The sequence below is a fragment of the Lepisma saccharinum genome, chromosome 1 (genome assembly GCF_977018435.1).
Source record: "Lepisma saccharinum chromosome 1, izLepSacc3.1, whole genome shotgun sequence".
NCBI classification, from domain to species: domain Eukaryota; kingdom Metazoa; phylum Arthropoda; class Insecta; order Zygentoma; family Lepismatidae; genus Lepisma; species Lepisma saccharinum.
The window spans coordinates 101,374,555-101,518,733 of NC_139229.1; the positions used below are offsets into that span (position 1 = coordinate 101,374,555).

Below are 144,179 nucleotides of genomic sequence, written 5' to 3' on the forward strand. Positions count from 1 at the left end.
AGCAGCCTCTGTGATGATTTTCACAAGTCGCTCCACTCCTTGTGTGTGGCAGGGAAAGTCTTGAATTTCCGACATTTTTTGTTTTTAATGTAGTCATCTACTTCATTTCTAATATTGTTGGTCAACGGAGGCTCGTGGAGGGAGCATGAAGCCCAATCAACCATGTCATAGTATTGGTCTGCATTAAAATTGATGGTTGGTAAAACAAAAGTGCGAATTCTTTTGCCTGTTTTCAATCCTCTTTCTTTCTTAATTCTTTGCCAACCAAGACTTCTTATTTCTGGGTTTTGGCCCGTTATTAAAGCCAGCAGGAGATTTTCAGGATGGGCGAAGAATGCGTTTTGTTGAATGACCCTATCAATCAGATCTCTCAAGTGGTGTGGGAGAAATCTGGACAAATGGATCAAATTCCAGAGGTGTCGGGCTCCGTCAGTTATCGATGGTTCTTTCTTGATCCCAAACCACACCGGTGCGTACACCTTCATTATGTAGTATGTGTCCTGCCCCTTAGTAAAATTATGTTTGCCAACATAATTTAGGTGGGTGGGTGGGTGGGTGGAACTCGTAGTCCGGCCACCTCCTCGTGGTGAGCTCTGGGGCCCGACCCTGTGGCCGAGTGGTTAGCACATCGCGCTGCGACGCCAAGGGTCCCGGGTTCAAATCCCGGTCGGGCTTGGTTGTTTGTGAATGTCCATTCATCAATTTCATCACTCATCCCCATCTTTGCAAATTAGCCAAGAGGCACAAAACGCGAAGTAAAATAAACTAAATCAATCAATCAATCGTGGGGAGCTCTGGGTTATTTTCAAAGCATAATAAGCTATGAAAATAAGCGAAGCGCTGGACAGTAATTGAGGAACTATTAGCAATTAGAAAGCCAAAATATTTTATTTAGTCTTTTATATCGGAAAACTGTCGAATAAAACACAAAGTCGAAACCAATTGGAAACCATCAATAGAAAAAATTGAATTTTTAGCTTCAAAGTGACAATTTTTGACCAAAAGCATACGTAAACAGCATAGGAAACTACCCCTGAGGCATGAATGTAGGATATTTGCCATAAACAAAACAATAAACGACCATAATGCAGAAAAAAATACATGAAATAGCCAAATAATGACATTTTTGTGAAATTGTTGTGCGTGTTGCATAACCAAATCACTATCAAAATTTCAAGGTCGATTCGCGCCACCTAAACGACCTCCAAAAAATCTGAAAAAATCAGACGTCTTTTTGGTCACAAATGGCCACTTTTCCGCACTAGCCATCTTAACATTTCGAAAAAAAAGTTTTTTTCGAAACACCCTAATCCAGAACCAAGATGATGAAGAATTAGAAGAAAGGTAGAATATTCTAAAAAGAGTATTGATTAATGCAGCTACAGAAGTTTGTGGTTTAACAACTGTAAGAGATCAAAAGAAAATATCAAGATGGTTGAATAATGTGGTTAAAGAAATAGTTAAAAGGAAGAAACAAGCATGGATGAATTATTTCTTTTGAAGCCTACGGTTATTACAAGCATAAAAACACAGTTTTTCATTGTGACGTTTCAGGGGAACACACACTCCCCTCATCAGCCATTTATTTTTAGTTTGATTAGTTATACAATGGATGTTGTCAATGTTACATTGTTGTAATATAGCAACTTAACTGTGAAACAAGCAGTCTGTTTTATTTTCATTTCAATTAAAAATTTTGATCACATTCTTTTTTTAAAAAATATGAATCCCAAATATCATCAGGCAATTCAAAATCATCATTGCTTTCACAGAGTTTCTTGATGTTTTCTGTTACATTAAATTTTAAAGATTGTGGCTTACTCCACTTGTGAAAAAGAAAACCATAACAAAATGACAAACGAACAATAACGGGGATCACCTTCCTGGAAATGTTACAAGGGTATGCAGTGCCCCAAATACCGGAGAATTCCGTTTTCCAGTTAGATGGTGATCCTCCATATTTTTCCACAATCATGCGAGATTTTCTTAACGAAACATTTCCTCAGCGATGGTTCGGACGAGGAGGGTGGATTGCCTGGCCCCCACGGTCTCCAGACCTTACACACCTGGATTTCTATTTGTGGTGTTATGTCAAAACACAAGTGTTTTCCGTCAAGTTCGAAATCTGGACCATTTAAAAGCAAGGATCACACCGGATGTTCTCTGCCGTGTATGGGAAGAGACCGAGTATCGTCTTGACGTCTGCAGGGCAACTAAGGGATCACACATCGAAGTCTACTGAACAGGTAAGAAACTTGGAGTTTTTCTCTTTGCTTTGACATATCGTTCATATATCTACCATGCTTTGTTCCAAATCTATGACTGTTTAAAACCCCACCATTATTTTATGGGCACACTGTACAATCACTTCTGTATGCTGATGACATAGCATAATAACATCAACTAAACAGGAACTACAACATACAGTAGTAGAATGGGCCAGCTCAATACAGGATTGAGAAATAATAGTAAACCCAAAGAAGAGTAAGGTAATGCCTATATCAAAGCATGGAAATGAAGAGATATTGGAAATAAAATGGCAAGGAGAACAGCTAGAACAAGTGAATAGATATGAATATTTGAGAACAACAACAGGCGATGGAAAAGTAGAAGAAATAAATAACAGAGTTCTAAAAGAAAAGAAAATATATTATCAAATAAGTAATACAATAGTAGGAAAAAAAAGATGTATAAGAAAATACTAAATTAAGGCTTTATAAAACCATAATTATACCAACAATGCTCTATGTCATAGAAAGCTTAACACTCCAAAATAAGCATAAAAGTAGATTAACAGCAACAGAGATGAAATACCTCAGATGAGTTGTAGGAAAAACCAGATGAGATAAAATCCGGGAACAGCTACAAGTAGAATCAATTGAAGAGATAATAGAGAGAAGAACACTGGGCTGGTATGGCCATGTCATGAGAATGGGAGAAGAACGAAAACCGAAACAAGTAATGGAAGCGAGACCAGAAGGAAGGAGAGGAAGAGGAAGACCTCGGATAGAATGGGAACAATACCTGTCAGAGATGGTTACTAAAAGAGGGAAGACACCATTGGAAGTTAAGAGAATGGCACAAGATAGGAAGAGTTTTAGCAGATGGCTGAAGGTTCCAGATGCCTAACAACACAAAGGGGAAGAAGAAGCAAGTAAGTAATGATTTGTCCTTTACCTTTTTTGGTAACAGTATATTCACTTACACTGAAAATTTTGTTGGTTTTCAACAGGATAATCAGAGACTACCATGAATTTGTACTGCATGCCTGCATTCACCCAGGATATAAATTGCAGTTTCTTTTAAACAGCATAAACACAAGGCCTTAACGAGCAAACGTTACTGAGTAATGTTGTTCAGCTTTACATACTTGATGAGCAGTGAAAATTTGTCACCATTTTACAGTGGCATAGAGAGTAGTAGCTCATTAACACATGCAAGGCAAATACACCGGCAAGATTACAGTTTTCAAGAAGAGACCTCTTGCACACATGCCTAGAGGGAAGACTCTTTGCAACCAAACCACATCACTTCTTTTTTAAAAATGTTAAATATTATAGAAATAAGTTTTTAAATTATTAAGTGTTCCAAACCAACACTGGAAATTTTCTCACGTGAAGGTGAACATGAGAATTTTTTTTTTAAAAAAAATTGTGTATCTCAGAGAGTGCTGCAATGACTGTTTCGCTCAAGCGGCAAATAGTTCACACAGACGATGCTAGGTAGCGTATAGAATTGGTAGCTTCTTTGCTTGAGTGAATAATGCTCCAAAATGCAAAACGATCGGTGTACACTAAAAGCAAGTAGTAAAATGTCTGTGGTAGTTAGCCTCAAATATGAATCGTGAAGTGAAAGAGAGAGTGAAATTGAAACTTAAGTGAACATAATCATTATCTCCATGTTAAAATGTAGTTTAGTCTATCTTACCAATACATAGTAATATATGGAAATGAATAGATGATTATGGGCTGAAACTGCCAGGACAGATTTTTACACAAATATTCATACAATTATTGTCACATTGAAATTTATTTCATTCTATACATTCGAACATGGGAGACTCGAATGAGTATGATTGAGCAAAAGTAGTCTCATGCAGTACTCTGTGACACATACAATTTCAGTTAACACATTAAAAATTGCTCTTACCTGTATAGTGTTCTTTGAGAAGTAGGTCAGTCAGTGTAGCCATCCAACATGCTTGATTTTGTTGATCCCAATTCAGAACCTGTAAAGCATTGAATACATAATAAATTTTTATATGTGTAACACTTTTTTTAGTAAAACAATTGAACAAGCTTCACAACGGCTACAAATCCAAGCTTCCCTAAGCACACAGTTCTGTTTAAAGTACTTCAAATTACACAAAACATTTCTTACATTAATGTGTGTTAGTATGGCACAGAGTAGCTCTCACTACTTCAGCAATCTGGAGTTACCTCAGCCAGGCACTATTTATTGAAAATTGCAAACTCTTACGTCAATATGTTTTGCACTAACCTGGATGTATTTTCTGCAGAGAATATATATAATGTTTAGAAGAAAGTGAACCTTCTTCTAGTAATACATTAGTTCTTGTTTGGTTATGAATTTAGACTTTTTTTTTCAAATATAATCTAGTTTCGTGTCGTTATATGGGAGTGCCATATCTTTATTGAAAACTTTGTTAATGAACTATTGCAATCACTGCATAATTTATTCAGAGTTATGAGGTAGCAGTGTGCAAATTAATGGGAGGGGATGCCAGGGATTCCCCCCAAAAAATTATCCCCAGCAAAAGATTTTTTTTCCCTGCCAGGGATGTTTTTATCCCCCCCCCCCCCCCCAGCTTATTTTACTGGCTGCCCTCAAAAATCTACACCCAAAATTAAATCACAAGTACGCTACTGAGTGGCATCCCCCCACCCCCAAAGCAAAAGGCTTAATTCGCACAGTGTGAAGTAGGCAGAGTCAGGGGAACATTGCTGTTGTTCGGGGTTTATTCAAAAGCATGCTGCAATTCCTGCAGCTTATACCCTACTATAAAAACAACCATGCATACTGATTCTTAGCATTACATGTGTCTGGAGTGCCTGCCAAAAGGGATATAATTATAGGAGTAGCAGTGTGTATCTCAAGAAAAAGTCAAGAAATTATGCTTGTGGTCAACAAATTTTGCTACTTTTTACAGTATAGTGAATTTACATCTAAAATTGTATTAAGTTGGTTAAGATTTGTTTACTTTGTTTCTTAAGAATTACATTCTTGTGTGCGTGAAGTTTTGTAAAACTATTAAATAAAGTAATGTGGTCATTCCCCATCCAGAATGAAGTGTGTAGCATTAATTGTTACGTGCATTAATAATAATTAAAGCAAGTCTAAATCTCTTGTTAAAGTACAGCTTCAGTTTTCATCTTAACCGGCCTTGCGATAACGTCTGACAGCACAAAATGTCCCATGATTGTCCGTGATATATTAAGTTGTTGCGATGTGTGATAGGGCTTTTCATTGCATAAAAATGACTATTTTCTTAATTTCCAACTATAGGGGGGTGGTGAGTAAATTAATGTTAAGAAAAAGGGAGGAAGTCAAGAATTCTGGATTTGTTATTCTAGTAGAGACCCTAAATATTTGTGTTTAAATGATTCAACAACAATGGCAATTTCTCCTGACTGTACATATTCAATAAGCAGTGTTGACAACCATGAAGAAGTCTCGAAGAATGTGAAACAGTTTATGAATGTCCTCAGTTTTGATCCAAATCTTAATTCGATCGATAATGAAGCTCAAACAAGTACTTGTTTCTTTTGCAGCAACGTTACAGAGCTTCCCACAGCATTTTGCACTAGCTTAAGTGAGTTCCAAGAATCTGATATTCACTTTATTTTCTCAGTTATCATACACTGTACATGGGTGCAAAACAAAACCACATTACAATCACCTCTATCATGGCAAACTCGACAAAACAAATTCAACATTTGCCATAAAATACAACTTTAGCAAAAACATTTGCTTTATTTCAATAACTATAACACAATGATACGTAGATGAAATACAAAATTCACGCATCATAATATAAAAACTGTAAATACCACATAATGATTAAATTTACCAAGAATCCTATTAAAAAGGAGACATTGCCTCGTGAAAGCACCACAAGAAATTCTGTAATGTTGCCACAAAAGAAAATCAAAGGCTTTTCTCAGTACAATGCAAGTACTTTTACTAGTTTAATATGGAAAACAAGCAGCATACATAATTAAGAAGAAAATTTAACCTTTTTCCCCTTGTGATTCTAACTCATACACGGTCATCCAGAAAAATGTTTGCGAAGGCAACAGGGCCACTTGTTGTTGATGCTCTGTTCTACTTATTAACATTGTGAAATGCATCTTTGTATATGTAAACATTTCATGTAAATTTTCCAGAAAATTATGCATATCGCTGATCTTGCATTCTCTTTCATTATGCTGTGCCACTTGACAGACAAGTGTTTTTTGAACTTGCTACTCAAATAACCCTGCTACTGCTTAAAATACTATTTGTTCAATTTCCCAAGTAATTCTTCTTGATGGTGAGCGTTGTTTGTGCTTCAACAAAAACAAAACAAGCAAAAAAAAGTAGCAAACTTTCAACCTTATTTACGAACTTAATAATGCAGAAAATTATTTACTGTGATGAAAGCTTCACAATTCGATTTTTTTTGCTTGATAATTGTAATGTATTGGTTTTCCTAGCAAGTCAGTGTGTGTAGTATTTATATCTCAGGAAATCAGAGACTTTTTACTTTGATGTGTTTCCTTTTACTCTTGATAGGGCATGCCAAGCCAAAGGGCAGGTGTGTTGGAATTATCATCTTCCCTTACCCTTTCATTGAGCTTGCCAATATAAAGATGTATGAAATACGTGAAATGATGGTAAAATATAGCACAGACTAAAGAAAGTTTGATGCAAAGTCCTGCTTCCCCTGCACACACACTGGGCAAAAGAAATTAGTCATTTTTAATTTAATCTGAATATTTATATAAATGGCCTTATCTCTGCTGAAGTATCTGATAGTGAAAACCAAAAAATTGCATTTTAGAAGTCATATCACCATAAAATATCAAATATGACAATTTTTTTGTGTTTGTCAGTACTTGCTTATCGAATTAGCAAAATCCAGTTGATGAGAAATATACACCAACACACCCAAATAATATAGTTCTTTAAAAGAAACAATGGGGAGGATGCATAGGTAAAGTTAAAGTTCCCGTGCCATGGAGGCAGGGGATGTTGGGATTCTCGATCTCTTAACATTTTCAAGGTGATGTGATCAGCACCACGCTCTGGCTGCCTTTACCCCCTAGGTTGGCCCTCTGGTACCCATTGATATGGTGAGCCCCAGAGTCACTTTATATAAGGACAAGTCCAGAAAAATTCCTACCTTAGATCACTCATCCCGGGAACTGAACTCTGATCTCTCGTGTGGCAGTCAGACAACCTTCTGACTAGACCACCACAGCTCTGTAGGAAGAACAATACAAAGTAACTTAAGCAAAAAAAATATTTGCCTACGGATTTTGATGACTCTTGCTTTACTATTTACAGAATAATGTTATTTTTGGGTCTTGGCCCTAGGTGAACGGTAACTGCAGGGCACTGCAATTGACAAGTGAATAAACTAATTATATTTTTTGGAGCTCTGTACGTATTATTGTATATTTGTGTTTCTTTACATTTGTGTAAGAAGTTGATTTTATCCATACATGGTAAAATAACAAAAGAACAATGCTTTTCTCTTCAATGTTTTGAAAAGCAAACATGAAAACAACTTTTCTCCAAAATGCTAGTAAGAGTAAAACGCAGGGACTCTGAGCATGTTGTAAGTGCTCTGTTATGAATTTACTAATATAATCTCAAGATCAGTACTACCAGATAAGTGGTTTATTGTAGGCTTTTATGGCACTTTGTAGTAAAAATGTAGCATTTTTGCTGTATATTATGGATGGACCAACAAGATTTTTACCAGTGAAATATTAATAAAAAAAATAATAAATAAATAATAAAATAATTAATTTATCATGCATAGCATGGATTCTTTACTATTTTATACAGGTAATTAAATTTAACCATATTTGTGTCATGAATACAAATATAGATACAGTAGAGCGTCGATTATCCGAAGTAATTGGGGGACATGGGTGTTCGGAAAACTGGTTTGTTCGGATAATCGAACTGTACATGTTTATTTGCCAAAAAGAAGTACTGTACAGTAAATTTATTCATAAAAACAGGCATCTCTTTAAGTATGTATTACAAAGTAACGTACAAAGCCAACTTTAGTAGGAATATATAGTATGTGGAACAGTTTATTACACAAAAATATGTACATATTACATACGCATTTTGCATGAACAATACACACAGTACACAAAATTAACGTTTAAAAAAATCCTTTATTTTGGTCTGTCTAAGCAAGCCTACACGCTTACGAGCAGCTAAGTCACGTACTTTTTTCATTACAGATGTCTGAAAGTGAGCGAGTACACAGTTCGGTTAAGCGGTCGTTCGGTTGACCGACGTTCGGATAATCGACGCTCTACTGTATTTAGAAGAATGTTGTTGTTGTTTCAGAGATAACTTATTTCCCCTCTTTCTTTATATATGTTAAAGTTCATTTCATATTTTCCTCTTGAGAATATTAAGATAATGTAAAAACTTTGCTTGGAAGTTGAATAATTGGTTTGTTGGTCTTCATATACTGATATTATTTTGTGTAAATGATTATAAATTAATTATTTAATTAAGAAGAGTTTTTGAATTCATATTAGCACTATAGTTAACAAATGTATTACAGCAACCATACTCCTGATGTTAAGGTGTTAGTCTGGTAAGCCCACGGTTGACTTTTGTAGATGGCTTCTCCATTGACATCCAACCATCATCCAAGTTGTCTAAGACGTTCTTCAAAAATGGGATTGATTTTTCCATACTTTGAAAGCAGGTTTCCTTAAACATAAAGCAAGATTTGATGGCCTGTTGTTGGAAATGAATGAAACAAGAATTGTGAAGCCAGCACTACAAAACAACACTGAAAGCTCTTCAAATAAAATAAAACAATCATTTTACTAGAATGTGTTAAGACGAATTGGTCGCGAACACTTCAATGCCCACAGGTAGCATGTGCTACTCCCCTGTCAAGAAGGTGGTGGGTGATCAGCTGGTGTTAACATTTTGGTAACATAATTAGTTGCAAAAGAGGTGTCATGACATGAATGAAAGACTTAAACCTTTCATTATACCTGCCGCAAAATTAGTTTGGTATTGAGAGCTGAAGGAACACGCGTCATGGTGTTGCCATATCATGCGGTATGGTACGCAGGGCAGCTGTCTGACGCTGTGTCGAGGAAAACGTGTTATGAAAAGGAACAACAATGATGAAATGTGTTATTGTTTTTCGAGGAAAACGGAATAACAATGATGAATGTGTTATTGTTTTCTCTCTTCATTTCCATCTCCCTTACAACATGAACGAATTAACGAAACAGTCACCGTTAAAATCTGCCCATCTTTCAATTATACCGCAACTGAATTGCACAAAGTCCAGTTGGTGAGGCATCTGACTTTTACGCGGGAGACCCATGGTGGTTTGGGGAACTCTTTCAAATATCCTTAGCAGGCCTCCCTGATGGCGTGGTAACGTCATCGCCTTGTAATTAAGGGGTCCTTGGTTCGATACCCGGTGGAGGCACATGGCACAGTAGTTCGGATCCCACTTTAAACTGTAGGTCCAGTCCCGATTAGCCTTCCCGTGCATAAAGTGGACTTAAAACAACAAATGAATCAATCAATCAATTAATCAAATATTCCTAGTGGCTCCGGAGTCGACTCAGCCCAAATGAGTACCTAGGGCAAACCTAGGGTAAAGGTGGTTGGTGAACCACATCACCGCATCACCTCCATAATATGGCCTAGTTCGAGGTCGAGAATGTGTGGAGCCCTACCTCCACATCCCCATATGCCTCCATACTTTACTTTATTTTGCGTCCATTAATTTTTTTGTATGAGAATCCCAGATATTTTATGACTGTCCTTAAAGATGTTTTCCCACCTTGAAAAAGTCCCGAATCTTTCAACGAAATGCGCAGTTTCCCTACAGTGGGATGAACTTTCCTCCTATAATAAGAGTAAATATGGCGACGAATAGCATCTTGCTGAAAGGTTATCTAAATTTGTCACACGTTCACTGATATTCCTCTTCTTTCCTGGGGTTTCCAGTTTTGAAGCCTCGCATAGATTTATTTCTACCACATTATATTCTTCTTTCCCTATGGTAACAATAGCGTTCTTAGACACGCCAACAGCAGCAGCAGTCCTGTCCAGAACTTTATTTACAGAAATGATTGGACCCCCATTGTTTCTCTCTTGGTCAAAATATTTGCGCACAGAACAAATGTTTTCCCACGTTTGGACTTTGAGAGGAAATCCTCGAGTATTGCCTCCTGTGCTTGACATTCTTCACACAAGCACACGACATACTCAAGCAGAACACAGAAAATTATGTACAAAAAAATAACACACTAAAACAACACACTATATACAACAAAGAATACTCTAAATCAAGTAAACACTAAACAAACGGACCGGTTAAAATATCACAGCAACGCAACGCAACAAAGAAACAACATGTCCTCTCCCAACAACATGGAAACTGATCGCAGGAAGTATCGCCCGATAAGCGGCAACACCGAGATAAATGTTTTCTGTTGCTAGGTAACCAGGGCTTGAGTGAAGCACTGGGACGATTTTGATTGGCTTGCATGCCAGCAACCCACCCTCCCGCAGTAACGTAGACCCGCTTTCTCCACGTGCTTTCCAAGCGTCAATACCAAACTAATTTTGCGGCACGTATAGATGCAATTAACATACTTAAAATGATGCCCTATTCTTATCTCTGGGTATCTCATTGAATGGTATAAACAAACTCAGCATTATCCATCTTGAGTAAGAATTCCTCAGATGAAAGGTTGTATGAGGGAGAGTCAAATGAAAACCTTAAAAGCACAACAAAATATATGATAGATTGTATATAGTTCAAATTTATATAAGGTATCAACTATTATTTACAAACAACCTCGATGCTGCAATGCTGATCACGTGAACTTCAAAACGCCATTTTTAGATTTAGTCTCCTCCACACAGTTGCACTATTAAAGAGCAGTGGTTTCTTGTCCTCTTAAAGCCTCAAACTTGTCAAAATCCTCCCATAAATGAAAATTCATTATATCTATTCATGCTTACATTAGCAAGTTCACAAACAAAGGAGGAAGTTAAGCAATGGCCTCAATTTGCAGACAGATGGGTGAAAACTCCTTCACAGTGGCTCAAAAGTGACTGACTACATGTACATCCCAAAAATTATTGTTCTTGAAGTATAAAGGCATTAACTCAAACTTGAAATTATATTATTCATGCAAAATAGTTAACACAGTTATTGTTAGTAGTTTATATTTGATCTTATCTGCGACGCATCATTCTGGTTTCCAAGAACTTTTCAAGCTACACATACAACAACACAACCTCACATGTCTAGTCACTCTACACTTCTAAGGAATGAGTGACTAGCCATGTGAGGTTGTTGGTTGATTTGGTGTTTTAAGTCCACTTTATACACAGTAAGGCTAATTGGGACTAGACCTACAGTTTAAAGTGGGATCCGAACCACTATGAGCCTGCACTGGGTATCGAACCCGGGACCCTGTGAGGTTGTGTTGTTGTATGTGTAGCTTGAAAAAGTTCTTGGAAACCAGAACGAAACGTCGCAGATAAAAATCAAATAAAAACCACTAAAAATAACTGTTAGATTATTTCGCATGTACAAAAGGTGGTTATGCGAACCTTCAAGAAGAACATTATATTATTCTTTGTAGCTGAGCAGTGGTGATTCATTCATCTTGAGTTTTTGGACTTTTAACCACTGTATTAAATACTTAAGTACCTACGTTTTGGAGGCTGATTCTGCCTTCATCCTCAGAGTAGTTTGTATATCTAATGAATCATTGTTCAGTCCCTGGACACACGTGTTGGGGGACAGTGTCTAATATTGGGTGTAAAATCTGCTGCCTTGGAGGATTATTTTCAGTGACCAAGGCTCCACCTCATCTGATGGTCATAGAGACCTGTTGTAAGTGAGGGTGCTGGGGTGGATTATCAGTGGCCCAGGCTCCACATTCATCTGAGAATGTCACTTAATTTTGCAGTTCATCTGTAGCACCAGCTGGATTTGTGCATCGTCATAGCATTCTCCCACTTATGAAGTTGCAAGACATCTGTAAGCAAATTAAAGTTAAAATAAGTGTAATTTTGGTAGTCTAACCAAAATTATATAAAAAAATTAGGATATATCAAACTTACAATAATTGAATTAATACAAAGATTATCATGACATAACTTAATTTTAGTCCTTCCATATTATCTATTTGATCCAAATTTAATTGCAAGGATAAAAATTCAAAAATATCGAAATTGGAAGGGTGTTCCACATTAGAACACCACACAGCTTTTAATTTTTTAAATAAAATTTGCATGACCTTGTACTGCCAGTATTCACAAAATAACTTTGAACTTTTTAAAAAATATTGATATTTTCAAGAAGTTCTTAACAGGTTTTTAAACACACAAGAACATATAAAGCTCTAGACCTCATTTCATCATTTTTCACTCATTTTAAACACTTTTTACTGCCTTATAAAGTTTTTCCAAGAGCACAGATCAAGTGAGATAACTGGTAGCATAATGCATTTACTTGGTGGTTTGAATTCTTTTTTATCCCTTTGTGGGTTGTGCAGGAAAAGTTACATCAATGGTCTAAAATGCCAAATCCTCAATTATTACGATTAGATAATTTCTTTCAACAATTGAGATTCTATAAAACTATAAAATTTGAAATTCTATAAAAATATAAAAAGGTACTCTTTATTAGTCAGGCACAGAATGGCAGACCAGATTTTCAGTAAAAACTAGGTACGCCTACAGTCACGCACGGACTCAGACAGCAAGGGGCTTTAACGAACCCTCCCTAGCTGCTTCAATATCTGAAAACAAAATCGCAGTTGTAAAGAGGAAGGTCAGAAACTCAACTAGACAGAGGGAGGGTGTTGACAAGACACTCATTGATAAATAATGATGTTAAAACCACACACCCAGAGTTAGAGAGGGTGCACGGCCAATTCAGAGTTAAAAGGAAGATAATGTAGATATATTAAACATTCTGGATTTAGTGTTTAAAAACGCGATTCTTTGAATGGCAGTGTCAACCTCCATGGTGGAGTGGTTAGCACAGCATGCTCCAATGCCAGGAGTCCCTACTTAGAATCCCAGCCTGGGTATGGATGTTCTTTGTGTCTCTTCATCAATTGAAATCATATCATCCCTCATCCTCATCGCGATTAGCCAAAAGTGGCAAAAAAGTGAAGTAAAATATAGCAAATCAATCAATCAACTGTCAATAAAAATGTAGATCCTGCAATAATCCCTTCCCTACATGGTGTTATGCATGTTGCCTAACTCTACGGCAGTGAGCAAACTTCAACAGCAAAACTTCGAATGGGCAAGTTCAGCAATGTTACTTCCATCCAGAAAATATGAATGTTTGGTTAAGTTTGGCATGCTGGAACCTCAATTTCCCTTTTGAATCATTGCAACTATTTATTGTACAAATATATACTGTTTTTCTATCAATGTTATTGATAGACCTAAGAAGTTGGTAAGTCATCTATTGAGAGGATGCTAAACATACAGCGACACTGGGGCTTATCCATCCCCTAATCAGTGGGTGCTTGGTGGTACATACCCTGAGAAAAGGGCATGTAAAGGAAGCTGAAGCATAATGCTGACCACATCATCTCCACTATGGCAGAGATTGTACCCACAGTATAATTCCCAAGTGTACATTTTAAAAAATATAAAAATCAGAAACTTGCCTCTCCAGTAAGCCCAAAACCGTTCTCCTCCTCCTAACCTTAGAACAGAGCAAAGACCCCAATGCAGAAATATTCCAATCTTTGCCTCATCGCACCACTGGGGCAATGGATGCAAATCCAGGCTTTCCCGTGTTTGTATTTGGCTTTGGCGAATGCAAAAAGACATGGTGCAGCTTGCAGAATGAACAACCCTCTGAAATGTCCTCCCCTACATGCGAATAGGCATATAACAGACTTTTTCATTGTTGCAGGTAAGATAAACAAGATCACCACCTCTTATCAGTTGTACACAGTACTGAGATTTCAGATTCAAAACATTTATTTTCAACTGATAAGTATGAAAATCTTCAAGATAATTGCCGGTTGGTTCCAAGTGGAGTGCTTGAGAGTAACAAAAACTCTTGGAAATGTTGCTTATTCACTGTTTTCAGATACATGTCCCAAAACGAAAGCATCGTTGATAATTGAACCCACAACATCTTACTGATATAAATCTTCAAGTGTTGAGTAGAAGAGTCATTGATTGAATACTACCTCCTCCCAGAAAGTTGAAAGGTTGTCTCTCTGACGAGAGTAATCTGTTACCTCCATCTACATACAGGGGACACTGACATCAATTTGACTCCATTTCAATTTTTTTTGTCACTAAATTCGCTCATTCTAAATTTCATCCATCATCGTTACAAGCAATAATGTAGGGGTTACATTCATTCAGATACAATGAAGTAAATCTGCTCTCAACAGCTACATTTGGATATTTAGGACATAAAATTTTAATCTCTTCATGTTTGATCTTTTATTTAACAGCGATCTGGGATGACAAGAGTAAGAGTTGTGCTCTGAAAGAAGAGTATATTGAAAACAAGAAAGGGAAGTCTTCAATGGAAAAAACAATACCATCATCAAATTATTTGGACAATAAATCAAACATGTTATTTCCAATTTGGCAATGTTCAGCGTTACAGTATCTAGCTACAAAGCTGTAGCTGTTAGCGGCACTAGATTTTTAAAATTTAGCTGTAGCTTCACTCAAAATCCCTGTAGCTTAGGGGGAGGGGGAATTTGCTCTAGAGCTACTTTTGTTTAGGAGCATGGTTCAATTGAGGTCTTGTCTCCATGCTTCAAACAAGTTTGCTGAAATCTTTCATGTCAATCATGGACTTATTTAGGCTGATATGTGTGGGGCTATTGAATACATAAAACTTAATATGGCATACAAAATATATATTTTTCTATAAATAAATGATATATATACATAAATTAAATTGGGCTGAAATGACACCACTTTGAACCGATACTGATGTCTATACTCTCTCCGATTCCCACTGATACAAATGCTTGAAAATTGTAATAATTAAAAGTTGTTCAAAATATACATTAATATTAGTGTACAAGTATTCCACTCTAATTATATGAATTTGCCAAGATATTTTGGCCACGGAGGCTCAGTCGGTAATGCGTCTGACTACCATGCTAAAGATCCCGGGTTCGATCCCCGGCCGGTTCAAATCCGGGAACTTTTCTAACGTTGGAAGTGGCCCGGGCACCCACCCAGCATCGAATAACATGGGTACCTGGGGGAAACCCTGGGGGGTAAAGGTGGTCAGGGGCGTGATGCTGATCACATCACTTACCCACTCACGACCGGATCAAGAAAAGTGTGGGGCGTTACCCTCACACCCCCTACATGCCTTCATGGCATGGTGCTAAGCACAGGGGAGTGCTTTACCTTTTTTTTTACCAAGATATTTGCTTAAAATATTTGAGAACTACATCAGAATATGAAATTCGTGTTACATTGTCTCATAATTCAGTTTTTTTCACACAAAACTGGTTCAAATGAAAAGAAACTTTGCATTTTGCATAATTCCAAGGATAATTAGACTGAGAAAGTGTCCCGTGGCATTTTTGCAGAGTCTGTGAAAGTATCAGTAGGTATCAGTAAATAAAGTCCAATCAATACATCGGTATCTGCTCCGCCCTAATATTCAATTATCATCATTATTATTTCATTTATATTTAACTTAGTCTATATCCAAACAGGTATAAAAAGTAAAACAATTTATCCGATTGTGATTTACATGCAAAGTTTTCTTTAAAAATAATTTGAGTTAAAGAAAACTTTAACCCCCAATGTTTAACTTGGCAAGGGTTCTCTTTTCTGTTGACACAAGGTTATCTTAGCGGAAGCAAACAGCAGGTAAAGACAGGTGATCTATCTTCTCCACTTCACATGCAAGCTGGGGTGCCTCAGGGCTCAATCCTTTTGGCTGCTGATTTAGTCACATCAGTGATAATATGCAACGTTCACTGTTATACCGATGACAAGCAATTGTATATATATCTACACATACACTATGTTGCCATTTGTCACCAGACACCCCATACCAGTACGTTAATCCGGTCGCAGCACCACATCAGTATCGTGTAGGGCCACCTTTCGCCGCAATGACGTCCACAACCTTTCGAGGAAGACTTTCCACCAATTTGCGATACATGTCGATGGGAATTTTGCCCCATTCCTCCTGCAAAGCGGCAAACAGTTCAGTGGTGTTTTTTGGTCGGCATGGCCTGGCTCTCAAGCGGCGCTCCAACAAGTCCCGAAGGTGATCAATGGGGTTGATATCTGGACTTTGGGCTGGCCAATTAAGTTTTTGCACACCCATGTCCTCGAACCACGTGTTGATAATGCCTGCCATATGAGATGGAGCATTGTCGTGCCGAAACCAGTATGGCCCAATACCAAATTGTTCCCACAATGTCGGTAGCGCAGGATTGTCCAGAACTTTTTGGTATTCATGTTTCCCCAAACTAAAACAAGAGGACCAAGACCATACCAAGAAAAGCAGGACCACACAATGATGCCACCTCCGCCGAATTTCACTGTGGGTACGATACAGTCCTGTAAACAGCATTCACCGGCATACGCCACACCCACACACATCCATCAGACCGCCACATCTGGTAGCACGATTCATCACACCATAGGATGGATTTCCATTGTTCAAGAGTCCAATGGCGGCGTTCGTTGCACCACTGTAACAGACTGGTCGCATTGCGGGCTGTGATATGCAGCTTGTGAACTGCTGCGTGACCATGAAAACCAAGTGCGACAATCTCCCGGTGGACAGTAGGATCACTTGCAGCGCTACTGGAAGCTGGTCGAAACTCCTGTGTCACCATCTGTAATGACGCCTTCCGGTTTTGACTTCACCACACGTTTCAAGCATCGATGGTCACGATCTGTTAATATTTTCGGTTTACTGGGTCTGGGTCGGTATGTCATGACCCACTCTCACTTCCACTTCAGGATAATATCACTCACTGTCGACCGGGGTATCTGAAATTTGTTGGAAATCTCATGGATCGAATGCCCAAACCTGTGGGCTCCAATGATCATCCCTCGTTCCGCCTCACTCAGTTCGTGTCGTCTGTCCATATTGACTGCTGTAGCTGGTATGAGTCAAGGAATATAGAAGTATTTTAGGAAGAGCATTCCGAGACACGGAGCTCTCCCATTGGCTAGAAGCCGCAACGAGCTCTGACGTGACCAAGGGGATCTGTCAAGTGGCAAGGCTCGCGTAGCAATGGAAGCTTACGGGAAATATTTTCATTTTTCATTGTCCATATCTTGGTTCTATTAACCATTTGCAGCAGAATAATAAGCAAAACGCAAGGAATAAGACCTAGGCAATAATATGAAGAAGTTTACAGCACGCAATTACAATAAATGGCGTTATACAAATCAAACAAAAAGTAATCACGACTATCCTCTTATATCGGCCCTACATTGAAATCTGAAGTTGCATATGGGTAAATAAATACAATTTTACGTATTAAATATTTCGCTACCACACCAATACTTATTATCCTTCACACCTCCAAATTTTCACAGATGTTTGTTATTAATAATTTGTTCATTATAATTTATATATCTAGTATACATAGGATGTCGCTGTCGCTGTTGTTATATGACATCGCTTTTCTACGTATTTAGGGTAACCGCAACAATAAAAATGAATGATGAAATGATAAATTTGATGGGAGCGTAGGCTAGATGAGTGTGGCAAGCACTGGTGTACTCAGGGGCGGGCTTAAGGGGCTGCAGCCCGCCGAAATTCTTAGAAAATAAAAAAAAATCATATGAAGACAGTAATGAAGTAAAAAAAAAAAACTTTAAAATAACCCCCGATAACTATTTTTGAGTTTGAATAACTTTTAAAACAAAGGATTAAAATGGTAATTGGAGCTCGTATCTAATGAAAATAGAACAGCGACAACGGGATATCAGCGAAATTGATTTCCGGCGATACATTCTATGAACCAATCTCATTTTGTTCAGTAAAGGTTAGATTCATGGCACTGAACCCGTGTACAATTTGAATTGAATTAACATAATCCTTGAGTGAGGTGGAAATGGGTTTTCGATATTTTCTTTTTGTAGATGTGAAAATCTTTAACTAGTGATGCACACATGCTTTCGCTTACATTAAAGTTTACACTATGGTAAAATTGCAGAAATATTCTACCTAAACTGATTTGTGTTTAAAATACCGTAACATCAAAATATGTTTTTTAGAAATTAATAAATAAATAATGGATAAAATGCAGTGTCGTGGGAAAGCGTAATCCCTTAATAAATTCAAAGAATCTCGTGCCAGCTCGATGGCGAATCTGGTCAACCGCGTGTTCGACTTTGAATCCCATCACTGAAGTTCCCGACTTGGAGTCACGTCGTGGGCATTGATGTTCTTTGTGCCTGCCCTTTCATCAATTTTATGTGATCAACACTCATCGCCGCGATTAACCAAAAGTGGTAAAAAAGCGACGTCAAATAACAAATACATAAACAATAGGCCTGGCCTCTGTCTTGGTTTAGCAATGTGATTTGTTAATCACTATACGGTGGAGGCCGAGGCGGAAATAAATATCAGTAAGAATAAAAATTCATTACAACTTACCCTTCCTGGAGACTTATGATTTTGAAGACGATGCTACCCACTGTCGTCTTTTTCTCGCTGCACTTGCTTCCATGGACTTGAGTTTCATTAGTTTATTCAAATGTCGAATTCTAATAAAAGTTCTTGTTTTGACATACAGGGAAATCATCTTTTCGTTAACTTCAGGAAATTTTGACTGAAGTACTGTCTTTAGAGTGTCCATAACTTTATGTTGCTTGGAAACAGTTGACCCATTGAAGGATGCAAACACAATCTCAAATTGAATAACTTTTTCCATATCCGAACCACTACGTGCCTCCACCGGGTACCGAACCCAGAATCCCTCGACTATAAGGCGATGACGCCACCACTACGCCATCGGGGAGGCCCTCAAAATAGAAATAGATGTGGTGCCAGATTCCTTAAAGCCCCAATTGGTAAACTCTGCAACAGCACAAGAATGTTTACCTTTGGCACGCTTATTCATGGTACACGTAATACGACCTAAAATTACTCGCTTTAATATTCAAGACAGACAGCACAAGCACTTCTGCAAACGAATATCTGATCGCTACTACTGGACCTGCAGATTTTTCTGACATCTGGGAGAAATCTGTGCCTCGAAGTTGGCTTATACCGAACAATGAAAGCCATGTCGCTTTCGGAAACTGGAAGCAATTACTTTCCATTTGAATGTTCCCAACTGCAGGTATGAACCCCCTCGGTGTACGTCAAATCGTCTATCGTATATCCCTTACCTGGAGGAATCGCTAGCGTAACGCTCTATGGACTCAGAAGCGAACTTTGGTTGAGGCATGGGTGTGTATCATTGTGTGTCTTATCTATTTCATCTTTCATTTTATTTCATTGCCCTAGTTTGCTCTATATGTCAAAAAGCGACGTGAAATAATAAGACAGATTGATTGAATTGGCGTTTCAAGTCCAGTTTATGCACATTGAGGCTAATTGGGACTGGACCTACAGTTTAAAGTGGGATCCGAGCCACTATGTGCCTCCACCGGGTATCGAACCCGGGATCCCTTGATTATAAGGCGATGACGCCACCACTACGCCATCGGGAGGCCCTCAAAATAGAAATAGATGAGAACGTTAATTGGTTCAGTAACGATCTCGCTACCCAGCGAAGGTTTAAGGCTCGAGTCCCGCCTGGACATTGTGTCCCTTTGCGGGTGTCCATCTATTTCATCTATTCATTACTCATCCTCGCCTTTCAATTAGGTAAAAGTTACAGGAAAGCAACCCAAAAATAAGAAAAAAATATTTGCCTCGTAATAACGCAATTTGACAAGGACACCCGCAAGATTTTTTCACAGGAGAGGCAGCAGTGCTCAAAGAGGGAAAGGTTTTGGAATGTTATCTCTCTAGTTAAGAAAATCCTCTTTAAAAAATTCCCCCACTAGGATAAATTGCATAGACATCCTCCCACTGCATTTTCTCTATGATTTTGCAATATACTCGTACTTATTATGTTATGCAGCAGTAACTTCAATTAATTCTTCTCAACAATAAGTCGCCCCTGCAAAGAAGTTGCTGAAATTCTACTGCTGGAAATTTTTAAAATACAACACTACCTGAATATATGTACAATATATTGACATAATTTGATGCATGTTTCTTCCGTATCAAAAAAAAAACACTACGTGTTAAATAAAAATTAAATAAGAAGGATACTGTTATAGACATTCGTATTATTGAAACTGATGGCAATATTTGCATTCATACGGCTTAGACGTTTATTATTGCGTAACTGTAACTTCATAATAATAATAGTTTTATTCACACGCACACAACACCGAAATTTTGGAGCTTCCCGTGGATGCAACTCGACAGGACTCATACCACTGCAATTTACATACTAGTGACTAGCGAGGCTCTGGCGTCTGGACTCTTGGCCATTATAATCTTCGGTGGGGCTCGTATTGTGTTGTCCTTACATGTATATGATTGTCCCTTCATCCGCCAAATCTTATCACGATTCATCCTCATCTTCGCGATTAGCCAGAAGTAGCAGAAAAACGAAATAATAATAAATCAATATGTATGTATGTGTCGTTCATTTAAATACGAATTTCTACTGGGTTGATCGCTACTATAAGGATGAATGTTGAACTAATGAGTGGAGAATGAGACAAACATTGCTATATGCCTTACTATGGTTCAAACTGGGGCCTCTGGCTTCCTAAAGCGTTATGCTGGCATGGAGACCGGTTATATACATGTAGAGGGACTTACTTAATCCTTTCCGTTCAATCTTACTCTCTCCATCCTGTTGAAGTTATGTCCATCGTATAATTAATTAAGTTAGTAAATGAAAAACTAAATATGCTGACCAAGGCAGTAATTTATTTTATTATAAAACATAAACTAACGTAACGTTTCAACCTTCTAGCAAGGTCTTCTTCAGACTCTGTATCAAGTACAAAAGTAACCAGATACAACGAGAAGGGTAATATATATACACAAACATTACTCCCTCCAGACTATTTAGAAAGTTGTTAGGAACTTTCTAGCAGATGACTTTCACTTTCCAACTTTACTTTCACCTAAAAGTCTAAACACAATTACTTCCATATAGAATGTGGTTGGACTTTTTAATCTCACGCTCTTTTCCCTTCAAAAATGAAGGGAAAAGAGCATGAGAGCACTTTACGATTTTTCGGGTGTTCTATCTATTGTGCTCGTCTCAAGGTAAGACTCTCATTGTAATCATTTAACTTCATTGCTGTGTCTCGTAATCAAGGGGTCCCGTGGTCGATACCCGGTGAAGGCACAAGGTGGTTCGGATTACACTTTAACATGTAGGCCCAGTCCCGATTAGCCTTACTGTGCATAAAGTGGACTTAAAACACCAAATCAACCAATCAACCAACCAACCAACTTTATTGCTGCGTGTAGAAGTGTAGACAAATAGTGTTAAAGAACCAAAGACCTTGATTCCTTTTTGCTGAATTCAGCATGAACTTGTTATTTTTCCATCCTCAGTTAACTTGAGAAGGTACGGGAAAGCAGTGAAGAAGAACTACATGTTATAAACATTGCTTCCCAAGAGTTATAATCGCCTCTATGAGGCGATAAACTTGTATGATTTTACATGTTTATTATTAAAACCTTCTGTTTTTCACTAATTTAAAAGCTGGAATAGACTTGAGATCTGAAAATTGGAACCATACTTCTGTGGTAACGTATCCTCTCTTGTCTACCCTAATGTGGTATATCTCGTGTATTGTAAATGCGAAGTGGCACTGTTACATGTTGCAAATAATTTATCATACCATTGTTAGTTCCTGATTTGGCCACAGCCAGCAAGCATTTACTTCCTGGACATATAGTACATATTGGGAATGAAAGTACTAGCAGAATTTTTCTTTTCGCTTGTTGTAATATAGCATTATAATTTTGAGCCATTACCTAGGTGCTTTTTTAATGTAATCTTGTGAAGAAGTAGTAATAACCTGTGGCTAAACAGCCAGCGAGGGCCAGTCCATCCAGTTACAGGGTGGCATGTGGTCAGCATGACAAACGCAGCTGTTGTAGGTTTCCATGACCAGGTCATGCTACTCGTTCATCTCTCCCCAATTCCCTCATGATGGTGGGTGGCCACCAGTCCTATATACAATCTGAAATTTCAGACTTTATTTTTAGGCTTTATAGTGTAACATTAAAATATTTCATAGTTCGAAGCCCCCCCCTTGGGTACCGGACTTCCTGATCAAGACAAGTTGTTCTTGTTTTCTTACTCTGAATTTTTCAAATTAACTTCAATGGATATGTGAATATTCAAGAAAGTTAAGAATAAGTATGAAGGTAGTTTACACATTTATTTCATTCATTGAACTAAATACATATATTCTTTTCTATTTTGCAATAAAAACAGTTTACACATGATTTTGAGCAGGTTGCAAGTTGGTTAATTTAAGCACCCAGGCCCAGCTTGACTTCACAGCACTTCTTTGAGGAAAGGTCACTGTAATGCCTGCCTCAGCTTGCTGGTACTGAAAATTATGAAATATCATTAATTAAAGCTGTGTTCATATTTTCGGAAATGAGAGGCACGATAGTAAATAATTACAGAGAAACTTACCCTCCATGTAGTGCTGTAAAGCAGAAATCCAGGTCAGACAATCCACACAACCAACTCTCAACAAGAATAAATGGTTTGCCTTCCCCTACCATCCTACCACATCCAACTGCCTTTCCAAAGCCCTTCTTTCCTCCAACATCCAAGTAGCACACAAACCAACTGCCAAAATAGCTGATAAACTAAATGCAAATTATGCTTCCTCTCCCCTCTGACAACCCAGGTGTCTTATTATGCACAGTGTAAATGCAAGGTGCATTACATTGGCAGATCAATCAATGACAGAATTGAACAGAACCTAACAGATTCAAAAAAGCCCAACCTACCACTGGAATTACAAAACATATCAATACAAGGGCCATAAAATCGAAAAAGTACATGTCAAACACAAAGCTCACACTCTCATAGACACTAAAATAAAGGAAACTAGTGGCATCATGCACTTTGAACCTGAACTGAACATCGATAGTGGACAAGCTCACCATGCATGGATTCCCCTACTGCAGTAATGAACACCAGTGAATGGCAGATGACATGGATGCAGACAGATAGGCAACAACAGTGCACCTGGTTGCAATCGAGGAACAAAAAACATGTGCCAAGCAACACCGAAATTAATAGAACAAACTAAAAACAGCTTTGCAGAAAACGTGAGTATTAAGTTTCTTGGTAATTCAAGTTGTGGATGAATAACCTGAAAGTTACTTTTCTATTAAGGGCATAAGGTACAGTTTGCATAATACGTATTTCAATTCTATTGTTAAATTCGCTTGAGTATTGAAAAAGGTTCCTCATATTCTAAAGTATGTATTTCTCCTCATGTGGCCAATATGAGTTGCTCTTATGTTAATTATCAATTTTACTGATATACCACATACAAATTTTTAACAGAATTTAAATAGCAAAACCCCAATTTTACGTTCATGGATTTTACATTTTCCTGCATTATACATTCCATCCCCATGGACCCAATACAACATAATTTTCCCACAGATTATATTTTCTGGCATATTATGTTTTATTTTTTTCACAGCTGAGCCAATACCAATGTATGGAAAGCATCGATTGGAATTTATTTACCAATACTTTCCCAACATTTTGGTATTTCATGGGCTCCGCAAGAATGCCGTGCAACACAATTATCCTGGAAATTATGCAAAATTCAAAGCTTCTTTTTATATTGCACCAGTTTTGTGTTGAAAACTGAATATTTTTTAAAAAAAACTTTTAGTATTACAATCTTCAGCAATGGTATTGGTGAGAATCTGCGAGATCATTCACATCAGTTCAAAGTGTTTTTTTCATCTTGATCCCTTGAAAAAACATACAAATGAGGTTCCACTTGCAAAATTCCCTAACTCACAACATTACAAGCAACTTACATTTAGTGCTCCCTCATTTCCCAGCATTGTAATCTCTGTCTCATCCGTTGCAGTTGGTGAGGCAAGGAGCAGGGTTCCTCCTGCTGGCCAGTCGAGAACTATAGCATACACTGCTTCACTGCCATCCTCAAGTGCACCTTTCGTGTACCTATGGGAAGAATTAATTTTCAAATTCGAAAATATACTGAAAGTAGCATTGAAGCATTGGAAAAGGAGTACAGCCATATAGGTTTGATTCCCACTACCAGCAAAAGGAAATTTGTTCACCTGCAGGCAAGACAAAAGTTACTCTGTTTGGCTTTACAATAAGTATAGTTAAAAGTATTACTCAATAGATAACGTCCAATTAACATTGTGTGCTAATTTTTTATGGGATACCTTTCTACTTACAATTACTTTTTCATGAATACCATGCATTCTTTACTATTCTATACAGATAATGTTTGTGTCATGAATACAAATATATAATAGATATTAAGAAGTTTATTGTTGTTTCAGAGATAACTTATTTCCTTCTCCTTTAAATATGTATATTCATTTCATATTTTGCTCTTGAAAATATTGAGTTAATGTAAAAGCTTTGCATGGAAGTTGAATAATTGGTTTGTTGGTCTTCATGTACTGATATTATTTTGTGTAAATGACAAATTATTTAATTAAGAAGAGTTTTGTATTCATATTGGCACTCTGATTAACAAATATATTACAGCAACAATGGATCTTACCATACTCCTGATGTTACAGTGTCGTTCTGGTAAGCCCACGGTTGACTCTTGTAGACAGCTTCTCCATTGACATCCAACCAGCATCCAAGTTGTCTAAGACGTTCTTCAAAAATGGGAATGATTTTTCCATCCTTTGTGGGGCCAACATTGACAAGCAGATTTCCTTAAAAATAAAGCAAAATATGATAGCCTACTGTTGGAAGTGAAGGAAGTAGGAATTGTGAAGCCGGCACTACAAAACAACACTGAAAGCATTTCCAATAAAATAGCATACATTTAATTCTAGATATACAGGGTGAGTCAAACTTCATAACAAACTAACAGTTTCAAAATGAATAATAAACTTTACAAACTATCAAAGTCATTTTACTGAAATCCATTAGACAATTCGGTGGCAAACACTCCATGTGCCCACAGGTAGAGGTTGAACGTTTTGGTCAACATAGTGGGTTGCATGTCGTGACATGAGCGAAAGTCATAAATCTTTCATCAGATTGCAACTAACTTACTTGAAATAAGTTAACTCAAGCCCATGGCCAGAATTTTATTTCAGATGGGGAAGGGTCTCATCCCTTAGCAGCTGTACTGCAGCTACGTAACAATTATAATATGTAGCAGGCTTATGAACTAACAAAACATTTGTAGTATTTCAAGGGTGCGGTTTTCAGTCCCCCGAGCTCTATGTGCCTGTTCATACGCACCTATGGGTGAATTGCTGAATGGTAAGAGTGAAACTTTCAGCATTAACCTTCTTGGGTTAGAAATCTTGAGATGAACAGCTATAGTTCAATACACCTATGGCCCAGTGGCATCACACAGAATTTTGATCAGACAGATAAAATATGTTTTGGTGTTCATGACAAGAAATTTTAAGTTATCTTCTCCATGGTGGAGTGGTGCTATGATTTCAGGGATTCTGGGTTGAAATCCAGGCCTGGGCATGAGTGTTCTTTGAGAGTGTCTTCATCAATTTCATCATATCATCACTCATCCTCATCTTTGCAATTAGTCAAGAGTGGCAGGAAAGCAAAGGAAAATAAACTAAATCAATCTATCTATATATAAGCTACATTAAATCTATATTAAAATGTATATTTCTGTTGTCTGCAAGTTTATCACAAAGGTATTTGGCTGTAGATACTGTACATTTTCAAAGCAGGCAGTCACCCTGGATGCACAGGCAAGAGGGATACCGAACAAGAAAATGTTGTAAATGTTGAGAACCATAAAAGCCTTGGCACAGTATTAAATTAACAATATGGATATTTTGAAAAGAAAAATAGATATAAATTTTCTTGACCCCTTTGCTTGCAACATGCCAGACAAAGTCCGTGCTTATTATTACCTAAAAACTGTTATTGAATATGATTTGTTCATAGTTTTTCTTGTATGTACGCATTGCTTGCATGATAGAATTATTTTCCTGTAGTTTAGGTTATTATAAACGTCACAAAGAAAAAACTGTTTTCTTATGCTTGTAATAACTGTAAACTACAGGAAAATGATTTGTTCATGATGATGTAATATTCTAGTTGACAAATAATGACTATTAATTGGTCTGAGCTGTTCACCACCTGCATTACAAAACTTTAAAAAAAAATGTTCTCAATACTGTTTAATAATATCAGTTATAATATTGGAATTCCATTATCTTTATAGAAGATGAATCACTTTTACAATGTTCTCTCTATGTTGAAATAATTGTATTCAATATACTGATTCACTCCATTTTCTGCAAAGTGAGTGTCAGGACTGGAATTAGTCTATGCATGGTGCTATTCATTTGGGTCTTGTTTATCAAGTTATGTTTTATGACTATACACAGAGTTTAAGTTCTAAAATATAGCTTAACGACTAGACACTATTAATCTCTCCAAGGATGAAAACATTCTTATTTTTTAATAGCATATTGACATGTACTGGATATCCGTGATTGGATATCCCATGGATGATGTCCACGATTGGATATCCCATGGATGATGTCCACGATTGGATATCCCATGGATGATGTCCACGATTGGATATCCCATGGATGATGTCCACGATTGGATATCCCATGGATGATGTCCACGATTGGATATCCCATGGATGATGTCCACGATTGGATATCCCATGGATGATGTCCACGATTGGATATCTCATGGATGATGTCCACGATTGGATATCCCATGGATGATGTCCATGATTGGATATCCCATAGATGCTCAAATCCAGAAATGGATAGTGAAAACCAGACATTAATTATATCCATGGATCTGAACTGGATATTCCTTGGAGACTTTTGCTTTATGGGTTAATGAAACTGCAGCATGTTCTTTCATGTGAAATATTCTAGGCTGTTCGAGGAAAAAGCACTTAGGTCAAAATATGCAATTTTGCAGCAGGTAGTTATGTATATGTTTATTCTTTTAATATAAAAAAAACTACAAACATAATATACATATTGGATCATCACTGTTTGGAATCTTTATATATGCCCAATATAAAATTATACTGATAATATTTTATTTAATTGATTCAGTGTTTTGTAGATAAAAACAACAGAAAATTACAGTTTGTGACTTATGTGCCTTTTCCCCAACACCCTAAATTGTCATAAAGCAGAGATTATGAAAGAATTTACATTTACTACAAGGAATATATCAATTGAAAAGGACTTGTCAATTGTGTTATATTACCTCCACAGCTGATAGTCATTGCAAGTGTCTTTATCAATTCATCTATGCTGAGAATGTCACTTAATTTTGCAGTTCTTCTGTAGCCCCAGCTGGATTTGTCCATCGTCATAGCATTCTCCCACTTGTGAGGTTGCAAAACACCTGTAGGTTAATTAAAATGAGAGTTAAGTGTAAGTTTGGTAGTCTAATCACAATTCTATAACAATATTAGGCCAAAATAATATTTACATTAATTGAATTCATACAAAGTTTGCTAGAGCATTGAATTACATGTAATGGAATTTCAGACCTTCCATATGGGATGGGATAAAAATGGAACATTTTCAATGTTTCATCTCCTTTGAGAATTATGTTTGAGCCACAGTGTTTCTTTATAACAACACAGGTAACGAGAGTTAAACTAATTCTAGCATTTTATTGGTTCATGAACAGTGGAGGAAGATAGGGGTGTGTGTGCATATTTTACACTATAGAACAGTCCACACAGCTTTCAATTTTTAAAGTAAAATTTGTATCCCCTTGTACTTCAGGACAGAATAGATCAGGCACAGATGAGATGATTTGGACAGATGAAGAGGATGGGTGCAGAAAAACTACCAGTAAGAGCTTACAATGCACAAGGAGTGAGAATAAGGCCAAAGGGGATACCAAGATGTCGGTGGAAAGAGCAGATAGTGGAGTGTGTTAGGAGAAGAGGACAAGATTGGAACACTGTGGAAAGAGGGGAGCGGTGGAAGACCAGAAGAAAATGGCAACATTTAACTTCTATGCCGACCCTGCCAGAGGCAGGAAGCTGCACAGAATGATGATGATGTGCCAATAAAACAGTCAATATTCACATCATTTGATTTTTTAAAAAACATTATTTTGTTGTATTGCCATTTTCGGGAAGTTCTTAACAGGTTTTTAAAAACATGGACAATTCAGGAACATATGAAATCTCTGAGCCGCATTTCATCATCCTTCATTCATTTTAAACAGTTTCACGAGAGCACAGATCATATGAGGTAACTGGTACCACAATGGTTTGAATTATTTTTTAAGAGGGAGTAAATGTGAAAAAAAAAACACTTTTTTTTACGTTTAACGAATAGAAACTAGATTATTTGAATGGCAGCATCGTGCATCTGTTAATTATTTGATGGAGGTACAAAGGGTATATTTCATATTTATACTTCCGCCCAAAAAATGTATCTGTACCCTCCCACTCCCATGCTCCTTACATGCTCTTATGAATTATATCCAAAATCACAGCACAAATGAAAACATTAAAATTCAGACATTTCACAGCTTTCTATATTATTCTACATGTATAAAGGAAATATACCTGGATTGTATCTATCCTGGCATGTCCAGTAACCTCCATGATTGCAAGGAATACCTATTCCCCATCGATCATTCACAGCTATGGTATCCTTCACAGGGCTCTCATTATACAACCAAGCAAGAAAATCACGTGATTTAAAATATGTATCCTGAGCTTCCCAGTCTCCATCTACCCACAGAACTTCAGGTAAATAAGTCTCCACCTGCAAACATGTAAATGTTAATAAATAAACCCATTATATAATGTAAAAAGTTGAAACATGTAAAGCATCTAGGATATACATTGTAGCCATATATGAGTTTCATTGTCAGTTTATCAAACAAGTAACAAGAACTGAAGTGATAAATGTGAATTAACTTACGCCATGTTCGACAGGTTTGTAAACAACTGTAATTGACATAAATAGCTTCCATGTGACTGTCAAGCGTTTGTATACTGTAAGATAACAGTGTTTGAAAAGTAACTTTGTAATATAACTGGAGTATTTTCCTTAAAAAGTAACTAATTTAAAGTTTCACTTCTTCCAGAAAGTAACTTAGTTCAGAGGCACCCATTCCCCAAACAATGCACCTCACGTAGCAGGAATAAAATATTATGTACAGGGTGGTTCAATAAGTCACTTAACACCCCCGGTACAAGGCCACTGCGGCATGGAATTTGAAATTGGCGATGACCAATCATTGCCTGGCCAAGGGGGAACCACATTGACGCCACCCACACGGTCGGCGGCCATCTTGATGTCCGCCATCTTGAATTCAACTTCAGAATTTTAAATGGGAAGGGGGTCGTGCGACATATCAAAATGGGCTAGAATTTTACGAGAAAGGCAATGGTGAAGGTTTTTTCGACGTATCTTTAACCAGTAAAAAGTTATGACTGAATTCTTGTACCAATTAGCTCCTTTTCGAGGTGTTAGAAAAATGCCTTAAAATTTGTTTAGCGCATCGGTAATGCATCGACATCAAAGTGACGTCTAGGGAGAGACGTTCGCATGCCATTGCACATTATTTTAATCGGATACATCCATGAAGAGCTGCTCATTATGAATGGTTGTCGCGAACAATTACCAGTGTGACGCTTCCATTGAATTAAAAGTCCTTCACAGTGACAAGGCTAATGTTTATGTTCAGAAGGAAGTTTACAAACAGAATATTCTATGCTTTTTATCTGATAACCCATTTTTGACAGATGAAAGCTGAATGGTTAGTGTTGGTAAGTTAATGGTGTGACGTTCTGTGTGCAACACGATTGGTTAGTCAATTTTCCATCAACGGAACCTTAAATGCTTAGGGCTACTTGGATTTGTTAAACAAACAGTTTTTTTCATCCTTGCTTATGGAAGAAGGTACTTTTTACAGAGTTTTTTCAATAGGGAAGAACACCAGAACACTTATGGGAACGTTATGAACCAGTTTTTGTCCAAAGTTAGTTATCAGATGACAAGGGTCACATATTCTGTTTATGAACTTCCTTCTGAACATAAACATTAGCCTTGTCACTGTGAAGGACTTTTAATTCAATGGAAGCGTCACACTGGTAATTGTTCGCGACAACCATTCATAATGAGCAGCTCTTCATGGATGTATCCGATTAAAATAATGTGCAATGGCATGCAAACGTCTCTCCCTAGACGTCACTTTGATGTCGATGCATTACCGATGCGCTAAACAAATTTTAAGGCATTTTTCTAATACCTCGAAAAGGAGCTAATTGGTACAAGAATTCAGTCATAACTTTTTACTGGTTAAAGATACATTGAAAAAACCTTCACCATTGCATTTCTCGTGAAATTCTAGCCCATTTTGATGTATCACGACCCCCTTCCCATTTAAAATTCTGAAGTTGAATTCAAGATGGCCGCCGACCGTGTGGGTGGCGTCAATGTGGTTCCCCCTTGGCCAGGCAATGATTGGTCATCGCCAATTTCAAATTCCATGCCGCAGTGGCCTTGTACTGAGGGTTTTAAGTGACTTATTGAGCCACCCTGTATATAAACTCCACACACACATCAAACAAATTACTGATACATACAAGAGACTGGAAGCAATAAAACAGTACTTAATAGACACAGCACTCTATAATGAATTCAAGTACTGGATTATTGATTTGCTGCATTTTAATATTGTAATTTACCATTGCGATCTGGTATTGTATAAATAATGTAACAGTACTTAACAGACATACAACTATGTAACCCTAATGATTATTTGTATTTTTGTGTTGCATTTTTTTTAATTGTAATTTTTCATTTTTCATTTTTCAATTTTAGCACTGTATGGCGTTTTCCATATCCATTTATTATTATTATTATTGTTATTACTATTACCCCATAGGCTTGCCAAACTTTCCAGAATGGCCGGGAGTCTCCCAGAATCACTCCCTTGGTCTCCTGGACAAACTTTGTTTTCCTCTAAACACGAGATTTAGTGTTGTTATATTTTTTTTATTATTGTTGTCATTTTATTTTATTTTGGTGTGTATTTGCTGAGCGAAGAAATTTGTTATTCCAAACCAAGCAAATTAAAAAAAAAGATAAAGTGCTCCCCTGTGCTTAGCACCATGCCATGAATACTGAAGATCATGAAAAATTAGTCAAGTGCTTCAGTAAGTGAGAGAAAGAAAAATGGAAAGTTTAAACAAATTGTTGCCCCAAAGAATCTACACAAGAACTGCAGAAAAAACAAAAACATAGGCATTGTTGCGTGTGTCAAGACTTCTTTATTTCCCACAACCTAATTTTGCTTCATTATATAGATTTAGTGTGTAGTAAGTAAGTATGCAAGTTGTTGTTTGTGCAGTGAAGTAATATTTTCAAACATTTAAGATTGATTCTTCTTAATGATATGCACTTGCTTGTTGTATTTATACTTACTTCATTCATATAAATCGTCAAGAATAAAAGTTTATTTACACAACATATGACTTTCAATTGGGTTCAGTACAAAACCCAGAGGTGTCTGCGACTCTACAACTTACCAATTTCTTGATTCTAACTTACCAGCTCTCTCATTTCTGGAATCATTTTGTTGTCAATAAAATCACTTGTTGTGAAATTTGCTTTTTTGTCTGCAAGGTAAATTGGGTTGTACCATTCATACAATGAGTAATATGCACCAAATTTCATCCCCTGCCTGCGTGTTGCTTCAGCTAACTCTCCTAGAATAAAAAAAAGAAGAAATAGTTCTTGAAATTTTGCAAAGTGTGATTTACCTTTAGAGAATAAATATTAATTTATTTTCTTAATTAGAGGGTAATTAATATATGAGAAAATTTAACTACAATTTTGTACTTGGTTTAATTTCTTACAGAATTTGAAAAAATAAATTTTCTCATGATTGATGAACATTTTTGAATCACAAAAATTTTTCAAGATACAAGAAAAAAATTCAAATGTGTAATGTTCAGCATGTATGATCTACTACATGTATACTGACTATCATTTTTATTTATTGATTTGGTTTATTTTAGTTTGCTTTTCCATTTTTGGCTAATCGCAAAGATGAGGATGAGCGATGATATGATGAAATTAATGAAGGCACACTCACAAAAAACACCGATGCCTAGGCTGGGATTCAAACCCGGGACCCCTGGCATCATAGCATGCTCTGCTAACCACTCCACCATGGAGGTCAGCATGTATGTTGTATAGAATAAAATGCAAAGAAGATTTGCTTCATTAATTAATAATCATGTTATTTAAGAATGACAATTATTTCAGTATTAATATGGTATATAAATAACATAGTAAAAAACAAGATTTTTAAAAAAATTAGGGAACATTGGCGACATTTTCATTGACTCAAATTGAAATGACAATTGCAACAAACATCTTCGAACTAATTTTACAAGTAACATAGTGAATATTTAATTACATACTTTACTGTAACAATTATGTGCTTATTATCTGGAAGACTCAAACCAGGAAGTTTATTGCTGTAAAAACATGATCCTTCACTCTGTACCTGATTGTCCTGGAAAAATTCCCCAGGCGCATCTGTATTGTAGCAACTATACAGACACAAAAATAATGATGTGTATGCATATTGAACAGTTGTAATTTAAACTTTACCCAGCAAATCCCTATTTGGTCCATTGTCCACAGCATTCCAGCTGAAGGAATGCTTGGATCCCCACATGGTGAAGCCCTCATGATGCTTACTAGTCAAGACAACATATCTGAAAATGAAAAAAAAAGTGAAAAATTAGTAACATTTGCATTAAAAAATTAAATCACCCACTGCAGGATCTCCTGCATGGCAGTCAGATGTTCTACCAACTGGACAACTATGGTTCTCTAACATGACTTCTATTAAATGTAATTTTCTATACTATATTTTATATATATATATTTATTTATGTACTGAAGTTTTTTCTACATTTAGCCATACATTACAGTATTCACCATATCTTTTTTCCAGATTCAAAATAGCTCAAGAGCTTTTCTTTTGCTTTCATCCTGGTCTTTTGGGGCAACAATGGCTTTGTTGTTAAATATATACTCTGTCTAGGCTATCTCTGGAGTAAGAAAATAAAAACAAGTCTCTGCGCAAGTAGTGATGCGAGACTGCTCCATCAATGAACACGTGAAATGGAGTGGAATTTCATGGGGGGGGAGTGACTGCAGTTACCAACCTACTGCTTCGCTTTGTCCACTCAACCCCCACCTTCTCTGCCTCTATGCAATGTCTTGCTCCAGAGATATCTGGTACAGAGTATAGAGGAGAGCTCTGTTTTGTTTCCAGAGTGTAATGTCCTGCAGCAACTTCTCTGTTAATGTTCCTCTATAAGCCACTCTGGCAGTGACGTGCACTGAGGAGTAGCTAGTCTAGCAGAGATAGATCAATCAATCTCAAATCTCTAATTATTTTCAAATCACAATATTTATTGTTTTGTTGAAGCCACAGTTCATATGCAACACTTTTTTCACGCGCTTCTCGTCCCTCTGTGCGTTCAGCGGCCTAGCTCGCTCTTTCTCCGCCTCACAGTTCCAGGTAGAAACGGGTTTTTGAAGGGAAAGGGAAGATTTCTGCCTCTACCTCCCTTGCCCCCTCGCCCCCGCTCCAATGGTTGAAAGCTCTTGCTTTCAGGACCTCCAGTCTATCTCCTATAGGACAGATAGGGGATTGGATTCCCTTCGCTTCCTCTGTAAATCCTCTAAAGAACTAAGGGGAAATTTTTCTGCAGTACTTCTGTCCTCTGTCCTCTGTATTTACAATTACTTTTTACACGTTGTACAATATGTATGTATAATATGGGATGTGCTTTTATCATTTATGCAATTGGAACGTCTTATGTGCAGACAAAATTTTATGCTTTTTATTAAAATATGGGATATATAATGATTAAATAACAAATATTTTCTCATGCTCTCTCTTGCTCTCGTTTTAGTAGTGTTTTATTTAAATATACTAATCTGTTGGGCTCCAATAAAAAAATGGATAAGATAAACAATCATAAATACAGATGTATTTATTTGGGCAAGTGAACGTGCGTTCTAATTCTTGTTGTTCGTTTGGATTATTTTACTTCACTTTTCTGCCACATTTGGTTATCGCGAAAATGAGGATGAGTGATGATATAATGAAATTGATGAAGGGATCTCGCAAGGAACAATTCAGGTCGGGATTCGTGACGAGCGTGCATTCTTGTTCTTATGTGTTGTACTCTGCCTGCAGTGAATAATGAGAAAATTAGAAATGAAAAATGTATCCCAGAACTCAAAAAGCCAAATGAATATCATTGAAGAAAGTAGAGATCATTTGGCCAAATTTCTATTGCCAAATTCTAACCTACTTGCAAGTTTCTTGTGAACACTTAAATATATGTAAAATATGAACACTACACCATGCAAATGTAAGTGGAAAACAAGCTTGCTGTTGGCTCGGTGAGGTTGACCAATTGCAGAATGTTGTCCTCCTTTTATTCAGAAGGCTGCATACTTTCCGGCAGGGAAATCTTTGAGGACTGGGCCATTAATGGACACGAGTGATTTATAAGTTGTCTTTGCTACATAGTTGAGAAATGGTATACTTTCAATTCAATTTTCTTTGAGGGTGGATAGAAACATTCCTTGCAGAGATAAAAATAATTTTCTTTTGGCAGGGAAAAAAATTCTTGTTGGGGGCAGGGAATCCCCAGTATCCTCCCCATAATCACGTGCACTTTTTTTTCAAGATTTGAAATATTGTGTTCAATAAACATGTTCATAGCACTTTCATTCGTCAAGGACGAGGAAGGCAGCCAGTTTCAGCACCTTCTTTCATAAATTTTTAAGTAAATAAATCACTATTTAAACAAGTTACAGAAACTTGCACGCTTGATTCATGGAGAGTGCCGAGTCTGCCAACATACGGCCGTGAGCACCTTGCTTGCCAATAGCGCAAACAGCGACATGGAGGTCTACACTTCAATAGATCACTCTGTAGCACAGGTTGTAAGGGAAAAATTCAGCAGCAGATAATAGGGCCTCCCCTATGGTGCAGTGGTAGTGCCGTAGCCTTGTAATCAAGGAGTCCCAGGTTTGATTCCCGGTGGAGGCACACAGTGATTCGGATTCCACTTTAAACTGTAGGCCCAGTCCTGATTAGCCTTATTGTGCATAAAGTGGACTTAAAACACCAAATTAATCAATCAAACCAGCAACAGATAAATAATTTCACTGAAACATGCATTTTATTAGTCCAAATTATGTGACATTCAAAATTTAGGACATTTATGATATGTTTCCAATTCCTCCCAGACGCCGGATATACGGCTAAAATGTAGGCCATGTCCGGGAAAAACCGGACGTCTGGTAACCCTACACAAACTTCAATGGTTATCCACAATGTCTAGATGGATACTACAGGATACCCAGTCCTGGACGTCCATGGGATATCTCCAACCCTGGACATCCATAGGATATCAATTGGACGTCCGTTAGATGGACATTTGTGTACTGTTATGTGATGGTATGTGTTATTTACCTATGGCGAACCTCCGTGGTGGAATATTTATGACAGCATGCTATGACATTAAGGGTTCAAATCTTAGTCTGGGCCTTTGTGTTATATGTGAGTGTCCCTTCATCAGTTTCATCATATCACCACTCATCCTTGTTGTGGCAATTAGCCAAAGTGATGCTAAATAACAAATAAAAAAATAAAAAAAACTTTCCACAACAACAGATGAAGAAAAAGTGAACTTCCAACCTCCAGAACTGTCATTAGGAAATGTGAGGCACTGTGTGAACTGTAACCGTGAGGCCCTTATATTTTGAAAAGTGAAAATAAAGACATATTCCATGGGTTTTGCAGAAACTGACATTGCATAGAAACAATTTTTCTTGACAACTTTTTTACTAGTTGAGGTCTTGTTTCGGCCTCAATAAGCACACAAAAATCAGGTTCGTATGCAGCCATGTTCCATAGATTCATTGTTGTCACTGATATTAATTTTTTTCTTTTAACATATAGCGTGAAGTTAGTAATCTCCAGAAACAGGATCTCGATAGCAAAGAAGTCAACAGTGTTAAATCCTAACATAACCCATTTTCTAAAGACATGCGTGAATAGTAAAGGTTAAAATTAGTAAAAATATTTTAAATTCATCCTTTTGTCCCTTTTTTTTTTTAATCTTTTAGAATCTTGATTCAAATCTTAGTTCCATAGACAAGCCCCTTCAGCTTGTTAACTTCTGTGCAGTGAAATGCTTGGTATGCCCCTAATGGAGCCACACAATTGTTCATATCCGATAGAGTGAATATTATTTTATCAAGATTTCATAACTTTACCTTGCTCCAGCACTTTTGAAGATTTCAGCCCACTCATCAGGATCATAGAATTCTGTGGTAAATTCTGGACTAAAATCAGCATATGTGAAGTTTGGTTTGTACATCTTTTCCATGTATGCTGTTTCAGTGCTGCCTCCACCTATGTTAATGAAATATGAAAGACATTATTTACATTAATAAACTTGCTATCAACAGAAATTAACTGTCTGAATGTACAATACATTTTTATGGATGTAGAAAAAGTAGTTATAACAGATCTCATTATCAGAATTTAGGGAATGTGTTAGAAGTAGGACCTTATGTAAAATCTACTTGAATACTAAAATTATTATTATTTGCAGTGGCAAAGTATGGCCCAAATGTAAAAAGCAACAGGGAAATTTTCCTTCTTGATAGAGGTCTATGTACAGTCACCAGCAATAAAAAATGGACACACAGAACTTGTAATACTCGCTTCCATACATGGTGTTGTGTGTGTTGCCTAACTCGACGATGATGAGCGAACTTCAATAGCAAAACTTCAAATGGCAAGTTCGGCCATGTTACCACCATTTTAAAAAATCCTGAAAATATGAATGTTGTGATTTTTTTTGATTCATGTAAATTTTCATTGATAGGATAAAGGTACCCCTGTGCATGTGCACACACGCCATGAAAGTATATGGCGGTGATGTGGAGGTAGAACTCCACATATTCTTGATCTCGGCCATAGTTGGGATGATGTGATCAGCATCATGCCCGGCCACCTTTACCCTTCAGGGTTATCCCCAGGTACCCATTGATATGAGACTGGGTGGGCCTCAGAGCCGCACAAACAGGGAAATGACTTTTACTAAATAGTATGTTTTCTCATTGCGGACAAACACAAACATCCATGACCTAACAGGGATTCGAACCTGGGATCCCTGGCATCATAGCACGGTGTGCTGACCACTCCGCCACAGAGGCAGACACCAACCGAGCTACCGCGGCTCATTATCATTGGAGCCAAATACGTATATATTGTGTTTTTTTTAACAATGTTATTGTCAGGACTCAGAAGTTGATAATTTTGAAGACGATGCTAAACACTGGGGCATATCCATCCTCTGGCTGCCTGATGGTATCCACGAGGGAGGCATGTAAAGGAAGCTGGAGCGAGATGCTGATTCCATCACCTCCATCTCCTACCTCCACACTCCCAATGTGCCTTGATGCCACTGTACAATTCACATGATTAACTTTACGCTTAGTTTTACAAATATGACTAATCATAAAAATATAAAAATCAGAAACTTGCCTCTCCAGTAAGCCCAAAACCATTCTCCCCCTCCTACACTGGGAACAGCATACAGACCCCAATGCAGAAATATTCCAATCTTTGCCTCATCGTACCACTGAGGCAATGGACGCGAATCCAAACTTTCCCATGTTGGTTCGTATTGAGCTTTGGCGAATGCGAACAGGCAACAGAAGAGAAGCCCAGCTCTCATGGTGCAGCTTGCAGAATGAACAACCTTCTGAAATGACCTCCCCTACATACGAACAGGCATATAACAGACTTTTTGTTGTTGCAGATAAGATAAACAACTTTGCGACCTCTATCAGTTGTACACAGATTTCAGATTCAAAACATTTATTTTCAGCTGATACGTGTGAAAATCTTTTAAGATAATTGCCGGTTGGCTGTGAGTGGAGTGCTTGAGAGTAACAAAAAAAACTCTGAATGCTGCTTATTCATTGTTTTCACACATTTTCCAAAACTAATGCTTCGTCGATATCGAGCCCACAAGATCTGATTGGTGTAAATCTTCAAGTTTGAGTAGAGTCATTGATTGAATACTACCTCCTCACAGAAAGCTGAAAGGTTGAGTTTCTGACAACTGTAATCTCTTACCTCCATCTACATACAGGGGACACTGACGTCAATTTGACTTCATCTGCTTTTTTGTCACTAAATTTTATCATTCTAAATTTCATCGATCATCGTTACATGCAATAATCCAGTGGTTACTCAAATATTATACGATCCCGGGGAAATAACCCTTCCTATTTGTTATTTTACTTAACATCGATTTGGTTTGAGGCGAGTGTGAGTGTTGTGCTCTGTAATTAGACTAGGTATACCTAATAAAAGAACTCTCTTTATTCGAAAGACACCAAATTATTTGGGCAATGAATGAAACACGTATGTTGTTTCCAACTTGGCAGTGTTCGGCGCTACTGTTTCTAAACGCACGGCCATGAAATTAAGCGGGTGATAGAAGTTTGCGCTGTTGCCACGTCGAAGGACAACCTCGTGTTCGGAGATTTAAGACCAGTCGGACGTGTAATTATGGGACTCCATTTCTGGAGTCTGTAACGAACTTTCAATTCACACGATCACCAGTTCTGTATCGAATGGGACTCGAAAGAGCCACGGAGAGAGGTCGGTCTGACCCAGCCAGGTTGACGTTCCCACACAGTGCGCGGGAACCAGCGACTTTCGACACGCTCTCACTTTGCTTTTTCCATATGTGACACCCAATGGCGAAGCGTGACATTTTTACGTAGTCATCGCAAGACTTAACAAACGTCAGGGTCAATCTTTCAACCCGAGAAGGGGGAGGGGGCATTCCTACATTGATAATGATGATAACAGTGTTCGTACATGACGTGTGAAGTAGAGATAGCTAAATCTATTCCTTAAAATAAATTTTTAAAAAATAAAAAATGGAAAAATTGTTAAACTTCTCTCTCCGAAATTCGGATTGCTTCCGAAATCCGTAGTAGAATTTTTGAATCGAGATTTTTAGATTTTCCGGAATCCTGATGTTTTTGGCCATCCCTGGTGTGAAAGTAAGATATGTTAGGGAAAATGTTCTGTTTGAGTATGTACGTCTATCACCTCGAGAACAAAAATCTTGATCAATCTTGTAATTTGTAAGCATAGTAAACACAAAACAGCAGGAAGTACTTTGTGTTTTGTAAACCAAGAACATTTTTTGCCCCAAAAAATCGAGATTTCAACCGCAGGATCCAAAAAAAATTAAAATAAGAAATACTATGAAGAAAATAGAATGTATCCAAAACTGCTTTTTTTTTCAGTTCTTTCTAGCACTAACCGTGGGGAAATTTATGCTTTTGCTTACTTATATTTTTTTCTATGCACCATTACTTTCATCATGTATTCTGCGTAAGTTGCGTTGCTCTTCAATATGTTTTTTTCTTTTAAAAAACAAGAGCGTTGCATGATTTGCAGTGCTGGACATTCTGAGAAGTTTCATCTTGATGTCACAGAAACCCTGTCTTGTTTGTACACAAGGAGGCTGAAAAAAAAAAAAAAGGTCTCATGACCAGACCTTCAAAAGCGGGGGAAAAGCGGTCGATGGACCTTGGATTCGCAGACCTGCTGCGATGAGCTGGCCCGCCTGACACCATTGCACTCAACGGAAACGCAGCGGGACGGTTGGGCACGGGGGGAGGGGGTGTAGAACTGGGCTCTCCTTTCGATGCGCTAAACTTAGCGAATCTCTTGCGTATTTCTAGATGTTTAATGGTGTTACTTGACTAATTTCGCTCAAATATGCGAATATTCTGATTTATTTTTAAATCTTCCCTAAAATATTTATAATGCAATATTTTTATTATTTTGCTTTGTCATCGCCGCTTCTCCCGATGACCTGACGCCTCGCTTCTGGTGACACCAGCGCAATTCTCCCCAGCCGCCTATTTTCATAACATTGCGTTTAGCTACAACGTTTGTAGTTGCTAGCGACGCTAGATTATTAACGTTGTAGCTGTAGCTTCGCTCAAAATTCCTGTAGCTTATAAAAAAATAAAATTAAAAAACAACAACTCGAAAGTCGCTTTGGTTTTACATATATAACGGTCACTTTTTTTTTAGTAACTGGAACTGCAACTAGTTATTTTCTAAACATGGGCGTTGCCAAAAATGTTTGTAAGGGGGGGGGGGGGTCAGAGCATTGATAAAACTTGATTAGTAGAAATCATAATTATTACCACAGTTTGTTATTTTAAAATTACTATTATAAACTGATAAAAATAAATTACATTAAATCCAATTTATTATTATTATTATTATTAAGTAAATGGGGAGACTTTGCTACGCCATCTACCACACGAGTGAATATCCAGCACAACTGATTTCCATTATTTTTTTAACATTCCATACAGTTAGTGGATTGAAATTCATAGTTACTGTATTTTATTTTGTTATTAACTTTGACAGACGACGTTCAAGAAAAGGCGTTAAAAGTTATGGAGAAATTTTACTCAAAGTTTAAGTTGTGTGATCTCTTTGGGTTAAATGGTAGAAAATGAAAATATACTGTGATTTTTTAATTTTACATTTAATTGTTTTCCGTGTAATGCAGTTTCTACTTTGGTTACTTTGTTCGAATGCCAACTAAATGAAGTTTATATATGTTATGAACAATAAAAACAACAAGTTTTCTGCTTTTCTTTTGTAACCTGAAATCAATGACAAATTTCAAGAGGGGTGGGTCGAAGGACCCGTTTGACGCCCCTCCCGACGCCCATGTTTTTAAATATTAGTAACAGTAACTCCATTACATCGTTTATTTAATGAATAATTGAATTAACCGGTACTTTTCTTTATGTTTTCTCATGGAAGGACATTTTCTTTAGTCAGATTTTTGCAAGATATTGAACCAAACGATCATCTGGAAAATGGAAGGATTCATTATCAAAATTCTGACAAAAAAGACACACCAAAGAATATAATTATTTCCCCAACACTCTGAATGGCATTCAAAATGCTTGTGCAGCAGCGGCTGAACCCTCTTCCTTAATTACTTCCCGAGTAAGCCTGTACATGGAACTATGTATAAAAACGAACAATTCTCCATCGAGTCAATGAAAGCGTGTTGAAAATACTCAGGGGGTGTTTGATTTTCAATATCATCAAGTAAATATTTGCCTCTCCGCTCAGAATATTATGCCACCAAGATATCTATAGTCCTGGGAAAAATGTGAATTCAAGGAATCCTCCCCTTTCTTTAACCCTCATGTGTTTACCTCTGTGATATTAGGATCAATGACCTTGCCTCTATTGTTGACACAATGCTTCTAATTTAACTGTCTTCGTGGTACGAAGACAGTTCTACTTCTATGATAGTTGAATCACCACGAACAGTAGTTTCATAAACTGAAAGTAAATTGAAATGCAATAATTACAATTCCCCTAACTTTACTTACATAAAAAGTAGCTAACGTCATCGCCTTGTAATCAAGCGGTCCTGGGTCCGATACTCTGTTGAGGCACTTATTGGTTCGGGTACCACTTTAAACTGTAGGTCAAGTCTCGATTAGTCTATTTGTGCATAAAGTAGACATAATACTAAGAAAAAAGTTTTACTTTTCTTTATTATTAATGTTAAACAGTTTCCCCCGTTTCATTTCACCGTCGCGATTAACCTAAAGTGGCAAAAAGCGACGTAAAATAAGAAAAATACAAAAAGATAAAGATGCCATTGCAGTAAATTCTTATCTTGGTATTTACAGCCGTTTCTTAAGTAGCCCAATTGAGATTTATAGCGTTCCAGCCAATTGTTGGCCTATTGATATTTCGCTCGACAAAATAAGCACATTTTCATTAAGACGTTCCTTGTAGCCCTTGCTTTCTCGTCTGTAAGCAATCAATATTCGAAAGAGCTCCCCTGAATCATCTCAGTATTTGAGTTTATACTGTATTTTTGTTATGTTGCGTCGCTTTCGTGCCTTTTTTGGCTAGTCGTGACGATGAAAATTGATGATTATATAAAATTGAACACCCATGTCCAGCTGGGAGATTTAACACGGGACCTTCGGTGGTGACCCCGTGAGTCCGCAACTCAACGTGTTCAGCCACTGAGGCGGCCCTGTATAGGTTTTCTTATACAGGGTGAGTCAAAAGTCAGGTTACATAGGGATTTATATTATTTCTTCAATGTGTGCACCTTGAACATCAATGTATTTGTGCACGCGACGTTTCCAGTTCTCCAGAACCTTTTGCAGAACGTCCGACATAATCATGTCTGCAAATTGCACAATGAGCTCCTTCAGATGCTGGATGTTCTGAATCTTGACTGAGTAGACAAGCGCCTTTAAATGACCCCAATTGAGAAAAAAATCCATCGGTGGCAGGTCTGGAGACCGCGGTGGCCATTCAACGGGACCACGGCGACCGATCCATGCACCAGGAAACTGGACAAAACAAACGTACGAGGAAAACTTCCTGTGTAACCTGACTTTTGACTCGCCCTGTACTATAAGCTTGTAATTAAGGGGGTCCGGGTTTTTTTCTTTTGGGTCCATATAAATTATACAACAGCTTGTATCTTAGGAGACTTAAAAAAAACAAATAATAATATAAAAGCTCGACTTGGAAGAGGAGTTAGTTAAAGGTTGAGTAATAGTCGTCGAACGACTACTTCGACCAATATTCGTCAAAAAAGTAGTCCACTAAATTTTTCGACTAACAACTAGTTAGTCGATGGTGCCCGTCACAAATAACACCCATTCGCTCCGAACAAAACATTAAAGGAAAAAAAAAGAAAGAGGGTGAATATATTCTGTTTCAGATTCAGTCCCATTTGATAAAGAAATAAGATACTGAAACAACAGTCTTTCGAAATTAAAGGGGAAAAATATGAATATTATAAGTCTACTTACTCATCCAATGTGACCAGAACCACTCGCCCTGGCCAGGAACCGAAAACAATCCCCAGTGAACAAACACTCCAACCTTAGATTTATCGTACCAGGGCGGTAGAGGACGGGAATCCAAACTTTTCCAAGTCGGTGAAAAGCAGAGAGTTGACAGTATTTGAAATGCTACAAGAATGAGCAGCGTTTGCATGTCTCAGTCAAACAATGGATCGAATATTATAGTAAGTACCAATATTAAGTAAGTACGGCGAGATTTTACAATTTTGACGCTTCTAAGTGTTGGGTAAGGTAAGTTTCGGGTATATGGATCACAGATTTTCTTGACTAATAGGTCCAAGGTGTACTTAATAAGGATCAATCATATGATTATGAAATATGATTATTGGACTTTACAAAGACGTCATTCTCTACTTTATGTAACTTAGCAATAGATCCCGGATTTCAGGGCAATATAATTATTAAGTGTAAATTCTATAGTACCAATAATTACCTAAATATGCTGTTAGTGCTCCGTGACCCTCTCGTTCTTCACGTCGTACGCGAAGGACTTCTCGGCGATCAGGATGACACTGCATAGAGTATCGGCAGGCAGCGCGTCGTGGAACTCGCACACGACCTTGATGTTGGTGCGATCGTTGACCACCACCTGCTTCCGCTTGGTCGTGTTGATGACGGTCATGGGTCTCCGTGCTTTGAATTCGCTGGGCGTGTAGTACATGTCCACGCTTCCCTCGGTCACGCGCTTGTAAGCCGAGAACGCTTCGTAAAGTTTGAGGTAATCGTCTTTGGTCATGTCGAGGTTGTAATTCTCGCGCGGGAACACTTCGTTCCTGCCATTCTTCAGATAAACGTTCTTGATCTTGCAGTCGTCGAACTTGCTGGAATCTTTTTCCTGATTCTTGTCCCTCCCGGTCTGAAAAAGTACAATGACGAAATCTGGCATGTCGAACTGTATGTTGTTGAACTGCGTCGTCACGTCGAATTCCATGTGACTTCCGGACGCTAACTTCTGCACGCACTGGTAACCGTGAAAGTGAATCGGCACCTGCGGACTTTTCAAGATCTCCGCTTTGTACTTGAGGGCGTAGTTCGTTTCGTATTCCACCACCGGCATTCTCAACTCCATGCTCCGGATGACGCACTTGGCAGCTTCGGGTAATGTGTTGGGCAGCGGCGTGGTGCCGTCCGGACCCAAAGTAGCGTATCGCATCAATGCGTCGTTGTCGTTGGCCGCTCTTCGAAAGGTGATTCTCAGTCCTCCCTTCCACATGATCTCCTTGTAGTCCGAGAAGAATCCCGGAAGCAGACGCATGGGAAAGAGCACCGTGTGACTTCTCGTCGATATTTTCGTCCCCGCTTCGAACCCTCCCGCCTGATAGTATGCCGCGTCCGTTTTGGATAATTTCAATGTTCCCACTGCCATCGACGTGATGCCTGGATAATCGATTCTGTCGATGACGGTGTTGTGTTTCCTCACCTCCACCTGCGAGAACAGGTGAGGCACGAAGTTGTCCACGAGTATCAAATTTGCTGCTGCGGGAAACGCGTCTCCGCTTTCCTTCTTCACCACGTCGAATTGAAGGTAAAGGTCCGCTCTGTGAGGATGAACGAACCCGTCGCCTACGTCCACGTCGTATTCGATCTCCCGGTTCGCTTCGTTGAGATTGGCGAACGTGCGACGGTTCGGAGGGAAAGATTGCAATTCGTAACTTTCGATCTGCTCCATTTTTCTTTCACTATGTGTTATTTATTATACGTTGATCTCCACGATGGCCGTCGTAGTGGCACCTGCGAAATCCACCACGTCTCCTTTCTCGTTCGTCACCACCAACTCTATGTTGTCTATGCGGTTGCGACATACTGGAAAATAGATCGGCGAAGAGGGTGTGTAGATGATCGGTTCCATGAATTCGGAACTGGGTTTGAACGTGGCGATGATTCCCGTCTGCTTGTGACTTCCCAGCAACCCCCCGTCGGATTTCGTGATCATGCCTTCCGCTACGTTGCAGTGGACGTTCAAAGTCTCTATGGCTAAGAATTTAGGAATATTGGCTGCTACGTGTTTGATGCCAGCTTCGAGTTTCGGGTGATCGTTCTCGAAACCTAAAAGTTCTCCCATGGTGCCCAGGTCCACGGTCTCCGTCGCCGACACGATTTCCACTCTGTGCGTGACCGAATTTTGAGAAAGGTACGTGCCTTTGGGTAATTGAGCTTGCAAAGTGGAAAGATTGTATTGGCCTGGCGTGACGACGATATGTTCGCTTCCGACGCTAATTTTGTTGTTGTGCTGCGTGACGTTAGGTATGAGGTACATGCTGTAGAATGCACGCAGAGCTACGGATTTAGGATAGACGATGTCGTCGTGCAGCGTGAGTTTCAAGATCGAAGATTCGCTCGTGAGATGGAACACGCCCATCGTGTTTAAGGTTCCACAATGCTTTCTGGAAATCTTCCACCGATGGCTTATTTATTTTAGAGAGAAACGCGAGCATGGAGAGGCAGAGATGACCGCAGTTCACGTCTCCGAAATTTTGAATGCGTTCGTCGTTGTAGTATATAGAGGTTTTGTTCGTTTTCAGATAATGAACTAAATTTGTAGGTGGAACACCTCCGAAAGAATCGAAAACGAATGCTTTATTGTCATTTTTGTGGTAACATATCCAATGCGTGCCTGGATTTTCTTGACCGTCCAAGTTGACTACTCCGCATTCTCTTTTTTTAACGGTTGAAGGTAACGAGTCTGACATGAAAACTCCTCTGAAGTGTTTGATTTGTAATGGTTTGATCAGAGATTCAATGTCTCGGTTGGTGAGTGCTGCTGTTTCTTTTTTTAAACTTTTTCATTACGCCCTTCCCCCCTTTCTTCTCCATGGACAGGTTGTGACGTTTCTGTTCTTCCAATTCCGCCTTCTTGTTCTTCGAGTCGATGACGGTTTTCGCGATGGCGGCACTTCCGTCGGCCAAACTTCCAACGGCCCCCAATGCTGCCAGGATGGCCGGGATGCTGAATATGAAACCTCCTATCTTTTGCTGTTTCCGCGAACGCTGCAACCGTCTCAATTGTGGAGTGCTGAGGAGCAATTTCATTCCGTGTCCTTTCGTCAAGCAAGAACGTTTCTTCTCGCGTTGTTTCTTGTTGAGTAAGCCATCGAGGGCACCTAGATTTTTTAGATTGGAGTATGGTATCTGGTACAAGACACCTTTGGGCTTCATTTTTTTTTTGATGCTATATGTTATCTGGGAAAGAGAACAACTTTCTTTTCCGTTAGGTTTACGATGTGTGTTATTTATATCGTCTCACTCAAAACAACTGTGGCGGTGTGTTATTTATATATATATGTATTCTGGGAAAGAAAAAAAGTTTTTGCTTCGCCTAATGCTATCATGTGGTTTACAAGATCGACAGTTTCAATGTTCGACGCGTACCAGTCTTCGGTAAATCTTCTTCTCCCCTGCCTCCACTCGTGCAGCTCGTCTAACCTATCGTCAATTTTTTTGTTTGCGGCTCGAAAGAGTCTCTGGGGATCGGAATATTTTTTTTCATTCCGCTTATTTCTCGGAGGTGATCCATGAAAATCATCTTGCACGGTGAACGAAATTCTGGCGTTACTTTACACAAGTCTATGAGCTTAGTTACATCCCCGTCGAACGTGAACGTAAATATTTTCTGCAACACTTCGGGAGGAAGTTGAGTTATACAAGTTGTCATTTTTTTTCATGGTATGTTATTTTATATATATATTCCGGGGGTTGGGGTGTCCGTGATTAAACAAATTCTATTACGTGCTTTGTTTTCTTACCAAGAAGTTCCTTTGTCCCCTTGTACACGATTCGAGTTTTGTTCTCGATTAAAATAGATAGCTTCTCGTCGGATAACATGTTAGCGTATCGATCTGGTAAAAATAGACTGTATTGTCCGTTGAGCAACAGACGCACCTTGGGACCATACTGGGTAGAAACAATTGAACCGGAAGTTATCGTGTAAGGTTTGTCGACTTCCAATTCCTGAATTTTTACATACTCGACCGACAAATTTAGCATTTGTTTTAATGCTTGGAGGTCACTTATTTTTTTTTCACTCATATCGAAGAGAAATTCAGAGTGTTAGAGAATTTTTTTTTTTTCACGATGTGTGTTATTTATATATACTTTTTTTCACGAGATTTGTATCGAAGAATTTTTTTGTGTGTATTAGAGGAAGAAAGTTCGTGCTTCGGAAAACGCGATGATGTGCGTGATGATTTCTTCGGTCTCCTGTTTAGACTTGCGCCAATCATCCGTGTATCGTCTTCTCCCCTGCCTCGCCTCGTGCAATTCATCCAACCTATCGTTTAATTTTTCCCCTGCGGCCGAAAGAAGAGTGTCGAGATCACCGCACCTCATTCCACTGATCTCCCGAAGATGGTCCTTGACAGCCATTTCACAAGGGATATGAAATTCCGGCGTTGATCTCGCTATGATTAAAAGTTTATTAACATCTCCGTTTACTACGTGTTTGAATATTTTACATAGCAGTTCGTGCGGCAAATCAGTTATACGAGACATGTTTTTTTTTTTTTTTGCTGTATGTTATTTATATACCCCACCCAAATTTTTGTTTCGTGCTCATGGATATGGTGGTGCCCAGTGCTGCAACTCTTTCACCCAAAGAAGCGTCTCTGCTGACGAATCTTTCAAAAGCTGCGTGCTCTAACTTTCTGTCTGCTTCGTGACGTGCATCCAGATCCGTGCGAGTGGTGTTGTAAGCGATGTCGTGATCTTTGCATGCTGCGTCCAACGGATTCACACCCTTGTCTCCTCTCTCCAATCTTTTCTCGAGTTTGGTACCCGGTCCGCAGTACTGGTAGCCAGGTAAATGCATCTCGAAAGGTAACTTGTTGATGATGTCGTTCACGAGTCCCTTTCCTTCGGCCACGTTCCAGAATCTCGGAGGCAGCGTGTTGATGATTTTGATGAGGTAACCTATGCCCTTGTCGTCGTTCACGATGAAGTTGGAAAGTTTCGTGCTGATCATGTCCACGATGCCAACCTTCTCGTTGTAGAAATTACGATTGCCTGCATTCTCTTCGCCGGCTATCACCAACAATCGGTCCACGAGCTTCCTCACGTCGTCCACCCAAACGAATTCTTTGGGTAACGTGTTGTAGCGTTTGACGCCGCTTCCACTCTTCACCTCGTTCCAAATCGGTTTGATGAGATTCCTGTACTTCTCGCCGCTGCTCGATTTCACCCTATTCTGCGAGGCGTCGTTGTTCTGGTACATGGCATCCGTCATGATTAAAATTTCCCTGTAACTCTGGTAATCTTCGTCGGTGTAATCCTTCGGCTGCTTTTTGGCAACGAGTTCCCACAGTCCCACTGTACCCGGATACCTGGTCCAACTATTCTTATCGCCTAAATTAACTTTAATGTGGCTTTAAGGTGACTTTCGATTTCCCAATCTTCCACACGACACCGCCTTCGTTGGTTTCCATGCTCGGATACAATCCGAACACTTCATCCTTGTCGAACTTCCCCGTGCTCAGGTAGTCTCGTGCCAAAGGTCCCAACTCGATCTTATCCGAAGACGTGCTGCTTATGGCTCGACGTCGTGGTACGTCCTTCAGTTCGAACGGCGTCGAAGGAATGCTCGAAATGGGCGTGGGTACAGCGTAATTTTTAGCTGCGAGTGGAACGAGTTCGTTGATCAAATTTTTATTTTGTTCCGTGACACTTTTGATTTCTTTACCTAGACCGCTGATGGCGTCGATCACAGGTTGATCCTGACGTTTCTTCTCTTCGTAGGATCCGCGATTCTCGGATTTCCAACCTTTGAATCGCTTCACTAGATATTCCCGCAACTTGAGATTGTCCTCTTCTTGAAATTGACGTTTTGACATTTTTCTATATACGTTGAAACGTTTCTGAAACGTCGAATTCTCAGCCTATACGTTCGGTTCTCGTAGTTTTCTTGCCGTCACCGCTTGAGACTATCCACTTTTTATAACACTCACTTTTGTTTGTAATGGTTATTTATATATGCCTGTCAGACGTTTGAAAAAAAAAGAACGTTTTTTAAAATTTTATTTTTTTAGATTCTCACGACCTTTTGATTTTTTTTTTTTTTTTGGATTTTCTACTTGTTGCAAATCTGAAATTTTCCTCTTGTTAGCCTCTGAGACGTCTAGATAAACGTTTATTTTATTTCTATACTTTCCATGGTTTGCTTTTCGAGTCATGTCAATGGTCACGAATCCGAAATCGTCACTGTTCCAACACTGGGAGCAGAATTTAGAAAATAGATTGTAATTCATGTCAGCCCCTACGTAATCATCATGCGCGTGTTTTAAATTGGTGTGGTCTTGTCGAAACAAGCAAATAAAATTAGCGTTGTCGCGTAGCAGTTGTTTCGGAACCTTGGAAAAAGTTTGTGCCAGGTAGAAACAATCCAATCCTTTGTGACGACCTCGAGTGAAAAAATTACGAATCTCGTTTTGATTTTCCAAGATCATGTCGTCGAACACCACAACGGAATTCTCGAGACAATCGTCCACTGGAATGATTTCAGATGCGAAAGTTGCAATGCCCAGTCCCTCGTACAGTTTCATAAGTTGCTGGTATTTCGCTTGTTCGAGACTTTTCGAAAATACGTAGAGGTGTCTGTTTTCCCAGTCTAACCAATTGGGTGCGAGGATAAAATTATCAATGAGCAGTGTCGTTTTTCCGCACCCCGAAGGTCCTACGATCAGACATCGTATGCTGTCGGGGAGCAATTCGCAGTTTCTTTTCTTCGTTTCATTTTCCGAATCAGGTAAACGTTTCACAACATTCCACGTACTCATAGAATCACTTCGATCGAATCGATCCAACTTGTTCCCGGAAGTCCCAGCCATTTCACCAAAAGTTTGTCACCTCTCTTACGCAAAACTTTTTCGATAAGGTACGTGTCGGGGTATTTAGTTTTAGAGAGTTCCTCCTCGTAGAAGCGTCCCAATAAAATTTCACCGCCACTGTCCTTTATTATATACGTATGACGGTTCCCGGGTAGAACTCGAACCACCGTAAAAAGTTCCGTGCTCCAGTTTCGTGTGAAACCCCTGTCGAACGTTCGCTTCAATTTACTGATCCTCACCTGGTCTCCAATTTTGTATTTAGCTTTTTTTGTCGTGGGTGTGTACTTTGGACAGTAAACGCTAGAAATTAATCGCTGCTCGTCGGACTTGGTAACGTCAGCTGGCTTCATGCCTATCGTTCTGTGCCGTGTGTGATTATAGTCGTTAACGAGTTCCGGAAGAATGGTGACCCACTTGTAGCTTCCCTGAAGCGTGAAGCGTGACCACATGCGCGATTTCAGAGTGCGATTAAATCTTTCCACGATGCTGGCTTTGATGTGACTGAAGGTCGAGTAATGTTGAACGTCGTGTTTCCGAATAAACTTTTGGAATACGGCATTGTAGAATTCCTTCCCCTTGTCCGTGTGCAAAAACCGAGGTCGTCTGCCGCCGCTTTCGCGAAAAATTAATTTGAGTGCTTCCGTGACGCATGTTCCTGTTTTCGCCTTCAAAGGTAGAGCCCACGCGAATTTCGAAAACGTGTCTATGACGGTGAGGAGGTACTTGTTGCCCTTGTTCAATTTATGTACATTTTTTAACTTGCCGCTGCTCATCTCCACGAGGTCACTTTCCCAGAGGTCGTCGATGCCCTTGGTTACCACCGCCAAACGTTCGTAGTTGCGGCGTGCAGGTTTATGCAATTCTTGGACGATGGCTTGCCTTGACATTTTTTTAGAGATTACGTTTGAAGAGAAGCACCAGCGTGATGGGATTCAAAGAGGGTGGCACCTCGCTCGTGTTTTGAACGATCAGCTTATCGCCGGCACTCACGTCGAAAACGGTAAGATCTTCGTCTTCGTGTATTTCATATATGTTGTGCGTTTCGTTCCAAAGTGCCAGAGGAATGTTTCCTGCTTTCTGGACACCACGATTCGATATCAAGGTCATGGTGGGGACGCTAGCTTTTCTGCCGTGAGACCAGTACGAAAATTCGTTTATCTGAATCGTGCCATCGAGGAGAAACTTGTAGTACGGATGATAAGGATGCAACATGTACAGTTTGTTACCTTCGACGAACGTGGAGATTCTCTGCTGATTGGGTACGCTGTTGATTTCGATGGCTTGCAAGGTGAACAATTTGGCGAATTTAGTGTCGACGCCGAGCAGATTACTGTGAACGTGTCCGAGTTTATTTTCGATGGGCAGCAAATGCTCGACTATGGTATCCGTTACGGCAGAAAATGACGGTTTGATTTTCACTTCCACGTTCAACTGCTTGTAGTTTTCGTTCAGTTCTTGCAACTTGGCACCGAAAGAGGCCAGCGTCGATTCCTGCGTGGATTCCAGCACTCCAACTTGATCTCTGATGTTGACGACAATGTTCTGAAGGTTCTCGACTTGATTCAATTTCGAACTTTTCTCGGTAAGATCGTTCACGATGCTTCGCATCTCGGTAAACTGCGTGTGAAGATCCGTGACGCTCTGCGAAGTGGGCAGCGTCGACACCAGCGAAGCAAGTTCGTCTCGAATCAGTTCCACGTTCGCCGTTTCCGTTTCCAGTCGTTTCAGCATTCGAGATATGTTCCTTTTCAAAGCGTGTAATTCTTTGGAGGTGGGGAGATTGGCCACCGTACTTTCGAGATCGCTCAATGAACTTTTGATGTCGCTCGATTCGGATAGTGCCGTCACCGCCGTTTTCAATTTTTCCAAATCTTCGCTCGAAGGCACGCTCGTCCGTAACGATTCCAAGTCACCCTGTATGTTGTCGAGTACGTGATGAAAATGAGCGAGGTTGGATTCGACGTTCAAATTTTCCAGGTAGTCGATCTTCTGCTGAACCGTGCTTAACGTGTCTTGTATGCTCGTCAACGCACTCGCTTGAACTCTAATATTTTTAATTTCTTCGTTGATCAACTCCAGAGACGCCTGAAGCGTAGCGATGGTGGTTTGAATGTGTTCGAAATCTTGATAAGCCTCCAATTGAATTTTTATGTTCGCGACGCTTTTACCGATGACCTGCAGTTCGTCTGACGAAGGTAGGTTCGTCATGGTATCTTCCAAAGTCTGTAACTTGGATTTAATTTCTTCCAACGTGCCGGTGAATTCTTCTTGTAATTTGGAAACGACGACATGCAAGCGTTCTACATCGATATCGTTCACGACGGTTTGAAGTTCAGAGAAATTCTTTTCGATTGCGGAAGTTCGTTCTTCGATTTCGAGTTTCAATTTTTCCAAATCTTCATTTTTCGATTGAAATTGCTGTAATTTGGGCAAATCATTTTGAAGCGAATCCACGCTCAACTGTATATTTTGAACGTTGTCGTAAGAAGGTACGTCGACATAATTTTTTATGAGCGTTTTCAGTTCGGAATCGATTTTCAGAATGGGGTCGAGACATTGCGTTTGGAGCGTAGCGATCTCCGACTCTAAACTTTTGTTTAAGGTCTCCTGCAAAGCGATCAAATCGCTCCTCAACTTTTTAACTCGAATATCCAACATGAGAATTTCTTCTGCGTGGTCCACACGCTTAGTGTTGCCGAAAATGTCGTTAGGCATTTTTGTTAACGGTTATTTATAATAGGATAGACGATTCGTAATTCTACGAAGAGAGGAACGAGTTTGTCGTAATCTCGTAGGAGTTCCACGTATAGACAATCTCCTGCAGAAACATCGTACGCCATGTTAGAAAGCACCTTGTCGTGCTTCATTCGAAAAATGTTCTTGCCGCTAGAAATTTTGATTTTTCGCCCTTCGTTCTCCGGATTCACGGTGATTCGAAGTTTCCCGTCGATCGGAATTTCGTAGAAATGTAAATTGTTATTGAAGACGTAAAAGGTTTTACCCACATCGTCATCCAATTTCGTCCAAATGCTGTTGAGGTGAACGATCAATAGACCGTTGAGTTTAGTTAACACGGAAGGTAGATCTGTCATCGTGCGGTGTACAGTTTCCATGTTGGTTTGCTTTCGGAAACCAAAAAGATTCATTGTCCTTGCTAGTTACTTATTGTGTATGTGAGACAGTTAAAGTTTTTTTTTTCATTTGCATTGCCTACAATTTTTACTAATTTCTAAACGATAGTGCCCCCAAGGCAACGTGTGGATTCCACAAGACAAAATACATCTTTTATCGTCATGCGGATCTAATGCTACTTTCCTAACTTCGTTTGTTGTAATCACATGGTCTACACTTTGGATTCTTTGTTCTATACTTAGTATCGTCGATTGTGAGTAAAGGCAATCGATGTAATCGTGGAAGGTGAGTTTGTTCTCCACCGTATTCTTGCACACACCTTTTGCTTTCTTCGTGACGCTACTTTCTGTTCTCATGGCATACATTTTCGAACGCAAACCCGCGAACTCGACAATAATATCACCGTTACATTCATCTTTCAGTTTACCTAGGACTTTTTTGTTGAGGGAAGGAATCCCAAATCTGTTGGGTTGAAGATATGCAGAAGTATCGAAATACTCAAGCATGGAAGGATTTTTTATGTCTTCATAGAGGTTAGGTGTTTGTATGCTGTAAATGAAGCTGTCGGTGTCCGTGTACAAAAGTGATATCTTATCATTGAAGAAGGGTTTCATCACGTCGTAATGAAATTCGAACATGTAAAGTTTCGACAAGTCGAGAACCGTTGCGCCAACGTAAATTGGTTTTCTGAATTTCATCAATTTTATATCTAGATTGAAAAGTGCCAAATTCTCATTGTAAATTTTTCTCGACTTGAATCTAGGATCGGCCACCCACTTCATGCATTTATTTTTATCCGAAACCAATTTTACGTCTACATGATTCCGCACGTTTTCCATCGTTTTGCCATACACCGCGTTATTCATCAATTTAAAAAAATCTTTGTCTAAATCGGAAGTGGCAACCGTCCTATGTTGCGTGTTTGTTTCAATATACGGTTTGAGCTACTCGGAATGTTTAAACCTGAGGACTCTTCTAATATTCGCTACCTTAGCACCCTTCCCGATCAAGAATCGGAGATTCGAGTAATGAACAACGTATCTCTTTTTCCCCTCTAGAGTCAATAAAAGCTTGCATTGATTAGAATGAGGCGAAGATTTGAACTCGGATGCCGGTGGTAAATCGCTGAACAGATCGTGTAAATGGTCGGGGAATTCGATATCCACCTCTGCGAAGAAGCCATACTCACTATCATCGAAATTTTCTACGTCTATTGATGCCCATTCGAATCGCCCGTAAGGAAGTTTCTGTACCATGGCATGTCCGTAGAGATTATTAACGTCGGCGTAGAAGATGTAATTCGATGCTCGATTTGAATCATAATCTTCTTTCATGTGCACGTTGTTGGCTTTTGCATATCTCTGTACACATTGTACCATCCCGCCCCGAATCCCCCTCTCGATGAAAAGTAACATGTCCACGTCCGATATCAGTTCCAGCTTGACCTTTGTCTGGAATAACATTGCCGACCACGCTAATCCCGGTAGGCTGTAGAAATACGCTGGATCTAATTTATAAATATTCGTTGCCGTTTTCCTGAACGCTTGAAAAACATCCGCGAGTATCGTCACGTCTAATTTTAAGTGGGCATCGTGGTAGTCTCCGAGGGTCCTACATTCTAATTTCTCCCACATGAGTTGCGCGTGTTGGTATTCTTCGTCCGTGATTCCTTTCTCTCTGAGTCTGCTGTAAAATTCTCTTGGAAGTGGGAGAGCTTCGTCATTAAATTTAGAATTATCACTAACATATTCGTAAGGATAAATCCCTTTACGTCTAACGAGTTCTATGTCTACGTTGGGAAAACTAGCTTTTGTAATTTTGAATTGTTCGTCTAAAAGTTTGCTGGCAAGAGCGTCCAGGCTGGCAGAGAGAAATCTGTACGAATCTAGAAACCTCATCTCGATGGTATTTTTAGTCTCGGGAATCATAACTTTCTTACTTATGGAGATGTATCGTTCTTCGTTTTGAGCAAGAATATCTATTTTTTGAGCGTCGTATCCGAGTTTCCTGATTAAGGGATGAAAGTCGTAATTAGAACCATTGTGAAAGAATATGGGGACGAATTTTGGTTTTTGGATTTTGAGGTTGCATGCATTACAGATTCCGCTTATGAAGCGACCGTCCGTATGCGAATGGTGAAACACTTTACGATTGTCGTCTGTGAAGTGGTTATCACACACGGGACACTTGACAGTGTCATAGTAATTTTGAAGTTCGATAGCAGATAACGGAAGCATCGGTTTCGATGTTTGCAGCATGCATCCAATTTTCCCAACCTCCTCCATCATCTTTTCGAAGAAGCGTTCGATTGCATCGGGTCCTCGGTATACGTACGGTTCGTCTATTTTATCCTGTCGCACGACAACGTAACCGAAACTGTTTGGTTCGTGAAGCTGGTAAGGTGTGGTGGAAGAAACTTCGGGATCCGGATCGCAGTATGAGAGTGGTTTGAGGAACGCCTCGAAATCAGCAACGATGATGGCCGGATGTTCCAACAATGCCTTGTGCATCCTGAATTCTTCCACTTCGTTCTTTTCGGGCATCAACATTCGAACCGGTCTGTTGTTGCCGCAATAAATTTTATGTTCGGCAAGTTTCTCGATAGCAATCTGACGTCCGGTGTATTTTCGATAATCGACTTGTTTTATATCGTTGAAAGTGGTTAGGCATCTCGGGCAAACTTCGATGTTGTTTGCATACTTGGTTGATTGACTTCTGACCAAGCGTGATAGTGAACGAATGAGACAGTAATGGTGAACACTGTCGTTTGAAATTAGAAGAAGGTTAATCACACGAGCATCATCATCGTCGACATCGCTTATCCTGACGGGATGCACGACATGTTTATCCAACGTATAGGAATACACGTTGATGATTAAGCGTTTTCCTTCTGCATCTCGTGCTCGTGTTTCGAATTTTGATATATCAGAAATGGTCATCGGGTATTCGATGCCAGATTGCATTTTCCAGTTCAGGTTCATGCTGCTTGTAATGATAAACTGTTCTGGATTATTTGACCAATGAATCGTGTGAAGTTCCGCCAACACACACCAAAGGAAACACTTGTTATCGCTGTTCTGTATATTTAACACAGCCCTCTTGTGTTGAATGTTCGGTGGAAGAGGAACGTAGCTGGAAGCGCGAAGAGGCGAGAATTGGTTCACGTAAACGGTTAACGTGTGAGGACTTCCACACAGAGACCATCCCGACCCTGTAGCCTCGAAATCGTCGTGTTTCTTAACCAGTCCATTTGAAAGATCAGAATAAAATTCGTCCAAATTATCGACGTCCGCCAAATGAAGAGCCTGGTTTTTTGTTCGATGATAAAAGACTCTTGTTGTACCATCGACTTTTTCGTATTCGGAAAATAGATCAACGTATACTTTTATGGAATTATTTTCCAATTTATTTTTTAGAATATTTATCACGAATGTTTTCGTTTCACGCAAGAAACTAAGAATATCGTAGCCTGGTTCCGAAGTAAAAGAGAAATCCTGAATATGACGGTTGAATGCAGATCTAATTGGTTTTCGTTCATCGGATAATTTAACTTGTTTGGAAGTGGAAGCTTCCGTTTCTGAATTATCGATTTTCCTTTTCGATGCTTGTCCGGTCGATGGTTTGCAAATTTTAAGGTGTTTACTTAAATGTGTAATGCTGATCATCTTTCCGCATCGAGCACAAGACTTAGAAGGTAACGAACGATTAATTCTCGAACCTGTTTCGCTACATAAATTGTTCCTTGAGATTAGCTTCCCACAAGTAACACATTCAGTTTTATCATTTTTTCGATTGAAACTGGTGGTGGATGCCATTATGATTTCTCCAAAATCACAGAAATAAAAAAAAAGTCTAGTATATATAGCGATACAATTTTCAGGTATGTTATTTTATATAGAATTTCTTGGGTGTGAATACAAAACTCAAGAATTCAATCTATACTGTGAATAGAATTTTCAGGTATGTTATTTTATATAGAATTTCTTGGGTGTGAATACAAAAAAAACTCAAGAATTCAATCTATACTGTGAATACAATTTTCAGGTATGTTATTTTATATAAAATTTCTTGGGGGTGATTACAAAGCTCAAAAAATTCAATCTATACTGTGAATATAATTTCAGGTATGTTATTTTATATAGAATTTCTCGGGGGTGATTACAAAAATCAAAATTCAATCTATACTGTGAATATAATTTCCAGGTATGTTATTTTATATAGAATTTTCTCGGGGTTCACATACGTCCCCTCTACCCGAGCGTCATGGTCGCAGCAGGGCTCTCGCCACTCCAAGTTCACGTTGAAGAGCGTGAATTCCACACCGGAACGCCCGTTCCACCAGGCACGGAAGTCGATGTTTATCGCGGCAGTACGAATCCCCAACCGGCTGCACGGAAGCGGATCTCCACGTGTATTTCTCGCCCGGCACGCTCAACGCCACGTGCATTCGCAAGATCATGGTCTTGCGTAAAAAAATCAAGGAATTCAAGAACTGCGAGAAGACCTTGCCGCCGGGCAAACTGATCGAAATGGACGCGAAACAGAACACGGCGAAGTTGATGATGAACAGCATGTACGGTCAGATGTACGAGCTGAAAGACATCCCCGAAGAAATTCGATCTCACGTGAATCAACCTTACGTTCGAAGGCCTTACGGGAAAACGTTGGGGGCACGTTCGTTTCTAAGAACCCCCAGCTTGTGCTTCTCTGGTCACTTTTCTGTCGCGAACCATCTTATTAAAATCACGCGACGTGGTCGAAAATTTCCCCTCGAACTCCAGCGTCCGCACATGATGTACATGGACACGGATTCGCTTTTCATCCTCATGGATAAACGCGATCAGGCTAGCTTGATCGATTACCTGCACGAGCGGTTGGTTCCCGAACTTGCGGGTGAAGGTCGAATTCGTACTGAACGATCGCACCAACATCAAGGTCGTGTGCGAGTTCCACGACGCGCTGCCTGCCGATACTCTATGCAGTGTCATCCTGATCGCCGAGAAGTCCTTCGCGTACGACGTGAAGAACGAGAGGGTCACGGAGCAGTTTTAAATATATCGCCTTCGTCGAGCAAGAATGGCTTTTTCTACATCCTCCATTACAAAATTGTTAATCTAAAAAAAAAAAAAGGAGAGAGGTCCCGTTAGGTCGTAGCATGGGGGGGGGGCACACATTGTAGAAGATCACACATGAGAGTTTTAAAAAACATCGTGGCAGATTACGCTGAGAGCAAGATCGTAGTAGATTACACTGAGGGGACCTTACAGTAAGAGGAGACAGCAGACTTATAGGAAAATGTCGTAAGTCATTTCAAAAGAAGGCCAAAGGACGAGTTAGCATAAGAGCAAAAATTTGCAGGAGGTAAAAAAAAAATAGCTTAAAAAGGGATGCCAGAGCTTCTCTTCTGTCCACTTTTCTCTCATTGTAGGTTAGTTTAGTCCGTAAAACGTCGTAAAATAAAAAAGTAGTAGGTCAAAGGGCGAGTTAGCATAAGAGCAAAATTTGCAGGAGGTAAAAAATAGCTTAAAAAGTGATGCCAGAACTTTTTCTGTCCATTTTTTCTCTCATTGTAGGTTAGTTTAGTCCGTAAAACGTCGTAAAATAAAAAGTAGGTCAAAGGGCCCAGCCAGAACGAAGCATTCCACCTACTACCTCTAAGTAGGTCAAAGCGCGTAGAGGCTCTCGTGTAGTTTAGCACGAAAAAAATGAATAGGTTAAGTTATATCACGTAAGATCGTGATATACCTACCAAGTGCGAGGTGGGGAAAAAAGTGGTGCATTGAAAATTGTACTAAAACATCGCTAAGCGCTAAAACGTTGACAAAAAATTGTCAAAATATGTCAAAAAGTTATATTCAATTGATAAAAAAAAGGATACCTACAAAGTGCTGCGTTGAAACAATAAGTTTACACTACTCGTGTTCATTGGTGGAGACGTCTCGCATCACTACTTGCGCAGAGATTTGTTTTCGTTCGCTTGCTCCAGATATCGCTGGAACAGGGTATATACGATTGATCCATTTTTTCCATCCACTAAAACATACATAATGCAATAGAGACAATGTGACATCCCCCTTATTAAAGCTAAACAAAAAACTACATTACTATTGTTTTCTTATTGGGCAGGATGGGGTGTAAGTAACGTCCCGTGGGACTCTGCTTTTCTTTTGAAGGGTGGTGCTAGGTATTAGAGGTAAACTGAGTTTTTAGGTTAGTTGGGATGTGTTGAAAAGGGTTGATTTGCCTCCTTAGAGGCTGAGCGTGATGGTAGTTCGTTGCAGGTGTTTTTGCTCCCTCGGCTGGTGTGAAGGCTTTTGGCTTTGTTTTGGGTGACAAAGGATGCAGTTCGTAGTTCTTCGAATCGAAGACTCCATCGAATCTAAGGCGCACATGAATTTTCGCCTCATTAAAAAAAAATATTGGAATTTAAGGCGCGCGTCCGTCAACGAAACCTGACTACCGGTATGTACTGGGAAACATGAAGATTCTGTCTCCCGCGCTTACCCGATTACGAAACTGATAACAATTGAATGACTATTTGTTGTAAAATGTTCATTGTTGTCCTAACACAGCAAATTTAAAGGGGAAAAATTTCGTTGAGCATTTTCTTATCAGGAAAATGAAATGTTGATTGTTGTATTGCAGCTACCGTTAATTTTAAGGAAAGTTAAGAAAAAATATTTACTGTTTGTAACTACCGGTAAGTCTGCGCCTTAGATTCGAAGAACTACGGTTGACATTGTGTGCATGAGGTAGGTACAAGGTAAATTCAATTAAATTTAACCCTGGAATAGTACCTAAAAAAATCTATGTTTAATGGTACCTATACGTCCCATAGACGAACACATAAAAAAAAGTTACTATACCCTCTATAAATGATTTAATTTTTTTCCATACTCTTCTCGCTGCATTTTAGATACTTTTTATTGTTAATGAATATAATTAAAATAACATTTTTCCGTAAACTCATACATTTTAAACATTTATAAACTAGGTTGCATAGAAAGAGTCATAATATATATGCAAATACGAGTAGGTAACTCGAACAGCAAGAAAATAATAAACAAATAAAGATTATACTTAGGTATAAGACAATCCCTTTAACTAGGAAATGGATGTAAAAGTATTAATGAAGAATACATGAACTAAAATTTACTCTCTATCACTAAAAAACAGTCATTTAGACTAGCCACAATAACTAGAAAAACTTCATGAATAAAAATGTTCACTCCTCCTTCCACATCCAGAACAGTAAATAGTTACAAACAAATCAGTCTTTAAATTATCATTTTTTACAAATGTGGCAAACGATGAAAGAATGCTCGCCACAGATAGGCTTTTTGCAGTTACAGCTGATCATTTTACTCATCCTTCTCTTTTTATACGAGCAGTAAGTACAGTACTGCCTCTTTCCAGATTTCGCTGCAGGTTGAACCACAACAGGTGGATCCACAACGCCAAGGCAATTTTGTATGCTGCTTCTTAGAGTGTGAGGCATATGTGGCTGTTTCATTCGTTCCTTCATCCATGGAAACGTTAGTTGATTTGCCAATTTGATGAGGAACTGAAATCTCGACAAAGGCTTTGCGTCGTCATCTTTTTTCTTTTTCTTGTAAAAGTTGAGCACATATATTATGTAAGAGTTGTAGCATGCAATATTGAGCATGTTGTAGAACTGGTTCATTGGCCACCTTCTTGTTTTTCGTATGCAAGAAGTATTCGTGACACACTGGTCAAAGGCATCAACTGCTCCCTTTGTTTGATTATAACACAGAATTACCTCAGGCTTCATACTGTTTTCATTTATTGCATCGTCGTCATGCATTGTGGAAATAAGAGTGACCAGTTTGTTAACACGTGGAGTAAATGAAACTGCTGTCAGATCCTCATGAAAAAGAAAGAGCGATGACTGAGGAGGTCGTGAAAGATAACTGGGGTCCACAAACTCCTTAGGAAACTCAGGTTTATTTTTCTTCGTCGTCCCAATCATTGTGAGGTCTCTTTCTGCCATTTTCTTAGCTAACTGGATGCTGGAAAACCAATTATCCATTGTAACATTACGACTTGAATTTTGGATGATGTCTGTTAGCTTTTCAACAAAGTAATCTGCTGCAGGCGTGCCTGAAGGTGTAGTTCCTTTACCAAGGTACGGGATCGCATTTACCATGTAATTCGTTCCTTGGTCGCAAAGCATCACAATTTTTATCCCATACTTTGCTGGTTTGTTTGGGATGTACATTTTGAACCCGACTCGTCCTCGGAATGGCACTAGTTGCTCATCAATTGTCATGTAGGCACTTGGTTCATAATTTGATATGCATTGCTCAATCAGCATGTTCCATATATCCCGTACGGGTGCAAACTTATCAGTTATCTTCCTTTCCTCACGAGTTTCTCGAGAATCAAAGCGAAGAGTGTTGAGCAAGAAGTGATGTCTCTGCACAGAAAATTATGCATGATATTTTTCGCCGCATTCCTTTGTGTCATGTAATGTTTGTAACTTCATATGGTTGTCTTTCTTGGCCCCTGCGAGAATTGTCACACCGAGGAGTGCTCTGTGTTCAGCCAATGAAACGTCCTTCAAAGCAGAAGCATTCTTGTTTTTATAAGACTCCCTTTGTCTTGCAATTTCCTCATTTGTGTTGTACAGGATCATGTCCAACATTGTTGAGGTAAAGAAGACGTTAAAACATTCAACAGGGTCAGAAACATCTACAGCTTCGTTTTTTGTTTCTCGTTTGACATGTACAATGTTTTTAGCTGCGGCTTTTCCAGATGTGTTAGAAATGGGAACAGTTTTCCAAGCAAACCCGTTACGCCCGAACATATCGTCACATTCAGGTTTTAATCTTTTGTTTGTTGAATGGTCATCATTTCCTTCGGCTGACCTCTTCCTCTTTTCACCTGACTTTGGAGGTTGTTTTGCAGGTCCTGACTTTTGCTTACCTTCAGCTCTTGACGAACTTGATTTAGAAACAGCTGAAGGCCGAGATGATTGTGCTGCTGATTGAATGATGGATGGCCTCCTAGATATCTTCTTCTTCTGACGAAGGTTCATAGTCTGGGTCCAAGTCGGTATCGTCAGGATCCTCAGGAAAGGCATCTTGATCCACTTCAATTTCGTCTTCAACCTCGCTGCAATCGGATTCATCTAACTGAAGTTGCAGTTCTTGTAAAATCTAATCTTCAGTAGTGAATGTTTTGTTTGTGTTTGTGCCGGACATCTGGAACAATAAGGTAGGTACCTATGTAATCATAAACTCATCAACGGTACCAACACGCCTGGCAAACGTAGGAACACTACCTCATGAATGGTACCAACACGTCTGGCAAACGTAGAAACACTACCTCGTGAATGGCACTAATACGTCTGGCAAACGTAGGAACACTACCACATGAATGGTACCAATACGCCTGACAGGCGTAGGAAAATTTACGTTAAATGGTATCAATACGTCTCACAGGCGTACTAGGCTTTGGAAAAAACAAAACACTGATCTTGACGTGAACTGCTCGGCAATCTGAGGAACACTGACTTGCCAAGAGAGTTTCCGTTGAAGCATACCTGGGAGGCGGGAATAAGGTTCCCCCCCGAAACAAGATGGCCGCTGTTCTTCCACTGAACTACGTCTCTTAGACGCATAGGTACCATTCCAGGGTTAAATGGTACATACAAGGAAAATGAAAAGTACAAGAAAGTATATGAATCAGATGACACAAGGCACAAAATCGTTCTGAGGTTCTTGACATTTATGATAGAATCTTTTTTGTTATCTATTTCTTTCTTTATATTCTTGCCCACTTTTGTTTGTTTCGAGTCTGACACTTTTCATAAGAGTTTATATTTTAAGTTATTTCATCTTCCACGTTGCTTTTCTACCTGAAGCGTCAGAAATTTCTGTTCTTTTTCTTTCTTCTTTGCTTGGCGCCATCTAGTATTATCGTTAGCAACTACGCGTACATTGTTATTATGCACTAACCAAAGGGGATGGGTTTGGACTTGTTAAATCTTCCCCTTAAATACGGTCATGGGCTAATTGGTGAATATGGCGTCATTAGTGAAACTGGCGAAGCGTTAAAGTATTAATTAAGTCTCGAAGAAGCTTTAAAATGCTCTCGGATGAATATTAATAGTTTTACCTTAACTAATTGCATTCATTACAGCGAGAAACAACCATTTGCATATTGTGACGATACATTAATCTGTGCGAGTTTGGTCTCGTGGTTTGGGGGCGTCGGAGTTTCGTTCACTTACTTAATCTTTACAATGCCTTTTTCTAAACGTCACCACTTATCCGTGTGCTTCTTCACATGGATTTCCCCAAGGCAAGCAGCATGTGTAATACGTCTGTCCTTACCGCACTGTTCTGCCATGTGCGAACTAGCGACGCAACCTGGGTTTGGTAGCACTCTACTCTCCTAACTATACAACAATGGTTAATAAAATGAAGGGAATATTTGACGCGTGTAAAAGCAGAAGTAGTCTGTCACAAGCAGAAGCGTGCAGTAAGGAAAAGGCGGAGCAAGCGCCGCTTGCGTTGTTTTTAAAACACTTTTGATATCTTAAGTTCGTGTTTTTCAATGCCTTTATATACATTAGAATGGAATTTATTTACTATAAGATATTTACATTGCAGAATTTTCATTTTCTGTTCTTTTGGCTTGAAACATAAACCGGCTAAACCCTTGACGACGCTGGGCGATGAGGCACGACTGACCGCGTTAGAAGAAGGTGACTGCTCGCCTTTCGCCCCGCTTTTCGAGTGACTTATGCAGTTCTTGCATGGACACTGTCCATCCCCGTTTACGAAGAAAAAGGCCGAGGGCAAGCAAGACCAAGACCGCATCTGTCTTTGGCAAGGGTGTTGGAAAGAATTCGTCCACACTTGCCACAAGTGTTGCTAACTTCCAGAATTTTCTGTGCATCCGTAGCACAACCTAACGCGGTACGATTTTCATGTTTGAAACTCTATAGTAATCAACAAATTACATAATGAAGTTAGCCAGTGATCACCAGTCGTATGCTATTTATAAGAAATGAAATCACAGCCGGTACTTGAACATATTCGTCATGTGGTCAGTTACTCGGAAATATGGAGGGTATGTAACACTGCAGGTAGGGTGAAAAGGAAGGTTAATTTAGAAGCGTGGGTGCTGCGGATGCTTATTGTTTTTTACTTTGATATTGTACTGTTTTTTTTCTGTTCTTTGTGTCGTGTTTTTGTACCTGGTGTACAAGTATGCTTCTATATTGAAAATTTCCACCATGGTTGACATACCAGAAGAGCCATCGATTTGCAGTGCCGCAGGTAAGGACTTAATTAGGGACCTTCTTTCAAAACCATTCAGTTCGAGAACATATGGTTTAAAGTTGGAGTTTGTGATTGTGAACCATGAGCGACCGTGTCCTTAACTGTGCATAACCAAACCAACTAAGAAAGATAGGAAAGTTTTCATTAGGCAGTTTAAAACATCTCAGTACAACAATATTATGTGGTTGTGGCAGCAATGATCTTAATAAATTATTTTGTTGGCCATGTGTTTTGTTCAATACAAATTTAGGACCATGGAACTATACAGGCTACAGTGACTTGAGCAATTTTTATAATGCAGTGCAAATACATGAATGTTCCCAGAATCACATCTGCGCTTCCATCCAACTGAAGACAAGTCATGATTCATAATTCTAGCCAAGTAAGAAACCGAAACCCGTCCGTTTATTTAAGATCGAAACTGTATGTTAATAGGATGTTTATTATTTTCAGGGTTAAAAAAGAACGTAATTTAATTTACAGTTGCCCTCAAATATCAAGTAAATCATTATTTTCTTCATGGTTGAAATTCGCAAGTTTATATCGAGAGGCTGTTTTGCTTCTTTAAAAACCGTGCAGCGAAGATTTGATTTTACGGTATGTATGCACTTCATACACTCAAGCCCGATACTTCACCATTATGCACATTATTTTAAGTAGGGATGTGTGTAGGCCTATATTATATTTGAAATTGTTATAATTAACCGAAACGAAACATTAACCCATCGCTTGCCTATCACGAAAGGTCACGGCACGCCCCTGGCTCACAAGTTGTGACGATTTGATGACACTTTCGAACAGGTGTTCTCGAGTTACCAGCCAGGTTAAGTCCTCATTTGTTTCCAACTTTTAAAGCGCATACGTACAGTGGGATCCATTAGTATTGCTCGGCAAATTGTCCATGACTATTTTCATTAATTTTTTTCTTACATCCTATGTGTTTTTAAGCGATGGATTTTTATGTATGCTGTTGTCAACAGCTTGCTTTGAGTTTTCTTGTAATTCTTGAAGCTTTTATTGGGTGAAATGAAGTGCACGAACATGGTGATGGACAATTTGCACGGTAACACTCATGGATCCCACTGTACATTCCTCTCATCAGGCAAGATTGCCAGGCGTCCCGTATTTTAAGGGACACTCCATTATCTAAGCATAATGTCCTGAGTTCCGTGACTATAGTGATCATCAATTTATCCCGTATTTGAAAATTACATTTTCCACGACTGTAGGCTTATCCATGTTTCTAAACTCCTAGATCAAGAACTTTCCCCACCGTCGGTGGGCATTTCGAGACAAATATTAATTTCAGTTCCACTTCTGTTTGAATCACGAACCCAGGAAAGATACATTTATAATGTAATTTGTTTGTTGTCATATAAAGCATCGGTTATTAACCTGTGGCCCGCGGACCGAAAGTAGGTTCGCGAAAGTTTGCAGATTTATTGTGAGCTAAGTTCAAGGGCTTTCAATGGTTAAAATACCATTTTCAAAATTTAAATCTGTTCCACGATTTGCTAGTGGTAAAAACGTGATTTTTTTATCGTTTTATTAATATTATAGATTCTTTACAAAATTTCATAATACACGGTCTTAACGAGAAAAACACGTTCATAAGTAATACAACAATCAACGATCGAATATCCTGTGAAATACATTCGAACACTAAAGTATTTTAATATTTTTTATTTGAACGGTCCCAGTAATTCTAAATTCTGCTGCCAGGTGGCAGGCTGACCAGTTGTAAAATGGCTGCCAGTTGTGAGAAAGCATTTTGCGAGAGTACGTCAGGCGTGAGCGTGCAACGTCAGTTTCGTACACAATTTCAAAAGATTCACCCGCAAAGAACTATTAGATCAGCCGCGGTGCAAATTATTGATGAGAACATTCTGAAACATGGTGAAACGTGTCTGGATGGAGCTAGATTACCGTATTGAAGTGTGCAGAATAACGAGGGGTGCTCACATTGAGCATTTGTGAGTTAACTTCGCGATAACAATTGGCCCTTAAACTTGGACAGTTACATTACATATGTGTGAAGTTTTTATCTTATTTTGGCAATTTATGAATAAAATATAACTGGTCGAAATTTATTCACATCATTTTGAAACATTGTGTATAATATTAAATTCATAATTATCTGTTCTGTATTATTGCAATAAAATATTAGTTTTATTTGATTTTGTGTTTTAAGTTCACTTTATGCACAAATAGGCTAATCGGGACTGGACCTACAGTTTAAAGTGGGATCCGAACAGGGACGTCGTTAGGGGGGCATGCGGGGGCACTGGCCCCGGCAAACGTCCACGTGGCCCCGGGAAACTGTTCTGTATTTGCTGGAAATTTTACTTTGATGACAAATATTGCAAAATAATTCTTCAGTAAATTTTACTTGCAATTTGAAACACTTCTTCAATTTTTAGTAGCATGAACCCAAGCAAGGCATTTCTTTCTTATTTCCCTGTTTCTTGCTTGTTGAACACAAACAGATGTATTGGGAGGGGATGAAGTTAATGATTTTGTGGTCCCTTCCGGTCAGGGAAGTCTGAAACCTATTGAAAATGCACTTTTCCTCCCTGCTGCACACCAGATCCAGGATCCCCCAAAACCCGCACTTTCTCTTCATCTGGCCCTGCACTGGCTCCATGGGCACCGAAAGGACGACACAAACATGAAGATTTAGCTACGGGTGGCTAGAACTTTCTGCGTTAATTATTTTATGGTTCAGAAAAGATATCCCCATGCGTTTCAAATTCCAAGAACAGAATTCTATTGCTTGTCCCTTTTTCGGCGCGAGAATTAATGACATAGCGGTTCTTCTCATATGCACTCAACCCTCCTGCTAATGACCTGCCCTGCAAGGAGGGAAAGGCCACTTTCTGAAAATTCGGAGAAACATCGAAGAGGTCGGTTCATCTGTTGATTTGGTGGACAGTTGATATCTGTCAGTTTGAAGTAGGATTTGTTGTCCGAGGAGTGGTAAATTTCTGTAAACGCGAGAAGATAGCATCACGAAGTGCTTGTGATCTCGTTTTCCTACATCGCGAGTAAAATGTCGAATGAGAAGCTGCCAGATTGTCTTCCTCTGGAAACATGGATCACGAGCGACTGATCGACCAAATATCCAACATATTGGCATTCTAAAGGAGAGTGACTACCACACAAGATCCTGGGTTCAACTCCCAGGGTGGTTGATTTCATGTATAATGAAGAATAAACCACGTTTCAATTAAGGAAGGAAACTAGGTATGTAGCAATTGTTTTTACAGCCGTTTGCATACTCTATAAGTATTATGTTACAAAATTTGTATATATTTCTGACTTTCTGTGATTTTTCTTCATTTAGCCTCCACCTGCAAATGCGGAAGCTGCTGCTGCTGCTTAGGTGGCTAGGTTGGCTAGACATACAAATATAATTAATCCCTAGTCATGCAGCGAATAATACTTGTAATATAATCATGAGTTATGGAGAAGCAAATAACTTATCAAGCATTTTCTGTTTCTATTTGGACGGGTTAAAGTTACAGTGGTATAAGTCACATTGTTAAAAATAAAAAACAGTCTGACTCACAGCACATTGCTGATCAACACAACACCTGTTTCCTTTATTACAAGACGTTAAACTCTCATCTGTTGACAGTTGAATGAATCTCTGATTTAGTTCACGTTCTCTGTTAACAGATTAACTTATCGCGATCTGGTTTCTATGTCTAAGTGTTTGTTTCTTTGTTTTTTTTTTTTTTTAAAGTTACTTACACCACTGTAACATTAACCCGTCCATTTGTTGTGCAGTGGTTAACAAGGTGCATTATGATGCCAGGGGTCCTGGGTTCGAATCCCGGGCTGGGCGTGTGTGTTTTTATGATGGTCCTCTCATCAATTTCACATCACTCATTGTCATCTTCATCTTCACGATTAGCCAAAAAGTGTCAGAAAAGCGAAGTAAAATAAACCAAATCAATCATTTATATATTTCTATATTACGCCGCTTTTCTACCTCTTGGGTTAAATGCGACGATGAGGATGAATGATGAGCCGAAGGAATGGCGATGGGAGACATGATACAACCATACCTATCCAAGGTCCGAACCTTGGACCTCTGGTTTCAGTGGAATTCTTAGGATGAAAAACTGTAAAAGTAGGGTGAAAAGAAGCAAAGTTGTACGATGCATGAAAAGCTATGTTTAGTTCTTCTAAACCTTCCAATTATCGAGTTCGTGTTTCAAGTACGTGTATGCACAGTAAGGCTAATCGGAGATCCGAACCACTATGTGCCTCCACCGGGTATCGAACCCGGGACCCCTTGATTGCAAGGTGCGGCGACGCTACCACTGCGTCATCGAGGAGGAAGAGAAAAACTTACAATTAGTCAGTAAAATTAATATTGAGGCACAAGGCCTGCAAAGAGTACTTTCATTCGGTTGCGCGTTTTCATCACATCGAGTCCCATAGTTTCGAGAGCAGAATTTGCTTCCATATCGCTTTCAAGTACTTCCCAAATTGTCCTCACGATGTTGGAACAGCACAGAAATTTTGGAACTAATACAAGCAGGTACATTCCCAGGGAAGGGGCTCGGGAGCTGCAGTCCTTTCCCGAAATCCTACAAATATCTGATTTTAATAATGTGTAGTAGTAATTAAATTTACTTCATTAACAGGATTAAACATCTTGTATATGGTAAGTTGCAATATACCAAGAAATTCATCTTCAGCGCATTTACTCCTCCCCCCAACCTTTTCGTCTTTAGATGGCGGTTGCTGATAAGGGATATCCTAAGCCCCTTTCGAACCCGGAACCCCTTGATTACAAGGCTACCATGCGCCACCGAAGAGGTCCTTGATCCTTTTCTTTCCAAGACAAATATATATATATATATATATATATATATATATATATATATATATATATATATATATATATATATATAGTATGTATACAGCATAGGCCTATATGGTGTATAAATAGTTTGTTCATTTATAATAGTTTGATAGAAAAAATCTTACGTTTGGGCCCCCCCAAACTGATCAACCTAGCTACATACCTGGATCCGAACCACTATGTGCCTCAACCGGGAATCGAGCCAGGGACCCCTTGATTACAAGGCGACGACGCTACCACTGCGCCATCGGGGAGGCCACAAAATATTAGTAATTCATTAAATGTTACTGTCTTTCAAAAAATATTTGATGCAGTAGAACTTAAGTAACATCTGTAATATATATTTTTAACGCATCCATGCTAAATCAAAAGTAAACAATCACTGTATTAATACAGGCCTTCGTATATCCCACCAACAGTTTTTACAGTTCAATCACATGATTAGCACAAGGTTCTTTGTATAAAAAAGGCACTACCCCCTCCCACAAAAAATCCTCCAGCAGAGCATATACATATTACATATTTTTGGTGAATCTTACCACTTTACAAAAATGTGAAATCTGCCATTATTTGAACAATACATGAGGCTAATTTACCTGTAACTAGAGCCACGTATTTATGGTGAATAAAAGATCAAGTTTTCGGTACAACAACTGGCCATATTTCGGGTTCAAAACAGTATATAAAATTGAATTTCGGGGTTAAACTGGTGATTAGAAACCTAATTTGGATGTAAAAACTATAATTATTACACAAAAATAACATTTCAGTTCTAACAGCACATTTATATAGTTATCAGAGTATTAAGTTTATTCCTGTGTGAAGGTGTCCATTTTTGCTTCTCAAATACTTACAGCAGGATTGATCAATTTTCCGAGATTTGCATAACTCGCAGGATAATTTAGACCTCAAAGTTGTCACGTTGGTAAATAAACTCTAAATTTCGTGTTTAAGAGCTTATTTCGCATTTTGCAGTTCATTTCGTGACAAAACATGGTATCAAAGTGCTCCTCACACCTTTCAAAAACATGAAACATTAAGATTACAATGTGTCATTTCATGTTTTCGTCAAAAACTAAATATGCATGCTCCTACTTATAACATTCAACGACGAATACCACAAAATTTTGCAAGAAAATCCCTCTTCGAGACGTGGTTCAAAAAGCGGAAAATTCCGATCAGTGAGCATGCTAACCAATCAAATGCTAACGTATCATGCATGCATAATAATATTGACGACCCGGGTACGCCTCCGTGTAGGTTAGGCAATCCACTGTCTATTTGAAAGGAAGATAAAAAGTATATTGATCAACTAATTGAGTTATTTCGCTTCACAGATTATGAACACCATCAGGAAGTTAACTTGCGATTTCGAGCGAAACAAGGGTTGGGGAGGAAATTTAACGGGGTTGAAAATTGCCTTCAAACACGCTCGGTAAACAAATGCATATGCATGTTCCAGCCAGGCACGTAGCTGAAATTCTTTCCGCATGTGTAATGTGTAACATATGAAAAAGATAAGGTGGATTTAGAGATGAGGAAAACTTCATGGTCGCCATAAAAGTGGGTAGAAGCAGAAAAGACCAAACTTTTTTTTTGTAGAAGGTTAGTTGCGTTCTATGTCGAGAATCTGTGGAGCAAAGTCCCGCATAACGGTAGAGAAGGGGGGAAATCGAGCTGGCGGAGCAAAGCAGTGCACGCTGCTGCAGCCGCATTTGCCCCTCCATGCGCTTAATTCCCCTCTTACGCGTTCACCTCTTTAGACGGTGAGGCCTTAGTGGATATTGACGGAGGGGTGTCAACACACTTACACAATCTGTGAAGAGTTATTCAGTGGCGTAGGAACTAAAGGGTTCATAGGTACATTACACCTCATTTTTTAAATTTTTAATTTTTTTTTATGCACATTCCTGCATCTCTCTTGATGATGCAAGACGGTGCATCAAAACGCATCAACTGATGCATTGGAGTGCATCTCGACTGAAAGAAATCCTCACTTGAATCAAATGATGCACTTTGATGTTTCTTTCACGACATACAAAAATGCACCCAAATGCGAATCTGATTGGCTCATCAATCGATGCATTCTGGTGGTGCATCAATCGATATGATGCATTTAGTTCTCCTAGTGTAGGTCCAGTAACGATTACCCTATCTGTGTATAAAGTGAACTTAAAAACTCAACTACCATCGGTATCCTTAGCTGTGCCCGGCTAGGAAGGAGGCGACGTGATTGGCCCACATGGAGTGCGTTTCCCACACGAATTTTGCTACATTTTTAAAGCGTAACGCACTTTTGTTGATGCTTTTCACATTCAGCCTATGCCATCACACTCACTTTTTTCACTTGTTAGCCGACACCACAAAGTACTTCATAATTCTATGAAATCAGTTAATTGCGAATGTTTTAATCAAGAACCTTAAATTGTTTATGTAAAATGTCACATACGTAACGCTGGAATGGCTCCATTAGGCACCCGAAATAACTCGGCTGTGATGTAAATTCAGATTTATGTCCAGACAAATATCAAATTCTGAAGTTCCAACGGCTGCAATCCAACATTTGAGGGTGACCTCAAATTCCTCAACGTTACCATGAGAACACATTCTCTCAATCGAAGAGCTTTTCGTGTCGTCAGCTGTCAATTCTTTCCACAGAAAAGATGAAAGGTCTTCTAAGAATCGGTGTTATAATGGTGTCGCACAAAGTTGAATCGCATCAAATTCCTTTATGTATACACAAATACTTCCCAACAAAGTCAAGGATAACAAATATACCAGATATATACGTAGATAGCTCTCACAAGATTTCATTAAAAGAAGTTCTGCTTTCTTGGTGCCAGCAAGTCCACAATATGATGTATGATTTTGGATACCCAAACTATTCTCTTACATATTACGTCATCAGAAGTAGGCCGTTGATGGAACACATATGTGCTGACGCGGCAACGGATTGCAAAATTCATATGGTTTATTTCCATGACCTGTTGGAAAGTATAATTAAACGAACGCCGTATTATGTTAATTGTCTCACATAAATTGTTAAAGCAAATCGTATCTTTACAGAAGAGAATACAAATTCTGAAGCCTAGCACAAGAGATGTCATGACGTCACACACGCAACCTTCTGCCAGGCTTGTAACTTTTTTCAGGTTTTTAGTGTTACATCTGGAATATGTTTTTCAGTTTATTAACTTATAAACACCAGTGTGTGTGACAGGGAAAGGGGGAGGAGGAAAAAAAAGAGTTGATTGATTTAGTTTAAGTCGCTTTTTCTGCCACTTCTGGTTAATCGCGACGATCTGGATTATATAATGAGATGAAGGGAGAAACGCACATGGACAAGTCTCACAGAGGATTATGCTGAGTGAGAGTCCAGGAACCAGAGCATCGTTAGTCAGCAAGAATGCAGTTCAGGGTGAAGTGAGGTGAATGCATGGAGAGAAAAAAACGCGACTGCAGCTAACAGCCGTTTGCAGCAGCATTAACTGCTTTGCTCCACTCGCTTTCTCCCCTTCTCTACCGTTATGCGCGGCCTTGCTCCTCAGATTCCCGAAACAGAGTGTACGCGGAAGAGAGGTTGGTATAATCCAGTAAAAATATTAATTTTTTAATCTTGCCTCTCTGCTTCCAGACTTTTTCCCAAGGAAAATATTCTAGCAAATGAAAACACTATTTCTGACTAACTCTTCCCTTCCACTCTGTCAGACTTGTGGGGGAGTATACGCGAGCTTGTGTAATACAGACATGCGACATTAGCTTCACAACCAAGTATCTTGCATATTAAACCATGTATTCTTGTAGCCGTACCCTCGTATCGACATATGCAGCAAATAAACAATTCTCATGAGTTATCTGAGGGAAATGCACTTTACCAGAGAAAGACAACATTCTTGGTTTTGTTGTGGGCGTTTGTTGCATGTTTTTAGCCTTCGTAGAGCGTGTATCTTATTGACTGTATACAATAAAGACAAATTCCACTGTTGATTCCTTTCCAAAGTGCTTGCCATGTAGAAGACACGTTCACAAGGAACGTTTGGGTTTGAGGCTATGCAATGTTAACCAGGTTGCTTTGGTTTTTACGTAGGTGAGGATTTCTGGAGGGCGCAATATGGAACAGATAAGTCAACGAGAAATAAGCACGAAAATTAGTCTTTTCGCCGAATCTTGGTGACACGGTAAATGAACAAATTCGCAATATAGCAGAGATAGGGTGTGTATCTGATATCGTTTGTGACTTTGTAGAACAGGAAACTCAAAATATAAATTTATATTTTTAGAGTTATTGTGCGATATGTTCTTCAGAACAGGAATGAAATGCACGCTTTAGTGATGTGAGATCTGTTGGAAATTTTCATTTCATTTGCATATTTTTTTATAGTAGAAAAATTTATCTTCCACTCACGCAGTCTCCCCATTTTTCTCTCATTCACACCTCCTCCTTTCCTTGTCTTTCTCCTTTTCTCTTCATTTCTGTTTCCCTTCATTTTTCTTTCTCCTTTTACTCTTTATTTCCCTTCTCTATTTTTCTCCTTTCCACCTTCATTCTCCTTTTCCTCATCATTTCCCTTTCTACTTTCCATCTTCATTCTCCTTTTCCTCTATTTCCCTGTCTCTTTATTCTTTCTCCTTTTCATCTTCATTCTTCTTTTCTTCATTTCCCTGTCTCTTAATTTATGTTTCTCCCTTTCCTTTCTCTTCCACATTCTCTTTGCCCATTCCTTTCTTCCTCTCCTCTCTCTCAGTCATTTATCTTTTCTCTTTCTCCCTCTTTTCGCTTCCCTCCGCGGAGCTGCCTCTCTCTTTATCCACATCTTACTCCTTCACTCTTCTCTCTCTCCCTTCTTTCTAGTTTTCCCTCTTTCCCTTTTCCCTCTTCATCCTCTTGTAACTCCTTTATCATTCATTTTCTCTCAATATAACTTTGGGTGGTATATTTTAAAGTGACCACCTCAGTACTACGCAAAACATTGTAACAAGTAACATTCTGATTTGATTAATATTCCGTATGGCAATTCAAGAAACGTATCAGTTCTACCCCCTCCCATACACACACATTAGCAGTCGAAGATACTAGCAGATGCTCTCAAACAGCAGAGAATAAAATCTCCTGAGATTCGTAGGATAGCACTGAAACAAATTGGAACTGACCACCATTACTTCCGCTGAAACTGTTCGCTCCCAGATCAAAACATCAGAAATACTCTCCTTTGAGGACACACGAGGAAACTTTGTAATATTTTCGAACCTAAAGCAGGAAACAGCAGTCACTTGGGAAGTTTCTTGATTCCTAAAACATCAAAAGCTGCGTGTATTTTCTTGTCTTGCATTCGTCCCTGTAGGAAAGAGTCCGGTAAAATTTCATGCTTCAAGTTGCGAGTCAAATCTATTCCAGCAGCATTCCCACAAAGCCAGCTTGTATTTGTATATGCCCACATAACGACTCTAATCTCTTCTGTCGTTCTAAATTGATTGATTGATTTGGTGTTTTAAGTCCACTTTATGCACAGTAAGGCTAATCGGGACCGGACCTACAGTTTAAAGTGGGATCCGAACCACCATGTGCCTCCACCGGGCATCGAACCCGGGACCCCTTGATTACAAGGCGACCACGCTACCACTGCGCAATCGGGGAAGCACCTGTCGCTCTAAATAAATCTCGAAATTTCGTCGATAACTCGAAAACGTGACTTATCGATTTTCCTTTCGCACTTATGCAAGCTCATGTTTACCATGTATTTGGTCAGTTATAAAATAAAATCATCTCATGTAGCAACATGACGGTAACATTCTTCCATTTTGGGAAAGCAAGGAATTTTCTGCCCTTTTCCCAAAATACTTTAAAGGCAACCCTTCATAATTTTTGATCGGCTAATAAATTTTAATTAAAATAAATATTCGGAAATACAATCAACTTCGCTTCTAATGAACACGTACGGATTCATAATATTGATTTACTATATCCAAAGTTCACTAAAAACCTAAATGCATTTTCTTAACCCGAATTTATTTATTTATTTATTTGAGAAAATTTCAGATACAGCACAGGTGGCCATTTTACACTGAAATTGTCAACAATGAGAAAACAATAATTATAATAAGCATAAAGATAAAAAAATAAAATAAAATAAATAAAAATAAATAAGAAATAATTAAGAGTAACAAAACAACATAAAAGTGAATAGCAAATGAATAAAAAAAATAAGTAAGAGATGGCACTATCTGATATTAATTACAAGTATTTCTTCTGATAGAAGACCGAAAGGCAAACTCGGAGGAAAATATATCAGTATTTGAGGGGAGATCATTGTATTGCGTGGCAAGTCTATAAAAGAGAGATCTTTTTTGAATTTCCAGTCTAGGTTTTTTTGTATAAAATAACCTTGTATTGCGAGTTGTGCGCATAGGTACTCTAAAGTGGAATTCCTCAAGGAGTGTGTTGCAGCGGATTTTGCCATTCACAATTTTGTATAAGTAACTGAAATCATTCTGCAAACGTCGCTGATAAGCAGTTTGTAAGTTTAGAAAAGACAAGAGATGCGGAGATGAAAAATTGCGTAATGAGGGAACCCTGTGACGGACTATAGCTAGGAAGAAGTTAAAGACTGAATCGATTCTGGAGAGGGTTATTTAACGACAAAAATAAATCAAAAACTTAAGGCAGAAGTAGTTTGCTGACAATCTATTAACTAAAACCAAATATTATATATGAAAATAAAAATAGACAGAAACCAGTTTATTTTAAGTCGAAGATAATATAAGGTGCTTTGTTTCAAAGTACTCTACTTAAAAGTACTTATGATACTAACAGTGACAATTTTTTATGTATATTTCATGTTTTAGGTTCAACAAAACCGAAGTCGAGAGTTTACTTTAAACGAAATATATGTTCTTTGCGTCGAGGTTAGTGATTCAGGTTCACTATAGCCGTGTTTCAATATCACCAAGATTACTACATCCATATTTTACTGTGAACTATATCAAATGAAGGGCTCGAGTGTAAAACATAGTTCATTAAAAAAAGGTTATTAGAAGCTATACTGTAGATAAATTGTTCTCGTGTTGTGTTTACCAATTTCACAAGGCTTCACTGAGTCCAATGCAAGTTGTATGACATGGCAATTTCACTCGAAAGTTGAAGGATGGCACATTTTCATTTGTAACTTAAAAATAACCAAAATGCCACTTACACCCGAGCCCCACAATCCAGCAGTTGTGTTTCTCGCATCCGAATCCAACATGTAGTCCAATAAATGTAAACGTTTCTTTTAGGTTAAAGCATATTTTCTTCTTCTCTGTTGGGGATAGCAGCCAAATTCTTTACATGCACATTTTGTAACAAATAGTTACAAAATATTGAAAGGGCAACGGTCCTCGAAAGTAAAGTTAAAACAAAATACTGTTGGAATAATTTCATAAAATAAATTTAGATTGTATACCTAAATATATTTTTTATATATAATACTAGTGCACTATAGAATAAGAACCTAAAGATAAAATTATGTTTGTATGCTTTTACATTAGTTTATATCATTGTAATAGAACTATAAAAAACATAATAGCCAATTTTTACACATATTACGTGTACTGTCAACATATATTACAGGCACAAATGCTGCTCAGGATTAATTTCGTTGTCAAAATGAGTTGAGTTGTTTTAAGTCCACTATATGCACAGTAAGGCTAACCGGGACTGGATCTACAGTTTAAAGTGGGATCCGAACCACTATGTACCTCCACTGGGTATCGAACCCGGGACCCCTTGATTACATGATTACAAGGCGACGACGGGGAGGCCCTGTTATAAACTAGATTAGAATTTACAAACAAAATACAAAATATTTATAAAACCTTACTGACATCTCAAAAAGAAAATAATTAGAATGTAATCTTTCTTGCTTTCAGTGAAGCAAAATCGTGAAAAAGGGTAGAGTAACACCTTGTGCCTCTGCCAAGTGCAAATTTCTCCGTCGCATTTGACTTTGTCGTCTTAAAGACACTTTGAATAGCGCCCTAGGCTTCAGCCCGCGTAGCCTACCCCATTTACCTTATAAAACCTTTTTCGAGCAGGCCTCATCTCCAGGAAGCTATCAACTCGGGCAAGCCCGGCACCTAACGACCTGTTCGGTTAGATGAGTCAAGGCAAGAGCTTATAAAACCATTCATGCTCTCCCAAAACAGGCAATGGTTAGGCTGGAGATTGATTGAATTGTCGTCTTAAGTCCACTTTATGCACAGTAAGGCTAATCGGGACTGAACCTACAGTTTAAAGTGGAACCCGAACCACTATGTGCCTCCACCGGGTATCGAACCCGGGACCCCTTGATTACAAGGCGACGACGCTACCACTGCGCCATCCGGGAGGCTAGTTAGGCTGGAGAGTTCAATGAACTAACCGATCTCTAATTACACACTGGTAGTGCAAGATATGCGATCTTCTTATGTAGCCTACCCCTCGCTATGGGACTGACATCTTATACGAAACTGTACCTTGCGCCTTAATTTGTTTTGAAAGTAATGTAAAACGTAAATTACGACAAACTAAGTGCAAATCGGTTTTTCAGATGTCTTAGTATTGTGATTTAAAAAATAAGTTTGACTCACTCATAATCTAGACAATGAAACACGTTCAGACATAATGGAATTAGCAAATGGACAATTCTGTTTCATATCCTACAATTCTCACTAATATACCTAGTTCTACAAGATAAGTATTTCAAGGCGTAAAATAATCGTATAAATCACATCAGCAGAATACAAAATCGTCCTATTCTCGCATATGGAGAACCCTTGTCGAATCTCTTTGATCTGTGCTTTCCTCGCAAAGCGAATACTCCCGAACAGGCTTCGAAAGCTCACGTAAGGATAATCGTAAACAGCGGGGGGGGGGGGGGATGAAGTTTGAACGGTCCAACAAGCATTGTCCCGCGGCGCCTCCCTCCCTCCGACGAGAACGCGTGGGTCGGGAGCTCCATTGAGGATGCTGGGATCTTCACAAGAAGGCGGAGATGAGGGGGATATGATATATAAAGGCGGATGGAATATCCAAATCCTCAGACGAATCAGGAAACTACACGAGGAACCTTCAGGTCATCAAACAGAACACACTACAATGTTGGTCAGGTGAGTATCTTACTCTGTCCGTGAACATTGTTCTGTACACTTTGAGGGATTTATATGACAGGGGTTTCGTGACAGTTTCGCACATGTTCATTGTTTCAAATATTACAATAGTTTAGCCATGGCGAAGTGGTTAGAGCATCGAGCTTCGACGTCAGGGATCCCGTGTTCGATTCCTTTATATTGCTCCATTTTTCTGCCACTTTTGGCTACTCGCGATGAATGGATGAAGGTACAATCATAAACATATAGGGACAGCATAAAGGATTAGGTCCTCCCGATAGCGTGGTGGTAACGTCTTCGCCTTGTAATGAAGAGGTCCCGGGTCCCGGTCAAGGAACATAATTCTTCGAATCCCACTTTAAACTGTAGGCCAGTCCCGATTAACTTTTCTGTGCATAAAATGCACTGAAAATCATACAAAAACTTAGAGGCTGCGAGTCCAGACGCCATACCCTGGCTAGTCTGCAAAATGCAGTCCAGGGTGTGCTACGTGGAAGGGAGGTTGACATTCTGGTGTCTTCAATAAGGGTTACCCCTTGCATCCCAAGTTCAAATCCCTGCCTGAGCATGGATGATGTTTGTGAGTCCATTAATATCATCATAACGGGTAACCCACTCGAAGGTAGCCCCGGAAAATGTTGGTTTAAACGAAAAGGTAAAAGAGGAAACAAAACAATTGCATGGCATACCTGTATGTGTATCAGAAATGAGTGTCACATGAGGTGCTGGAAATGCCCTCCCTGAGCTTCCAAACACAACTGAACACGACGTTGCATGTTTCGACGACTAACAACGTGAAAGCACGATTGCCCAACCGTGTCTGTTCGTGTTGCCAACTTCCTTCCTCCACGGCTTCGGAGCTCAGTGTTGCCGCCTCTACTTTCTTTCTCATGGACGAACTCGCATTCTGTACAAATGTCAACAAAATCCTTGCCAATATTTACAACAGGAAATGGATATTACCGGGTCTACCTTCGAGTGAGATGCCCGGAACTCATCCTCATCGTCGTGGTTTGCCAAACATGGTACAAAAGCGACGCTAAATATAAAAAAAAATAATCAAGACAATAGTTTATGTCAGCACTTCCCTAACGGCAGTGCGTGGCATTTTCGGGCGAATTTTAACTAAAAAAGCACAAGAGTATAAATAATATTCAGCACAAGGCAAGGAGAGTGTATGTTGCACATCAATCACTTCAGATAGTATACACACACAAGCCGCAATGCAGAAAAGATGTTGAGACGATACAGAGTGCGGTCATCAGACAGATAAATCGTTGAAAGCAACACCATTTTAACCACAAGGGAGGTTAAACATTGAACACAATCTTGTGTGGACTAGGGATGGCCAGATCCGGATCCAAAAAAATTTCGGATCCGGATTCAGCAAATTATTTTAGGAACAACACTTCAAAAGAAATCTTGTAGGACTAACAAATGATAAATTTCTTTGTAATCGAAGATCATAATGCCTTTTAAGGTGTGGTAATATTATAATTGTATTGAGATACGAAACTATCGGATCCGGATCCGGATTTTCGGATCCGGTTCCAGAACTATCGGATCCGGTATTTCGGACCCGGATCCGAACGGATCCGGATCCGTTTGGCCATCTCTAGTGTGGACTTCCCATGGGAGAATTGCTGTAATGCAGCATTAACACAAGTCGTTTTTTTCCTCTCATTGTGCACAGAGATATGATGTAGAGAATGGTGTCAAACCGTAAAAAGAAACACATTTTCTTAAGATAAGGTGACCAAATTTGTAAAACAACAAAACTAGGAGTTTTTCATTATTTTCGTGAGGGAAAAACGGGATAAAACTGACGGTAAAATGTACACATTTTAATTTAAAAAAATTGTTTTGTCATAAATGCTTAAGTTTGAAATCTAATTAAAGTCATTGTAACAAAAAAGTAACATTTCGGCGTCCTGTTCTACGTTAAAAAAATCTGGACAAAGGCTCAAAAGAAGGGTCTGTCCCTGCTAATACGAGACCTTACTTTCGGAATCTAATCAAATAACCAAATTGATTAATGTAAGGAAATGGTAAACTAAATTCGGATAGTCTTGTGTCCTTAAAGTTATTCATAACTAGGACTCGGAAGTTGAGAACCTAAAAAATCTAAAAAAAGGATCTAAAAATAATATCCACCCTTAAAATGAAAGCTTGATTTTTTAAAAAAAATTAAAAGAGACTAGTTGAATAATTTGATAAAATCTGTTTGGTGGTTTAAACCAGGGTTGTTAAAGGTCCAGGAATTTTAAATAAATTCAATTCCGGTCCAGGAGAGAAAATCAGGAAGCGTAAATGGGTTTTGGACCTTTTTATCTGTAAAGTAACACAATAGTTGTTTCAATACAATGAATACATTCTGTAAGTCTTCCTTCAGAATGGCGACAATATCTTCATCCAAAACATATGTTCTAGATGACCGATTGAGCTACCTCTTTGTTGCCACAAAACGGATGATCTTCTGATTTCTAGGGAAAAGATTGGTGCAAACAAGTGATACCATGTGTAATGTTGTATTGGACATAGATAAGAATACAGCTCTATAATAAAGTTAGAACAGATACCTAACATCTACCCTTCATGTCAACCAACAATACCAGGTATTTGGAACAAACGCAGGCAGCTCGAAGGAGTTACCTCCTTCTTGCACCAAACGAAAACGACAGTCGGCTCCATCTCGTGAATAATGCGAGAAATACCGCTTCGAGCTACACGTTTCTTGCACCAACTGAAAGCGGCGGGTTTATTGCACACCATAAGGTACACAACACTAAAACCTCCAAAAGTGGAGCTACCTCCTTTTTGCAGCAAACCCTTCAATTTTCGAAACACGTAAAATATCTTCATTTGATTTGATTAAGTACCGACTGCAGAGCCTACTCCCTCGTGTTTGTGTCCAATCTTTTCGCTTTACTGCCTAAATCCACTGACTTTTCCGTATCGGGCTGTCTGAAAACGATGCATAGATACCTGAGAACAACTTTATGTTGTTGAAACCAGAAGCCATCAGAGATTGTCGCCTTTTCTTAGACACTGCCTTTATATCTTTGAAATCAATGTTATTCTTTTCAAAACCGGAAGTGCCGCCCGCGCCAAGGAAGCACAGAAATGTAAACATCCGGTGAATAGCCCCCATACACGACTGTTCAAAGAATGCAATTACAAGAGTCACTTGGTATCCTTCCTCTTCACCTCTTCTCTTTGTGTGTTCGTCTTTTCCTGTACACTGGTTTTACTAGGGCTGAGGGCATAATGCATGAGTAAGGGCCTTAACCTGTTACATTCATAGTAACACCACCGCCGACCATAGTAACGAAGTGGTTAGCATAGCGCGCCCCGACGCCAGGGGTCTCGGGCAGGGTTGTTAAAGGTCCAGGAATTTAAATTCAATTCCGGTCCAGGAGAGAAAATCAGCAAGTGTAACTGGGTTCTGGACCGTAATGAACCTTTTTATCTGTAAAGTATTTCAATTCGGTCCAGGAACCTTTTTTCCGGATGAATTTTAATGCGGTCCAGGAACCTTTTTCAATGAAACGATACGCCACTTGGACCGAATTTAAATTGTGCGAGAAAAAAGATTCCGGTCCCGCAACATAAATTAATAATATATTACTACACGAATAGATAAAAAGACTGTATAAGAATAGACATATAAGAGCGCATATTCATTACGTAGCTTACCTGTAGTTAAGATCGGAATAATTTGCATAAAACAAGTGCCCTGGCAATGAAATTGTCAAATAGATGAATAATTGAATATTTATCGAATAACAAAAATAATGTTAACATGTAGTTGGAGAAAAGTAAGTTTCTGATTAATATTTTATGCATATTATTTTGAGTAGTAGTGTACATAAATCTTCTTTGTAATGTCATTCAAAGCCGTATAATGCCAATATAATCCTTGTCTTCCAATAAGTTCAGAGAAAATTATTCAACAAAGGCTAAAATAATATATTTTTCATTATTTAATTTTAGTACTTGATAAATCTTTCGGGGGGGTCCGGACCCCCCGACCCCCCCCCTAAATACGTCCTCGAACCCGTAACTGCTCGTACCAAAGTCTCATTCGAATCAATGGGTCCCGACATATGTGTGTGCAAGATAATGTAAAATAATTATTTGTCAATAAGGTTGCATCATTTGCATACATACCTGTAAAAGTAACTCCCCTAATTTTACAGAGTAACTTCAATTTTACTGCGTCTTTCACTTCACAATCCATATTTGAGGGTCCACTTCCACAGGCAAATTACGGTTATACGTGTACAACTTGGCTTCGAGTGCATACCGCTCGTTTTGCCTGTTCGAGAGTTATTCCCTCGAGCGAAGAAGCTGTTCTTGTAGATTTCTTAATAGGTAATATATGGTAATGGCGCCCTAGTCTCGGAAAGTGCATTATTTCCTAACTGAACTATCCGAATTCGTTCTCTAGCAAATTTCATGTTACTAACAATCCCACACACTTTATCGTTGCTTGTGTTACCTCTCTGTGTGTTTGCAGAATAACTTACCCATTCATTGGAAATCAGTAGCGGCGATTGGCTGACAAGTGGGGGGGGGGGGCAAGTACAGTTTACTTTGTCTTTGTAGACGTAGTGCGGGTGCAAAAAGTGGGGGGGGGGCAACTGCCCCCACGCTCTTCTGGTAGCCGTCACTGTTGAAAGGAATAAATTATGTGTAGTTGTTTTGAGTCTATTGTACGAACATGTTTATGTGTAAATTAGTCTCTGTACCACAGAGGGGGGAAATATAGAAAGGGGCAAAGAACATTAGTGCCACGGAAGTTTGAATTCTTCTAATACAGTGATTTTCGACGGGTTCATCCACACACTATATACGCACCTGTTCCGTACCCATCAATTAAATAAAACAGTGAGATGAAATGAGCTTTTCTTTCTCCAATTGAACTTTCATCAATGTTTTTGCCCCCCCCCCCCCATTCAAATGTTCTGCTCACGCCTATGGTACAAGTTTTTAAGTTCTTATAAGAAGCTGTTGAACTTATAACTGCGCCTACTTTCCAGTTACCTACGAATCGGTGTAAACAACATGACTTAACGTGGGATGTAAAGTCCAAGTTCTCTAAAAGAATAATTGTGTATATTATTGCGTTCAAAGGGGAACGACGCAGAACCAGCTAACGAAGCAATTATCAGCGACTGCAAATTAAAACACCACACCTCTGATTACTTTTCAAACAGGAAATGAGCCTTTACCGCGAGATGACGTCGAACAAAGAGGAAATTAGACCCTATAGCAGCAGTTCTGTCATCTACCGAGATGGATCTCAATTTCCTTATTAGGAACTGGCCACACTGCGCTTTAACTGACCTGTACATAATCTGCTCCCTTGTAAGCCAACGAGTTGTCTCAAGTTGCTCGTTGACTTTAGTGGTGACGCAACCGAAATTTTATTATAGGAATAACTATCATACAAGTTCAGTTATTATACTTCACTCAGTTCGGGGATTCTCTGGAGCAAGCTGACTTGACAACACACTGCTAATGAACTTGTGAGAGGAAATGAGAGCATGGAGGGGAAAACGCGACTGCAGCTACAGGCAGTTTGCAGCAGCGCGCACTGCTTTGCTCCTCCCATTCGCCACCTTTATGTGCGGCCTTGCTCCACAGTGAAATGGTAGTTTCATGAATGGTAAGGAAAGCTTACAATTTTAATTTTATATTTCGTCTACATAAACGTAGCTCTTGAACCAGGATAAAAAAAGGTGTTCTCTAACGTTTATTTTTCTTCCGTTTACTTCCCCCCCTCTCTCGTTTCTTTTCTATTTCCTCACCTTTCTTTCTTTGCCCTTCTCTTTATTTCTCCGTTCCTCCCTTTCTCTGTGTATTTTCTCTCAATTTCTCTTCTTTCTTTCAGTCTCTTTCTCCCCTTTCTTCCTTGTTCTCATCTTCTCTTTCCCTCTCCTTTCCTTTCTTTATTCTCTTTTGCCTTCTCTCTTCCTATCTCTCTCGTTCTTCCACGTTTTCCTATTTCTCTTCCTCTTTCTTCCTTTCTCACTATTTTCATTCATCACTCATTTAAAACATTTATTTCTTCTGACACGTAACCATGACGTCAACACATCACGCTGACAACTTGTAAAAAGTTCCCCATGTCTTCAATAATAAGATGCATCCCTACTTATAGGAAGAGAAGGCATTAAGAAAATAATTCAGTAACGCCACCTCATTTCTCTTTTCAGGCTCGTTGTCAATCCGTTCGTGTTCATCTCTCTGCTGTTCGTCGCAGCGTCAAGTATATTTGGACCAGCCGACGCTCAGGTAACGTTACTTTTCACTATTCTGAGCGTACACTCACCAGCAATAAAAATGCCATATATATCCTGAAATATTCGCTTCCCTGCACTGCATTATGTGTGTTGCCTAACTCTACGGCGATGACCGAACTTACTATTTAAGATATGCTGTTCACTCATCGCCGCAGAGTTAGGCAACACTCATAACAAAATGTGGAGACCCCTAGTACCTAGTACCGTGCGTCCAATTATATTTGTTATATATTATGTTATTAAATATTATTGTAATTGTCAAATTTTTATTTCCAGATTTATGTAAAATGCAAATTTCAAATAAAGTAATGGAGCGTAACAATAACGGGGGAACCGTAAAACGAGCAACTGCCGTCCCAGTTTTTTTCACAGAGGCACTGGGACATGCGCATACCCTCGAATGTATGCGGGTGGAGGTTAGGATACATTCGGGGGTTCCCCCCTTATGAAGTACCGTGCGTCCATTTCGATCTGCAGCCGAGAGATCGGGAGAAACGTGGCGGGCGGCGCTGACGGAGGTGCCGACATTTGCGGCCTGTAATGCCCGCATATTTTTATGGACATATGCAGACATTTATATAAATATTGCAAAACTAGCACTAACCTGTGTTATAAGAGTTGTTCAAAGTGATGTCCACCTACATTTACACATTCCTGGCATCGTTTGATGAAATTTTGATTCACACGCAAAAGTTCTTCTTCCGTAATTCTTCCTAGTTCTGCCCTTATATTGTCTTTTAGTGGCTGTATGTGCTGATGATTTTGACACGCCCATCTCCTGTGAAACACGGCGTAGAGGTTTGTTTGGAGAAGGTTCTAACGCTGCACCAATTTCATCGAGTTTTGCTTCGGTTAGAATCCGTCGTTTTTGCTTAGGTGTTTTAAAATGTAACGATCCAGTTTCTCGTAATTTAAGGACAAGACGTCTAACCGTATCTCTATGTGGAGGTGAAACGCCTGGGAATTTCTGTACAAATTGCCTACACACGTCTCGACACGAGTCTGTTTTCACGTAAGTGTCATACATAAAAAATCTTTGTTCTAACGTGAACCTTGCGGCTGGCATTCCAATCGTCTGACTGACACAACACACATACACACTGCAATAACACAAACAAGTAACGGCAAGTAACCAAGAATAACACTCTTACGCACAGTACGAAATTAACACGCTCTTGGTTTACATCTGCCTGCCACTATATTCACAGCTCTGTAGTCGCGAAGGAACAAAAAACTTGAGCTAGGAGATTTCGGATTGCAAGGAAGCTCACGAACACCATTAGCTTTTAACGGTTCGTCTGCAGCGTAATCTTGATACAGTGTTGCACATTCGAAACCTCCAAACGATCCCCATCGACACAAAACTCTTTCAAGGATATAAACTTAAGCAGGACGTTACTGGTGAAAACTATGATTAAAATGTTTTACAGAGTATTATCTGTGGCTCTTAATATAATTTCTAAAGCGTATTTATTTGTGTATATAAGGGTGGAACTTGGAAGAATTACAGAAGAACTTTTGCGTGTTATAACACAGGTTAGTGCTAGTTTTGCAAGATGTCCACAAAAATAAGCGGGCATTACAGGCCTCAAATGTCGGCATCTCCGTCAGCGCCGCCCGCCACGTTTCTCCCGATCTCTCGGCTGCAGATCGAAATGGACGCACTGTATTTCAGGATCTAGGTAATATTTTTGCCGGTGATTGTATATACATAAATTCGTGACCTGCCTTTGTTGCCGCCTGATGTGTGTTTGTATATTCTTATTTTAGTCGCTTTTCTTTGTTGCGACGACGGGGGGGCGGTGATTAGATGAATATGACGTAGTGACATGGGCGTCCGGAATGGGGGAAAGGGGGCCGTGCCTCCCCCCCCCTGGAAAATGAAAGTCAACCAAAAATTATGTATTTCTTACACATAATTTCATTTTAGCCACAATAATGTGTGTTAATTATTGCATGAACATGATAAATTCAAATTTAAGCAATTTTTTTTAGGGAACGACACTATTTTTGGAGAAAATGTGCCTTCTTTGCACCTCCCTGGAAAAAATCCTGCGGACGTCCATGCGTAGGGACACACAAAGCAACAACCGTACCCAGGCAGAAAATACAAAAAAAAAAAAAAAAAAGAATCCTCAAAGAATCATGCTTCATCATTATTTCACACAAGTAGAAAGTTACAGGGTGACCCACGAACAGTGAACGCATTTGTATCCTCAACTAGAATTTCATTTAACAAAGAAAAGTAGTTTGTGTAAATACACCCGCGGTGATCCAGCCGGTGGGACGTCTGACTGTCAAGCAGCAGGTTCGGGTTTGATTCCCGAGGTGAATGGTCTAAGGTCGGAGTTTTTTGGTCTTGTCTCTGCACAAGTAGCGATTCTAGGATTCATTCAGCCTCAAATAAATGGGAACTTTTGGAGAGGGGGTAAAAATGGCCGTGCTGCTGATCACATCACCTCCAAAAATGGCCGAGATCGAAAATGTGTGGAGCCGTACCTCCATATCCCTCTATGTGTCTTCATGACACGATGCAATTTGCAGAGGGAACTTCTATCTCTTCATAGATTTCTCTGAACACCTCTTCCTGAAACTTCGTGTGTTCCTTATTACAGCCTACAGATTCCGAAATTTCCCTCGCAACGCAGTTACTTTCGAATTCAGCAGAAATAATATTATTTTAACGCTACTCGACAGAAACGTCCGCACTCTGCCATGGCTTCTCACGGAATCGCAACAATCATGAGGTCAAGTCCCCCGTGCATGTAGCACCACGCTCCTTTACCCCCAAGTCCCCACTGATATGAGGCTGGGTGAGCCTCAGAGCCGGTTTATGCCTGAACAAGCCGGAAAAATTCCGACCTTAGACTACCAACCCTGGAATCAAACCCGGGTTTCCTGCGTGGCAGTCAGACGCCATACAGACTATTCGCGATTAAAATTACCACCTGAGCGCTAGTGTCGCTTCCAATATGGCCGATCTAAGTAGGATAAATCTTTGTTTACATTCAGCAGTAGTACAAACTGGCAGCGTGTTGTCATGACTGGTATGGTAGAAAACGTTTAAATTACGCATTATTTTTAAATATTGCGAATGCGTTGTGAATTCCAGGTACTCTAACAAAAGTGAAGCTGTACTGAGAACGAAGCATTTAATTATGATAGGCAAAAATAACACGGAAAATGCAGACGAAACTATACGCACTGGTTGTCCAAAGCAGTGCTGTATCATCTGCACGTTATGTTGTAACTGGGGTTCTCGGAAATTATTTGAAAATAAAGGAATTGAAATTAACCTGTACTTGAAAAGCTGGCACAGGAGAAAATTGCAAACATATCGTTGGAGTTCCTTCTCGAAAGAGAAAGGCTGGTTTAATAATAATATTCACGATTTCATGACCAGGCTTACTCACTGAAAAAGGACATCGTACCGAATGAAACGGCAAGATTAGCATGTCCACTTTTTTTCTGGTTACATTTGACATTAATTCATTCTCAAACTATTTTCATCTTCTCTCTTAATCGACTTGCACCTGTTCCAAATTTCACACACACGTAATACCGGTAATACATGGACGCATTGCAGTAGCGTACGCAGGATTTCATCAAGGGGGGTGTTATTTCGAAAACTTTCTACAAATTCACATTACCATTGTTTTATTATACTTTAATTAATTAATAATAATAATTAATTAATTTAATTACTACTAATAATTACTACTAATGCAGCTGCTATTTATGAAAGATATAAAAAATATTACATTTCTTTTGTTTCTTTGTTACAAAATAATTGTCTAGTCAACGGTTATTTGTATATGATAAGTGAGACATTTTAAGTGTGAAGAAAATCCATAAAACAAGCAAATATATTAAATTTATTGAAATAATCGAAATATGAAACTCATTCAGGGAGTCGCGCAAATCTTTAACTGTGATAAATTAGCCACTTTTAATTTTTTTCTACAGCATTTTCCATAATATTTCAAAAGCTCAAGGGGGGGGGGGTTAAACCCGGTAACGCCCCCTTGCGTACGCCACTGACGCATTGGGTAAGACGCTTCATGATTTTTCGGGGGAAAAAAAAGCTATTTAAAACTTTACTTTCATGGTAATATATATTTATCTCTCGAAAAATAAAGTAAGCAGACTCGTACATTCTTCGTAATTTCCTTGCCGAATTACAGTGTGTTATATCCCTCATACCAATCTTCTGTCAATTACGTTTTCCCTGATTTATTAACAAATTTCATTTTGTTGATTCCACGGGGTGGAAACACATGAAAACTTTTAATTTGTTCTGACCCATAAAACGATTTAGAGAAAAAAAAAAAAAAAAAAAAAAAAAACTGAACAGTAGACCTTACTCTCTCGCATATTCCCCATACTTTAAACGACTTCAACACAACGTATCCTACTTAGAGTATACTTCCTGAAAATCTCATCAGATGGCATATCGGTCAATTTTAATCACGAATAGACCACTGCGACCATCATGGCAATTGATATGAACAACACAAAAGATACGACGAGGTTGACCTCTACAGGCATTTCCATTAAACAAGGGAAACATGTACGAAATTTGAATATCATGTGACACGAACTTTTAACTATTCCTAAATCTGTCAATCTGTCCAAGCCACCAGATGTGCTGGAATATCGGTATTTCTCACGTTCTACAGATCTATCTATGCTTCACATTCATGTTTTTCATTGCAGGTTACATTCTCTCGTGATTGGACAGCTGGGAAGAGGTCGTTACATGAAAGAAATGACTGTTTCGCGATGGCAAAAGCGGTTTTGCACAGAGTGGAGAAAGTGTTGACGGTAAGATCGAAATTTAATTATAATAATGTGATCAAATTGATTTTGATTTTTTTCTTCCAAGTGTTGTCAAAAGTCGGCGATTGTCAGAAATTGGGGAAGAAGTGGATTTATTTCAACTGTAACTTCAACACACTTCATGCTTCACACACGCAAAATTGTTGATCTATGCGAGTGGTTTGAAAACAATGAAAACACATAGAAACTAAAGGCATTGCAAGTTACACACAATAAATTTCAATGTTACATTCAGGTTACTGTGATAATCTTTGTAAAGATTATCACAGTAAATATTTACAAAGATTATCACAATACATGAGCAAATAACGTTTCATTACATCTATTCATAGAATGTAATTCCATATCTTTGGGCTATGGCGTCGCAACGTTAAGTGAAAGTATGATGAGCGTGCGTGAGCACGTTGCACACATTCCATCACCCTAGAGTTTTGAAGCCATCACTCCATAAATGTTCAATGGAACTGACGCTCAAGCCACTCAATTGTGTACAAGCCTTACTTCATGAATAGAGTATCACAATACTTTGGAGCTGATCTATTCTTATAGCCTAACCCAATGCCCAAAAGTAAACTCTGACAACTCAAAGGATAACCCTTCAAAATCTCGAGCAGTGCATTAAACCTTATTTACTAAACCTAACTATGGTCGTTTTTATCACATTGCTGCTGAAGTTAAACTCATAAAGCTGCTTGACTCATTACTAGACCTCTGATTTTAAGTTTTTAACCTATTTTTTCCCTTTGCAGGTAAATAACAAAGAACAGTATATGTCTACGATTCATTAAAAAACAAAACAACTAATGATGTTTTACAGTGCCTAAAATAACCTATTTTGCTTGTTAGAACCTATTTTAGATTTATGTGCCTAAATCGAACCTTTTTTTTTAGGTTTTCATATACTTTTTTAGGTTTCGCAGAATTTTTATATCACGCAGAGGTATTTACTCTGGTGTCGAAAAATTCAATGACAAATTCATTTTTCATTAAACAAGTAACTTTTGCTAACAGCACAAGTATAGTATTACAATAATTTGTGAGTAGTTTTCAAAATGATGTATACAAATGAAAATTTGGTTAAGAAATTAATATTTGGTTATTATGTATACACCTATTAAAATTTCTTAAGGTTGTTTTGACATTTTGTTTTTAACGATTGTACCTAATCAGTACTTTTCAGGAATTTTGAACGATTACAAGTTTTTTAGAACCAACTTCCGGATTTTTCAAATTTAATTTAAGACTTTTAGAACCTATTTTAAAATTTTTAGAATCTATTTTAAGATTTTTAGAACTTATTTTAGGATTTTAAAAACATATTTTAGTACTTTTCGAGCCTATTTTAGGAAGCTAAAAGCACACTTTCCAGAATTTAAAATTCCGAGGTCTACTCATGATAGCTGTTTCGTTCTTTCTTTCCAGAATGAACTAAGAGAAATGGCGACGTGTGAAGCAAGATCCTTGCTCCACGTAACAGTGACAGGTGAAAAACTCAGCCAGAGAGATTACCCTCAGGTGGAAGATATGGAGAGTCCTGCCATGTTTTCCACACAGTCGAGAAGATAAATGTTGCAGATATTCAACATTCCCATATCTGCTGATTGCATATCTATAAAACAACTTGTAATCAGAAGTAAAATAAAATAGTTGTGATGGGTATCGGATCTTGGACATAAATAAATGCACTTTGATTTACAAGATGCTTCTGATGCTTTTGTTTTACCTCCTCCAGAGAATGCTTGTTTTACGCCTTCCTCCTTACGCTTCCTTATAAGGACAAAAGTTGATGCAATAGAAAAGTCCTATGACCTAAAGAGTAGTAATCTTATGTCTCAATTAAATTTAAGTGCAACATCATATCAGATTTAGGGTTCTTTGGCATGTACAGTCAACGGGAAAGATAATATACTGCTGGACAAAAAAAACCGGACACTTGCATTTTTTGTGATAACGTATAAATTCTGATTCGAAGGCTAAGTAAATGTTGCAGAAATTATTGGAAATAAGAAATCCTGAATATATTCAACAGAAAGCAAATTAAAATTTATTGTTAATAAGTTAAATTAGAACATAAACGAAATTTACAGAAAACTACCAAAAAAAATCTTAGCAATATATTTTTTTTAATATTGTTAACTGGTACTGGTGGGGTCTAATAGCGGGTGTTACCTCCCCTGCCATCAATTACAGCTTGTAACCGCCGTGGCATACTTCGAATAAGGTTGGCAATCACTTCTTGGTCCAATTGCTCCCATTCTTCTTGAATAGCACGTCTTAGCTCTTCAATTGTTTCTGGAAATATTGCGCGGTTTCTGATATGTCGTTTCAGTTGATCCCAGACGTGCTCTATCGGATTTAGGTCCGGACTTTGTGGTGGCCATTCTAATCGCGTAATCGCAACTTCGTCCAAGTACTCCGTGACAATATTCGCAACGTGAGGACGCACATTGTCATGCATAAAAACAAAGTCCGGGCCTATGAATGGTGCATATGGTACTACATGATCTGCCACACATTCTGTAATATACCTGCAAGCTGCCATTGCCTCATTATCTACAAGAACCAACTCTGTACGTCCTTGTAAAGAGATACCTCCACAGACCATGACACCACCACCTCCAAAGGGTGTTATTTCAACGAAACAACATTGTGCATAACGCTCATTAGGTCTTCTATACACATGTTCAAGCCCGTCTGATGAACGTAGGTTGAATTCTGACTCATCAGAGAATAAAACCTTTTCCCACTGCTCCACATTCCAACGTAAGTGTTTTGTAGAAAATTCCAGTCTTCGCTTCCGGTGACGTGCTAACAACCTGGGACCTGCAGCCGGCCTCCGAGATGATAAACCACTTTCATTCAGTCTTCTACGAACTGTTCGTGAAGAAACCACAGTTCTATGAACATTTCTCAAATGCTGTGCCACAATATTTGAAGTCGTACGACGGTCTCTTAAGACTATGATACGCATTAAACGATCTTCCCGTGCTGTTGTGCATCGTTTCTGACCAGAACCCGGTCTTCTACCATAGGAACCGGTTGCGTCATACCGTCTGAGACCTTCATGGATAGTACTTCGTGCTATATTTAGCACCCTAGCAATATAGTGTACACTACGACCATCATCGCGAAGAGCTACTGCTTTTACACTACCTCTTCACGTCTCATTTTCAAGCTAGCAGCAAACTTACAATACACTTGCAAGAAAAATACCAGCAATGACAATGTCAATAATATATGTTACTATGGTTACTATGAACCAAAATTCATGCCTCTCTAGACATTAAACAAAATAACATCAACAGGAATTGAAAATCAATAAATTAAAACAAAATTGCATGAAATTAATTTTGAGCCTACTAAGTGTTCCAAATAAGTAAATACGAGTAAATAAATAAATAAATAGATAAATAATAAACGGAAAACTGTGGAAAATGTTCAATAATGAATGTTCAATTGTTCAATACTTAACTGAGAGCGTAATTCATAAGTAATTGCAATTCAGATGTCAAATATTAAGGTGTCCGGTTTTTTTTGTCCAGCAGTATAGTAAGCAAATTGTCAACCGCTATTTTCATTACATATTTTATTCTACACCTTGCATTGTTTTAAGGAAAGAAATGCTGTTGATTGGAAGAAGGTGTTGCCTCTTATTGAAGTTTTTATTCAATTCATTATCATCACATTATGTATGATTTATGACGTCATGCACACGAGGAATGCCTACGTTGTTAGGTTAGCATAAATATCGTTGAAGTGAACGTCGCGAGTGGAAAGTGTGCTACCAAACATTTTGTCACGTTGTTCTACGATTTCTTCAATAAAGACCTGCGTGTACATTCGTGAGTTGCCAAGAACAAGAAATGTGTGAAGTGCAGCAGTGGCGTCTCGTCCCTTGGGGTTTCCGGAGCTTAGCCCCTAAAGAAAAACGAACGTATTGACGTAATTATCAATCACCATAACGCATAACAATCATACAGTCTTTTAAAAGGAGATTTTTACCCACGTAAATTCATCGTCTGTTGCAATGGATACGACAGCGCTCCTAGCGGCATTGATGTCAATTATCGCTTTCCGGGGCACGTCGCAAAGGAAGGCGTGGCCTACACCCACCTACGCTACAGTGAAGGTATTTCAATGGTATTTTCACGCGGTGACCCCCTAAGGAAGTAGTTAGGGGTAACTTCATCACTTAGAAATCTCCAATGGGTTTGGTTTGAGTTGGTATTTTAAGTCCACTTTATGCACAGTAAGGCTAATCGGGACTGGACCTACGGATTCAAGTGGGATCCGAACCACTGTGCCATGTGCTTCCACCGGGTATCGAACCCGGGACCCCTTGATTACAAGGCGACGACGCTACAACTGCGCCATCGGGGAAGCCTAGAAATCTCCAATGGGAACATGGGTCTAGTATGTTGTATGTTTTTCCTTCTCCCCTGACCTTTGACAAGTGTAAATTTCTCCGTCGCATATTCAGACTTTGTTGCCTTAAAAACAAAAAGCTCCGTAGGCTGAACCCCTCCCCCGCTGCGGACCTGTTTGACCGTCCAGAAAAAAAACTGATTTCGTAAATTTGGCTACAATACAGCATTTGAGCAGCAGCTCAGAATAGCCACCTTTGAGACAGCATTATTATGCGTATATTGTGGTCTCGCTGGATCCGGTTTCTGCAGAGCTTTTACACTAACGCGTTCAGCCATGCTCGATTGACTGACATTCTGACGATGTAGTGGTCAGTATACTTTGTATTGTCCACTAGTCACCTAAAAAACTCAAGAAATAAAGTATAAAGAGTCCAGGGCCAGGACACTACACTTCTGGCGAATTCAGCCGAAAAAAAGAATGATTTGTTTCCATTCGTTGGTTGGTGAAACACAGCATCGCTCGCCAGAGTAGATCGGCGCCAGTGTGACCTCACACTTACTTACGATGATCGTTCGTAAGCCAGTGTAAAAATTCGGTCGACACTGGATCCAATGTGACCATACACTTAGACGAATAGGCTGTGGTGAAAATTTTACATTCTCGAACATTCCATGAAGTTAAATTATAATAGGTCTACACAAATAGACAATATTCGGTAACGGTTTAGATTCTTGTTTGATTTTTTTCAAATTATCCTAGCAGAAAGACTAATTATCGTAGAATTTTGGGAAGGGAATGAATGTAGTACTAGTAGTTTAGAACCTTCTTTAGAAAGCATTTAGGGGTATTATTTTAATGCTAAGAGAACTAAACCTGACCCGCCTAACCTAACTACGAAACCATGTATTGAAAAAAATCTTCAAACATTTTGGCATTAAGTAATCGCTAAAACTGCACAGTATGTGTTAACAAACGTAAATCGAAATCGAACCATGTAAAAATTGTATACGTAGCATGATGAAATCGCAATAAAACATAAGGAACTTGGTCCGTATGGTTTAACATGGTGAGAATGAGAGCTTGGGGGGATGCTTTGAGAAAATCTTGCTACATGGGGATACCATTCCACTCACTTCGAGCACTGATTACATGAAATTGATGAAGGGACGCTCAGAAATATGTCCATGCCGTGAATCTAACCCTTAAACTTCTGTGGCGAGATCGAAAATCGACCACTCCACGAGCTGGCAAGAATGTTAATTGGATTAAATTAGTGTTTGGTCATGTAACAATAAACAAAGGAGCAGGCGGGATTTGAACCTGTTTATTCTCGTTCTTGAAGGGCTGGCAACAGGCTTGCAGAGTTGTTGAACGTTGAAAAGTACATAACGCTCTTCTTTACAATTACGAACAATTTTAGTTTTATTATTATTACGAGTAATTTTATTTTTGTGGTATATTAACGGTGTCTCCTTGAAATCAAGAGGTCCTAGGTTAGATTCTCGGTGGAAGCAAATTGTACGTACAGTAGTTCGAATTCCATTTCAGACTGTAGTTCCAGTCCCGATTGGCCTACGAGCGTGGAGATATATTAAGAAACAATGTTATATCTACGATAAATATCGCATCAAGACGATGCTTATCACTTTCTTTGACAGTGATGGCATGATCCACAAGGAATTCCTGCCGGAGGGAACAACAATTTTTCCGCCTTGGCCTTCTTCCGACGGGGTGATGCAGGAGAACGCCATTCCATGCTTTGGCGTTTCGTTTCAGGGTCGTACCTCACACACCAGCTCTCATCCTCTGTAGCAATGCATTGCAAGAAATTTGGATCTGAATCCTCCAGATTCCTCTCTCTTCCCACGCCTCAAAATCGCTTTCAAAGGTCAGAGATTTGAGGATATTCCGGACATCCAACGGAACGTGACGAGGGTCTTGAACACCATCCCGAAAGAAGACTTTTCTAAAAGTTTCCAGGACATGTACAGCCGTTCTCAACGGTGATTAGCCATGGGAGGGGACTACTTCGAAGGACAGTAATGTAGGTTTCATTAAGAATTCGTCTACTTTCGATATTCAGGATCATTCACCGGACTTTATTGTCAGAGGTTGTATGTAGTTCTCATCGTTAAAAATGTCAGACTTGTGTAAATCAACTGGCGTACCCGAAGAAAAGTTATAGAACTCTATTTATATAGGTCCCAAACCCGTGTCGCAGACGGAGTGGGGCTAGCTTTGGCAACAGCGGTCCACCCTTGATTTCGCTAGGGATTTGTTTTTTTTACGAAGATTGTGTGTTGCAAATTGTGAAAAACAAAATTCTGGAGCGCGGAAACAAATATTTACGAGTGTACGTCCGTTTAAAGTGGAGATACAGCCATTTAAAATTGCGAGGTGGAAGTCTACTTGCGGCCACGTCAGTTTCGTAGCACCCGTACCGATGGATATATAACGGTCGCTTTTTCAGGGCTAAAAGAAAAAATCATAAAAATTGCCGCCCGATTCCGGGCTCCGCCCCTGAGGTAATTGACCCTACCCTTCACCTTTTTATATAGAGTCCCTTAAAAGGAATGTTAAAACCTGCCCAACACTATCTTTCGACAATTCACTCAACATTAGGAAGGTACCAAAAAATTAAACATCAGAAGGGTACTTACCTCTTTATCCCAAGGCCAGCCACTCAACGAATTGCGGGTCGAAGTAAAATATGAAAGTCAAATTGAAAGAGAAATTAGTCGTATGGAAGCCCTGAAAAACCGTAATGACATTACGTAGGTAAGGAATTTTAATATTACAAAAATGCATATTTCGTAGCACGTAAATCTCTAAAAATTTCCTTCCGCGCTAGTTCAAGACAGTTTCTTAGAGATGAAACCATTTTAGACAAAAAAATTTAAATGTGCTAGAAATCGAGGGTGGAGGATTTCACGACTCAGCCAACGGGGGTAGCCAATTCACTGACCAGTCTGGTTTTCGCAATCACACTCCTCGATTCTTTTTGCCCAATACTGTCTAGCTATGGCGTTCTGTTTCTAACCCATAATAATTATACCATATTTATCAAACGACTATCTTCTCTACTGGGATCCGATAAGGGTAATACGTGCAAATATATAGGGCCATATATAGATATCAATCTGCACAAACAAGCATGTATACCTCCCTACTCTAAGTGGTGGGGTGGGAATACAGCAGACCCGGTAATGTCACGCCACGCGAACAGGCGTCTGATAAATAATCGGGATCAGATTTACACATTTCAAAACATAAGGATAATCAGGTACATACATCTGTGCTTCTAGACGCGACGTGTCTCTCACAACCATGGATTCAGGCTGGGCAGTTAGTTATAGCTTTCCGCAATGCTATTCCGGAAAACTGACGAACACTGGGCAAGCACTGCCTGGATCTGGATAGTGTTTTTCTCTTTCCACAGCGAATCACTGACAAAATATGCATCTCGAACGTTCACCAACCTATCCTTGGCTCCTTTCAATAAACTGTCGGAATAGTATCTACTGCAATCACTCCCGTGTCGAGGCAACAGTACTTGAAAAACTTTTTATGTACTCAAACTGGAGCTCCATTTGGCCAACTTGCCCTACGAGTGCACGAAGCAGGAGGAATAGAGAGACATCTGCCAACTGCGGCGCTACGGGTTTAACTGATCGCACAAGACTCGAACAACTTTTTAGTCAAGCCCCGCCCTCTGCCTTTTGACGGAAGTGCGGAATACCTTCGTTGTTACTGTCGGATTAAAAATTATAGATACTCGAGTTTGGACTCCAATTAAAAATTAACCAGTAGACCTACATAAAAACGAGTTCCGTCCAAATTTAGCTTTTTCAATTCTGCGTTACTCTATGCCAACCAAATTTTCTTCGAGTATAATTTTTTATCGTCTTGAGAACAAAAAAAACGGTTTTTTTTAGTTTCGCAAACGATAGCTCTCTTTGAAATTCTATAAATAAAAAACGGGTTTTCCGATCGTGATGAAATTTTACTACGGTGCAGGCAGAAAGATTTTAAACACAATTTTCAGATTTTTAACATTTGTCAAAACCATTCTTATCAATTATGCGAAACAACTTTTTCTTAGTATTGGGTAGTCCTACAAATACGATGTCGTTTTTTTTTGTTTTTTTGAAGCTCTTTGCATGTGTTTTTACAATCCATTATCATTGTCAATTCACACTGCGAAATCGATTTTACACAGATTTTATTGAACGTAGTGAATGTGAACGTGGAACGTGGCAATTGAAAAGGCTAAATTTTGATGTAACTCGTTTTTATGTAGGTCTACTTGTTAATTTTTCATTGGAGTCCAAACTCGAGTATCTATAATTTTTAATCGGGCAGTAGGTTAGGCTCGTTAGGTTTAGTTCTCTTAGCATAAATACACAGCAATTTTTCGGGGCTTTACTGGGGATTGACCAAAAAGGTATTAATTATACAACTATGTAAATGATTGAGGGGGAACATTTTATTTGTTGAATGAAAAGTCTAAGTGAGAGATTGTTTTGTGTAAATATAATTGAAATTTTCTACCGTCATATTAATATGTTCATAGTAGCATGTGAATATTTTGAACTGAACGGTTACACATGTTAGCTGCAACTTATAAACTGACACTGTGCTGTGTATATAGCGCTGCAGGCCGGGATTCGCACCCGGCTCGTAGCTCGGTGTGATAACCTTCGCATGCGACCTGTTGGTTCGTGGATTGCATACCAGGGGCTCCGTTAGGGGTGTGCGACGCGTGCCAACGCACAGGGCCTCGCGCTTCGAGATATTTAATATTATTGTATCTTTTATTCATACTCATTTCTCGTGAAAAAATGATCACATAGATAAATGCAAAGAAGAGAAGCCTACATTAATAATAATTAATGTGGCCGCGGTGGCTCAGTCGGTAACGCGTCTGACTACCATGCTCAAGGTCCCGGGTTCGATCCCCGGCCGGTTCAAATCCGGGAACTTTTCTAACGGTGGAAGCGGCCCCGGCGCCTACCCAGCGTCGAATAACATGGGTACCTGGGGGAAACCCTGGGGGGTAAAGGCGGTCAGGGGCGTGATGCTGATCACATCACCCCCACTCACGACCGGATCAAGAAAGTGTGGGGCGTTACCCCCACACCCCCTATACGCCTTCATGGCGTGGTGCTATGCACAGGGGAACACTTTACCTTTATTTTACCTTTTACATTAATAATACAGTTTCATTTGCAATCAGCATGCATACTATAGAAAAGGACACCGAAATCGAAAACGGGAACAGCGAGACTGCTGTGAAAAGAAAATTTCTGCACTAACCAATGGCCAGGGTGACCAGACACATACATTCCAAAAAGAGGACAGAGCACGGCGAAAAGGGAGGACAGTCATAAAAAAGAGGACACCGCAAAAAAAATGGCAACACATTTGCCATTAGGCGTACTCATAATTTAATATACATAAAAAAATCTTACCAACACTTTGCTCACAAATTCTTCCAGATGATCTTTTTCGGTAACTTCCTCTAACCTTTAAGCAAAGAAAGCAATCTCCTAATCTATTCTTTACCACTTGACAATCACAACTAAGAATATATATAGTTTGAAGCACAGAATTTTACTCATTTTCCAATTCTTGGATATTAGAATGAAATATCCCCATAAGAGGAATGCAAATGTAACCAGTAAGCACTTTTATTTCTACTTTGCGGATTTTTATCACTAGGGAGAGGAAGTTGATGAAATGTCATCTTTTTTCTGACATCTCGGACACGATGCCCATTAAATATACACAATATTACACTTCGTCTAGAACCCAAAAAAGGTAATTTTAAAGTGCATTTTTTTGCATTTGTTGCCATTTGTCAGGTTAGGTCATTTTCCCCCAATTTTCGGCATTTTCCCGTCATTTTTCGCAATATTCGGTGCATCGTTTCGTCATATTTTGTCACTTCTTTAATTTTGGTAATATTCTTGAATATTTTCACCAAGGTGAATATATGCCTATATATATATCTGGCAGGATTGCAAATTTACGAGCAAAAGAAAACTGCACTGGTGACAGTCTCTGTTGTGTCGGGGGAAACCACCAGGTGCCCGTCTGGGGCAATCTCATAATACCATTGCATGACGGCGACAAGGTCCAGGCACAGTAGTGCTGCCGTCTATGCGGATTTGAGAGCTTATTTGAAACAAAGAAGGTCTGTTTCCGTACAGTGACGTACGTGTAATATTCACCAGGGATAAATAGGGATTGTGAATATTACAATTTTTAATCTGAAATTAACAAATTTAATAGTAATTTTTTTCATTTTTTACGTCATTTTTTTTCATTTTTTAGGACATTCTATAGGTCATATACCTATATTTTTTACGTCATCATCTTCCGCTCCCTATTTATCACTATGCCAGTGAACCCAAAAAGGTTAACCTCGGAGTGGTATTTGAAGAGTGGATTGCCCCTCTGATTTCTCCATCCCCCTGTAGTCAAAGTTGACCTGATTTCCGCCCGCTTCGGGGAAAAATAGAAGTCGAAGAACTGCCCTGTGGTTGCTAATGTTTTGCTCTTAGGGGAGCAAATGTATGTCCTAATTTTTATAATGTCCCAATGCTTCAGGAGCAGTTAACTGAAATTCTTCACCTTGGAAAATTTTCACAATGGCCTCTCCTCCCTCGCCAGATTGGCAGAAACTTACTTATGGGGCGTCAAAATTTGACTTCGATTATGGGAGTGACCAGGGCGCACACAGAGTGGGCTGATAATGGCGCGAACCGCATCATCAAAAATTTGGAGATGATTTTTTTCTTAAAATAATATAAAATTCAACATGTACACTTTTCTTAAATATATGTGATATTGTAATGTGTAAAGAAAGTTTACACATTTGCATCATGTTGCGATATGTGCAATGAGGAGGGAGGGGAAAATCAGAATATATATCCTTAGTAATCCATTAACTTTAGCTGGTTTGAAGTCACTTTTACTACCAGATACACCGTATTTAGTCCGTTAGGTGAAGGGAATGAAGAATTTTGGAGGAAGGCAGATCAATTAAAGTGTAAGCTGTCTTACTTAAATGCTTTTTGAGGATTATGACATGATGTGGGTGAAAGCCATTGGCCTTGAGTAGGAGGGGACCAGCCACCCTTGGGATTGAGGAAGGCTACACAAAAGGTGAGGGACACATTTTATGTGGGAGGTATGCTACATTGTGCGCTCTAAAAGAATTTCCCTCAACTATACCATACCAATGATTTCACAACACATGTGTAAAGAAAAGTGTTAGGTAGGGGATGTTCCAGTCTTGCGAGTAGTTGGGGCAGGGGCGATTCCTTCATGTAGGAAGTGAGGAACTTCCTACAGTTCATTTACACTTATTTCCAGTCTTCTACATTTTTAGGAGTTTAATGTGCATTATAAAATTATGAGCGCAATGTGCGTACATTTGACTAGGTTCGCTACTGTTCGCTATGATTCTTGCTCCAGCTGACAGCCAAAATAGACAGTCTTCCCTGCTGCTGAGGAACCTCGATCTTCCACCTACAACGGGATGGGCGAGGGGTGTTGAAGGGAGCGGGAGGGGGTTGCACGGTTAAATGGCCAGCGAGGAAGGATCGAGGATTTTCTCATCAGTGATACCAACCCTAGCATTATACGAGGGTGGATCATTAAGTATCGCACAACATTTTTTTAAAAAAGAAGTTTAGTAGGTAAGACAACATAAATTATACACATTGAAACCACATCTTTTAGCTACATTTCGACATAGGAGCCAAGTCTTTCAACACATTTTTCCCATCGTGGCACTAGTTTCAATATACCCTGTTCATAGAACTCTGTCAATTGGGAATACAGCCATCTGCGTACAACCGATTGCACTTCTTCATCGGAATTGAAGCGTTCGCCACCTAGGAATTTCTTCATTGGGCCAAACAGATGGAAGTGTGAAATGTTGAACCGCCCAGACAAGGTTCTGAGATGGATCCGCCGGTCGTTGGGAATTACCTGCTCAATGGCTGTAACATTCCGTTCCGTTGCACCTGTTACTGGTCGCCCGGAATGTGACGAGTCAACAAGGTGCACACGGCCTCCTTGAAAGAATGTGCACCACCTGGAGATGTTGCTACGGTCCAAACAGCCTTTCCCATACACGCACAACATTTCCCCGAGAATTTCACTAGGGTTTTGTCCTTTCCCCCACAAAAAACGAACTAGACCTCTTTTATTTTCGCACGTTGACGACAATAACATGCACGCCATCTTTGTTAAGTAGTTCACGCTTCTGCCGCAAGAGTTATACCTGATCGAACAAATGCAGTCTCTAGCGCGAACTTCAAACTATACATCTGTAAAATTTCAACGTTTCAGCTACAATAATATCGCGGGAAAAAATTGTTGTGCGATACTTATTGATCCACCCTCGTATTTCTATACCTAGCATAATTTGAACTTCGTTGGCATCTAGTACCCTGTGTTTGGCAAGTGCTCTTAACAGGCGTCCTTGGGAGACAGATAAATTTAATTCAAAGGAAGATACTTTGAGGAAAGAGCAAATATATTTTATATCTTATTTGTACTTTTCTAGCGGACTTGTTTCAAACAAAAGAGAGTGCCGATTGAAGGACAAGCTTTTACAATCACATGCCCGTCCATCCTCTTGTTTTAATCTTTTCTTTAATAAAGAAAATTTGAATTTGAAATTTGAATCCTCCCCGATTATGAAATGAACATTTTATGAAAGGAAATCGGTAGAAAGTTGGAGGTCACAAATAAAACATACTGATCACCGTTCCCAATCGTCGAATTTTCTCCAACTTTTTCAAGCACATAATACTGAACCCATTTCATTCATACTGAACCCCCCTTTCCAAACCAGCCAAACAATCAGCAACACAATGTCTTACAGACCAAGGTTGTCACAGAGTGCAGCTTGGTGCTTCTTATCCGAATAGTGCTGTATTCCACAAATTACCATGTTTTCAACTCACCGGCAAGTTTAGAAGCATTTAGAAAACAAAAGCAAGCCGTTAGGATTATAGCAGGAATAAAGACTAGGGAATCGTGCAAAACGTTGTTTAAGAAATACAAAATATTAACCCTCCCTTCACTGTACATATATGAAACGGCATTATATGCGAGAAAAAATATTATGCTACGAAGTTCAATAGAACATACATATAACACCCGAAACAACAGCTTCTAAAGCTATACTTCACCAGGCTAACATTAGTTCAAGAAGGACCCGAACACATGGCAATTAAAATATTCAACCATTTACCAAATGATATAAAAGCAGAAAGTATGACGAGTTTCAAAAACAAATTTAAAAAACTATTACTTAATAAGGATAAGTACCTCATTAATTATTATAACGATTACCTCAATTGTAATAATATTATCCAGTGATTTAACCAAAAACTGTAAGATGTTATAGTGTTCGTGATTGTAAATTATAGAAATTTTGTAATTATATTTTTTATATGAACTGTACTGAACCCTCCAAATACCATTGTATATGGTTTATATGGAGTAAATAAATTCAAATTCAAATTTCCTATAATTTTCTTATCATTGAACAGCCATGAAAATTTGGGTATCGGGACGTCTGGTAGCCTCCCGTCAATGGTTATAAACAGTGGCGGCGATTGGGTTCCAAACCGGGGAGAGGGGACAGGTGCCAAAACTGGAGGGGGGGGCAAAGACATTATATTTCCATTTGTAGATAAGGTTTAGCATAGTGTGGGGGCAAAAGTGGCGAAAATTAGTAAGTAACTGCCCCCTCGCCCCCACTGGTCATAAGATTAAAACGACCAAATATTGCAGACTGGTCCACAAACAACCCATTCATTCACGAAAGAGAAAATCGAAATTCTATCACAATCTGAAAAGTCAATGTTATTTTCGTATGCATTTTTAGGATCGCATATAAATATATACACGGTTGTAGCTAAGATTCTAAATTCAATGGATAGTACAAGTGATCCGTGGACCTGTTTAATTGAACGCACTTTCGAAGCCTTTCCTCGGTCTGTTTACTATAACTTCCTACACCTAAAAAAAAGTCACGAGTCGCCACTGAGCTGGGGGGATTCTTTGCATAAGCAAAGGGCCTTAGCTGGGGAATACCATTATCTCGCACCCCCACCCCACTGCACTTAGAGCATTGGTAAAGATTTTAAGTAACACAAATATTTATAATATTCGTGTATGAATATATACGTACATACACAAGCTGTTCCTGTGACCCACCGACAACCTTTCACAGCATGGAGAGGACATCAATGGCAACGATATTTCTTGATGACGTTTTGTTCAGTGAGGTCTCATATCGACTTTACAACTCCTCAAAGATCGGCATTTTTATCCTGTATGTTTGCAGCTACGAATCACACTTTTCTACCAGAATGATGAAATCTTTAGTATGCTACGGTTAGATAGGAAATAATCGGCCTCAGTATGTTAATACAACTTCTACAACTTAGCGAGTCACTAAAAAAGGATAAGCAACAGCACGTGAATTGAGCGAAAGTTAAAATCAGGAATGTCTCTCTGCCAGGTTCTCTGGTAGCAAAATCCCGTTTCCATAGTGCTAATGTATTTAGTATGTTGCTAAAGGTAAAGTTCCCCATGCATATATAGCACCGTGCCATGAAGGCACATTTAGATGTGGGGATAGGTCCCCACATATTCTCGATCTCTGCCATTTTGGAGATGATGTGATCAGCACCATGTTCTGGCTGCCTTTACCCCTGGGGTTGCCCCAGGTGCCCATCTATTTCAGGATGGATGAGCCCCAGAGCGGCTTTATGCGGGGACAAGGCCAGAATAATTCTAACCTTAGATCACCCACCCCGAGAATCTAAACCGGGTCTCCGCGTGGCAATCAGATGCCTTACCAACTACACTACCGTGGGTGGCTCTTATGTATGTTTGCAACGATGAATCTGTAGAGCATGGCTACATACATACAGGATAAAATATGTTTTCCGAAGGCTGAAACAGGTCCTAAAGTAGCAAAAAGTTATTAAAGAAAGATATTTGTCTTGATGTCCTCAACACACTGCCAAATTTCGTTGGTGGCTCAAAGGAAATCCTTGTGTTGAAGGTGGGGTAATAAATATGCAATATTAATATCTATGTTGGTTTTAGTGTAGAATTTTACGAGAAATTGAAGGTGTATACATTTTCATTTTTCAAAATATAAGAGCCTCGAGGGTATAGTTCACACGGGGCCTCACACTTCCTAATGGTGGCCATGACACAGAGACAGGCATTGAACAGTCTCTTCTAATTCTTGAAAGACAGGTGCTCAGATGATATAAAGATTGCTTCTCCTGTCACTGTCATTAAAAGAGGTTTCTCTTTCGCTTTGGTGAGTTAGGTCAGTACACCAGGCAGGCAATTTGTGTAAGGTAATCAGCATGAGAATCAAAAGTGATACATGATCTTCTCCGCTTTAAGGTTGGTAGAATCCATAGGCACCGACTTCGGGAGGGCCAGGCACTTTCTGTCCCCGCACCCGAAATTCACGTAAATGAACATAAATTTTATGCATTTACATGTATAAAATATTGTTTACGTCAACCTTGTTCTCCCAAAAGTTTTTTTAAGTTGGCACCTCCTGATATAATCATCACTTGTTTGTTTCAGTTGGTTTTAAGTCCAGTTTATGCACAGAAGTTAATTGGGACTGGACCTGCAGTCAGGGGTGCCCATCCTACCCAAGGCCAATGGTGCTTCCACCCCAAAATCATGTCATGTGCCCCCCCCCCCCACCAAATCATGTTATAAAGCTGAATACTATACTTGATCTGCCTCTTGCCCCTAAACCTGTCCCCACCAAGACTGTGGATTAATTATCCTCCAAAATAGTTTGGATGAGTTTGAGGTTTTTTTTTGTTCTAAGTCCATTTCATGCACAGATATGCTAATTGTGACTGGACCTATAGTATAAAGTGGCATTGTGCCTGCACCTGGTGTCAAAGCTTCAGTTGTGATCAAGAAAGTATGTGCCCTAACTCCACAACCCCAACACGTCTTCATGGCATTGTGCAAAGTACAATAAAACTCAGCCAAAGGTAGCACAGTTGGCAGAGAAATGGGTTTGAGTCCTACCTATTGATCTATCTAGTGCATCACATAATTTTATTTCAATTCTTGCTCCATTTAAAAGGTTGCCACTTCATTATTTTGCGACAATAGGTAAACTTTATTTAGCTGTTTTAGCAGAGGCCTATGACTAGGGGTACATTCAAGGGAATTAGATAGCCACTAAAAAAAATGAATAAAACTATCAGCTTAGTATAAAGGCGTTTATGTTTCGAAGTTCAACAGTTAAGGTTTCCATAATGAAAATAGAATGATTCCAAAAATCTACCATATTTGGTCCTAAAATAAGTTACACCTTTTATCCAAATTTTAACTGCAAAAATTTAAGGACCTTGGCTTTTACGACATTCCATCATACAGTAGAACATTGTTTATCCGCACATCAATTATCTGCAACGTCAGTTATCCGCACACTCAAAAAAGCAAGATTCCGTTTCGAACAATTTTAAGCAATTTCTTCAATTGTACATTGGATCTAGATGTGTTTTAGTTTTTTTTAAATGGACTGGCAACCCTGCAGAATAAATTTTGAGTAACAGACTCTTTAACAATTAAGCTGAAGGGGTGGGAGGTACAGTATTGTAATTTAGGCACATACTGTACGTATATTACGAGTGTTTTCTCATGTCTTTTGTTTTCTTGTACTGTATACGTATGTAGTACTGTGTACTGTATGTATAAAATAAACCTGTACTGTACGTGCTTTTTTGTTAAATAAACACATGTTTGATTTATCTGCAAAAATCCTTATCCGCATAACCTTCGGTCCCAATTAATGTGGATAAACAAAGTTCTACTGTATATGCTTTTTAAAAACTGTGCTTGTTTCTCATTTTTAAATAATGCAACAATACAGCTAGTGTCTGGAAACAAACAGCTCTTCGCAACCTCTGCTGGTATACTCAATGTTAAGAAAAATGTTTATGTACTTGTTACTACTCAAGTTAATAATGATTGATACTGTGCCAAACAAGAAAAGAAATGTGTTGAAGGGAAATTCTATAGGTACATATTGTTTTCCAAATACTCTGTATATTGTAGAATAAAATTTCTACTGGTAATTTTTCTTACCCTCAATCTCTGATTATACTTTCTTTCCTCCCCCCCCCTCAAACTTTATTGTCTTCTCCTTTCATTTTCCCCTCGCATTTTTAGGGTGTGTATTTTCAAGCCAATACAGGGTAAGCAACTTCTTGTGAGATAGTGCAATCTTTCTGGAGTAAGCACAGGTCTTAACGACTCATCCTTGTTTACTTTTTTTAAGTTCAATGAAAATATCTGATAACTTGGGTTGTTATATTTCATAAGTGAAAATCCAGGACAAAGATGACCGGAAGGCTGTTGGGGAGGGGGGCTGGGACCCAATAAAGTAGTATGTATAAACACCATAATTATTAATACCGGTCTCATTATCATATTTTTACACTTCTTAGTAAATGGAAATTCACTTCAAAGTACATCATTAAACTGATATAATGAACTATAGTGCTATCTTCCAATGTCAAAGCTTTATTTGAAACCTGCGGACTGAACAGATAGGCACCCTAACACCAGCTGCTTACCATAAGCAGCTTCTTATACAACGGAAGAGAATCTTCAGCACTACAAACAGAAGGAAATAAAAAAAGTAAGTAACATTATTACTAGTTGCTCTCGGCAAGTGTATTGAGTGTCGCCATCGTGTAGTCCAAGATCCCTAGAAAAAAATTCTTGTAACTCCATACCTCTTGATTATTGAGAGGGAGCGGTTCAATGTACAGTTATATTATTTTGTAAAATGAGCATTTTAAAATTATGTCCACACCATTAAATACAAATAGTGTTCATGAAAGTATAGTCTTAATCATTTCGACTCCATTCCAGGACATTAGTGTCTCCTGAATAATTTTTTTGGGACACCGGGACAAATTAAACCATTCCGGGACTGTCTCGGAAAATCTGTGACATATAGCAACCCTACGTTAACTACTGCAATTGGGATGGAACCCATAAAAGAAATGCACGTTAATCATTCAAAGAAAATGTTTATTCAAATATGTATCATTAGTTAATACAAGAACAAAAACAGCACATCTACAAAACAACACAATTACCATACATATCTGCATATTCATTAACAATCTTTCCCTCACATGCGCACATTGACATTCTACAAGTACAAACAGTCTTAAACGCACTTATGTATGAGCAATCTCGCACACATACATAAACGGAAACACTCACGCACACACATACACTCACACACTCAATTATATCATTAATCACACAAGTATCACAACAACATGGCAACAAAGAGGATATAAAAGAAATCAATATGTCATACTTTCGGTATAATATGTTTTATATGTGCAACCATACGGTGTAGCAAACAATGTTCACTCACAGGTTGTGGAAAAAAGATGGTTTGCTACGTGATCATTTCCTTGTGCACTACATACATACAAGCACACTATAAAGTTTATCCATTCTGGCCTTGATTTGAGATCTTTATGTAATTATTTGTGACCTGACAGCGATTTGGACCCTCTGTTAACCTGAAGAAAAAAAATCTATCCACAGTCAGATTATGGAATTCTAGAAGCACATGGAAGGCTCTTCATCAGACCCCGGCACTTGAGCAACAAGCGCTGACATAAATGCACTTGTACATAAACAGTCATTTACCTGGCAGTGATTATGATATGTCATCACCATTTAAAAACTCTACTGTTCTTTGCTTTTTTTTCTACAGTTGTCTTCCTCCGTGTAAATTCACATTACAAATACATAAATAACAGACGACACAGTTCAGACTATTTACCAGGACCAATGTCAAGTCTCTGTAACATCAAGCCTGACTAGCTGTCAATATGTACAAAGGCACAGGCGAAAAATTGTTATATAACCTTGCACATCAATTTGTTCTACCTTGTACGAGCTTTAAAAATAATATTCACTTTCTAAAAAAGTGAATGCCCTGTTTCGTTTTCAAAAACAAGAACCAACTACTTCAAATCAACTGAATCACAATTGCAATATCCACTTCTGTAATTTAAATTCCTGCTAATTTTTCCACTGAATGAAAATAAGGAAGGATTTAATTGGCATTTGGAATGTACAAACATAAATAATGCTCTAGTAATTTGTATAAACAATAGACAATCAAAACAAATAATAATATAAATAAAGTTAATAATGAAGCATGCCAAAGTTTTTTGCAATTTTTCCCGAAAGTTAAGTTGAAACATTCGGCATACCACCTTCTCCTTTGCAAATGATTTCATTTTGAGTCAAATTCCAGAGCAGTATGACTAATTGGTATGATATCCAAATATCATGATAATACTACAGCCTACACAATGCTTTACACATCATATCTTGCAAGCTAAAAAAAAGCCAAGCAAAAATTTACACACACTTTGGATACTGTTACGTCTTTGGTATAAAACCTGCTGGCTAAGGTCCAACAGTTAAAAGTTAAGTACAAATTTCAGTCGCCATCAATGAAACAGTTTCTCTTATCCATGCACACCATTTGGAATTGTGTTATTTATTTATCACAAAACCATCACAAATGTTCTTCCTGCTGGATGATTTGGCACTGTGTCTCGCATCTGCACACTGGCTAGCACCATGATTCTGAAGCAGGTGGATGGAAATTTTCGTCGTCTTCATCACTTGAGTGTTCACCATACATGTCGGCCAGTTTGCGGAATCTTGGTCCGAAATTTGATAAGTAATCAAAATTGAGGTCGCCTTCGTCAGTACCTGAAAGATTTTTAAAATGTAGTCTTATTATTGTTTAATAATGCAGTGACAGTCAGGTACACTTAAGATACTTTACGATGTGCAAGTGAAAGCTTTGTGGTACACAGTAAGTCTAGCAAATTGATTACAATGTTTTGTCTTCACTTGCTCTGCACCAAAGAATATCTACTGCTGGTTCAAAGTGCCAGTATTTTTAAAAACATGTAAGAAGTGTTTTTAAAATACATTGAATTGGAAACTTTGTGTAGTAGGTGTCTTACATACTAGATTGCAGTATTAGTCTTTCATTTGCTGTTCATTACGCTACAAGGTTACGTATCTAAAACACTTAGATTTACGTTTGTGAAGTGATTAACATGTAACAAAGTGTAATTCATTACTATTAACAAGTGTGCAACACAAAAAGTTCATTATGTATAAAATCCCACAGTTTTCTTCTGCCAGTTCCGATTGCTAATGAGAAAATACCATAACCAAAACAAAAATTTAGCACAGAAAAAGAAAATGCATTCACATTTTGAACTACTACTAACTACTATTTATGTTCTGTTCGACATCCTACATTCTTATTCTTAATTAGAAATGTCTACACAAGAGGGTATACAGTTCACAAAATTTCACTGAATGTTCTCAGAAGAATGTGACATGAAGAAAAAGGGAAGGAATGAAGAGAAAGAGGTAGGATGAAGATTAAGAGGAAAAGAAAGAAAAAGGTCAGGTGAAAGGAGAAACATAGGAGGGAAAATGGAAAAGACTGAAGGGTGTAGGAGAGGGGGAGACAATAAAAATAGTTCAACAACCTCCAAAGGGCGCTAATACGAAAATGCGTACCTGAAGCTAGAGACGATAAGGATCCAGTGGAGTTCCCATCACCCTCGTATGCATAATGCCTGACATCATCGAATGGAACTGATTCTGGGTCATTATCCACTGCATTTTTCTTGCCATCAAGAAAACCGTGTATGTCTGGCACTTCATCGGGAGCTGGAAAATAATGCAAATATTGTCAATTATTGTTCTAAAAGAATATAATACAATTTTACATTGGAAGAATGATGTTGAATAGTGATTGCATGCATATTTTAAGGTTTTGGGGGAAATGTTTTATGTGACTTAATAAACCTTACCTTCAAATACCCCACATCATAAAAAAACTAAATTCGTACATTATTAAGTTTGTGACCAATCAGTGTTGAATCCAGCCACTTTCCTCTGAGGGGGATATCAAACTTCAGGAGGGAAGAAATGTCATAGGTAGGCATGAATTTATAATACTAACAATACCTCTAATACGTAATTAACCGCATTAAGTGTAAATTTCGAAGAATACTGCACAAGCATGTCACTACCATTCCATTTGTAGCTATGTAAGTCTGTTAAACTATTGATAATATCTAGAAGACAACAGCGAAAGTATACCATGTGAAAATTCACATGAATGCTCTAGAAGGAATTTTAAGCATACATAATTTTTCAGGTTTTGGAATACCATAGCAGTTTTTCAAAAGGAGGGGGAAAATTCGAAAACAGCTGACCTGGCATTGGCCGAAGTCCAGCTGAGTCTTAACATCCAAAATATACTAAAACTCTGCTTGCATTTCAAAAACATGTCCAGATGAGTTATGTGATGAGTGGTAAATTTCATTACTAAAAAAAAAAAGGTAAAGTGCTCCCCCTGTGCTTAGCACCACGCCATGAAGGTGTACAGGGGGTAACGCCGCACACTTTCTTGATCCGGTCATGAGTGGGGGTGATGTGATCCGCATCACGCCCCTGACCACGCACAAAGAAAATACAAGTTACACCAGTACTTTCTACAGAGTATGTGATGTTTTTAAACTTCAGTATTGACAATTAGTAGTAATAACCTCCAATGTAAGTTGCATTTTTTCATAGATGTTTGGGTAAAAAAAGAAATATGAGCCTGTTCAGGAAATGCCTACCTCTTTTCTGATGCAAATCCTTTACAGGCATTTTCTCTGAGTGTGGGAATGGATGGCCGTCAGACGTTAGTCGAAGAACACTTAAGTCATATCCAGTCATATCTCCCTCGCCGCCACCTTCATCTTCATAATTGATTATATTTTCTCGAATATCATCAGCATCCTTGTACATATCATCACTCTTACGTCTATGGACTACAACAGCCAACACAAGTACTGGAAAGAACGAGGAAAAAAATAATCAATGATTAGATACTACAAGCGCTAACAGCTTGAATATGTACAATGCAAAAACTAGCAACTGAAATGAAAAATAGCCTCTTCTTTACTTCTAGTGTTGTAACAGCATCCTGTATGGCATGTAATGATAATATTTCTTATTTCCCTACATAACTGAAAAAATATGCATAATAAAGTACTAACTAATGAAGTAGGCATTTGCTATAAAAAGTACACAAGCACAAAAGTATAAGTACTTACTTAATAAAATGGCAATGCAGACTAAAATTGCAACCAAAAAGTTTGTATCAATTCCAAATGAGACTGCTTTTGCAATTCCTCTGTTGCAACCAGCAATGGCATTTCTGGACAATGAAGGTCTTCCAAGGTTGTACACCTGCAAATTTCAACCATTTTTAGCACATTCTTTCTTAATTGGAACAATAAAATTGGCTGTTATAATGTTAACAAAAAAAAACATATATACAGAGATCATGATGATTGTGTAATTGTAATCAAATTTCAGTAGTTTTTCACAGCAATTTTGAAATATAAGGTGAAGAAATTTGCTCCTCATTTTCTTCATTACTTAGTTCACCATATAGGCAGTACCTGAACCCATTCCTATTGTTACATTTTTATTCAACTACATTATGCCCGACCACACCCCACCATGCTTTGAGCTACAGAAGATGCTCAGGTTTCAGTTTCCTTGGGGAAGCATAACTAACAACTTTTCTTCTAAGAATTTGGCCTGTGTATGGAACCGGTGGCCAACCACCATCGTGAGGAAATTGGGGAGCTACGAATGAGTAGCATAACCTGGTTATGGAAACCAACAACGACTGGGGGTTCATCATACTGACCACACGTCACCCCGTAACTGGTTGGTTGATATCTCGCCTCTACATGTGGTAGTGAGGCTGGCAGTCGGTAGGTAGACTCTGGCCCTCACAGGCTGTTGCACCACTGGTTATTTATTATTATCCCTTACATGTAAGTTTGTAACTTTGTCACTTTTCATGTTAACAAATATATTTAATGTGAAGAGATCATCGCAAAATTATAGATCTCTTACTTAAATACACATGCATATGTAAAAATGTAGATATTTATAATTTTTCACTACACACATCATTTGTTGTTATTTTCTTTTAAACTTTAGTTATTAGTGCCCTTTTCTGCCTCTTTTGGCTAATTGCGATGATAAGGATGAATGATGAGATGAAATTGATGAAGGAACACTCACAAAAAAATTGCAAAGATTCAAGCCTGGGACCCCTGGCATTGTAGCATGCACTGCTGTGGCATTTTTATTACTTTCTGTACTATTATTTTTACACAACCTTTCTTTCTCTCAGGCCAATCGTGACAATGAGAATACATGATTAGGTGAATTTGATGAATGAGCAATAGTAAAGAAACACTCATGCTTGAACCAAGACAAATCCAGAACCTTTAGTGGCGAGATTGAGAGTACATCACTAAAATGCTCGCCTACTGTGGCAACAGCCTTTTATTTTAATGGCAATAATAGCAGTTGCAACTGACTCACCTTATCGTTGAAAGTGAAATTTTTGATACATCCACTGTACCCTTGGAAAGTAGGTTTGTACTTCCACTCCATCTCCTGCAACAGCTGGCTAAATTGCTTTTGATCTGCGATACCTCCCATCTGTAGAGGCCCGTTCACATTCAGAAATTCATTTGGTCCCTGAGGTGCACCCAGTCTGAGACATGTGCTCATGTGGCAGTTGTCAACCTTCAAGTCTATGGTCTAGGAAGAAAAGAACAAAAACATGTTTTAAGAATTTCTACTGTCTGTAATAAATATCTTACTGCAGTAAGCATTAAACTGAGGAATCTTTATACTCACAACCTTTTGTTCATTAAATAAAATAGCTTATGACACTCAAAGGATAACATTATGACATATATGAGGCGTGTGCGACTTACTCACGTTATGAATATTAGAAGTACAATATAAATATATATTTACTATGAAATACTCATGAAACGTAAGTATTTCATAGTATATATATTACGGATGGGACCGATTAATCGGTACTCTATCGGTATCGGCCGATATAGGCATATCGGTTTATCGATAAAATTACCAATTATTTTACCGATCCGATATATCGATAAATATCTGATAATTTAGTGCAAAATTCTGCCATTTTGTTGTAATTTTTATGGATAATCTCCATGCCCTTCTTTCTAAAAAAGTAAATGTCTAAATATTCAACTTCTTTTTCACTGCAGTCACCACGAAACACACATTTATTAAGGAAATCAATGAACATTTCAGGATCTTCAAGGACCATTTCTAATTTTATATCGGATCGGTAGAATATCGGTTATCGGTATCGGTAAATTTTATATCGGTACTTTATCGATATTGGCCAAAATTTCATATCTGCCCATCCCTAATATATATTTTTATATTGTACTTCTAACATTAATTTATTGGAAAGGTATGTAAATATTATAACTAGTGTTGAGCAATATATCGTAATATCATCCAGGCAATATCAACTACGTCATGATATTTTGGAGATATATATCATGTCGGAGACATATTCTCAATATTTTGGCAATGTATATTGTGTTGGTGATATATCATCAAAATATTTGGCAATATATATCATGTCGTTGATATATCATCATGTTATTTGGTGATATATTGTTATGATATTTTAGTGTTAAATATATATTGTGTCAGTGATATATTGTCACAATATTTGGCGATATATATTGTGGAGACAATATATTGCCAATATCATGATACAGAAAAAATTATTGTATCCTCTGTGATGATATTTTCTTGATGATATATTGCGATATTAAATTTCTGATATCATCTATTCCTAATTATAACACATTCATGGATTAAACCTCAGTCTACATCAATGGTTCTCAACTGCCAGGGAAAATCAAATTAATAATATAGTTATCGGTTTTCAAAGTACATTAACATTAATTGATTTCCAAATTGGTATTAATTGGAAGTTTTCTTGTTCAAAATGCAATGCGCCAATGAAAATCAGGACTTAATTTATGTTGAGGAAACTACAAGATTCCATTAACTCCTGTTGTTGACAATGACTACTAATTTTAACCAAACTGTATATTTGACAACATGTCTAGACAAAATCAAACTCTTTCTTTTTATGATTATGTCATAATGTATTTATTAATATTTAATTAATTAATGTATGCAGTTCAAAAATATACAGGTCTTTACGAGTAAAACTTTGGAATCGGGGCATAGACTTTTGAAAAAAAAAAATTCCAGGCTCTGATCCCACGAAGGTTGAGAACCACTGGTCTATATAAATGGCAATAAAATGAGTTTACTTCTAGCAGAGCGTATAGAAGAGAAAGTGTGTGCACTTCGGTTTCTTCCGTAAGCCAAGTGAATAGAGCGGTGCCCCACCGAAACACTGGCAGCACCTTCGCTTGCGGCGAGCGTCTTCTGCTTGCAGTGCGGCCGCGCTTTATGTAGAGAGTTGTGTTTTGTTGTATCAGAATAACATTGTGTACTTTTATTAAAGACAACGTTATTACGTTATTCACTTTAGTGTCGTTAGATTTGTGATTGATCCGTTGTGACTAGTTTGTGTTGTGTTCAACGCATTATTATTGTGTTTGAGACAGCAGCGAGCGAAAACTACAAGATGCCTACGTGTTTCGTACCCGGCTGTAGATCTAGATATGACCGCTGTTCTTCAGGTAGTAGACATTTTTTTTAGGCCACTAAAGACAAAATGGGAGTGTGCCATCCCTAGAACAGATAAAAAAACTAAGTCATAATTGCTATGTGTGTGATATTCATTTTTTCTCTGACCGTTTAGTGAAAGTGCATTCGTTCATAGTGGATGGCGATACAGCAGAAATTCCACGACAAAGGTGGAAATTAAAACCAGAAGCTGTTCCTCATATATTTCCTAATCTGCCCAAATACCTCTCTAAGACAGTTAAGAAGCGAAAATCTCCCATGAAAAGGCAATCCTTGCGGACAGATGTTAATAAAGTAAGTACTCGTCGCAATGTATCATTAAACTTATCAGTAGAGGATGATTTGCTTCACACTGCGGATGCTAGCAATACAATAGCATTGCTAAAGAAAAAACTTAAGAATCAGAAACGCAATTTAATTAGAACGCAGAATAAACTAAAGGTCGCACAGGCTAAAATAAATTTGCTTGAAAAAGGCGTTAAAGATGCTAAATTAAAGACAACGGCCACACAGTCGAAACAGTTCGCGTCTCTTAGCAAAAATCAAAAAATTGTAATTGATACAATCTTAAAGAAATGCCAACTGAAAAGTAAGACAGGAATGAGACACAGTTCTGAGTTTATACTGGAGTCTCTTCTTTTAAAAATTAAGTCCCCAAGGGGTATAGACACTGTTTGCATCACGATTTGCTACCTTTGCCTTCTGAAGATCACTTAGAAAAATTGGTGAAGGGTCTTATATGTCCTTATGCAATCAATTTACGTACCAGCAAAACTTCCTTTACTTTCGGGCGGAAACTGTGAATACAGGACTGATTCTCCTCTGACGTCTTTTGTTAATCAAATGCGAACTCTGGCAAGAGCAACCGAAAATAAAAATCTTTCGGTGAAGAAGCAAGCTGAAAATGAAATAAGGGAAAAATTTCCATTGTTGAAGATGAAATTCAAATACCGAACTGAGAAAACAACATACCGAACTTAAATGAACAAAGTGTTGGTAAATAATACTTGGCGTATCATTTGGCAGGATACATAGTGCGGTATATTTCCAAGGTGACGGATTGTAAACTGTGTACAACTTTTCTGCACGGGGAACCAACTAATGTACCTGCCCCACTTACGCTAATCCAAGCCTATGGTTCGGACGACGGCTGTAATACCTTACCTATGTATCGAAAAGTGTTTATGATGTTCTGCTACGAGTGGAAGAAGTTGTTGCAAAAAGAATTATAATGTGCTAATAGTTTATGGGGTGATATATTTTTTGAGTGTTTGGACAATTTAAATATAATTGCTGTAAAAACTACGCAATTAGGATGCTGTGAAGATCATGTGCTGCGTACGCTATCTAAACTCGTATTTCACTATCTGAAATGTTTATTTTTCTTCCGCACCAAAGAGATAAGAAAGGAATTAAGTGCCTCGAAGACAGCAAAATCATCTCGGAAATTCTCCAAACTATCCAGCTGCTGAAGTCTTCTCCAAACGTAAGTGGCCTCCCCGATGGCGCAGTGGTAGCGTCGTAGCCTTGTAAGCAAGGGGTCCCGGGTTCGATACCCGGTGGAGGCACAAGTGGTTCGGATCCCACTTTAAAAACTGTAGGTCCAGTCCCGATTAGCCTTACTGTGCATAAAATGGACTTAAAACACTAAATCAATCCAATCCAATCCAATCCAAACGTAAGTAACATGCATTTTTGTTTCTTATGTAGTTAGTTATGTAAGCAACGCGCCGTCTCAAACGTCACCACTGCCATCTAGGCGGTGGACCACGGCAACTCGGGGAGTGCGCACACTATTTCTTCTATACGCTCTGCTTCTAGTGAGGTAGTGATAATACTTGCTAAAATTATTTTAAAAAAATACTTATAAATACCAATGCACTACTTTAAACAAGTTCAAGATTCACATATCCAAAGTGGGTGGTAAAATTAGTCACCAAAATAATAGAACCAGCAGTCCTACAATTGCCAACACTTTACACTCAAGCACAGACAATGTTAATAAAAAACATTGATTATGAAGATTCATTCAAGCATGCATGCAAGAATAAAACAAAAATTCACACAAATATAGCTTACCGTATTTGACCATATAACGTCTATTCGATGATATTTTCCATCAGTGACTTTGATGAAATCTTGGATTACTTGTACGGTTCCTGAACCATAGTCAACCAGTAATCGAGGATACCCATCCACTAATTCCAAAGACATGAAATCTGAGAGAGAAAAAAGGGTGTTAAAATGATAAGTTTTCATGGAATTGGAAACAAATTAAATATGATGTGCATAATTTAAATAGAAAAATCAATACTGATGCATTAAATGTAAAACGTAAGAATTACTTGCATACGTAATCATGAAAAGAAATTTATAGTACATTCCTAATTTGGAAAATTTATCTCCATATAGAGCATCTTCAACTAAGATTAAATAAATATTGCATATACAATTTTCAATACACAAAAATTATAAGGGAAATTTCATTAATTAGTAAGGTCACTAATACTATGAACTTTCAATGGATTCGTTACAAACCCAAAGTGCATGTGATTGTACAATAGTGTTGAATATTCAACAATTCATAAAGTGTCTTTTGCATGACAAGAGTAAATACACTGAGGTGAAGAATACTTCTTTAAAAGTTTTATACTTATCTCCATGAACCATATTTATTTGTTCTGTATATAATTTTTTTAAAATATATCTTAAATTAAATAGTGTAAGGTGTGGATATAGTATCAGATAAAAGTGTTAAAAAAATGTTATACTGCAACGATCCTATGTTCATTTACTGTCCAATGTACCTTGTACGTTAAGAGCTGTGTTCTTCTTTATTGGTCCAATGTAGAACACAAGAGAATTCTCTCTGGTTGGCTGAATTTCCAAGCTGAGGTGAGAATTATCGCATGCTTCCAAGGGAGGATACCAGGCCCAACCATCTCCTTCGAAACCCACATCAATAACTTCACAGTGGGGACCTTCAAATCCTTCAAGGCACTCGCATCTAGAAAAAAAAACAGAACAGAATTTAGAGTCTATTTATAGTCAGAAACAATTAAGAAAGAAAGCAAGGCATAAACTTCTGTGTGATGCGAGATTGAAACGCATTGGTGTCACTTTTAACATGGTGGTGCCACCAACACCTACCTTACCCTCTCCCTCCATTCTCTCTCTTTTGTTTTTAGTACTGATAACAGCATATGAAACCAAAACCCACCACAATAGTCACAGAATAGATTTAAAAATTGCACAAGTTGGACTGACAATTAAAAATTTCATATTGAATGACCAGTAACAAATTTCCATCAGTTGCATTATATGTACAATATAGGTAAAATACAAAGAATCTCATTGCTCAATATTAATGAAAGAAACAATACTTACAAAAAACATTCTCAAGTATTCTGGATACATACATATTATCTCTTTGTAAGTAGACCTTCCTCCCCCCCCCACAATTTTAATAAATTTGCACCATGATGGGAACCATATGAAGACTGCTAAAAGGGGTGTCTTCTTGAAGTTGAAACACATTTTTATTTCATTGTGTAATCATTGTATCAACAATGAAGTATGTACAGTTCTTTACTGGAACTATGCATTACAAAATACATCTCGGGCCTATCCAATGGTGTAGTGGTAACGTCACCTTGTAATCAAGGGGTCCCAGGTCAATACCTTGTAATCAAGGGGTCCCAGGTCAATACCCAGTGAAGGCATACAGTGGTTCAGATCCCACTTTAAACTGTAGAATACGGAGAAACTAGTACTCACTTTATCCGCGAAACTGTTTTTTCTTCTTCGTTCTATTAATTCCAGTGGCCACTGCCACCATCCTCGTTGGAACTTGCTGTACTGTTGCTTGATGCACGCCAAGTAAGTTCCAACGAGGATGGTGGCTACTGGAATTAATAGAACGAAGAAGAAAAAACAGTTTCGCGGATAAAGTGAGCACTAGCTTCTCCGTATTTATATACTACTGCGTCTCTCTTTTCCCAATTATGAATTAAACTGTAGGTCCAGTCACAATTAGCCTTAATGTGTATAAAGTGGACTTAAAGCAGAACTCAAACACAACATATATATCTCTGTATTCCTGCAAAATTTCCTTTGTAATCAACCAAGGAGTGTTTATATTTCAGTCTTAATTGTCCTCGAGCTTATAATATTCACGGCGATATGTTTAATCTTGGACACTGTTTAATCTTTTTCATAAACCCAGTGATTGGGAAAGGTACTCAAGGAAAGTTTTAATGCAGGCCTTTTTTTTTAAAAGAATCTTCAATTTCATCATATCCACTAATTACATAGTTCTTTTATCCATTAGCTAGAGACAAAGTGGCCATATTAATACCACATCATCATATTAATATTTATTGTGTACTTACTGTTCTCCAACTGGTGTTCCACCATTTTCGCAGAATAGCTCATCAGCCAGTTTACATGTACACACTGGTTCAACATAAGCTCTGACACCGACGAATGAGGAAGTGTTGGTATACACAGCATAAGGCACATTGTTCTTTCTTAGGAAATTTGTACAGCTAGATTCACAATGAAGCTTCTCCAGTAGGCACTCGTCTATGTTTATCATCTGCATCTGTATTCCCAGATCACGCTCAATCTGCAAAAGGAAACTAAAATTAGAAATCTTACTTTTCTAACATTGGGCCACGTTTCTAACGGTGGCCCCGGCACCCACCCAGCATCGAATAACATTGGTACCTGGGGGAAACCCTGGGGGTAAAGGCAGTCAGGGGCGTGATGCTGATCACATCACCCCCATGCAGGACCGGATCAAGAAAGTGTGGGACGTTACCCTCACACCCCCTAACGCCTTCATGGTGTGGTACTAAGCACAGGGTAGCACTTTACTTTATCTTTACCTTTTTTTTCTCTTAATAAAAATTAGGGATGGGAGAGATTAATCAGAACTCGATTGCTATTGGCCGATATAGATATATTGGTGTATCGGTAAAATTACAGATAATTTTATGAATATGATATAGCTGTAAATACCTTGTAATTTAGTGCAACATTCTGACATTTTTTAAATGAATATTCCCTGATTTCTTTTTCAAGTAAATGTCTAAATATGCAGGGTTTTTTTTTCATTGTAACATACATTTATTAAGGAGGTCAATGAACCATTGAGTTTCTACAAGGACCATTTGGAATTTAATATTTAATTGGTAGAATATCGGTAACGGCTAAAATTTCATATCGGTTCATCCCTAATAAAAATACATGATTGTTGGACTATGCTTCAGGACTTGGACAAGCTTGGCATCATGCCTACATCAAGCTTACCACATCCAACTAGCTTTGACAAGCTACAAGCAAGCTACTTCAGGCTTGCCATAAGCTTTCTTGCTATCTGGGAATAAACCATTAAGCAGAAGTAATATTGTCATATGGCAACACAGGGACACTTGGGCACAAGCAAAGGGGAAGCATGAGGAGAAAAATGACAACACTAGTTTGTGTGGGCCAGGGTTCTTCTCATCCCGGCTGGCTGTACTACAAGCATACCTCGCACACTATTTTTTCCGACATTTATGTGTACAAATAAAATTCTCTGACAAACTAGTTTGTGATCTGAAATAGTACAGAAGTCAGTAAAGACACTATGCAAGAAATATATACATAGAAGAAAAACTATACACACTAAGTATATTTGTAGTACTGAGCCTATAAAGAAACTACACCTACCTCATCTTGATGCTGAGCTGTCTTTCCATTCAATTCCTCTGCTAGACGATAAGGCGAAGCATGAGCAGAGAATCTTACATCTACTATTTTTGCAGATTCATTAACAAAAGGGGATTTCATCACAGTAAACACATCAACACCATCCTTAGTAACGTTTAGAATGGCAGCCAGTTTCTCTCGCAGCCTGTCCTTCTTGCTGAATCCCTGAAATAAACACAGAAATATCGTTAAGTATTACACTACAATATAACAGCAACTGAATAGTTTTGATTGATTGATTGATTTGGTGTCTTAAGTCCACTTTATGCACAGTAAGGCTAATCGGGAATAGACGTACTGTTTAAAGTGGGATCTGAACCACTATGTGCCTCCACCAGTTATCGAACCCAGGACCCCTTGATTACAAGGCGACAATGCTACCACTGCGCCACCGGGGAGGTCTGAATAGTTTTGAATGCAATTACTACACTACAGAATAGGGTCAACTAAATTATTTAGGAATGCCACACAGAGGCCATGCGGCACATTGGTTCAAGTCTCCTGGGGGGAAGTATAACAACTTTTCTCCTGACATTTCGGCCTGTGTATGGGACAGGTGCCTTCCCACCATCATAAGTAAATTGGGAAGCTACATAATAAGTACCATAACCGGTCATGGAAACCTACAATGACTGGGAGTTCACTGCACTGACAAGATGTCACCCCATTACTGGTTGGATGATCACCCATCTCTTCTGGGGCATGTGGAAGTGAGGCCCACTGTCAGTAGGTAGATCCTGGCCCTCAAGGGCTGTTACACCATGGGTTGTTGTTCTTCTTGTTATTATTATTATTAATAAATGATTTATTATCAGAATCAATTGCTCTTTGCTGCACTGAAGTTCTTCTGAAATGTCTACAATGTCTCTGATCATGTAATTACTCGAAGGTTTAAACTTCTGTGATTAAATTACATAGAATATAAGTAAACAATGTGGTGTGGTTAAATAATAAAAGAAGAAAGGACTGCCTTTATTCAGGTACCATACTAGAAGAGTAGACTATTGTGTAATTTGAAGCCTGTTTCCCATTTGGGAAATTTAAGTATGAAAAAAATATTCACAAATATGGTTATGAAATATATATTTTTACCCAATGCTTGAAGTGGAAATTCCTCACTGGGAGGATGCTTTGTCAAGTTTGAGGTTACGTTGGGATGTAGCTTGTATGGATCAACATGAAGACAATGCAGTAGATTGGGGGGTGGGGGGTGGCTATGAAAACTATCCTAGCTGGGGGGATAATTATGAAAATTTTAACTGGGGGATAGCGTCCGCCTGCATTCCCCACACTCCAAGCACTGTTTGTACCTTTTACAAACCAAATTCTTGTACATCATAACAGTACTATTATGTCAATACTCGACTAATATGTGCATGTCATGTCAATTTCAAATTATGGACAACATTCCAGCATCTCGCCTTTCTGAAGATGCAGAAAGTGACTTACCCAACCCCACCTCTACAAAATTTCTCTAAAATGTTTCACAAAGGCCAAACTTATTGTCATTTTGGCTCTAAATTTACACCTGTACCCTACATACAAATTTACACACCTGCCTCCTCCAAAGATGTACAATCTTTTATAAAATATAAAAGTGGATGTATGTGTGTGTGTGTGGGTGTGTATATACGTTTATTCTGTCATAACTCTCGAACGCCTGGAGCAATTTCATCCAAACTTGGTAGACGTATCACTTGCAAATCTGGAAATAATATTTTTGGGGTAAGACACCCCTGGCACCCCTAGGGGTGGGGGTGGGAAGGGCGTGACATGTAAAACGACCGATATTAGTGTGGAATTCATAGTTTACGGGGTTGCTAGGATTAATAGTGATACTCCCAATGCCGTTCAACTCCAAGTTCATTTTGCACTATAGTTAGAATTCATTATTTTCCTGTCTAATAGAATATTAGGATATATAAATACCTGGGCAATGCCGGGTAATCAGCTAGTTATAAATAAACCCCTGGGTGTGTGTGTGTTGAAACATATTCACTTCTACATTAAATGCACAGACTTACATAAGAAAATTCATAGTAAATGTATGGAAAACTTGCACTTACATTAACAGACGAAACAAATTCCTCTGCTGTTATTCCTTCCAATCGAATTGAACCAGATTTATCCACCGCTTCCTCTGGAATAACTTTTATTGTGACGTTCACGGTTGCCTCCACCAAATGCCTCTCAATTACCTTGGACTCTTCAGTCACCTAAAGGAGAAACAAAAATGAGAATTCATAATGGAATGCAGTTATCACAATAGATAGACAAACATGGAAAGGATATCATATTGCAGTGCTGTTTATATTTCAGAACCTAATTTCAATGATTCCTTGGCACCTTTCCATTTTGACGCACACAGAACCAAAATTAATATAGTACATTACACAATCAATTTAGGTCATTAATTCTATTATATGCTTCTGTACGTGTCACAACTCTTAAATAAACATTGTTTCTATGTGTGTCACAACACTTAAATAAACACTTTCCTATTTCTACCTGTGGTTATGAAGATTTTATTTCAAAACAACAAAATTCATGAATAACCAAAGGATTGGGGGGAAAAAGGTAACTCTACCTTCATCAAACACCATAAAATGAAATTTTAATTGCAAAAAGTTACCGGACATGAAAATGAAAAGGTACAAAAAAAAATTAAACATATGATGAATGGAAGTTTCAAATGTGTGAAACGAAAGAAAGCATTACGTAGAAATTTCAGCAAAATATTTCTACATACATCTACATCTGTGTACCCTAATCTTCACGAAAGAGAGCATGTTGTAAAGTCCAGCACAGCATCGACATGGCAGGAAATGACACCACTTCCACTACCTTGCTTACGACAGAAAATTGACTTGTGTGGTTTAAGCCCCAGACCCTTCAATTTATATTCTGCCAATTTTGGAAAAATACTTACTGTAAATACAAGGCTGTAAGTGCCTTCCGGTGTATTTTGTCGCATTGTTATCATTCCAGTATCATAATTGAGGTCAAAGTTTGGATGCTCTCCAAGAGTCCATTCAAAATGTTTGTCAGGCAAGTCCCAGTCATCAAGATCTTCCACGTAAACGCGACCAATTTCTGTGTCTGGTGCTTCACCCTACAAAATAAGGAAAATTCCAACCATTACCATAACATTCACTCAATAAGAAAATACTATTGTATGAACAAGGAAATTATAGTTTACTCTAATAAACTTTCGGTTCATTTTTCCATGCAGTTTTTGCTCGCGATTGATTTTGCCACCTGCCAGGTGTCGATTGCGTTCAAAAACTGCACAGAAAAATGAACCATAAGATTATTAGAGTGAACTAACTACCTCTCTCTGCATAAGCGCCAAATGAATATCTTCAGATACAATGTTAAGGAAATTATAAACAATTAACACTTTTTAGTGATGTAGCAAAGTTAAGTTCCCAACACATGGCTGCTAAGATCATTGACTTAAGCCCTTCAAGCTATTTCAGTTATCAAAATAGCAATCCTCTTAGAAGTATTATTATAGATCAAGCAGATGTTGTTAAATTATATTAGATTTTTTCAATCAGAAAGTTACTTGGTTTTATCATTCCTATCCAGAATTAGGACATCACTAAAGTTTTGCAAACGTCAGAACTTTCTTCATAGTCTTTGAAAACTGGAATATCTTCCTTTCTATTAATCAATACTTACCACAGAGTACTATCCAGTTTGATTGAAAATAAAATTAGAAGGAATATTAGTGTATTGGAACACATCCAGAACAAAAAAATTCTTTAACATTATATTTAAATCAATTGGTAGAACTGGTTGAAATTTGTTACTTGTATGATATACTCTGACAATAAATTATTTTGTAAGTGATAACATTTTAATGCAAACACTAGCATATCATCATCATCATGATCCTTTGCAATAAATATTGCCATAAAATTATCTAGCCTGTACAAGTTATTTGCGTGGAAAAAGTTAGTTAGTAATTTACTTCTGTGCATTTATAGTGTTCATCTTTGGAAAATTTCAGCAGGTTTGACATCTCATCAACAGGAAAACAAACAACAATGACTGAACATCAATAAAACAAGCAATGTTGCCACAAGGTTATTGTGAAAGTAAATACCATGGGCTTGATGTAAAGCTGCAACAGTGGAACTTAAAACAAAGTCTGTTTTTTATATGACTAACCCTTGAAACAGTATCTCATATAAATACAGAAACCTTACTTCAAAAAATTGTATTACATGGTTTCGCTACTCACATTATAGTTGTACATGAAGATTGAACTTGAGCCAGGCTTCATTGGATTATCATTTTCATCACCAATAATCACTGTAAGAGTGCTAGTCCCAGTCTGTGGAGGTTCACCACTATCTTCAATGACTATTGGGATGAAGTACATTTTGTTTTCTTCCCTGTCGAAAGTTTGTTTGGCTTCTAGAAAAGCAGTTCCATTTCCATAATCTGAAATAAAATTCACCTTACGTGTTAATGTTCATTATGCCATGCAATGTTTGTATTTCTTGATAAATCTTTTACATGGTTTTTCAAGTTTTCATTATTTGGACTTTTTTTAAAAATATTTGCACCTTGGTAGGAATTCAAACTTGTAAACTTCACATTTCTAAACAAACATCAAATCCAATACTACCATGTCAACAAAAAAAGTTACAAAATAACTAATTTCTTAAGTAAAAATAGACCCTTAACTTGTGATTTAGAGAAACGCACTGTAAGAAATGTGAAAATAAATAAGGACATGAACAGTTTGGCAATTATTGTGTTGTAGTATAGATGCTATCTATTGTGTACAATTCTATATGAATTACTACAACATTAAGTTACTTCATGGTGGTTGCGGTAAACGCGGTTTAAAATTACTTACGTGAAATTTAAAAGATTTCGTAATTCCGCGTTGCACAATTTAATGGTTCAATCCTATTAATTTCGAAGATCCACTGTCTTCATTCACAAAAGGGTACGGCGTTTGAAGCGGAGATGGTACCGCGTCAGTACATTGTTTGTTCCCGGGCGGCGGTGGTTGCGATTTTTCCCGTTCGGCAGCACTGGCGCGCGCATCTTGGTTTGCGTCGTCTGCTTCCTGTTGTCCGGTGGCGTTGCAAGTTGGGGGTTGGGGGGCTGGGCCGTGTTGCTCGGTAATGTGCCGTTCCTGTTCCCCGCGTGGCTGGAGGGGGGTCGAGTATGCGCATAGCATCTTTTCTTTTTCAGGTCGGGGATCTTTCTGAGGACAGGGTGCCAAGTTGGGTGTGCTTGTCCATTGTCTAGGTTTAGTGCTGGTTTCTGCTGGATGATAGCATGGGTTTCTTTGATGGTGTTTTCTATGACAGAGCCGGTTGGGTGAAGTATGGATATGGAGGAGATGGTGTGGTTAGTGGAGTGGAGGTGTTGGGAGAGGCCTGATTTAGGTGTGTCGTTTTTGGAATCTTTTACATGTTCGTTAATCCGTTCTTGGACGGTGCGGATGGTTCTGCCAATAGGATTGAACCATTAAATTGTGCAACGCGGAATTACGAAATCTTTTAAATTTCACGTAAGTAATTAAGTTACTTGTCCATTTTTTAAAATGAATTTTTTGTACATGTTTACGTCAATGTATGTTTCAAAATTAATATTTAATTTTTGTTGTGTGCCGATCTCTATGGTGGAATAGTTATCACAGCATGCTATGACACTGTGCTACAACACCAGGGGTGCCAGGTTCAAATCCCAGCCTGGGCATAGGTGTTCTTTGTCAGTATCCCTTCATCAATTTCATCATTCATCAATCATCATCATTTTCGCAATTAGCAAAAGGTGGCAGAAAAGCAATTTTTTTCTGTCTTGTGTGTGGTTTGAAAATGGCAGCCATGTTTCCATCATAACACGTCATGAATATTTGTTTTTATTACAACTGATTACCACTTTTTTCAGCAATACGACAATCAATTAAATATGAAATTACAGATCAATATTTGAGAAATGCTCTTGTTTTTTAGATAGTTTAACAAAATCTATGCTGGTTATTTCAGTATAAGATGCAAGAAGAATTTGAACAGTGTGCAATGTTCTCCGGGGTCACAGTATGTGATGGGCACCCCAAAACTTCTCACACAGGTTGGGCAGACACAAACTGAGTAAACTCTAAAATAACTCTTAGATATATGGTTTATTCAAAAACAAAATTAAAACAATAACAAAACTTTTACCCATTACCGTAGGATGATTCACTAAAACAATACTTTTACTATTACTAAGAAGGTCGATTATGTTTATCTCGCCCGGCGGTGGAGTGTGCTAACTGTGTTGCTAGCCAAGATCTTCCTTCTATAAGGTTTGGCAACACTTGTGTAAGTGAGTGGAGAACTCAATAAGAGTGTATCTAACTATAAATACTAACTGTGCAAAAAATTAAATTTCAATAGATTTTTAGAAAGCTAGGAATGTAGAGGTGGAACCCATAAAATTTGCGACGAGTTGAGTTCGTTACAAGTGTGAAGAAAGTGTAAGTTTGTTACAGTTACCTGAAACAGAAAACTTTGTTGTTATGTCTGCATCTGCGCTGATGTCCACCTTGAACTTAAACGGAGGTCCATTTTTCTCACTATCATTGTCACTTGCAATTAAGGCCGTTATGATTCCTGGATCTTGGTTCTCATTCCACACAACAGGATGAGGCTGTTAATTTAAAGAAAAGAGGTGAAATTTTCAACTTGACATTGCACTCTTTACAACTTAAAATCACAGGAGGTGAAAATATAACTTTGAAAATTGGATTTTAACATCCAGCACTACAAGATGACAAAATCAAAGAGAATTCTACCGAAAAAGGTCTTGATTCATGTAAATAACAAAATTCATCTGAATTTTTTCCCCAATACATTAAGGCTTCAATGTTTGTGCATGAATATAATTTGCATTTTCACCAAAAAAATATTAACACCTGTAGCCAATACACTTTAGGCCAAAAATAAATTACCAAGATGATGGTGGCACTGGCCACAAAAATTAATAGAATAAAAGTAAAGAATAGTTACTTTCTAAAGAAGAAACCATTTTTATCCTGCACTCTAAACTTACCATATCCAAATACGGAGCATTGTCATTAATATCAATCAAGTGGATTATAACTTCCGTTGTGTTCTTCAAGCTATTGGGTCCTCCATTTTCATCATGGGCTGAAATAAGGACTTGCCATTTTGGGTAGCCATTTGGTGCATCATGATCCAAGGGCTGAAAGGAGACATTTTTGTTTTTCAACTTTGGTTGCAAAATTTGTGTATTATAAATTGAAATCGCTCACTCAATTTTTATTCATTACTTCCTGATAAAGTTTGAACATTTGCTACCCATTAGCATATTAAGAGCTATAAATGAATCAGCCAACAATGAAAAATAAACAAATGATAAAATTTTAAGTTAATAATTGCATACTTAGGTGTAACACTTCAGCAATTTTCATAACTATATTAATAATACGCATAATTTGTAAGTACACAATTTCTTTGGGACTAAGGTTCAATCTCATATTAAACCTAACCAAATTATTTGATAAAATGTTTTTAAAGATATTGCTGGCATATTTACACATTTATATTTCTCATAATCAAACTTAAGTTATTGTTACAATAACTGTGGTTTACATGATTTAGATCAGTGTTTCTCAATCTTCACGAGACTGCCACATGGTAATTTTTTTTTTAGATGTTGTTGCCCCGATCCCAACAATTTTACTAGTAAATACCTTTCTAATTTTTTAAACTACACTAATTAATATATATCCTTGAAAGTGAATAATAAGAAATAAATCATGGCGAAATGAATAAGAAGGAAAAGGTCAATAATAACAATGTGCAAAATGAACAAAATTATAAGGTAAGTTTGAATAAGTAACAAGTGCATATGTGTAGTGACTACAAATTATGAGGGTTCGTGGAACTCAAATCCAATTGGCCTATGTTATAATTAAGGCTCGGAAGTTGATGACAAAAAAATCTGAAAAAAATGGTAGTCGGTCAGCATCTGAAAATACAGTTGTTTCGCGTACATCAGATTATAATGTTTTTATATTGTGACTAAAACCTAAGATTAAAGCGATTATATTAGCCAACAAGGGATGCTGAAAGTAGGCTTGACACAAAGTATTTTAAGTGCTGGAGGAAAACAATTAATTATTTAATCCTGTGGTGTCTAGTGTGTTTGTGTTTATCTTGTGTAGTAGTTGTGATGTGCTTGTATGTGGGTTTGTCTTGTGTAGTAGCTGTGCTGTCTAGTGTGGTTGTGTTTATCTTGTGTAGTAGTTATGCTGTCTAATGTGTTTCTATTTGTCTTGTGTAGTATCGGTGGTGTGTATGTATGTGTCTTGTGTTGTAGTTGTGCTGTCTAGTATGTTTGTGTAGTAGTTGTGCTGTCTAGTATGTTTGTTTTGCGTAGTAGTTGTGCTGTCTAATTTGATTGTGTTTGTCTTGTGTAGTAGTTGTGGTATGTTTGTGTTTATATTGTGTTATAGTTATGATGTGTTTGTGTGTGTCTTGTGTAGTAGTTGTGCTGTCTAATGTGTTTGTGTTTGTCTTCTGTAGTAGTTCCTCCATTCATATTGGGGGTTAGGCGTAGAGCTGACAACTCTGCACTGTAAAAAGCCATGTCAAGAATCAGCAATATAAGGCCATGGATGTTCCCAAGGTAAAATATTCCGGAGGTAAAATAGTCCCCCGTTCGGATCTCCGGGTGGGGACTACTTTGGGAGGTCCCTGGACTAAGGATAAGATCTACATTAGGAATAAGGATATTAAATTAGGCACATGGAATGTTCTGAGCCTTTACCGGACTGGGGCATTTCAGTGTACAGTTAATGAGATAGTTAAGTATAAATTAGATGTAGTAGCTGTCCAGGAAGTTAGGTGGCCAGGAGAAGGGAATTGTAAAACTAAAAATTATACTTTTTTCTATGGTGGTACTGAAAATCATAATTTTGGAACAGGCTTTTTCATAAATAATAGAATTATCTCGGCTCTTAAAACAGTAGAATTTATTAATGATAGGATATCATATGCAGTTTTACAGGGTAGGTGGTGTAAAATTATTTTAATAAACATACATGCACCAACGGAAGATAAAGATGATAATACTAAAGATGATTTTTATACAGAGTTAGAACAGGTCTTTGATAAATTTTCTCAGTATGATATGAAAATTCTGTTAGGTGACTGTAATGCACAGATTGGCAAAGAAGAGACATTTAAACCCACGATTGGTAAAGAAAGTCTTCATGAATTAAGTAATGATAATGGTATAAGATTGATTACTTTTGCAACCTCAAAGAATTTAATTGTGAAAAGTACCACTTTTAAACATAAAGATATCCATAAATATACCTGGTCTTCTCCAGATGGTAAAACACATAATCAGATAGATCATATTCTCATTGATAAGAGAAGGCATACTAGTATAATTGACGTTCGTACACATAGAGGTGCTGACTGTGCCAGTGACCATTATTTAGTAATTGCTAAATTAAGAGAAAGACTCTCGGTGATAAATCATAAGCAACAAAATCTAAAAGTTCTAAAATTTGATACAGGAAAGTTTACTGATGAAAGAATTAAGAAGGATTACCAAATTAAACTGTCAAATAGATTTGATGTTTTGCAGGATTTAAATGATGATGAAAATATAAATCAAACAGACGTAAATAAGAATTGGGAGCACATACGTAATGCAATAGAATCAGCAGCTAAAGAAAGTATAGGATACCATAAACCGAGAAAAAGTAAGCCATGGTTTGATAATGAATGTCATAATGTAATAGAAATAAGAAATCAGGCTAGACTTAGGTGGTTAAATAACTCTGATGATACAAATCTAAACAATTATAATAGAATAAAGCGAGAAGTTAACCGCACGTTTAGAAGTAAAAAAAGAGATTACTTGAAAAGCAAAATTAACGAAATTGAAACAAAGAGCAAAAATAAAAATATCAGAGATTTATATAAAGGTGTAAATGAGTTTAGAAAGGGGTGGCAACCTAAAGTAAACTTGATAAAAGATAAAGACTGTGATTTTCTTGCTGACCCAAGCGATATTCTAAATAGATGGAAGAACTACTTTAATGACCTTTTAAATGTCCATGTAGGAGATAAATCAGAAGTGAATGAAGTCCACACAGCAGAACCTGTAGTTCCAGAACCTAACTTGACTGAAGTTAAAGATGCTATTAAAAGGCTAAAGAATAACAAAGCACCTGGCATTGATTTAATACCAGCTGAGTTAATTAAATATGGTGGGAATTCATTAATATGTCAAATTCATAAATTAATTTCTTTAATATGGAATAAAGAAGAAATCCCTCAACAGTGGAAAGAATCCATAATTGTTCCTGTGTTTAAAAAAGGTGATAAAATGAACTGCAATAATTACCGTGGAATTTCTCTACTCTCAACAACATATAAAATATTATCTAACATTCTTTTAACAAGACTAACCCCATATGCTAATGAAATTATAGGTGATTATCAATGTGGATTTAAACGTAACAGATCAACTACAGATCAAATTTTTCACATCAGACAGACACTTGAAAAAAAGTGGGAATATAATCAAAATGTCCATCAGCTATTCATTGATTTCAAAAAAGCATATGATTTGGTCAAAAGAGATAAATTATATAATATATTAGTAGAGTTTGGAATACCTAAGAAGCTTGTTAGTATGATAAAAATATGCACCAGTGAAACAGAAAGTAAAATTCATGTGGGTATTAATATGTCTGACAAATTTACAATTCATGATGGGTTAAAACAAGGAGATGCATTATCTCCATTGCTCTTTAATTTTGCCTTAGAATATGCTGTTAGGAAGGTAAACGAAACTAAAGAAGGACTAAAATTAAATGGTGTGACTCAGTTGTTAGCATATGCAGATGATGTAGACTTACTGGGGGATGATGTGAATACAATTAAGAATAATGCTAAAATATTTTTCAAAACTGCTAAAGAGATAGGTTTGGAAGTTAACAAAGAGAAAACTAAATATATGCTTACAGGCCGAAACCAAGTGTTAGGTAATAATCAAAATCTAATTATTGATAACAACTCGTTTGAAACAGTTTCCAAATTCAAATACTTAGGAGTAATATTAACAAATGAAAATTACATTAAAGAGGAAATAAAAAGTAGGCTAAATTCAGGAAATGCATGTTACTTCTCTCTTCATAAACTTTTGTCTTCTCGTTTAATATCTAAGAAACTAAAAGTTAAAATATACAAAACAGTAATTTTGCCTGTAGTATTATATGGGTGTGAAACTTGGTCCCTTACATTGAAAGAGGAACATAAATTGAGAGTATTTGAAAATAGGATCCTTAGGAAAATATTTGGACCTAAAAGGGATGAGGGGACAGGTGAGTGGAGAAGGTTACATAATTTAGAACTACATAATTTGTATTCATGTCCAGATATTATTAGAATAATTAAATCAAGAAGACTTAGGTGGGCAGGCCATGTGGCATGAATGGGAGAGGAAAGAAGAGTTTACAGGATTCTTGTTGGGAAACCTGATGGTAAGAGACCGGTAGGAAGGCCAAGACGAAGATGGAGGGACAACGTTGAGATGGACCTAAGGGTAATCGGTAGGGATGGAAAAAAGTACATAGATCTTGCTCAAGATAGGGACAGATGGAAGGCCTGTGTTGCTGCAGCCATGAACCTTCGGGTTTAAGAAGGCTAGAGAGTTAGTTAGTTAGTTAGTTAGTTAGCATAATCAATATCTAATATGTTGAAAACAAGGAAAGAACACTACCAATTAAAAATATGGCAAATGTATGTTCCATAATACAATATGATGGACTATAGAGTAACATTATCGAGCAATGCTTCTATAATGAAATCATATATGAGATATTTTTGTTGCATGTATCAACTTGCATCGTTTTCTTATCTGCAAGATTATTTTCTTTAGTCAAGCACCAAGTTTACATAAGAAAACTACCTCAAATTGATAAAAAAGAAGTTTGCAATAGTGCATTTTTAAACTGTATAACAAAAAATGAGGATGTAAAAACATTGGCACAGGTATTTAAGAGAGCCAAAGAATATACGGTATTTAGTTCATTCATGAAACTTTATAGATCACTCTTTCCCTTCCCTTCTTATCATGTCAAAAATACATAAAAACATTTAAAATACCTTAATCAATGATAGGCAGCCTTCATTGTTGATATGAAGTAATTTCTTTTGATCTTCTTTTACCACAAAGAATACAATATTCTGGGGTTCACTTCTATTTCGTATGTCAGGATCATATGCTTGAAGCTGGAAATAAAAACACCATATTTTATAAAAAATGACACCATATTCAAAACTTAATTTTATATAAATTGATAGAACTCAAGGTAACCTCCAATATCAATAATTTAGTAAGTACAGTAAATGTCTATATTCACTGTCTATTATTAGAGGCACATATTTTTGGTAGATTAAAAAGCAAAATTTCGGTAGAAAACTGAGTCAATTTTGGGTTCAAAAGTGGTAAATAATGTAAAATTTCAGTGTTATAGCGGTGAAAAATCAGTTCAAAAGTGGTGTATAAAATTACATTTTGGTTTTAAAATTGTGAATATATTCCTAAATTTGATTTAAAACTGCACTTATTACACAAAATAAACATATCCCTTCTATAGTTACCAGAGTATAAAGTTTATTCCTGTATAAAGGGGTATATTTCTGCTTCTCAAATATTATTATTCTATTATCTATTTATCTATCATTGTTGACAATACATGACATTTCTTTTAATAATTAGATTATTATATTCATTTCTGTATTTTGTGGAATTCAGTTACAAATACCTAACTTATAATCTATATATTGTACTTACTGTAACAATACAGCCTGAAACCAATGACTCTTCTTCAATTGTTATATTGTTGGTGTGGGGAAGGAAGACCGGATTATTGTCATTTGTATTTTCAATTTTAATTATCACCTGTGCGTAATCTTCATATGCTCCATCTGTTGCTTGCACTGTGAGTGTATACTGAAAAATGAAAAAGAAAGTTATACAATTGCAATGAAAAATATGCAATGAAATGTAGACTCTCTAATTTGGCATACAAGTGAGTGGTTCCACCTAACCATGTGCAGGTGGACTACAGTCAAAAATTGGTGCACGTTCCACAAAGTGAAAAGAGAAAAGGTACAATCATGAGAAAATGCAGTGTGTGCTCTCTAAGCATGGCATTTGAAAGGAGATGAATGTCATGTGATGCGGAATTTTGTAAAATTTTACGTTGAAGTGATCATCACACAAAGAAAAACTAGTAAAAAGGAATTAAAATTTGTTTACATGTATTCTGTTAACATTTACAGTGTGTACAATACAAATTAATCAAGTCAAAGTAATACAGCAAAAGATTTGAAAATAAAGAATAAGATATTAACTTACATTTTCTATTGTTTCATAATCCAAAGGATTCTTCACACGTATTTTGCCAGTTATGCTCTCGATATAAAATGCATCACCTGTGTTGCCTTCTACAATGCTGTAGTGAACAAGAGAGGCTGAAATAGAACAAAAAAAGTGTTACATGCTTTTACATTGATGTGCACACATCTATAAATAAACGCTAATCAAAACAATGTTACCGAAGATGGAAACTTGTAATTTTTCTTACTACTTAGCAATAAAATGTCTGGAATTACATGAGGAACAGACGAGCTTTTCAAAATTATTTCCTGAAAAATCGGATCCTACAAAGGTGGAAAATATTCTATTGCAATTAACGTCTGTCACATGTACGTATGGAAAGATGCTATCCAGGTAGATGAAAATTTTTTAGTCAACAGGTCTCTCCGAAAGTAACATTGATCACACAGATTGTGTCAATTGGATCTGTTGAATATTTTATAAACTTTATTTCAAAATGAAGCATCTGAAACACTGAAGTGGCCTGTGTTCCTATTGTACTTGCTATTTATACCCAAGGGATGTAAATGTGGCTTGTACACTTGATAACTGTAAATTATTTCATGAAATTTAATATTACAGGTGCAATATATGGATTTCTCCATCAATGCTTGTATGTAAGCATGTAGCATTTATATTTAGAAAACAACACAAGTAAAAATCAGTAAATACTTCAAAATTTGCTTTAAGCTGAAGAAAACATGCAATTTTTTTATATTTACAGGATTTTATGATAGCAAAAAAAGACAATAAATGCAGAAATAACAGTCAGATAGGTAATACTGCCAGCAGCAGAGAGGGAAGAAACATTTTATGCAGGCAAAGAAGTACAATACGTGATATATTTATTATATTTAATGGAGGTCTAGTTGTAGGACATCTGAATGCCCAGGTTTAATTCCCAGGGTGGGTGATCAAAGGTCGGAATTTTTCCAGCCTTGTCTCTTGACTCACCCAGCTTCAAATCAATTGGTACCTGGGGGGTAAAGGCAGCCGGAGCATGGAACATCACTTCCACAATGGGCGAGATCGAGAATGTGTGGAGCCCTATCCCTACATCCCCTAAATATGGCTTCATGGAAGGGTGCTATATAGAATTTACCTTACCTTTATTATACAGTGGAACCTTGATTTTACATTATAAGATTTCATTCCTTAACATAGTGTGTGAATTTATACCACTCGCAATGTGCCCAGGTGAAATGTTAATTCAACTTTATTTTTGCCAATTAATGCAAATTATAAGAATCTAGTCTTATTTTATTTTATTATTCCTATTTTGTAGTTTAATGCATGTCTATCACATTCAGTTTATAACAAAAATGTACACAAGAACCCTTGTAAGGTGCAGTAAAAATGGGATTTGCTAAAGTGAAATTACAATTACAAGTTAGTACTATGTATGTTTAAGGTTCTGTAAATCTTTCCTACTAAATATTGCAACTAACCTTTCTAACATACAAGTCTAAACTATCATTATTGTGCACTACATGACTGAACATATTATTTACTATCTTCTTTCACTTCAAGTGTGCATAGGCATGATCCAACTAGATCATCTTACTCTGTTGTCCTCTCTCCTCCTGGTTTAATCCCATACAATACCCAAATTACTTTTTTTCAAACAAACAATTATTCAAGACATTGTTTTGAAAAGGTTGGACAAAAAAACAAACAATTATGCATAGCATCCAAATGATCCAGACAATGACATCAGATTTAGCACACATTCCTTGCAATGCTGTTATTTTTTTCCATATTTCTCAGTGATAAAAAATTCTCAATGACAATATTTATACTGACATGGAATTATTATTATGGAATAATGGCGATGATACAAAGCACCAATGCACAATTTCCACACCTATCTTAAACCTTCAAAAGGTGTTTTTCAGCATTGTCTGCTTAAAGATACATAATGACAACACACGCTGCATCATAATTAAACCAGCAAATGAAGTTAGTTACGAGGGTCACTATTTATATTTTGAGCCTAACAATGAAAAAACAGGAGTTTGATATTGAAAACTGCTTTATTGTTTTTCGAAGTATTCTCCTTTATGGTCAATACACTTTTGCATTCGTTCGAACCATTTGTCAAAGCAGTTTTTCCAATCTTCTTGAGACACATCCATAATATGGTTTTTGCTTCCGCCGACGAAAATCTTTGTCCACGCAATTTATTCTTGACATTCGGGAACAAGAAGAAGTAATTGGGTACCAAATCAGGACTGTATGGCGGATGACCCATCAATTCGATTTTTTGACTGTTCATAAAGTCGGTTGTTAGACGAGATGTGTGACAGCTGGCATTGTCTTGATGAAGAATGATCCGACAGCGTTTGTTTGTTTTCCGCATTTGACCAAAGACCTCTGTCAAACAAATTGTTGTGTACCATTCAGAGTTGACCGTTCTACATTCCTCTAAAGGCACAGTTGCCACATGACCAGTTCTCTCGAAAAAACAGGCGACCATTTGTTTCGATGTGCTTCGTGCTACAACTTTTGTTGGATTGGGTTCATCTTGAAACACCCATACAGTCGACTGCTGTTTATGTTCCAGCTCATATGCATATATCCATGATTCGTCACCTGTTACAATCTTATATACGTCTTTTGAAGCACCACAATTGTATTTATTGAGCATTTGTTTGCACCAATTGACGCGAGCGTCTTTTTGAGTTTTTGTCAAATTGTGTGGGATCCAACGAGAACATAACTTTCTCACAGCTAAATGATCATGTAATATTTTATATATGCTGGTGGAACTAATGCCTATGGTTGCCTCAATCTCACAGTACGTCACATGACGATTTTGCAGTATTAGGTTTTGCACAGCATCAATGTTTTCTTGAACAACAACTGATTTTGGACGACCTTCGCGAATCTCGTCGGTGAGCGAATGGCAGCCACGATTAAATTCATTATACCAGCGTTTCACAGTGGCAAAGGATGGGGCTTCATCGCCAAATGTGGAAGTAAGTTGATCGATGCACTCTTGTCTTGATAATCCACCTCGAAAATCGTAAAAAATCATCGCACGAAAATGTTCACGAGTTAATTCCATTTTATTGTTGTCGCGCAATCTCTAAGGCAACATAAACAACACAAATCAAGCTATTGACAAAACATTTGAAATACGTTATGGTCAATAATGCCAGACGATTCCTGCAAACGTCAAATCGTGCCTAACTTCAATCAGTGTTGCCAAGGCTCAAAATATAAATAGTGGCCCTCGTAGTTTGTGTGTATGTGTGTGTGTGTGTGTAAAATATACATAAATATTCAGGAAGTGTATGGTGGGGAATGTATTATTAGGATCATATGTGTTAACCTCAGTTTATTTGTTTTGCTAATTTTTATCAAAAAATGATTCACATTTTCCTCTTGCATTCTCATAGAGAAGATGTAGATTATTTTCAAGTTTAAAAAAGCTACTGTGTAACAACGTGTAATTCACATTATCACATATATGTATTTTAGTTTATGTTATTATTCTTTATTGTTACTTCCATTGTTACTTCAATTTGTCATCATCTTGACATTTGAGGGGGGTTTTGCCCACTAAAACTGTTTTTTAGCCAAAACAAAAAAACATGTATTTCTTCCTTTGGGCCTCTCTATACACCTGCCAAGTTTCATGGAAATCGGAGGGGGACACTTACATAACTTCCCTTGTTAGTTAAATGTTGCGAAGCCCGACCCTGTGGCCGAGTGGTTAGCACATCGCGCTGCGACACCAAGGGTCCCGGGTTCGAATCCCGGTCGGGCTTGGTTGTTTGTGAATGTCCATTCATCAATTTCATCATTTCATCACTCATCCCCATCTTCGCAAATTAGCCAAGAGGCACAAAACGCGAAGTAAAATAAACTAAATCAATCAATCAATCAATTAAATGTTGCGAACCCATGAGGTGGAGTGTCATCATAGTGCAATTCCCAGGTTTGAAGGTTTGAATCCCAGCCTGAGCATGGATGTTATTTGTGAGTGCCCTTTCAATTTCATACTCATTGTCGTGATTAGTCAAAGTGGCAGAAAAGTGATTCTAAAATAACAAGAATCAAATTTACTTAGTTACATATATTTATATAGTGGCGAGGAAACTTGAGTTATTGGTCCACAGTCTCACCACCTATGGTTCTAGACTATATCTGGGCACAAGCATTCCTTGGTGAATGACATTCATCAATTTCATCTAATCGTCATTGTTGCAACTAGCCAAAAGTTGAAGGAAAGCAATGCAAAATAAGGAAAATACAAAACATCATGTGCTCTTCACTGTACATTGATACTACAAAGAGAATGTTCCTAGTTGTTGTTTTTTTGCAAAGCCAATGCAAGATCATATATTACAAATTGTTGCTGTACATTACATCAATGAGGTAAGCAACAGTATCGAAATCAACTTCTAGAAACAATAGAAATACAAAAAGTATTACTTTTCAGATATAGAGACAATAATTTATACAAAGTATTACATATATGGTTATTATTTTAATGTCATTGCCTCAAGCACACAGAGTAGCAAAAATATTAACAGAATTCGCAAAGCAAGGACGAAAAATCCATCCTGTGCTTATCAATAATGACACGTGTTACATTTTTTACCTACAACTATTGTAATGACATGGTAGCACACTGTGAGCGCTGTGCAAATAAGTTAGTAGGCACTGTATGCAAGACTGGTCTATTCTTTCAGTGTTTTGTTTATGTTATTAGAACAGTCCTAACATTCAACATCTAACATCCACCAGAAACAGTACATCGCCCTCATTCTTCACTGGAGGATTATACACAAATTGCCCATGCAGCACTTTGTAATTAAAGCAACAATTTATGATGATGGGATTGTTACATTTACTTACCATCTGAAAGAAATTGGTGTATGTCACTGCAATTAGCCTGAAAATCTGTGGATATTAAACCACACAGTAACTGTTCTCAACTATGAAGAAAAACTTTTAGCATTAAAAGTGAAGTTTATATTTGGCTTAGTATTTACAGAATTATGATTGCCATTTTAGTGTCAATATTTTGATTTTGAGTTTAACTGTTAGTTTTCAAATAGGCTTTTAAAAATAAGAAATATGTATCATTAATGTATTCCCATAACTGTCCTCGTTTTTTGTAGTATCAACATAAAAGTGTGCATGATGCACAATATTACGTCTAACATTGCCCCTAACAATTGTTTGAATGTTAGTAAAAAGCTTCTTTATTACCATGCAATGTTAACTGGACATTATACATTGTTTAGCACATTTACTTTTACCTATTCCAACACCACCTTTCTTGTGTCTTCAGGTGAATGAATTTATTTTTGCCAGTGGTGTGGATCAAACCTACAATAGACCTGTGATTTTTTTATAAATCCGTGGTGCTAACCAATTAATCCACTGCATGTTTAAATTTTCTTAGTTTTCAAATTGATGGTTTTTATACTTATGTTGTTCCATTGTATTCCATGCATTTCATTCCATGCATGTTTGACTACTTTCAACCTATTTGATCCTAACCACTCAGCCACAGGGTCCGGCCCTCTTCTCTTGAGCGCATCCAGATTATCTTATATTATTTTATTCTCATTCACATTGCATATTGTACACAGGGTGTCCCATAAGTCTGGACCCATAGGAATTTTCAATAGGATGAGCTCCTCTGCATTATGTATGTACAGTGTGACATTACCTTAACACACAGTTCCCGCATATTGAACTGTACACTGAGGATGAATGAAATGGTCTCCAATCAATCCAGATCTTTAGGAAGTGGAATTGTACTCTTTCAATGGTTTCATTTGTGGTGTAAGTATCTACCAGTGTTTGTTGGCTTTCAAATTTGTTCAGCTGAAGATGGGAGAAGAGGTGCTCTCTCAAAAGGTAATTACAATAGGTAAAACTAAAAATACTCAATAGGTAAAAGTAAAATACTAACAGATAATGTCCAGTTAGCATTGCATGCCGATTGCCTCTTCCTAAGTCCAAATTAGGTTTTGTAATTTTAAAAGAGTAAGCATTGACTGTTTGGTTACTAGAGAAAGCAAAACTATAATATCTTACAGTGTAAGCAATTGACTTGAATCAATAATATTCGATACATAAAATAAAATTACTTTTAATGGCAAATGATTGCAACAGGAATGAAAAAAGAGTTATAAGGAGGCATATCTTATATATTAATTTTAATAATATTCAAAATGACAGATTTAAGATGAACGTGCAATAACGCTTATCAAGTTTAATCCCTTGTATTTATGTGTAAAGTTTTAAAGTTGTAAATTACAAAAATCATGTTTTGTAGGTTGTTTCTTTAGAATTTATTTATAAATGAGATGTGACCATGAAATTTATCATGAAATAACTTCTGTACAGGTTTCCTCGAATTTCCATTTTTGTAGTTGATATTTTGCACTCAATTCTGAAATAAGGTAAAATTGATTACTTATGTTAACTTCAGTTTTCATCTAGTACCTACTTATTTATGGTTTTTCCTCAAATGTTTTGTAAACCACACGAGTTTTTTCTCATCATTGCCTATTTGTAGTACAAATCAAACTAAGATTACAAGACAATAAAGGTATGTGGACAATAATCACAACTCACTCACCTAATTCTAACTTATGAACTAAAAGCAAAAAAAAACTATCAGGTGTACACCCAACCTGAGTGAAACATTTGTCTGAACTTACCTGTGTCAACATCAACGGCTTTTACTTCGATTACAAGAGCATTCACATTCGCATCCTCAGGAACTGATTCCGCAACATACTCCTTCTTTGTAAACCTAGGTGGATTATCATTCTTATCAGCTATCTCTATCCTGAACACTTGCTGACCTGTGAACAAAATAGAACAACAACTTTAGTAATACAATCCATCCATGTTTGAATATTAATTTTCCTTTAATGTTCAGCATAAGAATTTGAACTGAATGAGCTATTCCAATAGCACTGAAAGTGAGACTATGATATAGGATTGTTCATATAAAACACACACATTTAATTATCAATGTATGTGAAAAAAGAACAAAGCAACAAGTTATCATATGTGAAATGTAGCATGCTGAAAATGTCCTCTCCTTATGGACACGTCATTTCATTCCATAATCCTGTCCATTCATTGGAGTATGCTGTTGTCAATACCAGTGATTGCATTTGTAATGTTCTCCCTCAATTCATCCAATGTCCGAGAGCATGTAGTCATCAAATTTCTCAAGTAACACCATGAAAATTCATAGCTTGTACTGCATGTTCACCACAGAGGCAATATGGCAACGAAAGCTATTATTATCCTGCACAGCTGTGCACTCTCCAAAGGATATATGCATCTCCCATATGTCCCATGTCATGTGAAAGTAACACTGAGAATTACGATGTATTCTTTTTTAAACAAAAGGAGAAAAAAAAATGTTAGTTTTATATGAATCATCCTGTATAAGGTAGGTGTTGAATTGTGCTAGTTATTTTTCTTTCTGCCAACATCAAAAGTTAAAAATTGCAAAATGCATACCTATATTTGGTTTGCCATCTGATGTCAGAGCAGAGGGTACACTATCATTGGCTAGAACCTTGACAATGTAGAAGTCCTTTTCTTCCCTATTAAATTCCACCTTGGTCGTTATGTTCCCAGTATTGCTGTCGATTGCGAATATGTCCTGATGATCTGCCAGCGAGTACAGAACCTGGAATGAATGCAACAAAAGTGCACAATTTTCATTATTTTTGAAAAATCATTGTCTCATGCAGAGCCTGAAGTGAGGGGGGGAAATGGGGGATGGTATCCCTCAGCAAGCAAAATTTCCCCAAAGCATCCCCCCTAGCCGTTTCATTTTCATCATGTAACCATGGGAACATGCCTGCAGCTAACATTTTCCACTTCAGGCACTGATCTCATGTGAAATAAAGAAAATTTTAAAGCAAAAGTCTGATAGGTTGGTAGAGTATAGTTTCAATGAAAAACCTATGTATTAAAATTTATAAATATTCTGAATATCTTTGAATTGTTACAATTTTCAGGTGTTGGTATTAGTTCGGGCCCAGCAATTAGATACCTAATGGAAACTTTTATATATGGGTTTGGTAAAATCTTTTGTGTTTTTCATAACATTTAGTGTTACTCACCCTTTTATTTTCTGAAGTTCCATCCGCATCTATAGCTCGAATCTGCATTACAGGTGTTCCAGGCGGTTCGTGTTCCAGTACACTTCCAGATATCACTTCCAGAAAGATGGGAATGTTGTCATTCACGTCTTCTATTTTGATATCTATTTTAGTTTCAGCTGCCAGATTATATTTATTCTAGGAGAGGAAAAAAATTATGGTTTTAGAAATCTCTACAAGAGGGGAGGTTTGGATAATGGAGCATATTTTAACTGCTCCATCCTCAATTATTTTGAGGTGGAAAAATTAAATGCATTGATACAATGAAAATTGGAGTTGCTGTTTTAAGAATTTTAAGTACATAATCGGGACTGGACCTACAGTTTGAAGTGAAATTCGAACCACTATGTGCCAACACTGGGTATCGAACCTGGAACCTCCTGAATAAAGGTGATGACATTACCACTATGCATCGTGGAGGTTCCGAATGAAAATTTGAGAAAATTTATAGAACTATTACAAATTTCTGATCATTACACATTTGTTAACCTGTACGATATTAGGCATCATATTTCTTGTATGTACATATTGCTTGCATTGTAGAATTATTTCTCTTGTAGGCTATGGTTGTTACAAGCACAAAAGCACAGTTTTTTTGTTGTGACATTTCAGAACACACGCTCCCTTCATCAGACATTTATTTTGTTTGATTGGATAGAGTTAATAAAAATAAATGTCTCATGAAGGGAGCATGTGTTCTCCTAAAACGTCACAACAC

At 38.1% G+C, this 144,179-nt stretch overlaps 3 protein-coding genes across 6 annotated transcripts in view; 1 reads left to right on the top strand and 2 right to left on the bottom strand.

The window, feature by feature from the left end:
- Nucleotides 1-22,713: 22,713 nt before the first annotated feature.
- Nucleotides 22,714-97,961, bottom strand: LOC145985499 (alpha-L-fucosidase-like). 4 transcript variants are annotated; one of them, XM_083119580.1, is made up of 10 exons: nt 43,520-43,640; nt 41,885-42,014; nt 36,866-37,004; nt 33,164-33,270; nt 32,093-32,250; nt 29,095-29,296; nt 27,768-27,908; nt 25,090-25,252; nt 24,365-24,512; nt 22,714-22,896 (listed from the first exon to the last, which is right to left on the bottom strand). In XM_083119580.1, exons 3-10 carry the CDS (start codon nt 36,976-36,978, stop codon nt 22,780-22,782), a joined length of 1,149 nt encoding a protein of 382 aa, XP_082975706.1. In that variant the 5' UTR covers nt 36,979-37,004; nt 41,885-42,014; nt 43,520-43,640; the 3' UTR covers nt 22,714-22,779. The 4 variants fall into 4 exon arrangements, with proteins under 4 accessions (XP_082975706.1, XP_082975708.1, XP_082975702.1 ...); XM_083119582.1 differs by lacking the exons at nt 41,885-42,014; nt 43,520-43,640 and adding an exon at nt 97,638-97,961; XM_083119576.1 differs by lacking the exon at nt 41,885-42,014 and having other exon boundaries at nt 43,520-43,824.
- On the top strand, nt 78,689-91,544 carry LOC145984575 (uncharacterized). The gene is made up of 4 exons (XM_083118216.1): nt 78,689-78,831; nt 85,053-85,131; nt 89,856-89,963; nt 91,401-91,544. Exons 1-4 carry the CDS (start codon nt 78,689-78,691, stop codon nt 91,542-91,544), a joined length of 474 nt encoding a protein of 157 aa, XP_082974342.1.
- Nucleotides 97,962-108,455: 10,494 nt separating the features above from the next.
- Nucleotides 108,456-144,179, bottom strand: part of shg (DE-cadherin) — a 169,686-nt gene continuing 133,962 nt past the window's right edge. The window contains exons 9-28 of the mRNA XM_083135396.1: nt 143,423-143,599; nt 142,812-142,983; nt 141,992-142,138; nt 135,282-135,397; nt 134,715-134,873; nt 134,024-134,149; nt 128,922-129,074; nt 128,366-128,519; nt 126,106-126,308; nt 124,786-124,968; nt 123,923-124,072; nt 121,818-122,021; nt 120,494-120,729; nt 118,910-119,109; nt 118,182-118,321; nt 113,916-114,137; nt 112,622-112,757; nt 112,142-112,357; nt 111,030-111,182; nt 108,456-110,198 (exon numbers count right to left, since the gene is read on the bottom strand). Of these exons, the coding sequence (XP_082991522.1) occupies nt 110,056-110,198; nt 111,030-111,182; nt 112,142-112,357; nt 112,622-112,757; nt 113,916-114,137; nt 118,182-118,321; nt 118,910-119,109; nt 120,494-120,729; nt 121,818-122,021; nt 123,923-124,072; nt 124,786-124,968; nt 126,106-126,308; nt 128,366-128,519; nt 128,922-129,074; nt 134,024-134,149; nt 134,715-134,873; nt 135,282-135,397; nt 141,992-142,138; nt 142,812-142,983; nt 143,423-143,599 (3,390 nt within the window). The 3' untranslated portion in view covers nt 108,456-110,055. The remainder of the gene's footprint in view (nt 110,199-111,029; nt 111,183-112,141; nt 112,358-112,621; nt 112,758-113,915; nt 114,138-118,181; nt 118,322-118,909; nt 119,110-120,493; nt 120,730-121,817; nt 122,022-123,922; nt 124,073-124,785; nt 124,969-126,105; nt 126,309-128,365; nt 128,520-128,921; nt 129,075-134,023; nt 134,150-134,714; nt 134,874-135,281; nt 135,398-141,991; nt 142,139-142,811; nt 142,984-143,422; nt 143,600-144,179) is intronic.

Bases quoted from the DNA above. Each gene is read 5' to 3' on its own strand.
- LOC145985499 (XM_083119571.1), bottom strand. From the start codon at position 38,337: ATGAGAGCTGGGCTTCTCTTCTGTTGCCTGTTCGCATTCGCCAAAGCT. The intron at 25,253-27,767 runs GTAATATAACAC...TTTATTTTTAAG, and splicing joins AATGACTATCAGCTGTGGAG to GAAATCTGCTTGTCAATGTT. The intron at 24,513-25,089 runs GTAAGATCCATT...TTCTTCCCATAG, and splicing joins ACTGTAACATCAGGAGTATG to GTACACGAAAGGTGCACTTG.
- LOC145984575 (XM_083118216.1), top strand. From the start codon at position 78,689: ATGCTGGGATCTTCACAAGAAGGCGGAGATGAGGGGGATATGATATAT. The intron at 78,832-85,052 runs GTGAGTATCTTA...TTCTCTTTTCAG, and splicing joins CACACTACAATGTTGGTCAG to GCTCGTTGTCAATCCGTTCG. The intron at 89,964-91,400 runs GTAAGATCGAAA...CTTTCTTTCCAG, and splicing joins GAGTGGAGAAAGTGTTGACG to AATGAACTAAGAGAAATGGC.